We start from the raw sequence: 124036 nt of genomic DNA, 5'->3' as shown, positions 1-124036 counted from the left end.
TTGTTTAAAAATAAATAAACAAACAAAAAAATTAGTTTTTGTTAGTGATCATTTACATTTTTTTCTTCAGCTTTGCATTTTATTATTGATATGCTTATTTGTGCCCTTAAGGATTGCTCTCAAACTTGGGATAAACTCTACCCACTGTGAGCTGAAAGATTTGGGAGGATTTTCCATAGAGTAGCTTCTGGCTTCATACATTTCAAACCTTATTTCTCCTCTAACACCCTCACACCTGGGAGGCCAGGCATGATAATGACCTCTGATTCTGTACCTTCATATCACAACACTGGGGAGGACAGCACAATGGGTGTGAAGGGCATTCCTGGAAATTACTTCGGAGCATCCAGAAATAATAGAACTCTACCTGGAAGAAGCTAGGACCTCATTAACACATCCTTCCAAACCCAAACCCAAACCAACCTCCATTTAGCCAGATTACAAAAATGCCCATGGCATTGAAGCGAGGTGTGATGGAGGAGATGGGGTGGAAAGAGACAGCGAGCGGTCTGAACTGATGGCGGTTAGAACATCTTACTTCTGCAAATTTTACAAAAACATAAAACCCCACGCAAATAATGTGTGCTAAATCTTCAGCTTCACAGGCTTTGTGGTAAATCCGCTCCTGCTGAGGTGGACTTGGGTCCTCTCACAGTCTCCCCCAGGCCCAGCCTTGGACAGCACATACACAGTAGGGCAGAAAGGTAGCATCGAATGTCAGCTCTGGAAGGGACAACTGTTACAGAGCTTTGGGGACAGTGGTTTTAACTTTCTCAGAGAGTCCTGGGACTCTGAAGTGGGGTCTCAAGGCTTCAATTAGGGACTTCTTCAAACATGGTGCACCTTTGTTTAAATAGTAATGACATTAAGCGTCATCACCCAGCACTGGGCACCTTACTATGTAAAAGACACTATTCTTTTTTTTTTTTTTTTTTAAAGGTTATTTATTTTTGAGAGAGAGAGAAAGCAGGGGAGGGGCACAGACAGAGGGGGACAAAGGATCCAAAGTGGGCTGACAGCAGACAGCCCAATGCAGGACTCACACTTATGAACTGTGGGATCATGACCTGAGCCCAAGTTGGATGATTAACTGACTGAGCCACCCAGGCGCCCCCAGACACGATTCTAAGTACTCCCCCTGTATCAACTTACTGAACTCTTACAACAAACCTAGGAAGTTGGAACTATCATTACCCTAGTTTACAGGTGAGGAAACAGACTCAAAAAGTTCCGGTTTTATATATTAATGTTCCATGTAACATACGTTCTGAAAAAAATTGTTGTTTTTCTTTAGGATTTTATTTTTAAGTAATCTCTACACCCAACATGGGGCTCAAATCTCCAATCCTGAGATCAAGAGTCACATATTCTATTGACTGAGCCAGGCAGGCGCCCCATGAAAAAAACTGTTCTAATGACAAGTTTTGGAAAAACCTGAAATGGTCCAAGCTCTTTCTTTTACACCTGGGGAAGTTAAACCCAGCAAAAGGGAAATCATATGCGCAATACTACCCACCTATTCTTATTTTCTGGATTCCTGCTCTGCGCCAGGCGCTGTGCTATGTATGTCCTAGGGCTTCAGAGATCAACAAGACCCTTGTGGAACACAATTTTAGTCGGGGGCCAATGGATTATATACACAAGATATAAGTAAGCCAAATAATTCAAGGGAGTGCTGAGATAATAAAGGTGGGGAGATGTGACTGAGTGATAAGGAGGGAGAACACTAATTCAGATTGAGACCTGGTCTACGAAGTGTGGTCTCAGGAGGTGACATCTGAGCTGACACGTGAGTGACCTGAAGAAGCCAGCCATGGAATGCCATGGCAGAAGAGCATTCCAGGTGGGAGGGAACTGTGAGTGCAAAGGCCCTGAGGTAGAAATACTTTTTGGTAATAGAATGAACTCCTTCATCATTTGCTGCCTTTTTAGAGCCCTCAGAGTGGCCCTTGGATGTCCTGGGCTTCTCTCAAGCTCGGCCCTAAGATGTCGACTTGTCCAGAGAGCAGTAGGTCTCTGAGGCTGTGGGTGCCCCTCCCAGAAGCCTTGTGGCTGAACCGGATCTGAGTTTCCTGGTTCCCATCTGGCATGGGGTAAGCAGACATCTTCCCCGCCTTCTTTCCCCAGGCTCCAGCCTCAGCCCCAAATCTCCATGGCAACTCCGGACACAATCCTGATCTGAAGAAGGATCTAGAGCACAAAGATCACTGTGAAGGGACCAGAGAGCTGGTGGACTTACCTCCCCTTGCTCCTCGTGTCCTGCCAGCCAGGTCCCCACAACCTGGTCTCCCCAAAGACCCCAAACCGAAGATTCTGCGGGTCTGCCCCACTGCTGGGCACAGCAGGGCCTGGATGGAGGCCTGTCTCCCGCAGCTGCTCCTGTTGGGGGCAGCTGCCCTGGCTGCATCTGCTCTGGAGACAGGTGAGCACGAGGGGCCTTGGCTCAGGCGGGCAGGAGATGTGGGTCCTACCACCCTTAGAGACTGTGTTTCCCCAAGATGGGCTGGGACCCCTTGACTTGGAGGAGGTTGGGAACCCCTTGCCTGGTCTTGCTTAGTACCCCCCAAGTCCACCCCAAATCCCTCCGGAAGCCTGGAACTCCAAATCACCAGAAGCAGGGGTCTGGGGGGTGTGTGTGGGGGGGGCAATGGACAACACCATGGGCTTTGAGGTCAGACATCCTGTGTTCACACTCTCATGCCTCTTCTCACATTTCCACCCCTGAGATCACTGTTTCACCTCTCAGTGTCTACAGCAGTAAAATGGGAATAAGGGTCCCTCAAGGGACTTTTATTATTGTGCATATGAGATAAATGTGCGAGACACTTAGCGCCTGGCACATAGAAAACACTCAATTCACTCACTCTTGAAAACTCCCTCCTCTCCTGCGTGCCTCCGGGGCACGTCCTAGCTTTACTAGGTCCCCGCAGATTTGAGAAAATGCTCCCATATCCTGAGCCCTGCTGGTGAATTGCTTCCCCAAAGACCCACGTCCTGGCTGGTCCTCAAGACCCACTCATGCCCCTGCCATGCACCAGAAAAGCCACCTCCTCTTCTCTATCGTTGCAAAAACTCAGAGCTAGTTTGATTATTTACGCATTATCTCATTTAATCCTCACAACAACTCTGTACCAATGAGGATGTTTTGGGATGTGAGTAAACAGATACCAAACTAATGCCCTTAAAAGGACATTTATTATTTCACTCATGGGGCCATAGATAATTCCAGAAATGGTTAATTTAGCAGCTCAACCGTGTCAGTGATGCTGCAGAATTCTCATGACCTCATCTTTGCAAAATGGCTGCTGCAGCGCTGGCCATTGCATTCTCAGTCAACCACTTTCACAAGCAGGAAGAAAGAGGGTCCTCATCACACAGCTCTCCCTTTTCTTTTCCTTTCTTTTCTTTTTTTAATGTTTATTTATTTCTGAGAGAGAGAGAGAGAGACAGAGCGAGAGTGGGGGGAGGGGGGAGGGGCAGAGAGAGAGGGAGACGCAGAATCTGAAGCACGCTCCAGGCTCCGAGCTGTCAGCACAGAGCCCAACGTGGGGGGTTCAAACCCACAAACCATGAGATCATGACCTGGGCCGAAGTCAGACGCTTAACCAACTGAGTCACCCAGGTGCCCCTTTTCTTTCTTCTTCTTTTTGTTTAATCAGAGAGGAAATCCTTTCTCAGGAGCCCTCAGCAAACCTTCAATCTCATTGGCCAGAATCAGGTCACATACCAATCCCTAAACCCTGCAAATAGAATTAGGATCACAAAACCTGGTTTAGGCCAATGGCCAGGAAGGCTGGTACGTTGCTCCCTGGCAGCTGAGAGATACTAAGATTCTTCTAGCAAGGAGCAACAGGAAAAGCCTGTGTCTGCTCCCTCCTCCAATAAGATGCTAATTATAGCTAACGTGGGTGACACTCAAATGCCAAGCACTGTCCTGAGCACCGAATGCTTACGTGTCCACAGTCCTTTAGTTTCAACTGCAAACTATGAAAAGCTCTGAAAACTGAAATTCCTTCTTAACTAATTTACTGGGACTTCCTGACTTGAACCGACAGGGGGCTGTTTCTTGTCTTCATTTGCCCTGCTTAGGGTTATGTATCCTTACACCTGCTCTAGCAAATGCGTTTGATCATGGAGGTCAATATCCTGCATATACACCACCATATCTTTCTAAACTCTGGAAAATTCTGAAATGAATCCTAGAGTTTTTGAATAAGAAATTGAGGGGGGCGCCTGGGTGGCTCAGCTGGTTAAACTCACATCATGATCTCACAGTTCCTGATTTCCAGCCCTGCGTCGTCGGGCTCTGCACTGACAGCTCGGAGCCTGGAGCCTGCTTCGGATTCTGTGTCTCCCTCTCTCTCTGCCCCTCCCCTGCTCGTGCTCTCTCTCTCAAAATAAACAAACTAAAAAAAAAAAAAAAAAAAGAATAAGAGCTTGAGGACCTGAATTTAATTATTTAATCCTCACAAAAATTCTGAGATTGCGCAATCATTCCATTTTACCGATGAGGAAACGGAGGTTCAGAGAGGGTGAGTGACTTACTTGGGGGTCACACAGCGGGCAGGGCTCAGAACCAGGTCGCGCGGTTCCCGAATCCGTGCTTTTCCCTGCAGCCGACCTGGTGGACCTCTGCGGGCAGACGTGGCAGGGGGACGGGCTGCTGCTGCGCTCGCACGCCGCCTCGCGCAGGTTCTACTTCGTGGCCCCGGATACCGACTGCGGGCTCTGGATGCGGGCGGCGGCCCCCGGCGACAGGATCCGCTTCCAGTTCCGCTTCTTCCTGGTCTACAGCTTGGCCGCGGCGCCGCGGACGCCCCCGGGGCCTCCGGCGTCCAACGCCTCCTCCCCGGAGCCCGCCGACCCGTGCGCCCCCGGGTCCTACCTGCAGTTCTACGAGGGCCCGCCGGGGGCGCCCCGGGCGCTGGGGGCCCCTCTCTGCGGCCTGACCATCCCCGCCCCGGTGGCGTCCTCCGGGCCCTTCCTGGGCCTCCGCCTGCTCACCAGAGGCCGCCAGCCCCGCGTGGACTTCGTGGGCGAAGTCACCTCTTTCCGGTTGGGTGGGTTGGGGCTGTGGGCCGGGACCCGGACCTCCAAGCTGGGCGCAGCTGAGGGCGGGGGGGGGGGGGGGCTACCCGGGGCAGCAAGCGCGGCGCTAGAAGATGAGGGCGGGGCCTAGGAGCAGGGCGGGGCCTAGGAGCAGGGCGGGGCCTAGGGGGTGGGGTGGGGTGGGGAGGGGGACTGGCGGCTGGGCTCGCGTCCGCACCGTAAGGGGGGCTCCACATTCAAAGAGCCACCCCAGAAATCTGACTTCCAGGGACTTGTGCAGCAGACCTCCTACCAGCCCCTGACACACACACACACACACACACACACACACACACACACACACACACACTGACCGCTCACAATTCTCACTCCCACAGGGCTCCCATACTCTCCCACATCCCACACCTCACACCCACACTCCCATACCCTGCACACGCATTCACTTGACCCACACGCATACGCCTTATGCCCAACACCCACACTCACGCACCCTGCACACTCACAACATTCATTCACGCGACCCCCTCCTGCACACTCATTCACAAGACCCCCCACCCCTCACACCCAACACCCACATTCTCACACATTGTACGTGTGCATATAACCCACAACTTTGCACTCGTTTACACACCTCACCCACCCACGTGCCTCACATGCTGCACACTCACACATGTGGTTCCCCTCATACACACCTCACACACACAGTACCACTTTGCACGCTTAGATATGACTCACTCACACGCTCTCAAGTTCACACGAGGCTCCTGTCTCCTGGGTCAGCGCTTCAGATGATTGCAAAGGGGCCGAGTTAGGACTCTCGTGACTGAGTGACAGCCGCTTAAGCAAGGAAAGGGAACTGATCTTAATTAATAGTAATTTGTTAAGCATTGCCTTTGCCCCTTGGGTGCCAGATCTGTTTCTCCCGGCAACACCATGCCTGTCTTCTTGTCCTCATGTTTATGGATGGGAAACGGGCCCGGGGAAGTTAAGGCAAGTGCCCAGGTCTCCCTGCTCACACACGGAGCGGCAGGGCTTTATGGCTAGAGTACGTCCTCTTGCTCAAACTGAATTCAAGACCTTAGTCCCGACAGGCTGCCCCGGATCGGAGACACTCACTTACGTCGCAGCAGAGGCTGTGTCCAGTGATGGTGAGCAGGTGAATTGCCAAAACTCAGGATTCCAAAACCACAGAGAAGCTTTACTGCCAATTCTGGCAAAATATCCAGGCTCGAGGATTGATTGATTTTCAAAGGTTTTTTGTTTTTTGTTTTTTAGTTTATTTATTTATTTATTTTGAGAGAGACGGAGAGACAGAGAGACAGAGACCGGGAATCCCAAGCAGGCTCTGCGCTGTCAGTACAGAGCCTGACGGGGGGCTCGAACTCACAAACCACGAGATCATGACCCGAGCCCAAACCAAGAGTCAGTGAGCCACCCAGATGCCCCCAGGTTGGAGGATGAAACATGGGATGTGAGCGCTTTGAGTAAAGAGTGTGGCAGTCTCTGAGGGCCTGTGCAGGTTCACCGAGAACTTGACTTCTGTGTGCTAGGCCCTGGAGGGCCTGTAACACCGAGCTGGTCGGGGGGTGTCCCCAGGCCCACCTCCTTCTTCCCTGGCCTTATGCCTGGTCTGATTTTGGATTTTAAATTCTCTCTCTCTTCCCCATTAGAGTTTCTGGCTCTGGGAGGAACTATGTGAAATTTGCACTCTGTTTTTTTTTTAATGTTCATTTATTTCTGAGAGAGAGAGTGGGGGTGGGGACAGAGAGAGGGGGACAGAGAATCTGAAACAGGCTCTGTGCTGACAACAAAGAGCCCGATGCAGGACTTGAACTCATGAGCCTTGAGATCGTGACTTGAGCCGAAGTTGGACGTGCTGAAATTTGTACTCTAAACCCTCAGGGACAAGACCGGTGGTGCCTGGGGTCCCCTTTCTGGCTCCTGTAGACTGTAGCATGCCCAGGGGCCTATGACGTTGTGTAAACAGCAGTCACTGGCTGGTTGAGAATTAACCTCTCACTTCTCCCTTTCTCCCTGTGGCCTTGCCTTCTTGCAAGATGCAACTGTCAGCCAAGGACCCAGGAATGTTGCCGCTGCTCATTGGACTCCCAAAAGCAGGTGGCAGTGGTGAAGCCTTATCACAGCTTTGGCTTCCTTAGATCAGTCTTGTCATCTGAATGAAGAAAGGCTCATTGCACATCCTCAGGCCACACACGCAGTCCCAGTCACTCACACCTGCAGGCACACCCTATCGGGTTCATGCACACACTCTTACACTGACACTCACCCATACACAACCGCACTATTTGTGTTTTCTTTTATATTCACTCTTACATCTACTATGTATCTATATATTATTCACCTTCATTTGTAGATGAAAAAAACCCAACTCAACTTTGTTTAGCCTAAGGAGAATGGGGGGGGGCTATAACCAGGATATTAAGGCGTTGGTTCAGGTGTAGCTGGATCCAGCAGTTTAAGTAATGGCACCTGGGTTCTGTCTCTTCTCTGTCTTTGGCTTGTGGGAGTCTGTTTGGCCTCCATCTCAGGCAGCTTCTCTTTGTACATGGCAGCAAGATGACCCTGTAGCTCCAAGTCCATGGTCACCACTACAGCTCTAACTTCAATGAAATAGCGAGCATCTTTTCTTAATGGTTCTAGCAAAAGTTCCAGGGCCAAATCGGATTAGTCGTGTGAATCATGTGTCCATTCCCATGGCCAGGAAATGGAATGCTCTGATTCCCACGCCCATCCCGGAGCCGTGGTGCTGGTCAGTCCCACCTGAACCAGCTTTTCTCCACAAAATGGGATGCTGGGTGAGCCAACCTCTCCGCACACCCCATGCATCGAACCATACAATTCATCCCCGTACATACACGTTCGCCGGGACGACACAGGCTATGTGCACTCACATGTGCAGACACACCTGCACACCCTCTGTGTGCCACAGTGTTTATGAGCATGGGACTGAGTTTCTACTCTGCTACTTAGATACGGGCTGTGTCGCCCCGGTCACATGACCTAGCCTCCCTGGGCCTGTCTTCTCATTCCTAAAATGGGGTTCATAACAGCGTTTCTCCCATGGGGTTATTGTGAAAAGCTGACGGGCTGGGGTGTGAGTGGGGTACTTAGAACCACGCCCGCCATGCAACGGGGACTCGATAAATGTTAGCCGTCGGCATCGTCCCTGTGACCGGACGCCTGTCTCCCATGAAACGCCCACCCATGCTGTCTCCTGCTCGAAGCTCCCACGTTCCCTCACTGCAGGGCTGCACATCCCTTTGGGTCACGGGATGCCTCAGGGTCCTCACCTCCTGCCTCCCCTCTTGGCCCCAGGATCCTGTGGTGCCTACTTCCGCTGTCGGGCCGGCAGGTGCATCCCGTGGAGCCTGGTGTGCGATCGCTGGGGTGTGGACAACTGTGGCGATGGTAGTGACCAGGCATCCTGGCCACCGGCCGACTGCAGAGGTCAGTCATGGGTGCGGCCTAGGCCCCACTGAACAGCTAGGAGGGGAGCGGGGCTGACTGCCCTTCCCTGGGGCAGGGCATCAGCGGGGAGGTGGGAGGCAGGGGCATGGCAGGAGAGAATAAGGTGAAGCACAGTAGTGAGGAATCTGTGTAGACGGGACGACCTGAGGATCAGAGCAAGCGAGGGCTGGAATGATGCTGGAGAGGATCTAATTCAGCTGCTTCCAAAATCCAGCTGCTTAGTGGTGGAAGCTTTTCCTAAGTGGAATTTCGCCCAGAGGCCCAAGCCTCAAAAGGAGAGATGCTCTATTTAACAGGACATGGAGGCCCAGGCCCTGGCTGACTGATGTTTCACCAAGGGACCTGAGTTGGACCTTCAAGACTTACTCTGGAAACCACGGATCCAGTCTGACTCACACATTTTATGTATGGGGAAACTGAGGCCTGGGGAGGAGAAATGACTCGCCCAAAGTCATAGAGTCAGGGAGTAACATAACCAGGAATGAGCTCTGTGGACAGAGCGGGGACCAAAATAGATCACTCAGGAAGATCCTTCCTGCAAATCTAAGATGCCGCCTCCTGCAAACAGGGCTGGCATGCCCCGTTGAACAGGTTGTTTACCGCAAAATGCCACTTAGCTGAAGGGTGAAGGCCAGCTTCCCAGGACCCCACGCACTTACCTGCCAGGCCACTCCTCAGTCTACTTTGCAGGTTCACCATTATCTGCCTGACACTCTGTGCTTTGTGCCCGAGGCCCCATTCCTATACCCTCCTTTCCTCCAGCCTCTCCATGCCCATTCCTCTGGTGCTCTCCTTTATGTGACATTGCCATCTGGACTCGTCTTTGAACTCTAGTGACACACCGACCTCCCTACTCAATCTCTCCATGTGGCTGTGTAGGTGGCATCTCAAACTTAACTTGCCCCAAACTGAACACCTGATGCACAGCCCTCCCCCATCCTGCTCTTCACCGACGTCCCCTGCTCACCAAAACTGCTGTCACCTTCCCTCCTTTCCTCTCAGCCCATAGCCAAGCCATCCACATCATCAGAATTTGATGTTCTGCTCGGGATGAGACTGGAGTTATGGGTCACTGGCAGGAAGACCCCGGGCCAAGTGTCCTGTTCATCACCCCGTATCCAAAGCACATACTGCCAGCACCAGGTGGTGTTTGTAAGGTTTCTCCACTGTTACCTTTGCTGCCTCCCCTCTCTGTACTGTCCTCTTTGGAAGAAGCCACCCCGTGGGTCGCACACGTTGGAGTGGGGAGTGAACTCCCCGCCAGAGGGGCCTTTGAAAACAGCCCACGTTACTCCAGCGCTCAGAACCTTCCACACGCCTCATCTGTCAGCAGAAGCAAAGCCCTGCAAAGCCCACAGTCGCTGTTCCTTTTGTCCTGTGGCTCCTCTGGCCCTTCCCCACCTCCCTTTTCCTTCCTCCCCGCCTCCACGCGGGCCCCCGGTTCCCTTCCTGTCCTGCCTTCTGGCCTGGGCTGAGCTGTCACTGCCCTGAACCTTGTTTTCGGGGGTTTACCTTGGCCTCCTGTGGGTTTCTACTTAAGTATCTCAGTGAGTTCCTTCCTGGCCCCTTTATTTAACATAGCACCCTCTGTCCACCGACAGGTGAATGGATGGATACAATAGGACATGACTGCACAACGGAGTATTCTTCCGTCCTAAAAAGGAGGGAGATTCAGACACATGCACGAACATACAACACAGGAATGAACCTTGAGGACACTGTGTGAAATGAAATAAGCCCATGTGAAAGGATAAATACCAGGATTCCACTTACACGAGGCACCCTGAGTAGCCAGAGGGGGATGGGGAGTCAGCGTTCCCGTGGGGACAGAGTTGCAGTTTTGCACCGTCTGGAGATGGTGGTGATGGTCGGACAACCATGTGAACGTGCTAACCCCACTGAACTGTATGCTTAAAAATGGCTAAAATGGTTCATTGTGGTATACATTTCACCACAGTGAAAAAGGAAAGAACGCTGACCCTAGCCAACCTGCCCTGTCCCTTTTCCCTCTTACTGTCTCCACAGCACCTCTCCATGTGACATGACAGAATTTGTGTTCCGTCTCGGCACCCTAAACCGGGTTTGTCCATTTCACACACTGCCGGTTCCTCCTGTCCCCAGGGCAACGCCTGGGGGGCAGTAGATGCTCAAGAAATAGTAGTCAAATGAGTGGAAGAATGGCCCTCTCTCTGCCTCAGTTTCCTTATCTGTAACATGGGGATGATACACCTAAGGTCTCAGAATTGTCATGAACCAAGTGAAATACTGCAGGTAAAGAGCTCAGCGCCTAGTACAGCGCTTGGTGCCCAGAAAATGCTCAAGACAGATACATCCTCCTCTTTTAAAAAAAATTTTTTTTAACATTTATTCATATTTGAGAGACAGAGAGAGAACATGAGTGGGGGAAGGGCAGAGAGAGAGGGAGATATAGAATCCACAAGGCCCCAGGCTCTGAGCTGTCAGCACAGAGCCCTACGTGGGGCTCAAACTCACGGACTGAGAGATCATGACCCGAGCCAAAGTCAGCAGCTTAACCGACTGAGCCACTCGAGCTCCCCGATACACCCTCTTTCTTGGGAAGTGGCTCCATCCGTCAACCCCAGGCGCTGGAGCTCCAGTCCTCCCCTATCACTGCTCTGTGATCTAGACAAGCTACTTAACCTGTCTGTGCCTCACTTCCCGTATCTGTAGAACGGAAATCCTAATAGTAACAAGAGAGGTTTAGGGAGGATTCAGTGAGACCGAGTGGAGTCCTCAAAAGTTCTCTGTTACTCTATCATTTCCCGCTGCAGGTCCCTCTCTGGTGCCCAGCCAGGCGAGGGCTACAGATGGCCATACCTCCCAGCCCCTGACGCCCTCCCCAGCTCTCAGGTCTGCAGGCCCCCTCCAGATGGCAGCCGAGAGGAGCCCCCTGGCAGGCCGGGCCCTCGAAGAGGGGGATACAGCAGCTCCTCCGGGAGGTATGCAGCTCTTGGTTCCCACCTGATCCCATTCCTCCCACCAAGGTCACACTTGTCCCTCTCTAGGTGACAGGGATAGGGCAGCAGGCCCAGGCTGAAGCCTGAGTGGATTCTCCCTTTCCTTCTGCAGGTCCCCGGCTCCGGGGCGTGGCACCGGTCCCTTCGCTGGTCCTAGCCTCCACTGGCCTCCTTGTGGGCCTCGCCTGGTGCTGCTGCTTCTCCAGCTGGCTGGCCTGGCGGGCTGGTGCCCGTGGCCTCTGTCCCAGCTGCACCATCTGTCACACGTGTCCTGGCCAGGTGGCTCCTGGGGGGCCGCAGCCGAGCAGGCCGACCTTCCAGGGGCAGGGAGGACGTCCCTAGAGGCTGTGGCTTCAGAGAAAAGAGAGCCGGCTCTGGGCTCAGACAGACCTAGGGTTCTACCCCATCCCCAGGAGGGCCGTCTGACCTTGGGCAGGTTGCCTAACCCTCAGACTCAGGCTGCTCCTCTGGAAAATGGGAGGATTCCTGCCTCGCGTGGTTGTTGTGAGGAGCTATCGGCGGGCCCTCTGCTGGATCCGTGAAGGGCAAGGAGCAGGGGGGCCTCACTCCCCTGAAGCCGCTTCGCTCCACTCCCAGACCTCACCTGCCCGGCTTTGCCCCACCCCGGCCCACCCTCGGGTGCCACCGAGTCAAGCCCTAGTCAGAGGCGCAGCAGACCGCTCTGGCGGGGATAGCACCGTTTATTAAGAAAGGTCAAGACACAGACCACAGGAGGGTCCCTTCTAGGACACAGAGGCCAGGTGTCCTGACCCCACATCTGTGGACTGCTGGAGGGGAGGGCACGTGCTCCCATTTGGGCCCTCAGGCCTCCACAGACGGGGCAGGGCTGTCGTGTCCCCTTCTTGTCTGTCCCTCCCAGCCATGAGTCCCGGCATCCCCCACGCAAGGCACTAAGTCTTTTCAACCACCGATGCCCTCCTCCCCCCATGTCCCCTGGGCCTTCACTTCCAGATCAGTGGGGGGATGTGGCCTGCTGTGGGCGGGGAGACCCTCTCAGTGCTGGGTTCTGCCCATAGCAGCTCCTGGTGAGAGTTGGGGTGGACTTTCCCTTGCAGCCCCTGAGGGCGGGGGCCCTGGGCAGGTGTCGGGTGTTGGGGGCGGGGGGGGGGGGGTCCAGGAGGATTCGGTGGGAGGGGGAGGCTGCCGGGGCAGGTGGCCCGGCTGGCCAGGAGGAGGTGGAGGGGGCTGAGACATGGGCCGGCAGGGGGTGGGGTTGCCTGCCCAGGAGTGAGCTGCCTTTTGTTCCACAGTTGGCACTAAAGAGCTTTCCCCGCCCGGAGGCGGGTGGCAAAGGCAATTGCGATGCCCCCCGCCCCAGGCAGCTGGTGAGGCACCAGCTGGAGGCCGCGGTTGGCTCTTGTAGGACTGGGGGGCTGCCCGAGGGCTGCAGAACTGGACGGCCTGGCTCTACTTGGGGGCGGGGCTCTATTGGTGGTGACAGTTCTGAGCCCGATCGGCCACCACGGTGTCTGACCCCAAGTCCTGGTGGTCCTCTGAGGCACCAGCTCCCATCCAACCTGCCCTACCTGCCAGCCTGCGGCTCTGCCCAGGTGTGTTTGTGCGTGGGGGGTGGTGTGCCCACCCTCCAGGCCGGCCCAGGGCAGTAGCAGCAAAGCGTGGCATTGCCTCAGTTCCTTACAAAATATTCATAATAATAATATTAATAACAATATACTCGACGTCGTGGGGCTGGGATGCTGCCCGGGAGTCCGTGTGGGGCGGGCGGCTGCCTATGAGGGGCAGGGGCGCGTGCTGGCCCCCGCCTGGGCGCGGTGCTCCAGGTCCAGCGGCTGTGGGGGAGGGGCTCCAGGCCGGGCAGAGTGCAGCACCAGGTTCTTGATACAGCCGGTGATGCCCGTGGAGAACCTGCCCCCGGTCAGCGTGCTCACGTCGGGAGCTCCACCTTCGGGGATGAGAGGCGACGGGGCTTGTCAGCTCCGGGAGCCCGGCGGGCGGGGGGGAGGCTACAGGCTCTAGCTCTGCAGGAGCCCCGTTCCCTCCCTGGCCCTGAGCAGGGTGCCCTAGGCCTCGCCCAGCCCGGACTTACCGATGTAGATGCTGCCCTTGGTGTTGACGGCCACGTTAGGGCCTGGGGACTGGCCACTGACCAGCTCCTCGCCGTCCACCTGGATGGAGCCTCTCCGGCCCTCTCTGTGGTGAACGGGGGGCAGGCTCCTCACCACCAGTTCCAAGTCCCCTCCCTGCCTGCCCCCTGCTCGGAGCTCTTTCCTTTCCGCACTGGATGAGATCCGGCCCCACAAACACAGCTTCCCAGCACCCCACCCGGCTTTCATTCGTCCCTTAGGGTGCTTGCCTGCCACCCCCCGGGGAGTTCCGTCCGGCCCTGGAAGTTTGTTCCGGCTCACGGGCCCTCCCCCGACCCTGGCTTCGAGTTCTGTCTCCCAGAGCTCAAAGCTTGCCTCCCTGCACACGGTGGGCGGTGTCCCGTCCCAGTCTAGAACTCCGCGCCCCTCACCCTCGTGCCCAGGTGGACTCCCTTACCGCAGTGCCGTCACCCGATGCCACTCGCCATCATTGATGGGGTCCTCGGAGACGAGGCGGGCCTCCCCGCTGCCCAGCTGGTAGCTGTGGTCACACAGGCCCAAGACAGTGTGAGCTGGGGCAGGCGGCGGTGGTGTGTGTGGCTGGGGTGCCGTGGGCCGCAGCTTCTCGTGGGAGGAGCCGTAGCACCGAGCAGAGGGTCACTGAGGGGGTGAGGGAGGCCAGGGAGGGGGAGGAAGGGCCAGGTGCCCGCACCCACCTGAAGACAAGGTGCCCGTCCTGAAGCCCGAGACTGATGAAGTCCTTGCCGCGGCCGGCCTCTCCCACATCCTGCCCGGGAAGCACAGGGTCACTGGGGCTCCCAGCCTGGAGAGCCAAGGCCCCTGACGGCGGTGGCCTTCACCCTCCTCCTCTCACGGCCCTGCCCGCCAGGAGGCTGAGAACCCTGTGACCCCGGGCCAGGTGCCCACACTCACCACGCCCTGCCAGAGCAGGAGGCCATTGGCCGTGCTCGTCCGAACCTCCAGCTCGATGGTCTCTGGCACCTCGGGCAGGCTGGGAGTGGAGACGCGGGTGAGGGGGAAGTCCCAGATTCCTGTTCCCCTCCCTGGACCCACAGGCTCCCCTAACACCCATCTCACCTCCTGGAGAAAACGCGGCCGGGGAGAGCTAGGAAGCCGTCATCGTGGAAATAGGCTCCGTACTGCCCAGGGGCATCTGCGGGACAACGTGGGGCTGGTGAGACACCTGCCGGCCTGCGTGGAGCGGCCACCGACCACATGGGCTCCAGGACCCCCACCTCTGCCCGTGTGTGCGCTACTATGGGGGCCCTGAACCTGCAGTCTCTGGAGACCCCAGGGGGCTGTGAACAGAAGTCAGGGGCCTGTGAACTTGGATGGGGAAGCCCTGTAGCTCTACCTTCGCTCACTTCTCACTGAAATGTAGCAATTCCTTCCCGTATAATGTAGGCAGCAAACCAAAGGAGCCACAGTGGGACCTGTGATGTGTCACTAGCAGATACCCTTATTGCATTTCAGTGGTTACAAATATTTCAGAACGTTGTCTATGCTTGTTGGAACTGCGGTAGCTGTCGGGACCACCACCAGGTCTTGTTATTTAATGTGTTACCAAAGAAGCACCTGTGTTACAAATCTGAAAGTTTTAAGTATTTTGATAACCTTATTTCAGTACAATTGGTTTGTTCTGAAATCCTATGCGTTTTGTTTTATGTGGTCAGTAGGGTCCAGATAGGGTGACCAGTCGTCCCTATTTGCGGAGTCCTGTCCTGCTTTTAGCTCTGAAAGTCCACATCCCGAGAGACCCCTTAGTCCTGAGCAAGCCGGGACAGCTGGTCACCTAGGTCAGTGGCACACAAAAGGTTCAGGATCTTTGCGTTCCCTCCTTCTTGCAGGCGGGAAGACAGGCTCAGGCGGGAGAGTGACGTGCCCAGGAAGTGGGAAGCCTGCTTTGGACCCTTTTGGCCCCAACGTCCATACTGTGTGTGGCTCCAGCATCCCTAGCCCCACCCTCTCAGACGCATCCCCACAGGCCAGCGCTGGTCCCTGAGGGCCTATGAGGGTGGGGGACACTTTGCCACCCTCTGCCGATCGATGATAACAGCTAACATTTACCAAGCACCTACTGTGTCCCAGTTGCTGTGCCAGGAGCTTCACGGCCAGCTGCAAGCACCATTTCATTTCAATGGATCTCTGTAACAATCCTAGGACTTCGACATAATGCTAACAATGCTAACACTCTGTCCCCACAGCGGACCAGACATTGTTCTCAGCATTTTACATACACTAAATAATTTTACCTGACACAAAGTTTTATCCAACCCTTGTGGGAGGATGTTACTTCTCTTTATTTTACATATACAGAAACTGAGGCACAGAAAGGTTGAGTGACTCACCCGAAGTTACACAGCTAGGAGGTGGCAGGGCTAAGATTTGAATCCAGGCAGGCTGGCTTCTGAGCATGCTCTTAGCCACTCTACTGCTACCTCTCCTATTATGTTAGTGACAGATAAGAAGATGGGTGTGGGCTAAGCGGTTAGCCCAGGGTCTATGAACGGCCAATAAACACTGATTTTTTTAAAAAAATTATGATTGCTTTTAAATAGATTGTGGAGGGGCGCCTGGGTGGCTCAGTCGGTTGAGCGTCCAACTTCGGCTCAGGTCATGATCTCACAGTCTGTGAGTTCGAGCCCCGCGTCGGGCTCTGTGCTGACAGCTCAGAGCCTGGAGCCTGCTTCAGATTCTGTGTCTCCCTCTCTCTCTGACCCTCCCCCGTTTATGCTCTGTCTCTCTCTGTCTCAAAAATAAATAAACATTAAAAAAAAAATTAAAAAAAAATAGATTGTGGAATCCTGGAGAATGAAGGTCTTGCCTTGTTCATCTTATATCTCCTGCTTCCAGAGCAAGGATGGGCACACGATAATTTGTTGACAGAATGCATGAACGTAGAGTAGAAAACTGGGGTCAGAGTGGCTCAAGGACCTGGCCCAGGTCACCTAGCCAGTAAGTACAGGGCAGGACCCGGCTCTGTGTTGCTGTGCTCTTTTTTGTTCGTCCCTCTGTGCCCAGTGAGCCTCCCACATGCTTGTCCTGCTTATAGGCCAGAATTGAGGGTGTGGGATACCCGGAAGAGGGGCTGAGAGACCGGAAGCCAGGGAAGAGCCAAGCCTCTCTGGCCACAGGAAATACATACCGTTGCCCCCGCTGCCTTCCAGATGCCAATCAGACTCGGCTGTGCCTTGTCCAGAGCCTACGAGGAAAGGCGGGGTGCAGTCGGTGAGCACAGACACTGTGGGTGCCACGTCCAGCCCCAGAGGGCCCCAAGAGGGAGGTGGGGAGAGGCCAGGACAGTCACCTTGTTGGCAGCGTGGGCCAGAGAAGCCAGGGGGACAGAGGCAGCGGGTGCCCTGGCAGACGCCCCCGTGCAGACAGGGCTCACGGAGCCGGCAGGGGTTCTCCTCGTGCTCACAGAGGTCTCCTGTGGGCCAGGGCGCAGTGAGCGGGCACGGGTGGGAGTGGCCGCGACCACCTCGTACCGCCCCCTGCCGGGACCTGCCGGGCTCCCACACCTTTGAAGCCATCGGGACACAGGCACTGAAACTCGTACTCGCCGGTAGGCATGCACGTGGCACGGTTCTGGCAAGGCTGGCGCTCACACGGGGAGCTGGTGTAGCACTGCCCGATGCCCCGGCTGCCCAGGAAGCTGTAGGTGAGGTCTAGCCGCTTCCCGTTCACTGACACCTGCAGGCACAGGGACGGGGAGGGGCTCTGGGCATGCGGGAGGCAGAGGCAAAGTGACCCAGGGGACAGCAGGGGACCCAAGCGGGAGCACGAGTGGTAAGGTGGGACTCTAGCACAGGCGAGGAAGGAACCTAAGCCGAACGCCTCCTGTGGGCCAGGGACCGCCATCGGTGCAGTCACTGCTCCGTGAGGCCCTTCGCGGGAGGCATGATTGTCCCTGATCCACAGAGGAGGGAAGTGAGGCCCAAGGGGAAGCATCTGGGCTCGCTGCAGGCAGAGGGGCCCGTCTGCACCCTCCCCTCCCCTCCCCTCCCCTCTTGTCCTCTGGAGGCCGCTCCTCACCTCGCCCACACAGCCACGGAAGTGAGCGCTAACGTTGGTGGCCGGGGGCAGACGCACGGAGGGCTCCACGCCGCCGAGGTAGAGGAGGGTGTGCAGGTTGAGGCCCTGGCTCTTGCCGGGCGAGGAGCGCAGCACGGGGCGTCTGCTGTTCACGCGCAGGCTGCCGTCCTTGTTGAGACGTTCCGCGGATACTCGGTGCCAGTGGCCCAGGGCCAGCGGCTCGGGGGTCCGCAGCACGGCCAGCCCTGGAGAGGACGCCGGGCAGGGATGGCATACGGGTAGCACCCCCCTCCCCCCGCCCCTCACAGGGCCTGGGGTGGAATCCGCGAGAGATCTAGGGGACTTGCCTCGAGTCACACACAGAGAGAAGGAACGTGAATGAACAGGGGACTTGGGTTGGTCTGACTTCTGAAGTTACTCCTCCAAGCCCCCATGGGGCTTGGGGAGCTGAGGGGGGCACAGCACTTGGCATCTAGAGCCCATCAGTGTTTCACGTCCGGTGCTCACCTGACCCTAGCTCATATCGGAACTCCAGGTGGCTGCCAACCATCGCCAGGGACACGAAGTCCTCCACAGGCCCGCTAGTCCCCCCGCTGAACAGCAGGATGCCGTCAGGCGCCAGCGGCTTGAACTCAATGTCCAGGCGCAGTTCATGGTGCGTGTTGGTGAGGGCGGGCAGTGCCAGGTAGGAGCCAGTGCCCGACATGGAGGGGGTGGTCACCGTCACACCTGCAGCAGCCACAGCTCAGCCGGGGGCAGTGGGGATACTGGCGCCCTTGCCTGCCCCCCTCCAGACCCAGGGGCTCAGGACCAATTGGGTCACAGCTGCAGCACAGGAGCGCCAGACCGTGGGCCCTGCAGACCAGCCTGGAAGAATCTCCAGTAAGAGTGGGGGAGCTTCGGGGACCCTCATGCAAGTGACTCAGACTGGGCAGAGGCTTGGTTGGCCAGGTGCCTTTGAGGCCCTATGGCTCTGGAGTAATTTTATCAACTACAGGGCCCTTGGTGGCCTCAGAGTGTCCCTGCCCAGCTTCCCCCCATCCTTCTGGGATTCCCTGGGGTCTCGGGTCTGGCTCCACTCACCTTCCTCACATCTCATCCCTGAGCGGCCCAGATGGCAGCGACAGGTGTAGCCTCGACCGTCAGGCCGGTTCACACAGGTGGCGTCGGGCCCACAGGCCTCTGGGGGACACAGGGACCGGCAAGGAGGCATTGAACTGGCCTGGGAGAGGGTGGCGTCCTGATGCCAAAGCCCCATCTATTGCACCCAGGGGGCCTTGGCTAGCCTGGGAGGGCTGCCTCCGAGAGCGGGCAGGAGGAGTGGATTACAGCTGGGGTAAGGGGGGGGCGGTGCTGAGAAGGCTGGACAGGGGACACATGAGGGGGCAGTGAATGAGTGAGTGTGGTGTTCTTGAAGGACTGTACCTGGTGACAGTGCAGGGGCGGTGGTACCGAGGGGGCAGGTAACGGGGTGTGTGCCTTGGTGGGAGACGGGAAGGTGGTAGATGCCCGGGGTGGTGAGGGGCTGGGGGGAGCGCCCAGGAGCCGTGATGGGGGCAGGATGGGTGGTTGGGGGTGAGAACTCGGGGAGCAGAGATGGGCACAGAGTGGGTACTGGGGTGGCAGAGACGAAGTCAGTATCTAGGAGGAGGGGCGAGTACCTGGACGAGTGACAGAGGGTCACTAAGTACAGCTAGCAGTGGGGCGGGTGGATCTGGAGGGGCGGCAACGGGCGGAGGCCAGCACCCAGGGGTGGCAGCGACTGGAAGGGTGGGTCACACACCTGGGTGGCAGTGCAGGGCCTGGGAGTGCTCACAGCGGCTCCCGGTGAAGCCAGCCGGGCAGATGCACACGTAGCTGCTGCTCTCTGAATCCTGACATTGGCCCCCGTTCTGCGAAGTTGCCCCCAGAAGTCAGGCCAGGAACATCCTGCCTCTCTCCCGCTTCCCACGGGGGTCTGCCCCGGCCGCGGGCAGCAGCAGGGGCAGCTAGGTGGTGAGTGCGGGGTGGGGTTACCTGGCAGGGCCGGTCCCGACAGGTGGGGCAGTGGGAGATGCCGTGCGCCGTAAGGTTGAGGTCGTGGAAGATGATCTCCTCGCCCTGGATGCGCAGCTCCCGGACACAGCCTGGGCAGCAGCAGGCACAGTGAGAAGGGCGGCAGTGCCGGGCCCAGCCCGTACCCTGTAGGGCTCTTTGGGGCTCCCGTGGGCTCTGCCCACCGGCCAGCTGAGGCTCGGCCAGGGACGGAGGCGGGGAGGGGGCTCACCTACGAAGCCGCCGCTCAGCCCCGCCTTGGGGATGGCGCCGTAGTCGGGGTAGCCACCCAGGTAGAGCTCCTCGTTTAGGTCCAGGCCCTGGAACTTGCCCTGGGCAGTGGAGAAGTCAGGGATGGTGAAGAGGGGCTGGGCAGAGGTGGGGAGGGGGCCGGAAACGGGGGGACCGGTGGGGCCTCACCTGAGAGGTCCCGTTGACCGGGGCCAGGCCGCCCACAATCAGGGAGCCCTGGGTAAGGCTGCGCAGCAGGGTCACGGTGTGGAACTGGCCCAGTGCCAGCGGAGTGGGGTGGCGGATGGTGGCCATGCCTGAGCCTGCGTCAAACCTGCTCCACCGAGTGGGGCCGGGCAGGAGGAAAGCACTTAAGCGGCTTGTCAGAAGGGCTGGGCGGTGGGCCCAGCCTGGGCAGAGGTGATGTCACTGTTTCCTGCAGTTCTGATCTAGTTCCTGTCCCTGCCCTGTCCTCCCGCCCTATCGCCCACCCCTAGCTCGCCACATCCCTGCCCCTTCCTCAGGTCTTCTCCTTGCTCCGCCTCCCCAGAGCTTATCCGGAGCAGCCCCTGGGGCGCCAGCTGCCCTCAGCCTTACGCCTTGTTGCTCTCCCTTTATGGCTGGGTCTTCCCCAGCTAGAATATATCTTCCCCCCAGGGTCAGAATGTGGTCTGTCCGTGTCCGTGCCTGGCACCATGTTCAGCAAATAGCTACCGAGTGATGAATGAATGAGCCTGGTCTGCAGGAGTCCCACCGGGTAAAGACATGCTCAGCATCACTGAGCATTTCTGCCGCAGTTTTGGGCAAGTCTGAGGCTGCTTCCTCCTCCGCTTGGTCGACACACTGTGTCCACTCGAGCAGATCAGGTGGTCACCGAAGGTAATGGCCACATTTCCTCCCTCCTCCTTCGTCCAACTCACTCCAGGGTGGTGTGTGCCTGACCAAAGCCCGCAGTCCCCCAGCCCCCTTCCCCTGTAAATGGGAAGGGTGAGGGTCTCACCGGAACTCAGGCCTTCCACCCACGAGGCCGAAGGAGATGAAGTCAGGCTGCCTGTTGGCCAGGTTGGTGGGGCTCCCTGGGATCCGCTTCTGCCCATTATACAGCAGCATCCCTGGGAGGGCACAGCCATGTAAGGCCCTCCCTCCAGCTCCCCAGCTATGGGCTCCCTGTCTGCCCAGCCCCAGGGGTGAGTGACCCCAGCCTGTGACCCTTCACTCTCTAGCTCCCATCCCTCCCTCTGTACGGACACCCTGTGCAGCCGGGGCCTTCCCACTGTCTCCGGATGTGCTCTATACAGAGACTGGCTCAGAGCCCCTACAAAGAAATAGAGTTTGCTTCACTCACACTGGAGGGCCTACCTGAAGGAGGAGAGGAAGGCAGAGACTCACCCGAGTAGAGAAGGAGGCCTGGACAGTGAAAGTCAGAGACCCGTAGGAGATGGAGAAGAGAGAGAGAGAGAGAGAGAGGAGGAAAGGCTGAGAAATGGAGACAAAAGAGGGAAGGAGGAGGAGAGGCAGAACAGGAGGCCAGGACAGGAGGATGGGTGGGGGTGAGGCCATGGCAGAGGTTGGAGGTACTGCGGAGTGGGGGATGGAGACAGGAGGAGGCACGAGAGAGGGCCCAGAGGCCAGGCCTGGGGGTCCCAGGACAGGGATCTGAGGGAGGTCGGTAGGACTGGGGGCCACCAGGGCTCAGACAGTAATGGTGGTTACTCCAAGAGATCCCTGCCCCGGGCTCCCCAAAGCAGCCCCTCTCCTGCTCACCATCGGCTGAGTCAGGACGGAAGGTGATCTTGATCTCGAACTTCCTGTAGGCATCTTTGATGGTGGGCAGTGGCAGGAAGGAGTGGGGGGTCTGTGTGAAGTAGGGCACCACCCGCTCTGCGGGCAGAGAATGTAGCTAGAGACACTGCCCAGCAGGCAGCGGGCAGGGCACTGCCTGGTCCAGAGGGTGTTGTCTTACCCGGCACCTGCAGATGGGCAAAGGCTTTGACCTTGCCCTGGTGATTAGTAGCAGTGCAGACGTAAGTGCCTGCGTCCTGAGGTCGGACTGAGGGCAGCAGCAGCATGGTGTTCTCCACACGGCTGTCAGGTGGCAGGTTACCGTCCAGCTGCAAATGTACCCACACTTGGGACCCTGGCCTTGGCCCACACCTCCACGGGCTCTGTCTCCCATCTTGCCTCAGGCCCACCCTCAGACACTGGGCTCGTACTCTGTGCCAAGCCTGGGCCTGGGCCTGCGGGCACTGAGATGGTGAAGGCCTGACCTTGCCCCTCAGGCATGCCTGCTCGTCCCCTGCCCAGCATTTACCTTGCTCCAGGTGATCTTGGGAGTGGGGTAGCCAGAGACCATGCAGGGGAAGGCGGCTGCAGAACCAGCAGGCACACGGACCTCTGGGGGCGTGGAGATCTGGGGCAAGGCTAAGAGCGGGCAAGGAGACACAGGCCATCAACATGATGACAGCCGCCACTAGAGAGCCCAGCCTGTGTCCGGACTCATTTCATCCTCACTCTAGCCCCTGAAGGGAGGCGCTGCGTCCCCATTTTACAGGTGAGGCTCACTGGGCAGTCAGGGCTCAGGGGCAGGTCCACTTGGTTCCACAGCCCGACAGTCTTCAACACACCCCGGCAGAAAGTGGCGCAGCCCTCTGGGGACTTGAGACGGGGGTACCAGGGCAGCTTGCATCAGTAAGTCTGGGGGCAAGTCATAGGGTTTGGGGTGAAAAGGAGCTGCCTCTGAAGACAACACAGATTTGTGTCTGCCCTGCACCCACTGCCCTTTTTCACTCTCTTTTACGTCTGTTTTGTGCTCACGTCGTCACTGCCATCGGGTCGGGCTGTGGGTCTCTGTTGTCAGAGCAGGTGCTCCAGTGGGTGAGGACTACATATCCGTTTCCCTCCTCCTGCCCCCTGTCCCCGGGGAGGTCCCTGCCGGCCTTCACCTTGCACGAGCAGCAGCACGTGGGACTGGGTGGTGCCAGCGGCGTTGGTGGCCGTGCAGCGGTACTGCCCCGCATCGGCCAGCTCCACGTGGGCGATCCTGACGATGCCCCCGCTCTGCACGATGCCAGGCCGCAGGCGCCCCCCGACTTTGCTCCATGTCACCTGAGGCTTGGGGTCACCCAGGGCCAGGCACTCGAACTCCACGGCATGGCCGACCACCACGGTCTGCACGGAGGTCCGAATGTTGATGAGCACCGAGGGCAGGGCTGGGGAGGCAGGGAGCAAAGGTAGAGTGAGAGTGAGGCCAGCCTGCTGCAGGCTTGGTCCGAGGAGGTGAACACCGGGGCCCTTGGCAGCCACCCCCTTTCTTCATTTGCTTTCTTGCACATCCACTCATGCACACACTCACTCGTTTGCCCTTGTTTACAGGGTTACTCATTTGCATGTCTGCTGTCATTTTTCATTGGCTGGTCTGAGCACCCACCACTCCATCCACCTCCCTTCTTCCCTCCCTTGCAGTATTTGTTAGGCCCCCTTATGGTATGCTAGACACAAGCAAGAAACAATCGAATAATTCTCTTTATTCATAGACATTTCAGGGGCTTCCCGGGGAATATAGTCCCTGTGCCCCTCATTTCTGTTGTAGGCTTTTAAAAAAATTTGTTAATGTTTATCATCATTATTATTATTTTAATTTTTTAAGACGTTTATTCATTTTTGAGAGACAGAGACAAAGCACAAGTCGGGGAGGGGCAGAGAGAGAGGGAGACACAGAATCCGAAGCAGGCTCCAGGCTCCGAGCACAGAGCCCGACGTGGGGCTCAAACTCATGAATGCAAGACCATGACCTGAGCTGAAGTTGGACACTTAACTGACTGAGCCACCCAGGCTCCCAATGTTTATTAGTTTTGAGAGAGAGAGAGAGAGAGAGAGAGAGAGAGAGAGAGAGAATAAGCAGAGGAGGGGAGAGAGAAAGGGAGACACAGAATCCGAAGCAGGCTCCAGGCTCTGAGTGCTCAGCACAGAGCCTGACATGGGGCTCGAACCCACGAGCCGTGAGATCATGACCTGAGCCGAAGTCAGATGCTCACCTGACTGAGCCACCCAGGCGCCCTACTATCCTCTGCTCTTAGGAGAGGAAGCTACCATCCTACCTTGGACAACCAGCTGGGCACTGGCCTGGGCCTGTCCCCATGGTCCATAGGCCTGGCAAACATATGTCCCTTGGCAGCTCTGGTCCAAGTTCTGGATTCTGCAAAGAAAAAATAATAAGACATCAGTGAATACAAACAATTGATAAGAATGCTTTGCACTGGCACGTGAGTTCAAAGCCATTGGAGATTAGCACATGGCATAAGCTTCTGGTCTCTCGCTAACCACGTGAGGTAGGTAGTAGGTAAGTGAGGCAGACAGGCAGGCAGGTAGATGTCACCACATCCATTTTAGGCCAACACCTTACGGTCAGAGCTCAAGAGCACACAGAGTAGCAGAGCTGAGATCTGGGTCATGTGTATACATCTGGCCTCAGAGACTGTTCTCTCTCCCCTAATAATAAGGATGCAAATATGAGCTCCGGTTTACTGAAGACCTTTCCCATGCTTTAGATAATGTCATTTGGCCCCATGTAAGTCATTGTATGGCTGAGGACATTCAGGCTCAGAGAATGGAAGTGACTTGCCTGAGGATACTGTTTCATGCTGAGCCCCACAGGACAGGTATCCTAACAGCCCCCGTGTGTACCTTGGTGCTCAAGTTCAGTATGGCCTCTCCCCCGACTCACCGGAGCACCCCATCCTGCACACTGTGGCCAGGAGGCAGCTGACCCCCTTCCTTGACCCAACGGAGCTGGGTGCCCTGGTCACTGGGCACGGCACAGTGGAACTCGACGCTGGCCCCTACGCTCTTGGTCTCCAGCTGAGGTGTGACCTGAACGGTGGGCGCGGATCCTGCTGGGATGGCGGTGGCCGGGACAGGGCCAGAGGGGCCTGTGGGGACATGCACGGGGTTGTGTGTGTGTGTGTGTGTGTGTGTGTGTGTGTGTGTGTGTTACTCCCAACACCTCCACCTCCCAGGACCCAAAAACCTCCATCCTAACATTCAAGGGATGCTCTTTTCCCAGAAGCCCCTTCTGCCCAGCCTGGTCCAGGGCTGCCCCGCTCACCTTGAATGAGCACCTGGGCGAAGGCCTCAGCCGAGCCCACCTTATTGGTGACCCGGCAACGGTAGCGGCCTGAGTCCTCGGGGGCCGCGGGCTCAAAGCGCAGCATCTCGTTCCTGGCAGTCGCCCTCCCAGGGAGGTTGCCACCCACACGGCTCCACTGGAAGGTGAGCGGGGGTGTCCCATGCGCCAGGCACTGGATCTGCACCGTCTCTCCTGCCCGCACCGAAGCGTGCTCCGGGACTGTGGTGGCATACGGTGGGCCTGGGGTGGGGGACGGATAGGTCGGGGCAGGGGAGAGCAGCGGTCAGGATGTGAGCGGGTGTTGGACCCAGGTGACTTGCCAAAGGGCCAGGGAAGCTGCTTGGTGAAGCAGAGGACTGGGGATGAAGGAAGCAAGGGTCCCAGGAGGGGATGCGGGTATCAGGCTAGGGCAGGTTCTGGGGGCCTGAGCTGCACGGGGCCCTCTCGATGGCGTTCCTGGGGCTCTGTCCAGGGTGTAGCCTGGCTCAGGGCTCCATACAGGGCAGAGAGGACAGCCCAATGAGGGCGGATGAGCTCCTTACTCTCCACATGCAGGGCGATGGTGGCCTCGGCATGCCCGGTAGGGCTGGTGGCGTTGCAGATGTACTGGCCTGAGTCCTGCTGGGCCACCCGGGGGATGATCAGTGTGTCACCTTCCAGCCGGTGCTGCCAGGGCAGTGGGGAGCGCAGCTTGGACCAGTGGATGGTGGGCGTGGGGCTGCCTGTGGAGTGGAAGACCACAGGGGTCACCGGGCTGCCCTAGGGATGAGCTGGGGGTGAGGCTAGTGAGGAAGCGACCGGGTGATCCCGTCCCTTCACGGGAGTCACTGAGTGGGCATTTCAGCCATCACTGGGTGATGCCAGCAGCAGCAAAGTCCCCTCCCTGGGTGCGATAACATCTCCAGATGTCTTGTGTCTACAGTTCAGGCCCCAGGGCAGCACTGCCCTCTGTACTGTGTGCCAGCCCCGTCCATACCTGTGGCTGAGCAGCGCAGGGTGGCTGTGTGTCCAGCCTCTACAGTCAGCTCGGCTTCTTCAACTTGAACCTGGGGGGCCCCTGGGGCCACAGTGCCTGTGTCCACAATCACCTCCACCCGTTTCTGTGCTGTGCCTAGTGCATTCCGAGCCAGGCATACGTAGGTGCCTGCATCCGATGGTTTAGCTGATGAAATCTGGAAGAAAGCAAGGATGCTGGTTATGTGGGCACTGATAGGCACCTTGGCGTCAGCCCCCAGCTCTGGCTTGCTTTTACCTCTTCCCTCTCTCCTTCCCTTGACTTTTAGTTCTCCTGTTCGACTAGCTGCTTGAGGACTCACACTCAAACATCTATCCCATTAGTCCATCCATCCACTTGTCCATGAACCCACCTATCCATCCCCTATCTACCCACCCACCTACCTATCCACCCCCTCACTGACCCATCTACACACCCATCCGCTTTACATCCATTCATCCACCCATCTACCTAACCATCCACCCATCTACCCACCTACCCACCCATCCATCCATCCTTCCAGCCATTCTTTCTTCCTTCCCTTCTTTTCCTTTCTTTCTTCCTGACCATCTTCCAGTCTACCCACCGACCACTTATCTCATGCCCCCCCCCCCTTTCTCTCTCCATCCACTCATCACCCAACTTCCCATTTACTACTCTTTCCTCCGAGCATCTGTTCAAGGATGAGCCCTGACTGGGCCTCAGACCCAGAGATGAAATGGCCCTGGCCAGGGGAAGATTCGCCTCACCTGCAACACCGTATGGCTGTCCACGACCCCATACATCCGCTGTTCTAGGTTGGTGGGGGCACCAATCCGGGTCCAGTGAGCCGAAGAGCGGGGCTCCCCAGCACTGACACATTCCAGGGTGATGGACTTTCCTACCTTCACCCGCACAGGACCCTCAGGGAGCACAGACACAGTAGGGGGCCCTGCCCAGAGGAAGGACATCACTGTTACTCATGCAGGGCTTTGCCCACCACATGCACTGTCAGAGCCCCTGTCTTAGTAGCGGCCAGGTGGGCACTATTCTACACCAATGTGGAGAACAGGAGGCTCCGAGAGGGAGAATGCCTGAGAGAGAGGGGCATTGGCAGAAGCAGAATTTAAACTTAGGAGGTTGTGAGCTCAGAATCAGGGCCAGAAACAGGAAGGCAGAGCCCAGCGGGGTAGACACCACTCACCGTGCACACTGAGGTTGACGACACTTTGGGCCACGCCGTAGGCGTTGGAGGCCACACAGCGGTAAGCACCGTGGTTGCTGGGTCGGGTGCCCACGATGGTGATGATCGAGCCGTTGGGGCTGATGTGGACATTGTCTGTGGGGTCGACATTGGGCAGGGCACGGTCAGTGAGGTCGTCTTCATGCCTTGGTGCTGCCAGTGGGCGTAGCTCTGCCCCATGTCCCCGACCCCTTCAGCCTGGGTGTATATGACTCACAGGGTCCCAGGTAGAAGATGGAAGAGTCCTGGGAGACTAGCGGGTCCAGCCCCTTCACCATCCAGATGGAGACGGTGAGGCCCCAGAGGGGAGGGGCCTCACCCAGAGCCACACGGTGAGTTTGGTGACTTTGCCCCACCCACGATGGTGATCACCACGCCTTTGCACCTGACTCCAGCACGCACGCGCGCGCGCACACACACACACACACACCCCCCACCCTGCAGCCCTCCCTGGGCTCACCCTCCAGTTCTTGGTTCCGAGTTTTCCACTCGAGGCTGATGGGGGCTGCCCCGTCATGGATGAGGCACTTGAAGCTGGCATCTTGGCCCTGCTGCACAGTGCTGCTGGGCGGGTCGATAGAGATGACGGGGCTCCTAAGGCCTGGGGGACGAGGCGGGCAGAGGGCTGGGCTCAGGAGGGCCGGGTTGGCTTGACCTCCCTGCCTCAGCTCCACGGTCTCCCCTCCTCCCCCTGCCCGTGGCATCTGCCACACTCACGGTAGGAGGACCCCGCACTGGGTGGGACAGTGACTGTGAAGGAAGCCTCCTGCTCAGGGCCTGAGCCGCCAACCACGCGGCACACGTACTCGCCGGAGTCAGCAGGGGACACGTGGTGGAGCCGCAGCCGGGAGCCGTGGGTCTGTCGGAGCGAGGAGGGCACAGCCATCAGGCCATAGCACTTGGGGCAGGGCAAGTGCCCAGGCCCACTGTACCAGCACCCGAGTTCTCCCTCGGGTCTCAGGAACCCGGGGCTCCAGCTGGGAGGGGTGAGGGAACTTCATTTACTGGATCCTACATGTCCAACCCACCCAATTTATAGAGGAGAAAGCTGCCTCAGGGAGCAAGTCAGCAGCAGGGCCAGAATGCCCAGGCCCCTCGCTCCCATGCTCTGCTCCCAAAACTACTCTATCCCCTGGGGTGCCAGAGGAGGCTAGGGTTGGCATGAGGTTTGGGGCGCGGAAAGCAAATGCAGGTTGAACGCTGCCTGCCCTGGAATCCTGCCCATCAGGCCCCTGTACCTGGTGCCGGGCGGGGAGGCTGCCCCCACGCCTGTGCCATGCGACCTGCGCGTGGGCCTGCCCCGGCACCACGCAGTTCAGGTCCAGGGTCTGTCCTTCGGCCACGTGGGAGGAGGAGGCCTCGATATAGATGGGCTGGGCCAGTCCTGGGGCTGTGGGCACAATGGGTGGGTGAGAAGGGTGAGGCTCCCGGGGATGAAGGCAGGGACTAAAGGTGGTGGCAGTGAATGCCACTAATCCTGCAGGTGCGGTGGCTTGAGTCACTGACAGGACTCAGTGCCACTGACCTAAGAAGGGTCTCCATTCCTTGGGGGAGGACAAGATGCCATGGTGAGGACCCAGGCTGGTCCCCGGTGGCGGTGGGGAGGGGCTGGAGGACATTCACGGAACTGAGAGCCAGAGCCCTGCTGGAAAAGCAGGGAGGAGCGGGGAGAGGAAGGGATTCCCCACGCCTGTGCCCCAGCGTCACCCACTGCTGCTGTCACTCACCAGGAATGGGGCTTGGGCTGGAGGCCTCAATCGTGACTAGAACAGAAGCCTCCAGGGTGCCTGAGCTGCTGGTCACTTGACAGTAGTATTCTCCAGAGTCAGCCGGGGACACCTGATTCAGCCTTAGCAGGGGTCCGTGGACCTGGCCAAGGTCAGGGCAAGGCAAGAGTGAGCTGGGGAGCCGGCAGGTCCCGGTACACGCACCCCAGGACCAACATGTACTATAGCTATGAAGGCTGCATCCTATGCAAGGCAACCCCAAGACCTTAGACACTGAAGAGCACGACTTTTCATGGTAGGAGGTGGTCTAGTGTCCTGAGTAACACGTGCCCTTTTTTAACTGCATTAGTGTGCTCGGAGGCTGGTGGTGGCTCTGCTGTGCCCAGCCTGTTCTTGACCTCCTGACTCCCAGCGGTCTCCTGGTGCAGTCTTCCCAAAGCCCAGGATGTTGGAACCATTTTCCCTCCTGGCTAGATTGAGGCAGGACTGTTGGGCAGGGGTGGGGTGGGGTGGGGTGAGGAGTGCCCACATCCCACTTTCTCCAGCTCCTGTACCTGGTGCCGGGCAGGAAGGCTGCCCCCGCGCCTGTGCCATGTGACCTGGGCGTGGGCCTGTCCAGGGACTATGCAGTTCAGATCCAGGGTCTGCCCTTCGGCCACATGGGAGGAGGAGGTCTCAATGCGGATGGGTGGGGCTCCGCCTGGGGCTGAGGCACAGGAAGAGGTCAGTGAGCTGGGACTCCCACCCCTTTGCCCTCAACCCCTACTACCCCTGGGTGCCCAGATTTTCAGACCAGAGGCCAGACCACATACTGAGAGGTGGCCTCCGTCCATCCCCCCTGCTCCCTTCCCCTCCCACTGCCCATTCCCCCTGAGGCCTGGAGCAGCTAGGCTGGCCTGGGGGAAATGGCTCATCACTCTCTTGGCCCCGCCCCAGACAATGGCCCCACTATCTCCTCTTGTGCTCCTAGCACCACGGGTGGCCAGGGCTCAGGGCCAGGCACCTCCACACAGATCACTCATTTTTCTCAAACTTGAACAATGTGTGGCTAAGAACCCAGGCTCTGGGGCCAGACTGCCCGGGTTCAAAACCCCGCTCTGGGGGCACCTGGGTGGCTCAGTCAGTTAAGCATCCAATTCTTGATATCTCAGAGTTCGTGAGATCAAGCCCTGTGTCAGGCTCTGTGCTGACAGCATGGAGCCTGTTTGGGATTCTCCCTCTGTCTCTTTCTCTCTGCCCCTCCCCTGCTCATGCGCAGGTGCACGTTCTCTCTCTCTTAAAATAAATAAACTTAAAAACGCACACAGACAACCCAGCCCTGCCACTTATTAGCTGTGTGACCTTTGGAAAGCGACTTCATCTCTCTGTGTTTCAGTTTCCCCATCTATAAAATGAACAGAACAATCATGCCTACCTCAAACAGTTTCTATGAGGATGAAATGAGTTAATGTGTAAACAGAACAGGGCCCGGCACCTAGTTAAGTGCCAGATCATGTTCTTTACTTAGCAATTCATGTTCTGCTATCACATCTGCTATAGTCACATATAACTTGTGCTGTTAATTACTTTACATTTTCTTGTCAATTGATTCACTTAACAAAACCCTTTAAATACTTAGCCCTGTTGTAGGCAATGATTTCCCCGAAATCATGATGGGTTTCACGTGTTGCTGTTTTCTCTAATATAAAAGATTTTTGTCGGGGTACCACGCCAGTCTCCCTCACGTACCCCCAGAGGTGTAGTTCCAGCCTTTAGGGAACTCATGTGATTGTCGCAAGAGTTCTGCCATCCCCATGTTACGGATAAGGAAAGGGAAGCACGGAGAGAGTCCCTTGCACAACATCTCAGAGCATGGACAGAGGAGCTGGGACTCAAGCCCACATATGCCAGATTCCCAAGTCTGGTCCTCAGGCACGAGAGATAAATCCCACTTGACCTAGCTCCCAACCTCTGCTTGCTGGTTCCTCTCCCTTCCTCCCTCCTCCAGCCTCCCAGCCCCACCACAGGGACCCTTACCAGGGACAGGAATAGCACTGGAGCCAGAGGCCTCGATGTTGACCAGGACTGAGGCCTCCAGGGGGCCCGAGCTGCTCACCACCTGGCACACGTACTCGCCCGAGTCAGCCGGGGACACCTGGTACAGCCTCAGCCGTGAGCCATGGGCCTGAGCCGGGGGGCAGGGTGGGGAAACAGAGCAGCAGAGTGAGATGGCAGTCGGGAGTCCTGGAAGGCTGGAGGCAAGGTCTGACCTCTGACCTAGGCAGGCACTGTGCCCCACAGAGGCTCCGGACCTCCTTCCTCAGTAGATCTGGGGGGAGGGGGGCAGAGACTCCGACCAGGGTCCCCCCCATCCAGCAACCCTCCCACCATTTCCTGCCCCCAACTCCCATACCTGGTGGTGAGTGGGGAGGCTGCCCCCGCGCTTGTGCCACGTGACCTGGGCGTGGGCCTGGCCAGGGACCACGCAGTTCAGATCCACGGTCTGCCCTTCGGCCACGTGGGAGGAAGACGACTCGATTCTGACGGGCATCGTACCGCCAGGGACTGCGGGCACAGAAACAGCAGATTTGGGAACAACTGGGTTGGTAGGAGCCGCAGCCATAAAAATCCTTGTTGCTCAAGGTAATAATAACAGTGAACACCTATTAAGCACTGGGAGCATGCCAGGCGCTGTTCCAGGCACTTCGTGTGTGAGAACTCATTTACCCTTCGCAAAATTCATGAACTCTCTGTGAGAATGGAAGCACTCTATCTTCTGTACCGTCCAGTACTGTGCTACTAGCCATGTTACGTGTGGCCACTGAGCACTGGAAACACGGTGACCTGAGTGGCGAACTTTAACTGTAGCGGCCACCATATTGGACAGCAGCGTGAGGCTGGAATGACGGGCATCCCCATTTCACTGATGAGGACGAAGCTGAGAGAGGAGGGGACTTCACTCAAGTCTCTTAGCGGTGCAGGCAGGATTTGAACCCAGGCGCTTTTCTGCAGAGCCTTTGCCCTGGACTGCCACCCTCAGCCGAGAGCTCTGACCGCTGACTCCCCAGGGAGCACTGTTATTCGAGTCTCCAGTCCTTTCTCAGACTCACCAGAGGGGCTGCCACTGCTGGGGGACACCGAGACCACGATGGAGGCCTCCTGGGCATCGATGTTGTTGTTGGCCCGGCACACGTACTCGCCGGAGTCAGCCACAGACATGCGGTGCAGCCGTAGGCGGGAGCCATGGGCCTGGCGGGGATGGGGAAGGAGGAGGAGAGTTGTCGAGGGGCCAAGAAGTCACCAGCTAGCTCAGGCCTCCTTCCAGGCCTCCCTCGTCAGACTGGCTGAGGCTACCCTCCGTCAACCAAGGGCAAGAGGTAGGGCCGCCCCGGGGCTGCCAGCTAGTGCTTCCCTTCCGGTTCTTTGCCCACTGGGGCTGTCCCTGCAGTGCCTGCCCCAGCAGGTAGGGGTTCTGGCCTCACTGTCACAGCTCCACTCCATACCTGGTGTTGGGCAGGAAGGCTGCCCCCACGCTTGTACCACGTGATGGTGGCCTGGGGCTGCCCAGCGACTACGCAGTTCAGATCCAAGGTCTGTCCTTCGACCACGGTGGGGGACGAGGACTCAATCTTGATTGGTGGGGAGACACTGGGCACTGGAGACAGAGAAGGACAGACCACACAGCCAGAGTCAGACAACAGTGATGGCTCCAGGGACCGCTCTGCCTCCCCCTGCGCCCACTTGCCGGGATCTCCTGCCCTGTGCCCTCTCACCATGGGAGGAGCCGCTGCCCTCGATGGTAACGATGAGTGAGGTCTCCTGGGACCCGGCACCGTTACTGACGTGACACACGTACTCGCCAGAGTCTGCAGGTGTCACCTGGGGGATCCGCAGTCGGGAGCCCACGATCTGAGGGGGAACACGTGTCAGTGGGTGGATGTAGCACCCCCGTGTCTCCGGGGCCGCTGCCCTGGACTCCAGGAGCCTCCCTGCCTCGTCTGGGCTGGCCTCCCCCTGGACGTCCTTCAGAACTCCCTCAGCAGCCTTCCTGAGGCTCTAGGCTGGGGTGGACAGTGCCTCTGGCCTTGGACTGTTCTCACCTGTCACCTGTGCCAAAAGACTGCTGAGGCCATTCCTGGTGAGTCCCCAGTGCCCTGCTGTGGCTTCTATGACACTGCTGTCACAGGGCATGTCCACCCCATTCACTAGCCTGTGAGCCCCCTGAGGGCAGGCATCTGCCTCATTCCACTTGGAATCCTTGGTGCCAGGTACAGACTTGGCCCGGAGCTATTCTCAGGGGCGTTTAGTGAGTGAGTAAATCATAGAATGTTCTATTGAAATATGGGATCCAACTGAGGTCAGTGAGATCTATGTATTTTGTCGGCATTGGTCCAGGGCCCATCCAGTGAGAACACTCCGTGTTTGCTGAATGACTGAATGAGCACAGAAAAGGTGTTGAGAATCCCTCCTGAATCCTATCAGCGCCAGTGTGCCCAGTTTTTGCACCACCACCCAATGCCTCCATACCTGGTGCCGGCTGGGTAGGCTACCTCCACGCTTATACCAGGTGATGGTGTGCGGGGCTTGGCTGGCCACCAGGCAGTTGAGGTCCAGGACACGTCCATTGGCCAGGGAGGCTGAGGAGGACTCGATGCGGACGGGGTATACCACGCCCTGGGCTGGGAGGGTGAGACAGGAGGCAGGGTGTGGGAGCCGCTGAGGTTGGAGTGGCTCCCCCACTGTTTGTTAGGACCCTTGAGACACTCACGGTGGGAGGGGCCAAGGCGCTGCTGGATAGTGACAAGGACTGAGGCTTCTTGGGTGCCCGAGCTGCTGACCACACGGCATATGTACTCCCCAGAGTCGGCTGGGGTCACCTGGGGCAGCCGCAGCCTCGAGCCATGCACCTGGAAGGGCCAGGAGGAAGGCAGGCTCAGGGTCAGGCTGTGGGGCTCACAGCCAGGCTCCTGTTCCCTTCCCTGGCGCCCCTCCCAGGCCAGTGCAGCCAACTGGACTTGAGAGAAGCTCTTTCTGGAAAAACCACCATTTATGACCCTTCAATTCCCCTGCCCCAGCGTCAGGACTGGGTCCAATGAGAAGAAGAGAGCAGCCAACATTTGTCAATGTGCTATGGGGCAGGTGAGGTAGGCAGTGTGAGTCCGTTTGACAGAGGAGGAAACTAAAGATCAAGGAAGTCAGACGACTGGCCTAAAGTCACACAGCAGGCAAAGTGGCAGAACAGTGTCTAAACTCAGATATGCCTAAAGTCAAAGCCTGTATACTTTCTTCTTCTGTAGTCATGAGGGGCTTTCAGGCTCCCCCTTAGCTCCCCTCCTCCTACCTGGTGCCGAGCGGGGAGGCTGCCCCCTCGCTTGTGCCACGTGATCTGGGCATGGGACTGCCCAGCAACCAGGCAGTTCAGATCCAAGGTCTGCCCTTCAGCCACATGGGAGGAGGATGACTCGATCCGGACTGGGGGAGTGACCCCCAGCGCTGGGGACAGAAGGCAGAGGGTCAATCCCTGGCTAAGAGGGGAGGTGAGGTGGATGTGAGTGAAGGTGGGGGGTCTCATGGGATCCTGCCAGTGTCTCCCGCGGCTGGGCCCCTAGCCCTGCCCTACCCCCAGTGCTGCTTACCAGGTACAGAGCCTGCAGGCTCAATGGTCACCAGGACAGAGGCTTCCAGGGGCACTGAGCCACCCACCACGCGGCACACATACTCGCCCGAGTCAACTGGGGACACCTGGTGTAGTCTCAGCAGTGAGCCGTGGGTCTGGCCGGAATGGAGGTGAGCTCAGTGGGGGCTCTCATGGGACCCTTGCACCTATAACCTGCCCCCCTGCCTCACTCTCTGACCTCTGAGTCCTGGCCATCAGCTTTGTCCTGCTTAGGGGAGGCCTCGTCCCAAGGGTAGAGGGTGGTCAGGAGAAGCCATGGTGAACTGAGCAAACCCTGATACCACCTTCCATCAAGTCTAAGACACATTTTTTTTTTTTTTTTTTAAGTAGGCATCACACCCGGCATGGGGCCCAACGTGGGGCTTGAACTCACAACCCTGAGATCAAGACCTGAGCTGATATCAAGTCAGATGCTTAACTGACTGAGCCACCCAGGTGCCCTAACACACTTTTTAATGTCTCTGAAATCAAGACACATTCTACAGTCAATAACTTTACAATGATAAAGGGCAGCTTTTTGTCCTTAGACGTACAAAAACTAATATTGCATCTTGCAATCGATAGCATCCTAAAATCTATAAAATACAGTAATATTAATCATCGCTAACGGTACTATGGTAACAACAGCTCGGCAATTTCTGTGTGCCAGCTCTCTGAGCACTTTGCACATATGCTAATTCACTTCATCCTTAAGACAGTTCTGTAGGATAGATACCATTTTACAGATGTTGAAGCTATGGCACAGAGAGTTTAAGTAACTTGCCCAAGGTCATAGGCTAGTAAGTGGGGGAAGCAGCATTCACACCTAGGCTGGCCAGTCCTAGAGTCTGGGCCCTAATCATTGTACTATCTATCCACCTGCGCAATGGGGTCCAAGGCTTCCCCTGTCTCCAAGGAGACTTCAGCCCTCCCCATCCTTGACCTCCACCACCCAGGGCCTCCCTCCTGTCTCCTTCTTGGCCTGTCCATCTTCCAGGCCTGTACCTGGTGCCGGGCAGGGAGGCTGCCCCCACGCTTATGCCACGTGACCTGGGCGTGGGCCTGCCCAGGCACTATGCAGTTCAGATCCAGGGTCTGCCCTTCAGCCACGTGGGAGGAGGAGGACTCGATGCGGATGGGCTGGGTGCTGCCCGGAGCTGGGGGACAGGAGGGTCACCAGTCACTCAGTTCGCTAGGGCTGCCCCTGCCCAGCCCCGTCTTCCATCCCGGCCCAACCCGGTGGTGTCACTCACGGTAGGCAAAGTTGGCCCCCTGGGTCCTGGTTACGGTGACTGTGATAGAGGCCTCCATACCATTGCTGGCCCGGCAAACGTACTCGCCTGCGTCGGCTGGCGAGGCCTGGAAGATGTACAGGCGGGAGCCGCGGACCTGGGCAGCCAGGGCAGGGGTGTGAGAGCGAGGCTTCCCACAGCCTAGCAGACGCCCACCTGCTCTGCTCCTCTGAGCTGGGAACTGCCAGCCGCCCAGCTCAGGGGCCAAGACCCCCCTCAACCTACTGCCCAGAGCTCGGCCTGGCCAGCCCCTCCCACCTTTCTGCCCCTGTGTACCTGGTGCCGGGCGGGGAGGCTGCCCCCACGCTTGTACCACGTGACCTGGGCATGGGCCTGCCCTGCCACCACACAGCTCAGATCCAGGGTCTGCCCCTCGGCCACTGTGGGGGATGTGGACTCGATCCTGACAGGGGGGACAGGTCCTGGGGCTGTGGGGAACGAAGCAAAGGTAGCAGACGATCCCCGGCAGAGAGGGCAAGAACGGTCCACCTCAGAGCCACACAGGCCTGGTCTTCTGAGGCCAGGCTCCTATGTTTGGGGGTTGCTGGCCTGGGTTTGGTTCACCTTGAGTGGAGGGCCAGGGCAGGGGCCAAGCCTTGCGGAAGGGAGCAAGGAAGTGGGGGAGAAGGGGGTAGTTGAGGCTGGGAGAGAGGAGGAAGAGGCTGGAGCAGAAACACGAGGCACTGTGTGGCCAGAGAAAAGTGAGGAAGATGGGGTCTTCCAGCACCAGCGCGGGCCTTCTCCCCCCACCCTCCCAATGGCAGCAGGAGCCGCTAGGACCTCAGCACCTTGGAAGGCCCTCAGCCCCTTCCGCTTGCCCTGCCCTTGGGCAGTTACTCACCAGGGATGGAGCCCGGAGGGGAGCCGGAGGCCTTGATGTCGACCAGGACGGAGGCCTCCAGGGGCCCAGAGCCAAGGACCACGCGGCATATGTACTCGCCCGAGTCGGCTGGAGACACCTGGTGCAGCCGCAGCAGCGAGCCATGGGTCTGAATGCAAACGGGAGGGTTGGCAGGGGGCCAGAGGGGCCCCATCTACCCCTCCAGAAGGCTGGTCCCGAGGACGGCTGTACCTGGTGCCGGGCGGGGAGGCTGCCCCCACGCCTGTGCCATGTGACCTGCGCGTGGGCCTGCCCGGGCACCACGCAGTTCAGGTCCAGGGTCTGTCCTTCGGCCACGTGAGAGGAGGAGGACTCGATGCGGATGAGCTGGGTGCTGCCCGGAGCTGGGGCTCCTCCAGGAGCTGGCACAGAGGAACTGGTAAGGGGCCGGGGCTCCCGAGCCCCAGTCCTGCAGCCCTGGGGCAGAGCACCCAGGGACATGACCAGGGCCTGGCTTGGGAGGGCAGATGGGAGGCCTTTCTAAGGCTGGGACCATGCTTTTCTACCTCAGCATGGTCAGTCAGGCCCCTCCTTCTGTCACCCTCACCTCCAACTTTGGACTCGAGGCCCATTTGCCCACCCATGACTTCCTGATTAGGATAAGCTGCTATGGCCTACAGGCAACCAGAGCCCTTCAGTGCCCAGGCCAGGCCGAGGGACGCAGACAACAATGTTACAAGTCTCTCCTGGAGAGTGTTTGTCATCTGCTCACGCCACAGGGTAGTGGTCTTGTCCCCCTTCCACAGATGAGAAAACTGAGTCCCTAAAATGTGGAATAAATAACCAGTTCAAAGCTGATAAGGGGTAGAGGCATGATTTGAACCCAGGTCGGCCTGACTCCCGACTCAGTGTTTAATCCTGACTCTGCTGTTTCCTGACGAAATCTGAAACAGTATCCTCGTCGTAGGGTCCCAGGTAAGCCAGATCAACCTTATCCCCACCCTTAGTCCCCTCACATCCCCAAAGCCCCCCTAGAGCACCCCCTCTTGTCTGGTTGTCATGGAAGAGTCCACCGGCACCTTCCCTGGGATCAGTGGGGAGATCCTAGGGCTTGGCCTCTGCCCGGGCCCACTTGGCTCCTCACCTGGGGTGTAGCCAGGGCCTGGGTGGGTGTTGTGGAAGACAGAGACGACGATGGAGGCCTCTTTGGGGCCTGACTCGTTCTCCACTCGGCAGACGTACTCTCCAGAATCAGCTGGAGAAACCCGGGGAAGCCGTAACCGGGAGCCATGCACCTGGGACAGGTTGGGACGCAGGTGTGTGAGGGTAAGGAGGGGCTGCGGTCACCACTTCCTCTGAGCCTTAGTGAGTCACTCATCAGGCTCTCACTGGCTCCGCTCTGGGCTGCCCCATGACAGAAGCTGGCCAGGGGGAGAAATAAGGGCTGGCCGTCGCTCGTGGAGGGCGTCCGGGCCGTGTGAAGCCTCTGCCTAGGAGGATCACTCCCAGGTCCCTCACCGCAGGCTCCAGGGCCCTCATACCTGACTGTGGGGAGGCAGGCTGCCCCCTCGCTTGTACCACGTGATGGAGGTGTGGGCCAGGCCGGCCACCACACAGTTGAGGTCCAGCGTCTGGCCTTCAGTCACCGAAGGCGACGAGGACTCGATCCTGACTGGCGGGGAGCTGGCACCTGGGGGGTACCAGCGGCGGGCTGAGTAGGCCTCGGGGAGCCCTGGCTTGCCCTCCCCGCTCCTTTAGTCCCCAGAGGCCCCGCACCTGGAAGGACAACCACTTGGATCCGGGCCTGCGCGGTGCCCGCGGGGCTGCTGGCCACGCAGAGGTAGAAGCCGGCGTCGGCAGCCGTGATGGCCGGGATGAGCAGCGTGGCGATGTCTGTGCGCTCGGACCGGGCCTGCCGCACGGTGGGAAGGGTCAGCCGCCCGAGGGGGCGAGGCAGCCTGGCAAGGGCTAGCCAGCGAGGATGGGGGAAGGGGGCAGAAAGGGTAGTTGGACACGAGGGAGGGCAGAGCCAGGCGCTGGCTAAGCAAGAGGCCAACAGCCGCTACCTGCCCGGGTGCGCCGAACAGGACGTCTGAGCAGGCCGCCGTTTTGGAAGTGAAGGAAACCGGAAGGGGGAGAAGACTTGGTAGGAAGGGGAGACGGGAAAGGAAGGCGGTAGGTGCCGTGACCCTGTTGAGCCTGCGGGCCGGCCCAGACAGAGTTCCTCACCTGTGGGGGGAGGCTGCCCCCTTCCTTCCTCCAGGTGATGGTGGCGCTGGGCACCCCCGCGGCCCTGCAGTACAGCCTGACGGTGCGACCTTCGTGTACCTGAGTCCTCTCTGGGCTCACCTGGACCCTGGGCCCGCTGCCCCCTGCACACAGAGGCCTGTGAGGACATCTCTCTGGACTGCCCGCGGGCTCCCAAGCTCCACCCTCAGCCGTGTCCCCTCACCATGCACGTGGAGCACGGCCCTGGCCACGTGCTGCCCGGCACTGTTAAGGGCACGACACAGGTACTGGGCTTGATCCGAGGGCTCGACGGCTGGCAGGCGCAGGATGCCGCCGTGGATCTGTGCCTTCTGAGGGAGCTGGCCGCCAGGGCCCCCTGACGGAAAGGGGTGGCATCAGCACCCACCGGGCACCGCCAGGCCCTGTGGGTGGTAGGTCCCACAGCCTGGAGTCCCACCCCTGGCCCCCCACATCCAGGGGAGGGAGGCCCTGCCGTCAGTCCTGCCACGGCTTCACCTGTCCACTCGAGGGTGGGCACGGGGTTCCCGGTGGCACTGCAGCGGAACTCGGCCAGCTGTCCGGGCTGCACGGTGAGCTGCGGCGGATGGATGGAGACCACGGGGGCTGACGGGGTGCCTGAGGCTGACAGGGGAGGAAGAAGCGGTATGTGGTCAGGGTGAGGAGCGCCCCCTTGTTGTTGGTCCCTGTTCTACTCCAGCCCCTCATGGCCGTGTGTTCCCAGAGGCCGGAGGGAGCTTTTAAAATTTTTTTTTTTTCAACGTTTATTTATTTTTGGGACAGAGAGAGACAGAGCATGAACGGGGGAGGGGCAGAGAGAGAGGGAGACACAGAATCGGAAACAGGCTCCAGACTCTGAGCCTGACACGGGGCTCGAACTCACGGACCGTGAGATCGTGACCTGAGCTGAAGTCGGACGCTTAACCGACTGCGCCACCCAGGCGCCCCGTGGAGGGAGCTTTTAAAATGTCCCCGGGTGCCAGGGGCGTCTGGGTGGCTCGGATTGTTAAGCGTCTAACTTTGGCTCTGGTCACGATCTCACGGTTCGTGAGTTCGAGCCCCGTGTCGGGCTCTTGCTGACGGCACGGAGCCTGGAGCCTGCGTCCGATTCTGTCTCCCTCTCTCCCTGCCCCTCCCCCATTCACACTCTGTTTCTCTCTCTCTCAAAAATAAACAGACATTAAAAAAAATACTTTTAAAAATGTCCATGGTTCTTGATACTTCCCCATTTAAGGCCTGTTGGTGGCTCCCCAGGGCTTTTCGAATAAAATCCGAACTCCTTGCTGTGCTGTGATCCACCTCTGCCCACAGCTTCACGTTCTTTTTTTTTTTTTTTTTAAAGTTTATTTATTTTTGAGACAGAGAGAGACAGAGCATGAACAGGGGAGGGGCAGAGAGAGAGGGAGACACAGAATCCGAAACAGGCTCCAGGCTCCGAGCTGTCAGCACAGAGCCCGACGCGGGGCTCGAACTCACGGACCGCGAGATCGTGACCTGAGCCGAAGTCGGCCGTTTAACCGACTGAGCCACCCAGGCGCCCCAACAGCTTCACGTTCTTTACCTACCCCCTTCCCACAGCTCCAGCCACGCTAACCCTGCCGATCCTCAAACACGTCAACATGCACCTGCTGCAGGGCCTTTGCACGTTTGGTTCCTTTGCCGAGAACACTCTCTGCCAGCTCTTCAAGTGGCTGAACACATCCTCTTCCTTCCGCTTTCAGCCCAGACGTCACCTCCTCACGGAGGCCCTCCCTGACCACGCCATGGAAAGTAGCCACCCTTCACCTACCTCACTGTCTGTTCCTATCCTGGCCCTCATCACCGTGTGAAATTCCGTTGTTTGTTCATTTGTTCCCATGCTTATATATTTTTTATTTTATTTTAACTTGTTTTATTTTTTATTTTTTTAAATTTACATCCGAGTTAGTTAGCATATAGTGCAACAATGATTTCAGGAGTAGATTCCTTAATGCCCCTTCCCCATTTACCGCATCCCTCCTCCCATAACCCCTCCAGCAACCCTCTGTTTGTTCTCTATATTTAAAAGTCTCTTCTGTTTTGTCCCCCTCCCTGTTTTTACATTATTTTTGTCTCCCTTCCCTTATGTTCATCTGTTTTGTCTCTCAAAGTCCTCCTATGAGTGAAGTCCTATGATTTTTGTCTTTCTCTGACTAATTTCACTTAGCACGATACCCTCCAGTTCCAGCCACGTAGGTGCAAATGGTGTCCCCATGCTTATTGTCTCCCTATTAGAACACGTGGTGCAGGAGGGCAGAGCCCCTGTTTGTCCTCCCCCCCATCTCTTCAGAATCTAGTCAGGCCCAGGCACACAAACTGTTCACAAACTGTCAGCTGAATGAAGAAATGGTCGCCAGTCCCGGTGGGCATGGGGGAAGGCCGTGGGTGGGGGGGCCAGGTGTGGAAGTGAATGGTGTACCTTGCACGTGCAGTGTGGCTGTGCCCTGGTCCATGGCGAACATGTTGGAGCCTGTGCAGACGTAGGTGCCCGCGTCGCTCGGCTGTACGTTGCGAATGGTCAGGATGCCGTTGAAATCCATGGCTCGGGCTGGCAGTTTCCCATTGTGCAGGCGGGTCCAAACCAGGGTGTAAGCGGGAGACTGCAGGCGGGGTAAGGAGGGTAGGATGGCGGTCAGAGGCGAACTTCAGAGACACTAGAAGCCAGAGCCGCCCTCCCCTGATGTCCACGCACGGCTCTGCCTACCTTGCTCTTGGCTGTGCAGATGAAGGTGACATCAGCCCCGGGGCGCACGCTCTGGCTCCGCTGCTCCTCCACGGTCACCGTGATGGGCTTGCTTGGAGCCTCTGTGGTGACAGGAGGCACCCCCTGAGCCAGGTGCTGGCCAGGCCCCGTCTCCTGTGGCCACTTTCTCTCTCTCTCCATCGTCCTGTCTGGGTGTCACTTCCTTCCCAGGCTAGCTCAGATTCCACTGCGTGCCCTGGTGCCTCCCTCCCTCACGCTGGCTCAACCCCACGGCTTCTTCCCACTGGGACCGAGAGCCACAGGCTGCAATCAAAGAGCATCACGCTGCCACGAGTCCACCTGGCGTCGATTCATGGTCACAGACCACGAAATCGCCCTTAACACTTTGCACTTCACTCCACTGGGCTTCTCTGTCTGGTTTGGGTTTCCAGACTCCCCAACAATTTCACACCTCCCAGCCTCTCCACCCACCCGCACCCCACTTCCGTTTCCACAGCCGAGGGCTTCAGCTCACGCTTGCTGAAGAAATCGAGACTACCAGTCAGGACTTTGCCCATCTTCCCAAATCCACCCACCTGCCCTCCCTCCTTCCTGGTCCCACAGGACGAGACCCTTCCCCCCCAACCCATCACCGCAGCCCTGCCCTGCCCTGCCCCACCCCTCCCAAGGACTTCCTCCCAGGGCCATGCATTATCTTGCTACATCAGTCCCTCCTCTCCCTCTGCACGGATCATTCTACTCCACAGACAAATGTGTTCTAGAATTTTCTACCTTCAAAAACACCCCCTTGACCTTATACTCCCCCCAGCTATTGCTACATGTATTGGCCTTCCTTCAGAGCCAAGACTCTTTTATTTATTTATTTTAAGGAGGCTCCGCATCCAACGTGGGGCTCGAACTCATGACCCTGAGATTAAGAGTCACGTGCTCTACCAGCTGAGCCAGGCAGCCACCCTAGAGCCAAGACTTTTGAAAGAGCTGTCTGTCCTTGCTGTCTACGCCTGGCCTTCCCCTCCATTCTTTGCCTCTCTCCAGTCTGGCTTCTACCCCTTCTCTCCACTGTATGGCTCTCATCAAAGATGATGACCTCCACGGGTCCCTTCTCTGCCCGTATCTGACTGCCCCGGGGCATGTGGTGAGGCCAACCGCTCCTTTCAGGAAGCCCCCTCCCCACATGACCCCCAACACACCTGCTCTCCCGCTCTCCTCCTATCTCAATGGCTGTCCCCACTTAGTCCCTCGTGCTGTCTTCCCTCTTCACCTTGACATGTTCAAGCGGGAGCTACAGACTCGTGATGCCCCCTGACCTGTGTGTAGCAGGTGCTGTGGGTGCCCCGCCTGCATCCCCTTCCGCTGTCACTTCAGAGCCTGCCTGCCTGACTTCTGCCAGCCGCCGCATTTCTGTGCCTGAGGTCCTTCTCAGGCCACCGGGGACTGCCGTGCCTGCCCCCGAGGTGGTATATAACGCAGGGGCCCTGGTGATCCTAGAGCACAGGCCTCAATCAACTGGCCCTGGGATGGGGGACTCCGAGGTGCACATTTTACTCTGGAGTTTCCCAGAATTTCTTTGGCTGCGGTGAACAACTGTCCCCGGTGGGAATATGCTCGGTAACACGCCCTCTATGGGATGTCTTCTCTTTCCTGCCTCACTTCACTTCCTACAGAAACTGCTGGCATGAAAATCCTCATCCCAGACTCAGCTTCAGGGGTGGGGGTTCCCAAGGAAAACACCCGCCTGCTGAGCCTACTCATCTCGGTAAATGGCGCCTCATTTGCCTGCCTGCTGGGGTCCAGACCCGTGGGCATTATTTTAGCTTTTCTTTCTCTCTCAGTGACCACAATCAAGTCCTGCCAATTTTGCCTCTAAAACTAGCCTTGACCCCACTATCTCTCCATCTCCGTGGCCAGCACCCCCGTGCCCCACCACCCTCTCCAGCGGAGGGACGTGCCCACTGCCTGTGTCCACAGTCCAGCCCGGCACAGACGGGCTGGGGGCGGAGTGGAGCAGGGACTCACCGGTGACCAGCAGCTCTGCCCGGCTGGTATTGGCGCGATGGAGATTACGACAGGTGCAGATGTAGACGCCAGCATCTGATGGCTGGACGCTAGGGAAGTGGAGCTCAGAGCCTGGTGGGAAGTGGACAGGAGCTCATCAGCGCAGATGCACCCCGTCTCCCACCCGGCCCTGCGTGTAAGGACAGGATCGCAGCAAACAGGCCTGTGATTCCCCTCCCTCTGGGGTGGCTCATGGGGCTGAGGGGCCCGGGGTCATGGGTACCTTGATGTCGCTGCTGGGTGCTGCTAGGCAAGGGACGCCCATCCTCACGAGACCAGTAAAAGTAGTGGGGTGGGCTCCCACTGACCTGGCACCACAGGGAGTGGGAGCCACCTTGGGGTACTATGGTCCGAGCCGGATGCACCTGGACCACCAGTGGGGCTGCATCTGCTGGAGGAAGGACAGGAGAGGCCATTCAGGCAGGAGCTCCCAGCATGCAGCACTGTCTCAGGTATCTCTGTCTTCCCAAACCCTGGTGTGCCCCATCCTCAGCCCTGCCCCCCGGATGTAGTGACTCTCAGACTCCCGAAGCTCACTGCCTTCTCCATCACCCTGACCCGCCACGATCCCACTTACCTTGGGGCAGGCACCGGCCCCCCCGCACATTGGGGTTACCCACGTAGCCTGGGGCACATCTGTAAGGAGGAACAGACCAGCTCTGTCAGGCCCCAGGCCCCAGGGGACTCGGTGCCTCATGGTGGACTTGCGGAGCCAGAAGTCCGGCGGGGGGTGGGCTCAGTGCGGGGTGAGGAGGCTCACAACTCTGGAAGGACTTTGGAGACCAAAGAGGCCTCAACACGGCCTCACTGAGCTAAGAACGGCGATGTTAGCAGATTGGACAACGGGGGTAATAAGGTCTTTAGTCTCCAGGGAAACGTTCATTCAACAAGCATTTATTAAGCAACTACTACGCTAGCTTGTGGAATCGGGACAGTGAGCATGGTGCAGCTCTCGCCCTTACAGACCTGGCTTGTCGGGAAACCAACGAGGAACTATGTAAACGACAGAGACGCACATGAGGGGCACTAACCCAGGCCTGAGAGTCAAGAAGCTCCCCAGAGGACCGCACTACTGGCTTGTTACATTCCCTTGGAGCGGACTGTACTCCAGAGAACTCACCACCCTTCATAATTATGTGTTTGTATGATTACTTGCTGCCCCGTCTCCCATGACAGGTGGTAGAGTCCCTAAGGGCTGAGACTGAATCTGTTTCGTTCACCCCTTTATCTCCAACACCTTGGCGCACTACATGGCACACAGTGGGTGCTCAAGAAAAACATGCTGAATGAGCGAATGAAGCTGAGCTTTGAAGGCTAAACAGGAGTCAGCGAGAAAGGGGAGGTTTGAGGGTGAAGAATGTTCCATGTAGAGGGAACAGCGTGTGCAAAGACCAGAACGTCAAGAAGTCAAGAGGTTAGGCCCAGCTATGGTAGATTTGGGTGTTGAAAGGGGAATGAGCTTGGGCTTGGCCCAAGGGCAACGGGGAATCTTGGAAGGGTTTTGGGCAGGGGAAAGATGTGATCCTGGCAGAGACCTTTCTGAGCAACACCCCCCCAGGACTCTCACCTAGGAGTCTACCATATGCCCCCTTCCTCCCCCCATCCTATTTGCAAACTTACTGCTCACAGTACTGGCCAGTGTAGCCGGGTTCACAGGCTGTGCATCGGTACCCGCCAGCTCCCAGGCTCTCACAGGTGCGGGAGAACCTGGGATGGGGGAGGCAGAGGTCAGGCCGGGGGACGCCCACCCTCCACCCGGTGCCCTCCACTTCTGCGGTGCCCTCCACTCCCAAGTGGGAGTTCTTCCTTGGGCCCTGAACGGGGACACCCACATGTTCTCCGGGTTGGTCAGTGGGCAGGCGCAGGGCTGGCAGTCCTCAGGTGTCCCGGCAGTAGCATCTCCATAATAGCCAGGGGCACACAGCTCACAGAATTCCCCAGCGGCGTTGTGCTGGCAGTGCTGTGGGGCACAAGGATGTCAGCCACCCGCCATTTGGCAAAATCTACCCCAAACTGTACAGTTTTGTAATCGCTTGAGCTGGAAATTCTGTATCTGTGAGCCTATCTTAAATAATTGTAGAAGGGGCGTCTGGGTGGCTCCGTTGGGTAAGCATCCGACTCTTGATTTCGGCTCAGGTCATGATCTCATGATTTGTAGGTTCGAGACCTGAATGGGGCTCTGAGCTGGCTGTATGGAGTCTGCTGGGATTCTCTCTCTCCCTCGCTCTCTCTGTTCCTCCCCCACTGGCGTGCGCTCGCTCTCTCTCTCTCTCTCTCTCCAAATCAATAAACTTAATAAAAAGAGAAGGATGTTATTCTACCATTCTGGCCATCCCACAATGCCTACAGTGCCCACTGCTGGTTCAGGCACTTTGTCCCACAATCCGTGCCCTGCCACCTTGCCCCTGGACCTAGGCCCACCTTACCAAACCCACCCCTCCCTGCCTCCCAGGCAGCCCCGGTGCCCCACCCAGGCCCGGAGAAATTGACCCCTGACCCTGCCCTGTTTGCGTCTTACCGAGCAGGCCCCGGTCTCCGGGTGGCACAGGTCTGAGTGGCCGTTGCATTCACACAGCTCACAGTGGCCGAGGTAGAGTCCACTGCCAGTGCGTGTATAGCCTGGGGCACAGTCCTGGGGAGGGAGGAGGGCTGGTTTCTATCTCTAAAGTGGTCCCATCTGGAGCCAATAGACCAGAACCTTCTCTCTCCAGCCTCTCTCCACAATCTAGACTCCCATTGGCTCTTGGTTGGGAAATCCCAGGCCCGGCCCTCCTCCCCAGCATCCTCTCTTGGAACGTTCCTCCCTGTCTTTGTGCTCAGTTTCTCAACACTGTGGAAGCTGGGACAGTGTCTGTCCCCATCCTGCCTGGCATCTCCAGCCACTCTGAATTTACTGAAATCATAGTTCACCCTTAATGGAGGAGAACGCTTCTCCATTTCCCATTTTCGTTCCTGAAAATTCTTCTGGTAGGGTCTCTATTGAAAAACTGAACTAGACGGAAAAACAAGGTTCAGGAGACCCAGATTTGGAATGAGCCCTTGGAGATCTTTACAACTACCTCACAGTCACTAAATAAAGTGAAAGAGGCAGGCATCTCACACACAATCGAGGATGTTTTTACACATTCTGAGTGAGTAATCATGGGTTTGGAAAACAAAGAGTTTCTATTCACTACCCCTCCTTTGAAACTTCTCCAGGCCCCTCCCGCCCCCCAACCATTTCAAAGGGATGTTTACAAATCTGTTTTGCTTCACTGCAGAAAGTGCGCACACAGGATTATTCTGCCCTCCCCAGGGCTTCTCCTTCAAAATGTGTTATTAAATTTGATAACTTCAAAGGAGGTGAAGTTCATATGTTTGGATTTGAAAGTCTGTGGCCATAGCAAAGGTGCACGGATGTAAAATTGCGGAGATGTGCACTTTGCACAGGGGAGTTCCTGCATCTGGGCGCTGGCTGTTCCCACACTTGACCTCCCTGCCGCCCACCTGGCATTGCAGCTCTGCCCCCTCCCCTTCCTTCATCCTCGCCCTTCCTCAGTTCCAAGTTCACTCGTCCAGTGTTGACTGGCGGCCTGCCAATGTGTCTGGAAACTCAGTGGTGGGCAGTCAGCTCAGGCGCTGCCCTCAGGGAGTTCACGGTCTCCAGCCAAACCCTCCGGATGCTCTTGGGTTCTCTGCAACAGCCAGCCCTCTGTTCCACCCCCAGTGCCCTCCCTGTAAATAGGGGTCCCTGTCTCTCCCCGACCTGTCTCATTCACCAGGGCAGAGAGGACTTTTCCCTTCACGGCTTGGCATTCCCTACTGAGCGGAACCTCATTCCAGGCCTAAGGAAGTAGCCTCTGCCCCCTCAGCTTTCCGGGGTGACCCTTCTGCATCATGGACTATTTCCCCATACAGTCCTCCTTGTGAGATGCCCAGAATCCTACCCTGCTCCGCACTGTTTACCTCTCCGAGGCATTTCTATGTTCTACTTTGGCCCAGAAAAATACGTGTATCTGTATTGCCTCCCTGTCTTTAGGGGGCACCCTGGGAGCACAAGCTGGGTCTTAGTCTTGGGAGACCATAGTTGTATCCCCTTGGGAAAGCCACTCAGCCTTCAGAGCCTCTATTTAAAAAAATCTGTTAGGGGTGCCTGGGTGGCTCAGTCGGTTAAGCCTCCAACTTCGACTTTGGCTCAGGTTATGATCTCACAGTTCATGAGTTCGAGCCCCACATCAGGCTCTGTGCTGACAGCTCAGAGCCTGGAACCTGCTTCGGATTTTTATCTCCCTCTCTCTCTGCCCCTCCCCTGCTCACACTTAGTGTCTCTCTCTCTCTCAAAAGTAAATAAATATTTTTTAAAAATCTGTTAAGAGGGGATAATTACACATCTTTCACGGGTGTTAGGAAGAATAAATCAGATACTGCATAGTACATTAAAGTTATGGCAGGGGCAACTGGGTAGCTCAGTTGGGAGTGCGACTCCTGATTTTGGCTCAGGTCACGATCTCACGGTTCATGAGTTCAAATCTGTGTAGGGCTCCAGGCCAGCAGTGTGGAGTCTGCTTGGGATTCTTTCTTTCCCTTTCTCTCTGACCCTCCCCCACGCGCTCTCTCTCTCTCTCTCTCTCTCTCTCTCTCTCTCTCTCAAAATAAACTTAAAAAAAAAAAAAAGAAAGTTGCTATTCAGATGCAAGAAAGGCTTTTAAAAAATTAAAGTTATGGCAGTAATGACAGGCCACGGACATGGCAGTTGACCAGCTTGCTGACCAGCTGTACCAGAGCAGATGTGTCTAGGCTGGCCACACTCACCTGGCATGACAAGCCAACATAGCCTGGGGGACAGCGGCATTCCTCCACCTCCATGGCCCGGGGTCCCTCTGAGGGCCCAGGCTGGGCGACCTCCAGGCTGACGGAGCTGATGCTGGCTGCCCGTGGCATCGAGGAGAACGTGGCCCGGACCAGGAGCTCATCCAGGTCGGCCAGCGCCATCAGGAGGTGCTCGCGGGTGGCCGGCTGCCCATCAGGCCGGCGCCAGAATTCCTGGGTGGGGGGACAACAGCAAGTGTGGGTGAGGGGTGTGAGGCCCCGTGTGCTAGTCCTGCAGCACCGCTACCCCATCCCCTGGCCTCCAGGCACTGGCCGAGGACTGTGAGGTGAGGATGGGGGATGGGCAGGGGAAGCACCGTCGAGGCCAGGCTCCAGAGCAGGGTGGGCAGTGGGGGAGGGTCAGACACAGTGTGATCTCACCTCTCGGAAAATGATCTCGAAGCTCTTCCTCTCTGGGCCCTGCGGCGCTGGCTGCGAGGCCACCAGCATGATGTTGTTGCCCTGGAGAGACACGGGCAGGATTGGGAGGGGAATCAAGGGGCCCTCAGGGACAGAGGAGTCCTCCACCAGTCCCGGCCTCTCCGTGACACCAGCCTCCAGTCTCTGATTGCCCAAGCTCATGTGCCCAAAGGAATCAGGTCCACGCTCACTGCCTCTTTCTCAGCAGCTGGGCCTCTGCCTGGCTAGTGTCTAACCTGACTGGGTGGGGGGCCATGGGCCTCGGGCCCCCAGCTCGTGCCAGGCCAGCTGAGCCCTGGGCCGACAGGACAAGGACACCGAGGGTGGCTGCTGGTTTCCACCCTCCCCTTCTGCCCGCCCAGCTGGAAGCCACGTGCTCACCGTGATCTGGACGTCAGGGTCAGAGAGCGGACTGCCATGCGCCCCTGCCGTGTAGGAGAGGGTATATCGCAGCTTCCCGCCATAGGCCGCCACCTGCAAAGAGGCAAGCCCTGCAGTCACAGCCCGACTCTGCCTTCCTCCACGGTGCGTGTGACCCTACCGGTGAGTGGGCGGAGCTTCTCAAGGCTTTTCTGTACCTGCGCTGTCCCCTCCGTTCAACCGGAGGCCAGTGCACTTGGCCCCTGGTTGCCAAGGAGACAGGCACCTGTCAGTTCTTTGCTGTCTTGGACCTGCCGGTGGTGACCCTGAGCAGCCTTGACAGCTCAGCAAACAAGCTTCAAGTCCCTTTCCCTTTGGAGAAATGTCCCAAAAAGTACGAGCTTGCCCCAGAAGGTTTACAAGTTCCCGGCCGTGGGGGTAGGGCTGAGGGTGCGCCTTCAGAGGCCTTGTCCCTTGGGCAGGTGGTTTTTGTCTGCTTAGAATCCATTTCCCTGGTTTTTTGCAAACTACGGCCCTGGTTTCCTTTAAAGGAAACTATGTCTTACGTGCGGGCCAGGTGGTTTGAGGACAGACGTGAACCAGGTCTGGCCAATGTGCATTTTCCACCATTCTCTTCCACTCTGTCGGGGATGGACACGTAAACCTGGCACTTCTGCTCCTTCCACGAACAGAGATACCCCCTTTACTAGTCAGATTGGAAGCCGGAGAATGATGCCAATGGAGATAAAAGTCCTAATGAGCCCCTGAACCCAGCCATGCCTGACACCAGCTTCCTCGGACTTTGTAGTTGTAGGAGCTGGCTGTACTTGGGTTTTCCATCGCTCACAACTGAGAGAGTCCTTAGGCTTCCTGCTGGGGGCTTTCACGTGGGCAGCCAAGGCCCCAGCTCTGTCCCAGGACTTTCCTTTCTCTCCTCTGCCACCACAGCAGATGTTCGGATCAATACCACACCGCATCAGGCCTAGCCCATCTCTTCATTTTTGTGTTCATTCAGTTGGTGAGCACTTACTCAATGCCTACTGACTACATGCTGGAATTGAGCTATACTGTCCTGAGGATGTTTTCCACAAGCTCAGGGTGAGGGAAGGAACTCTAAGGCATAACTGGATAACCATGAAACAACTTAGTTTCCTGCTTGCTTTGGATGCCAGCAGGTTCATCACTGCTTCCAGACCAAGCTGCAGGCGTGTGCAGCAGGGTGGCTCAGGGAGTCTGCTCAGGGAGCAGACTCTGCAGTCTAAGACTGGAGTTCAAGTCCAACTGTACTGGCGGGACAGCCCTGGACAAGGCACCTAACCTGAGTCTTACTTTCCTCTTACGGAAATAGCAATAAAAATAATATGTACCTTGAAGGGTAGCACAAAGATTAAGTAACAAAGGCTCTGTAAAATACTGCCCTGAGCAGAGTGTCCCCAGAGTGCACGGCCTCCTTGCCTGCCAGCTCCTCACACACCTGGCTGTGCTCTCGGCTTCGGCAGATCTTTCTTATCCCCATTCCCCCCAGATCATGCCAATTCCGTCCCAGCTGCCTCTCTGAATGCTATTTCATGGCAGTTATGCATATTCTTAAGAGGCATTCTAAATAGTTTTTGGAACAAGACGGAGCTGACGTCAATCCTAACACTAATGCCAACGGTGATGATGACGTTGATGATGCTGGCGATGACAGGAACGACCAGGGCCAGGGTCGTCCTCTGCCCAGATACAACGCAGCAGCACACAGGAAGTGCTAAAATAATGCTTCCTGAAGGAACGAATGCAGAGCCAAGAGCTAGGTGAGTGAGCTGGATATGGGGTAAAGCCTCCTGGGTGAGACGGGTCCCCGCCAGGGCCTGTGGCCACTGATGGGACACCAGGCAAGTCCCTTCCCCTCTCCGGGCCTCGATCTACCTACCCATCTGTGTCATAAAGGACTTTGAAAAAGGGCTCTCGAATATTTTAGGATTTGATGACACCCTGTTAAACCCCAGCTCCTTGTTACCTTGTTCCCCAGGAAGGCTTGGGGCAGCTGCCAATAATAGAGGCTCCCAGGAAGTAGAGAGAAGCCTTCGTAGGAGAGAGAGAACTAGGACAGAAGGACAGGCGATGAGAGCTGCTGGGGGGTCGGGGGTGGGGGATCCAGAGCACAGCTACAGTCCCAGCGGGGACACATCTGCACGCATGCACACGCACACACACACGCAAACCCTGGAGGGAAGGCTGGGGTGGGGGCTGTGGAGGGATAGAAGCCCCTAGCCCAAAGCTCAAGTCCTAGCCCTGCTCTTGGGACAACTTGTGCCCCATCCCTGGATCCAAAATACCAAGCCAGCCTTTCTACTTAGAGACACATACAGGGGGTGCCTGCGTGGCTCAGTCGGTTAGGCATCTGACTGACTCTTGATCTCGGCTTAGGCCGTGATCCCATGATTTATGGGACCCCAACTGTGTCTCCTCACGTCTGGTGTGTGCCTCTTGGGGACCCCACGACGACTTATGCAGCACACCAGAAAACATTTTGAAGTTTAGTAGGTATTTTAACATGTATTGGAAAACGTATTACCAGCGCAAATGAGCTGCTGTGTGATAGACTTAAAGGGAACTTTGAGGGGCGCCTGGCTGGCTCAGTCGGCGGAGCGGGCAACTCTTGATCTCGGGCTTGTGGGTTCGAGCCCCACGTTGGGTGTAAAGATTACTTAAAAACGTCTAAAAATAATAACAAAATCAAGGGAAATTTGAAGTAAATCATAGCCCAGGTAGTGTGCAGAAATGGCAGAATTTGCGAAGTTGGTTCACAAACAGCTAAGGTCTGGAAAACATGGTGGTGGTGGGGTCTCTTGGCAGGTGCCTCGGCACATACCTGAGAGCCTGCTGAGGAAGGCGCAGAAGCTGAAGAGGAGGAGGAAGAAGCGGGGGAGGAGGAGGAGGAGGAGGAGGAGGAGGGGGAGGAGGAGGAGGAAGGGAGAGCTGCTTGTAGGGCAGCTGCAGGCTGGGGATGGGGCAAGAGCCCCGGGGCAGGGGGATGGGGGTGGGCAGCAAAGCTGGAAAGGAGCTGCCAGATCTCGGCATCCATCCGCCTCTGGGCCTCATCCACCTGGGGGACCGGGAGAGGGAGGACAGAGGAAAGGAGCAGAGAGGGACAGAAAAGACGCCGTGAGGCTCTGCCTCCCATCAGGCGGCAAGAGGCCCCACGAGCCACCTACTTCTGTGCTATCTGTTCACAAGTGCCTGACCTTCTGGCCCTCACACCTGATGTCCTCTTGCTCCTCATGACCCTGGTGGGGCGATCCTGGGATGGGCCCAGATGACTATGGGCAGAAGCCCATACAGAAGACACCTCTCTGTCGAGCTCAGGTCCCCGGGGCACTTGTGGTAGGGGAGGCCGTTCCTTGGGCCTCACTTACCATGCATGCCCATGGTGCCAGCCCAAGCCATTGATGGCTCTGGAATGTTTCCCATGGGCAACACTGGAGTGGACTGGGTGTTAGGCTGGGGCCTAGCTTGGGGGAAAATGGCCCAGGAAGGCCAGGGCCTCAGCTCAAGGCTCTTGCCTGAACTATATTCTCTGCTCTGCATGGGGCCCCAGATACAGCCTGTCCCAGCCAAGTGCTGAGTTACCTCCGATAGCCGCTGTGCCCGGCCCCTGCCCTCTGGGGGCCCCATGGTCCTCTCAGCTGTCACAGCTGCCCGCAACTGCTCCTCTGAGAGGGACGTGCGGTTCTGATGGGTGGAGGGCAGAGCCCAGCTCAGACCTCCCAGGGCCCCAGCATTGGAGCCCTGGGGAGTGTCCTCTCCCCGTGGATATGGTGGCCAGAAAGGCCCACGCTGACTGGGGAGGAAGATGCATACTCCGCCCTCCAGGCTGGCACCCGGGGGTTAGCGCCAGGCTGCTGAAGGGGCATACGCACACAGAGGGTTAGTGGAGGTTGCTCGGAAGGCAGTGCTAGGGTAACCCGGTGGGCTGGGTATAGTCATGTGGTTTAGCATCGAGTTAGTTTCCCTGCCACCTCGGCCACCATTCTGGCCACAGACAGCAGGCAGCAGAACCAGACCACAGAGCGGATGGGGCACAGGTCGTCCCAGCTCCAATTCCTGGTACTGCAGGGCGGGGCCATCGGGCACCTGCCGGGGTTCATGCGGACCACATTTCCTCGGGCACTGGGCATTTCCCCATGCGGGACTGACGGCATCGGAAAACACCACGGCTGTGTCACATCCATTTCACACCACTCAGATCACGGGCCTACCTGGTGAGCCCGGCGCATCCGTGCAAAATACGCCTCCCTCTGTGGGGCGCCGGGAAACGCCAAAAGAGGGAGTAGAGAGAGAAGTCTGAGAACTGCGGGCCAGGGCAGTAGGGAGGAAGACAGGGAAGCCAGGAGTGGAAGAAGCGGAACCCAGAGAAGGGGGAAGGGACCGGAAGGTCAGCCTTGGGAGGAGCCTGGGATACTTGGGTCTGTCCAAGCAAGAAGGACATGGCAGCTTGGGCACTCCCCCTTCTGTGTCCCTGACCTCCCTGAGATCCTGCGTGAGGGGACACATCTGCTCGCTCACTGACCTCAGCCAGCAGGGGACTCCCGTACCAAGACCATCTTTCCTTGGGTGTCATTAGATGGCACTGACTCCTCGAGGAACACGTCTGGGCAGGCTGCTCTGTAGTCCGCCCCTAAGACCCTGCACCCCACGCCACCACCATCAGCATGACCGTCACCACCCCAGCAAACCATGGCTCATCTCTGACCAGTGTAGGATTCGAGGGAAGCCTCTGACCCGGGGCTGAATGCCAGCACTGCCACCTTCTGGGTGTCACCTCTGTTCCCTCGAAGGAAATGGGGCAGTACTGGCGATTTATGACACATACAAGTGCTTGGAACAGTGCCCAGCACGGCGCGAGCTCCGTAAACGTGACTTACAATCAGAGTTAGTCTCATGCCTGACACCGAGCACAGAGCACCGCACAGATGAGGGAACTCTGAATAAGCAAAGGGATGACACTGAAACTGTCACATCTGTCCTTGAGTTTCTAGAGCCTCGCCTAGGACCTATTTGTTGCATGAAAGCTGAAAACCACTAACAGGAGAGTGCTTATGTGCCAGGCACGACTTCTCATCCTGCCAGCCAGCCTGGGGCTGAAGTTTATCAAAAGGCAGTCATCTGGGAAATGGCAGAACTGGGCTCAGGCCGAGGCCTATCTGACCCCAAAGGCTGCACGCTTAACCGCGGAGCGGCTGACGCCTGCCCTGAGGCCACCTTGTGTCTGAGCCCCACTGGCCCCAGGGCTCCGCAGGGGCTGGCTCAGAACCGGTGACTAGGGAGGGCCTGCCAGCCGTCCCTGCACATCACACCTTGTCTCCCTGGTACGCCTCCGGCAGCTGCCAGTAGAAGGACTCATGGCCAAGCTGGGCGAAGTTGCCGAAAGAGAGTTGGGCACCCTCAGGCACGGGCTCCACGGTGAAGCCTCCTGTCAGGCGGCTGTTCCGTTGCGGGTTCACCAGGGCAAAGCCTTGGAAGTCCCCAGGGGCAAAGCGGGTGGAGATCTGGCAGCAGAAAGAAGACGGGATGTCAGCTTGGGCGGGGGCTGGGCGAGGGGGAGGGGGCAGGGGCAGGCACCTCGGTTGGGGAGGGGTGTGGGTAGGCATTTGGGTGGGTTATGGGGGGGTTTCTGAGAGCAGGACTAGGACAGAAGCAGCGGCGGGGGTGGGGGGAGCGGGAAGGACACTTGGGAAAGGAAAGGGGTGCTGGGCTCAGTGCTGGCACAGGCGATAACGGGGCCACGGGGAGGGTGTTAGGGTAGGGGCGAGTGTTAGGGTAGGGGCGAGTGTTAGGGTAGGGGCGAGGGTTGCTCGCACCTGTGCTTCTATGGGCAATAACCAGGGCACGGGGGTGGGTGTCCTCACAGGCAGAGGGGACGCCGCCGGGCTGGGTTCCTGACTTGCCCCAGTGATGACTCAGAGGGGCTGTGCCCGGGCACTTACCAGGTGGCGGCTGTAGGAGGAGCTGGCACACTGCTGGGTGACACCCATGCAGAAGCAAGGCACGCAGCCGTCGGGGTTGCTGGCGCTCAGGTAGAAGTGGTGGGGCCGGCAGTGACTGCAGGTGAGGCCTTCCACCTGGGCCTGGGAGGACAGATGGAAGGGAGGGTGTGGGGAGACTGGGGGGGGGGGGTCTTGTACTCCTAGCCACTTCTGGCAGTCCCGGGGAAGATCCCACAGCCCCCATGCCGAGGCCCGGCTCCCATCGGGTGCTGCCTGATTTCCCACCAGGCTCTGGGCAGCGGGGCAGGGGCGGTCCCTCAGGGGAAGGGTGGTGGGGGCTCGGGGACAGCCCCCAGGGTACAGTGAGAGGGAATGCCAGGCAACAAGTACGGCCGTGATGTCGGGCCTCACAGAGAGCAGGGGTCGGGACTGACCTTGCAATAGCACTGGCCAGCAGCGTCACACTGGCTACCGATGCTGCCCTTGGGGTCACAGCCACAGCCGATCGGCTCTGGCAGTTGGCCGTCTCCTGAGATGGAGGGAAGCCGCGGCTGGAGGCCCAAACCCGCCTCCACGCGCCCTCACTTCCCACCCTCTGGCCACGTCACTCACCACCAAGAGAGGGAGAGAGTGTTAATTTCTGAACACCCACCCTATGTAGGCATCATAGGCATTGATACCAGCCCTCTGGAGTGGGTGGGCTTTTTACTATGCCCATTTTACAGATCAAGAAGCTGAGGCTCAGAAAAAGTCACTTGCCGCAAGTCGAAGGAGAACGAAGGTTCTGTCCTAGCTCCACCCCTGGGGGAGACAGGGTAGCCCGACCCCAAAGGCCTCCCCAACCCTACTCACTTTGGCACGGCTGGCCCTGGCTGGGGTTGCCATAGTAACCTGGGGCACACCTAGGGAGAAAGCATTAGAGGAAGGGAGGGCAGAACCACAGAATCCTGGAGAGCCTGCTGTGAGCCCAGGACTGTGCCGGGGGCCCTGTGTCGGACTCAGAGTGGAACCAGACCTCATGGTGTTGGAAGGAATCAGCCTAACTCACCCATTTTACAGACAGGGAAACAGGTGGGACAAGAAGAGCAGGGACATGCCCTAGGCCACAGAGCCAGTGAGTGAGCATCATCAGGCCTTGAACCCAGGACCTTTAGCAAGAACGAGGGGCTTTCTGGGAAGTCGCTGGCCTGGCTGGGGTAGGGGGTGCTGGCGGTTGGAGGTGAACTGCAGGCCTAGATCACACAGGGAGGAGAGCTGGTGGTCTCCTGGGGGCCTGTGCGAGGGGACAGCGGGAGGCTTCTGGGGCAGCCCTCCTGCACCGTCCCCCTCCTGCCCACCACCCGCCTCACCTCTCACAGTGACGCCCGCTGTGGCCTGGGGAGCACGCATCACAGGTGGGGTGGCCGTCCGTGTCCAGAAAGCAAGTATGGGTAGCCCTGACGGTGTGGGGGGCAAACAGTTAGGTCAGCAGCCCTTCCTTGAGGACCAGGGCAGCAGGGAGAGGAAGAGTGGGCGTGTGAACCATGTGCCAGGCACCGCGCTAAGGGTTCTCAGCCACCTCTCACACGAGTGGTCAAGGTGGGGTGTATCATTGTATTATCCCCATCTCACAGACAGGGAAGCTGAGGCCCAGAGAGGGAAACGTAGCTTATACAAAGTGACACACCGAGGAAGCGGCAAGGCCAGGATCTAACCGCTGCCTCTCAGGAGGGCCCGGGAGGAAGGGAGTCCGGAAGGGGGCAATGGGCATTTCAGGAAAGGGCAGGTACAGGCAGGAAATGGACGCACTGGCCACCAGCGGGGGCTCCATAGCATGGGCACGGCTGGCAGTCCTGTGGCGTCCCCCGCTGGGCGTCCCCATAGTATCCTGGTTGGCACCGCTCGCACTGAGGGCCCTCCGTGTGGTGTTGGCAGCCCTGGAGAGGCAAAGCGTGGGCTGAGGCTGAGCCCCTGGAGGCCGCAGACCCCTGGGGTAGGTAGGAAGGAGGGCGGGACTCACCTGGCAGGCACCTGTTTCGGGCTCACAGATCTCCGAGTGGCCGTGGCAGCTGCAACGTTCACAGGTGCCCAGGTAGAGTCCGCTGGGCATGCGTGTGTAGCCCGTGTCACAGTCCTGGGGGCAAGAAGACGGCAGTGGGAGGGGAGTCCTTGGCACCACCCATTCAGGGCAGCGCCCACTGAGTGTGGTGGGGCTGGGGGGGGGGGGCCTGGGGAGGAAGGGAGAGCTAAAGGAGGAGGAGCCAGGAAGCACCAAGGAGGACAAGGAGGTAGAGCCTGGCGCTCACCTGGCAGGATGGGCCGCGGTACCCGGGTGGGCAGGTACACTGTTCTACTTCCAGCGCGGGGTCCTGGCCGGTGTCCTCAGGCACAGCCACGTCCATGCTGATACCAGAGACCCTGGAAATGACAAGACCCGCTATAAATGAGCACACATTCTGTGCCAGGCATGCCCGGAGTCCCGAGTGGGATCATGTCGATTACAACCCTCCCAACAGCCCTGCTGCTGATGTTGTTGGGGCCCCGTCTGGATCCCCAGCTGGGTGTCCATTCCCCAGCTGGTGCAAGAGCTGTGGCGGATGGCTTCTACCTGCAACCTTCTCCAGAGAATGAGCCTTCTTTTCCTGGATCGAACATACCACCCTGCTCCCCCAGGGTGACCAATGACAGGTGGACCCAGGGTACAAAAGCCCCTTTGCCTCAAAGCAGAATGGCTCTGCAGAGCTCCCGGCGGGGTGAGGCTGAGGCTAGTTTTCATCTGAAACCACTTCCTGGCCTGGCCACTTCCTTTCCTTCGTCTGTCTGCCGTCCCCTCTGCCTCCCTCCCAGGTTTTCACTGTGAATCGTGAATCTCCAATCTCCATCTCAGGTTTGGCTTCTAAGGAATCCAACCTGAGAACAAGCCCCATGAGAGAGTCGCTGTTATAATTTCCATTTTACAGATGGGGAAACTGAGGCACAAAAGGCCACCCAGCCTGTATGTGGTAGAGCTGGCCCCTCTGTCCTCCAGCCCTGGCCCCACACACCTGCTCTCAGCTGGCCGCTGGCTGAAGGACGCCTGGATCAGGAGGGTGTCGATGCCCGCCAGGGCCATCAGCAGGTGTTCCCGTGTGGCCGGCTGCCCATCAGGCCGTTGCCATGCTTGCTGCCAAGGAAAGGACACGTGTGCTGCAAGCCCTGACATCTCGGGGTATCGACGCCCCTCCCCACGCAAGGCTTCAGGGAGTGCTGCTCACCTCCCGGAAGGGCACCGTGAAGGTGCTGGGCTGACCAGGGCTGGGCTGCTGGGAAGTGTGATGCTCTAACACGATGCCATTGCCCTGCAATACAACCATCGGCTGCCCGTGCAGAGGTGTGGAGCCAGGCTGGGGCCGCTGGGTCACCGTGAAGCGCAGCTCTCCCCCATAGGAGGTCACCTGGGACACAAGGGGGACAGGTGCTCAGCCGAGGCCCCACAGTCCTGACATGCCACTGCTCCAGCCGCGTCTCCCACCTTTCCTCCAAGGGCACCAGGACATTCTTGCTTCCAAGCCTGGAATTCCTTTTCTCTTCCTCCCCCCGCTGCCCACCTTGTCCCCGCGAAAGCGTGAGGGGAGGCTCCAGAAGTAGGGTCCGGAGAGGAGGTTGTGGAAGGAGGAGAAGACCAGTTCTCCGGATGTGGGTGATGAGATGCCCTCGCTGGTGGTGTGGGTGCCTGCGGCGTTGGTCAGGCTGAACTGAGTGGGCTCCTCGGAAGCCCCACGCACCTGGGAGGGGGAGAAGAGGCCGGAACAGGGGCTGAGGTCTGGGACCGGCACGTGGCCCACCCTGGACTCAGCGGACCCACCGGTCTCCCTGCCCAGCCACCCTGCGTAGGTACCTGGGCGCGGCTCCAGGAGGAGCTGGTGCACTGGCGACTGACGCCCATGCAGAAGCACTTGAGGCAGCCGTCAGGGTTGCGGGCACTCAGGTGGAAAGAGCCGGCGACACACTCATTGCACAGACGCCCCACCACGTTGTTCTGCAGGCACAGAGCTGGGAGCTGCAGGACGGCCCACGGGAGGGGCTGCCTGGAGCTTCCAGCCTAATCTGCCCACATTCTAAAGGGGACCCGAGGCCGGGAGAGCCATGGAAAGAGCACAGGTAAGCAGGGTTGCCACCATGTGAACCATGATTCTCAATTAATGGGAGCGTATGCAACCAATCTTTTTTCCCTTTTCTTTTTGGGTGCTAGGGGGCTCACAAATACATTTAGGTTTGAAATACAGCAACCTGGTTAAAACTGTCACTGCTGCTCTTTATGGAGTGTTTCATGCACTGTGCTAGTTCCTGTGCAACCATCATCTCATTTAATCCTTCTAAGTACTTTGAGAATTATGTGATACCTCCATGCTTCACACGAGGAAACGGAGGCTCAGAAACGGGAAATGATCTACGCAAGGTCACTCAGCTTGCTAATCTCCTCTGGGACTTAAGATCAGGAGTGCTTAACTCCAAAGTCTGTCCAGCTCTTCTTTCCATTGACACTCGATTCTCCCGGTCTTAATGCAAATAATGTCCCTCCTCTGAGCCTCCATTTGCTCATCTGTAAATTGGGGATGCTAATACCCCTATCGTCATGTCAGTGTGAGAATGCAAAAACAAACACAGATACAACAGTCGCATGAAGAAGGACTGGCAAAGGATCCGGGACTTGAACCCAGGTTACCGGACTCTCCAGCCAAGGCTCCTTCCCGATGCCAGGCCACCTCTCACGAGGGGAAGACTTGTCAGCGAGGCCCATCAGCCTCTGGCTAGGCCACCCCCCAGCAGCCAAGGAGCTGTGGGGGCCACCCCCCCTCCCAGCTGGGTGCCCGCCGGAGTCCCCTGGGGTGGGGGAGGGGAGGGCACAAGTACCTTACAGCGGCAGGCCTCCCCAGAGCTCCCCATGCTGCCTCGCTCGTCACAGCGCACGATCTCCTGGTCTGGAAGCACAAAGTGGGTGTTGGCAAGGCAGGTGGGAATGGGATGGACCCAGTCTGGCCAGGCAGGTGGCAGAGTGGGATGCCTCCCCGGGGATCATGGGGTTTGGGCTGGTGGGCGGCCTGGGGGAGTGCCAGGGGATGGCTGTGATACTCACTGGTGGGCCTGCACTTCCCGCCTGGCTGGATGGGGTTGCCCTCATATCCAGGGGCACAGCTGGTGGAGGGAGGGAGGGTCCTCAGTGGCACTTCTATGTCCCCACCCCGTACAGCCTGCTCCCCCCGGTCCCGGTCGGCTCTCCCTCACCTCTCACAGCGGCGGCCCGTGTAGCCTGGGGCACACGCATCACATGTGGCTTGGCCATCCGTGTCCAGGAAGCAGGTGTCTGAGAACCTGTGGGTATCCAGCGGCAGGACATGGGGCAGGGCTGCAACAATGGGCTGGGGTTGACACTCCCACCCCAAGAAATGATTGCTGCCCACATGGCACAGTATGCCATGAGACGTGATGTCGTCTCCCTGCCCACCATTTCCCTGCCCGTTTAGTTTTTTTCTTTTCTTTTTTTTTTTTTTAGCGTTTATGTATTTTTGAGAGACAGAGAAACAGAGCACGAGCAGGGGAGGAGCACAGAGAGGGGGAGACACAGAACCCAAAGCAGGCTCCAGGCTCCGAGCTGTCAGCACAGAACCCGATGCGGGGCTTGAACCCACGAACCTTGAGATCATGACCTGAGGGGAAGTCAGCCGCTTAGCTGACGAAGCCACCCAGGCGCCCCTAGATTTCTAAAAATTTTTTATTTTTACGTCATCTCTACACCTAACACGGGGCTTGAACGTACAACCCTCGGATCAAGACTCACATGCTCTACCCACTGAGCCACCTAGGCGCCCTGTCCACCTATTCTCGATCTGCAGCCTCATAGCGATACTAGAAAGACAGATGGGCCCGTAATACAGGGAAGGAAGCTGAGGCCCAGAGAGGTCAAGGGGCATGGAAGAAGTCAGTGACGAGGTGAGGATTTGAACCCGGGTATCCCACCTCCCCGCCCAGAATATGCCCCTGGCCTGCTGTACTGCCCACTCCCCCCACCATATCTGCCCCACCCCGAGCTGGGTCTGACCTGCGGGAGGCGTCAATGTATGGGCAAGGGCAGGGTCGGCAGGCAGTGGCTGTGGCCTTTGTGGCGTCCCCGAAGAAACCAGCCTTGCACTTGTCGCACTGTGGCCCCTCTGTGTTGTGCTGGCAATTCTGGGAGGAAGGGGAAGAAGTGGTTCAGGTTCTACAGAGCAGTCCCTCTGCCCCACACTAGATTCTGAGGGTCGCCCTTTGAGGCTGGCCTCGATTCATCACTTCACATGGGCAGCCTGTTCCATAGAAGGTTCTAAACGCCTGCTTTATACTGACCTAAATCCGCCTCCCTCTTCTAATCTGCACCCACTGGCTATTTCAACCCTCTGGAATCGGTTTCTTCTATCTTACGGACCTCCTGAGGAATTTGAAGATGTAGCTTGAGCCTTGTCTTCGGTCAGCTCCAAAATCCCAGCCCCCTCCACTATTCCTTAGAAACTCATATGATTTCCAGGCTTCTTCCCCTTAGGGCTGCCCTGCTAAGGATGATCTTTAACACAGTACTCTCCAGGAATGCTCTGAGCAGGGTGGAAGAGAGTAGGACTTTCACCTCCCTTATCTGGACATTTTATCTCTGTTAATGCAACCAGAGGTCACGATAGTTTAGCTAGCAGCCAGGACAGCCATTCCAGAGGCTCATGCTAAGCTTATGGGCACAAGAAGGCTTCAGCTTGGGCCTCCCACCTATCTATGCTCCCGGGCCCTAGCCAGCGTCCGAGGGTCAACTGGCCCCACTCACCAGGCAGTGGCCATACACAGGGTCACAAGAGCTGGCATGCCCATTGCAGTTGCAGCCAGAGCAGGTGCCCAGGTAGGGCCCACCAGGCACCCGGGTGAAATGGGCATCACAGCTCTCGCAGGATAAGCCAGAGTAGCCAATGGGGCATCTGTGGGGACAGGACCAGGAGAGTGGTTACAGGAACCGTGAGGGCCCTGCCGTTTCCCCCCTATCCTGGCTGGGGACTCTGCCAGCTCAGGCACCTGCACTCCTCCACGTTGTGGGCCCGGCCGTGGCTGGTGGCGTGGCTGACGGTGGTATCCATGGCAATGTCACTCAGTCCCACGCTGGCCATCTTGGCATTGTACACTGTTTGGATGAGCACAGCCTCCAGGCTCTGCAGCACCTGCAACATCTCGGCCCGCTGCACTGGCCGGCCAGACTCATGGACCCAGTGCTCCTAGATATGAACAGAGGTGCGTGGGGGGCATCACGCATTAGCACCTGCCCGGCCTGCGGCCCCTTCACGCCCAGCCCCGAGAGCTCAGGCACCACCTACCTCCGAGAACTGAACCTGACGCTGGTTCAGCGTGCCAGGCTGGGTGGGCACGTGCCCTCGGGAGAGGAGGCGATATCCGGCTCCCACGAGGACCACGTCTGGCCGCTGCACTGGCTCCAGCATGCCTCGGGCCAGCTCATAGCGCACCTTGTAGCGCAGGGAGCCACCGTAGGAGTCCACCTGGCCGATACAGGGCCGGTCAGGGCAGGGAAGGGGGCACACCTGATGCCTGCTGCGTGTCCCGTCACCCCTTCCTCCGCCCCTCCGTGTCCAGTGCTCGCCGTATGCCTGGCACAGAGCTGGGCACAGGGAGGCAGAGCTGGGTGGGGCTTGGCTCTGCCTTTGGGACGCTCGGTCTCCAGAGCTGAGTCTGTCCTGCTGCCCACCGGCTTCAGAGGGAGCGGAGCCCAGGCAGGTTGTGGGCCTGTGAGGGGGGCTTGGCCCTTTCCCCATCCAGAGCAGCAGGCCAGTCCCTCACCTTGTTGCCCAGGAACTGCTCGGGCAGAGCCCAGAAAGAGTCATGCACCAGGAAGCGTCGGGACAGGTCGACCAGCTGGAACTCCTGCACAGCGGGGTCGATCTGCAGCTGGGTGGAGGAGAGGGGCGGCATGCCGGGCTGTGCGGGCATTGTTACGTTCACGCCTGCGGGCGGCAAGAGGGAGGGCTGAGGGCTGCAGCACATGCCTGCCAGAGATACCCACCCTGAAAGGCAGTTAGCCAGAAAGACGGGAAGGTTCTGGGAGCAAGCTGATTTAAAGAGAACTTCGGTCTCTTTTGCCAAGTTAAAAATGTTTTTCTCTTCCCTACAGTTTTGGAGCAGTGCTTCCTAAAGCATGCTCTGGGGAAAGTCAGTGCTGAAGAATGACAGCTGGGAATGACAGGGTCAGAAAAAGGTCAAGGGAATGGATTCTTTGTAGCAGGACTTCTCAGAGCCTTTGGTTTTGAGGACAGATCCGTGGACTGTCAGCGTTGGAACGGCCCTCAGGGGGCAGTAGAGAGTTACCCGGGGCTGAAGAACAGATGCCAAGTCCTAGTTCAACCACCCTCCCCAGATGTAGGGGTTTGAAAAAAGGCCTCAGTTTCCTTATGTGTAAAATGGACATAATACTAGTTTGCTTCATAAGGTTATTAGGAAGAGAAACTGAGCAAATTGATATGAAATGCTTATAAAACAGAGTGTGGCACAAAAGAAGCACTCAAAAACAATTAGCTGTTGTTATTGTTACTATTATGATGGGTCATCTAGTCCAATTGCCCCCCTGCCACACACACACACACACACACACACACACACACACGTGCGATTTCTCTCTACAGCATCCTTCCAGATCTCTAGTGCAGCACTAACTATCCAAGAGAAATTTTTGTGAGGACAGAAATGTTCTACATTGTATTCTCCAATATGGTACATTGTGGGCACTTGAAATGTGGCGAGTGTGGCCGAGAAAGTGAATTAATTAATTTTAATTTAAAGAGCCACATGTTGTTAGCGACTACCACATTGAGCAGCTCTAATGGATGGGGGGCTCATTACCTCCAAAGGCAGTCCCTCCCAACCCTGGACAGTTCTGACTCTTAGAAATTCCTTCCTTGTGGGGCCCCTGGGTGGCGCAGTCGGTCAGGCGTCCAACTTCGGCTCAGGTCATGATCTCACGGTCCGTGAGTTCGAGCCCCGCGTCGGGCTCTGTGCTGACAGCTTGGAGCCTGGAGCCTGCTTCGGATTCTGGGTCTCCCTCTCTCTCTGCCCCTCCCCCACCCACGCTCTGTCTCTCTCTCTATCAGACAATGAACAAACGTTAAAAAAAAATTAAAAAAAAAAGAAAAGAAATTCCTTCCCTGTGCTAAATCTACATCTAGAAGTAGCTTCTCCCCTCGATCGTAAATGAAATCCCTGTACCCACGGATGAATCCAGACCCTCACCTGCAGAATGACCACACATAGCCCTCAAGACCAGGCCACATTTCCCCCGGCCTGCTTTCCTCTCTCCCTTCCAGGGATGTTTTCAGAGCTCCTGCCCCCTAGTCACCATCCACGCACAGGCCAACCTGCTCACGCTGGAATCCCTGCCCACCCTGACCATTCTGATTCCAGTCAGACAGGCCTGGGTTCCGGTTCTCCTCTAAACAGCTGTGTGTAACCCTAGGGAGGGCCCACCATCTCTCAGAGGACCTCAGGGTCCTCACCTTAGGAGAGTAAGAACAGCTCCGACCACGCAAGGGCTAGTGGCTGTCCAATGACTGTCAAGCCACAGCACTGACCGAGTGCTTACTAGGTGGGCATCTAAGCCCCTCCTTGCATTTAATCCTTTGTGATTAATGATATGGGAGGCAGCCTGATGTCAGGCGGTAAATGAGGGCTGGGACTTGAACCCACGTCCTTGTGATTTCTGGGCCCGGGCCATTCTGCCAGAGAGAACACAGGCCAACTGCGTTCCTGCCTTTATGTTTGGGAAAACAGGCCTAGAGAAGCCAACAGTCACACAGACAGTAATTGGGGCAGCTGGAGGTCAGCCCCAGGCTAAGAAGATGCCCAAGCCTGGTTCTTCGGCTCTGGGGACACTGGCACCTCTCAGTCTCTCAGGAGGAGGATGACGAGGATGGTGACGATGACACCAGGGCACATGGACGGGGCACTGACCATGGATGAGCATGGCTTATCTGTATTAACCCGTTGAGTCCTTACAGCAGTGCGGGGTAGACAGTTCCTATTTTATCCCCATTTCGTAGATGAGAACGTTGAGACAAGAGAAAGCAACTTGACCACGGGCACACAGCTCGTAAGGGAGTATCAGAATTTAAACAAGGAATCTGGCCCCAGAGCCCATCCTCTTCATAACCCAAAGCGGGCAGACGTCAAGTGTGGGTACGGCTTTTCCTAAAACGTTTGTTTTCCCTCAAGTGCTGTTCTTACAGGGCTCAGCCTTTCTTCAGAGACCCTGCGCCCCTCCGTGAACCCGGCCCCATCTGCCCGCACGTGCTGTGCTCCCATATCTGCCCTCTTGCCTCCCCCCCAAGCCCACCACAGCGCCTGCCCACCTGCCCGCCCGCCAACGCACCCTTGAAGTCATTGGGCTGGTCAAAGCGGAGCCGGATCTGGTCTCGGAAGCGGCGGCTGCTCTGGCAAATGCTGGTGACCCCAAAGCAGAAGCAGGGCAGGCAGGAGGCGCTGGGCTCCAGGTAGAAGTGCCCGTCGGGGCAGGGCCCTGCCGGGTGGCATGGGAATGGGCTGCGGCTGGTCACCAGCAAGCAGCCCTGGCCCCACCAGCCCCCCCAGGGCCCGTGTGCCCGCTGGCCGTACCTCGCTTTGGAATGAGCTCCAGGACCCCGTCGGGAATGCCGAACACCATGCCCCGGGCATTCATGGCCTCACAGGTATAGGCGCCCTGGTCTGCCTCCTTCACATCACGGATGGTCAGTGTGCCACGGCCTCCTTCGCTGGTCACTGTCACCCTGGAGGGCCCCGAGACAGAGGTGGGGTCAGGCCGGGGCCACTGGCCCAGCGCCCCCCACATCTTCGGCGCCTGCCCGGGCTCAGAGCCATACCTGGGATGAGAGGGGATGTGGCCCCAGTTAAGCCTCCAGTTGATGATGGGGGTGGGGACGCCAATGGCCACACAGGTGAAGGTCACTGTCTGGCCCCGGGAAGCCTGGATGGACTCCTGGGGAGGGGTCACCACCTGTGGGGGCACTGGGGAGACCAGAGCAGGAGTGAGGGGTATGAAGGGCACAGGGAGGAGGAGTGGGGGAGGAGAGAAGGGCTGAGACTGTGGACGGCGGGCGCTGGGGCCGGTGGTTCGCCAACCCCCCCCCCGCCCCCCCACGGCTCCACCCCCCTGCCCCTGCTCACTGCAGCCAAATTCATCACTGCGGTCGGGACAGTCACTCTCCTCGTCACAGTGGAAGCTGGCTGGGATGCACGTGTTTGTGGAGACACAGCGGAACTGCGTGGGCCCGCACACATCCTCGGGGCGCTTGGCAGCTAGGGGACAGAGCCAGGGGGTGTGGGCAGCAGGCCCCGCCCTCAGGGGGGGACCACTCCCACTCCCTACCTGCCCACCTTCCCTGGTGTCCCCAGGATCACTCCCTCATCTCATCCTCGTGACACACAGCTGCCCTGACACTGCCCACCGTCACTAGTCGGCCATCAAATGGCTCATCACGGTTCTCTGTCCTCACCACTCACTCCACCTGCGTTCCCCAAAACAGAGACATACCTGGCACGTTAGAGTCATTCAGCAACTCCCACATCCAGCCACCCTCACAAGCACAAGACCTCTGTCAAAGGCACAGGCAAAGTGGCCAGATCCCCAGACACCAGGTGAGACCTGGTGCAGTTCTATCAGAAAGGCCTGGCAAGGGACCCTGCCACAGCCCGAACCTCGCTGCTCTGTCCCCTCTGACTGGCCTGGGGTGGCCCCTGACCTGAGGCGGCCACCTGTGGACTGGCCAGAGGCCTGAAGTCGGCCTGGCACCAGGGCTGGGCCCGAGGCATCTGTAGTAGGGGGGGACTGACACTCCTCCTCAGGGAGACTGACCTTAAGATAGACACACGGACGGGGACAGAGAAGGCAGAGTGGCGTAGGAGAGGAGGCCACACATCTGCAGAGAAGGAAGTGAGAGAAGGCCAGGAGGCAGCTATCTACCGACCTGGGGGTTTCTGTCCCAACGCCCTCTGAGCCCCCAAGGCCACTTAGCTTTCACGTTCTCTGTTCGGGGCTCTGACAACCAGGACTTGGTCTCCTGGGACTTTTCCCCAGATGAGAAGTGCTTTTCAACTAAAGCCCTCAATTACTTCTCTTTCCCAAGGGGCTGTCTCGTCAGACAAGCTTCGAGCCACAGGAAGGACATCCTAACAAGTGGCCCGCTGTCGCTTCTTTCCAGCGTGGACCGTGGGGCAGGGAAGGCAGAGAGGAAGGCGAGGAGCTACCAGTGGACAGGACCGTAGGAATGTCAACATGTGATCCGGGATCACAGAGAAATGGTTTGAAGATTATCGTCAATCTCAGACTAAAAATCTCCAGCAGGACAGGACGCTCAGATGCTACCCGATAGGGTGTTTGTCTCTCCAGCCTCACCCATCAGCTGTTATAATGTCCTTAACATTGACTAGGTGGATGGACGTCAGCCGGGTGGATAGTTGGGTGTCCGACAGTTGGTTGGACGGATGGATAAGAGAAAGGAAGGATGTTGGGTCGACGGGCGGACAGGTGGATGAAGAGCTATGAGAACAGACAGCCGAAGGGACAGACAGCTGGGGGAATGGATGGATGGACCAATGAACGATGGATGGATGGCTGAATGGGGAGATGACAGAGAGCTGGGCAGATGGATGTCCAAAAAACTCAGAACTAGCTCTATGTGAAGAACCCCTATACTTGTCCGGGAAAGGCTTTGACTCCCTCACCTGCCAAGAGTCCGATCATCAGGGGACATTGGGGTATGAAGCCCTCTCAGCCACTTGTCTGACCTATACTCAAGCATAAATAACCAAGAGAAGATTAATGGTACTGAACTAAAGAAAAGAAACAAGGAGCCATCAGCCACAGGCAGTCTGGCCGCAGTGATTCCCTACCAAGTTCAGCTCAGCGCCGAGACCCCTCACTGCTGGGGTCAGAGAGAGAAAAACCCTCCAGTCTGTCCCCAGGGCCTTCACAAGAGAGCAGGGGGAATAGGGCCTGGATGGACCCCAGGACACTCACGGCAGTTGGCCTCATCGGTGCGGTCCTCACAGTCAAAGTCGCCGTCACAGTGCCACAGCTTCAGGGCGCAGTGCCCGTTCCCACAGGCGAACTCATTGGGCTCGCATGGCGGGGGGGGACCTGGGGGACCAGGCCGGGTTCAGCCAGCGGCCCTGCCCCCCGCCAGCCCCGCGACTCCCGCACCCTGGGTCCTCACCGCAGTTCAGCTCATCACTGCCGTTCTTGCAGTCCTCCTGCCCGTCACAGATGTAGTCCTTGGGGATGCACTGCCCGTCGTGGCACATGGCCTCGTGGGGCCCGCAGGGCACAGGCCTGGCTATCCCGGGGAGCAGAGGCTGCGGAGCGGGGGTGCCCGGCAGCTGCTGAATGGTGGTTGCCTCCAGCCAGGGCACCGGCGGTGGGGTCTCCACCAGAGTGGGGGACACGGAGCTGACCGCTGGGACCTCCTCCTCTGTGGACAGAGCCCTCCTGGTGTTGGCACGGTCCTCGGCCCCGGCCCCCACACCGCCCAGGCCCTCCCTGTACCTCCCTGCCACACACGGTGCCCCCACCCTGTCCTCCTGCCCACCTCCCTCAGAGCCCCCCGCCCGCACCAAACCCTCACGGTTGACACGGAGGCCCAGGGGTACCCCGGCCCTGCCCGGTGTCTCGGGCCACTTGTGGCCCCGGCCGGCCCCTCACCGCAATTGAGCTCGTCAGACATGTCCCTGCAGTCGGGCCTCCGGTCACAGCGATACTCCAGAGCCACACACTCGTTGTGGCTGTGGCAGGCGAACTCGGCCTCGGTGCAGACTCTTGAGAACTGGGGCACTGTGGGGGTTGGAGGGCGTCAGAGGGGCAGGGTGGGAAGGGGGGGCGGGAGGTGTCGTGGGCAGCACAGGCACCGCGTGGCTGGCAGGGGGCTTCAGCGCCCTGCGTCCGGCAGACTCGAGTGAGGCAGAGGGGCACACGGTGGACACATCACGGCACACGTGGGACAGGGGACGGGTGGCGGTGGCCTCAGCCATCCCTTCCATAAACCCCACACACGGTTAGCAAGCCACACGCATGCAACCACCACATCACACGCGTGCAGGCCACAGCCTGGCCCAGTGAGGACGGAGGGGAAGGGGAGAGAGGGCAACTTGTGGGCCACGCCCAGCCATCTCGCCCTCATCCTTCCTTTCCCTCCGTCCATGAACTTGTCCGGGTACCTGGCCGGGCCTAGGTCTGGCTTACACTCTCACCTGGTGTCACTGCGGCCGCCACGGCGGCCGGAGGGGGCGGGGGTGTCTGTGCTGGAAAGGAAGGTGTGATCAGCACGGTCCCGTCTGGGACCTGGGAGCCGTGGGCTGCAGGGCCGAGCCAGGCCCATCCCACCATCCCTAACCAGGAAGGCCCACTGAAAAGTGGGGAGGAGAGGGCTGGGCCCCCAGCCATCTTCCGGTCTGGGCCCGGGGAAGAGCAAACTTGATCTCTGGGTGCGTTCTTTGGGGATTTATGTGCCAAATGACAGAGGCGATGGCCACACTGTCTTCTTCCGATCTGGCTACGCCATGATAGGGAAAGCACTTGTTCAGCTCTGGGTTTCCTGACTCAGGGATGGTGACGGCTCTGAGAAACGGAGCCTGTGGGGAAATGAATGGGGCCTGTCTGGCTTGGAGAAGCCGAGACTCAGGGAGTCAAAGTAGGAGCCTGGGGGTGGGGGGTGCCGTGCAAAGAAACCTGAGCTGACCGAGAGCTCAAAGGCCAGGCCTTTGCATCTGATAGCTGTGTGACCAGGGGCCGTTCTCTTGTTCTCGCTGAGCCTCAGGTGCTGTGCTCATCTCATGTCATCATGGGTTCTGGCAAGACTGGCACAGACATGGGGCTTTGTGGAAGTTCTGGCTTTTCCACCAATGCCTATGTGAATTGGGACAAGCCACTTGTCCTTCCTGGGCCTCAGCCCCCTCACGTCTAAAATAAGAGAAATATCTACATCACAGGAATTATGAAGGCTGGACGGAGGCTGGATACAATGGCTTTACTGAACGCCCAGCACATAGTCAGCTCTCGGTAAACATTTGTTGGTTATTATTAAATGCAAATGCGTTTGGATCTGAAAGTTCTATATGCAGAAATAGTATGAGTTCTTGGGGCGCCTGGGTGGCGCAGTCGGTTAAGCGTCCGACTTCAGCCAGGTCACGATCTCGCGGTCCGTGAGTTCGAGCCCCGCATCAGGCTCTGGGCTGATGGCTCAGAACCTGGAGCCTGTTTCCGATTCTGTGTCTCCCTCTCTCTCTGCCCCTCCCCCGTTCATGCTCTGTCTCTCTCTGTCCCAAAAATAAATAAACGTTGAAAAAAAAAAATTAAAAAAAAAAAAGAAATAGTATGAGTTCTATTGTCAGTGTACAGAGGTCTAGAGACAGAGAGAGTGAGCGGAGATTAAATCTAACCAGGTACATGTTAGGGGCGCCTGGGTGGCGCAGTTGGTTAAGCATCCGACTCTTGATCTCGGCTCAGGTCATGACCTCATGGTTTGTGAGATCGAGCCCTGTGCCATCAGGCTCTGTGCTGACAGCACGGAGCCTGCTTGGGATTCTCTCTCTCCCTCTCTCTCTCTGCCCCTCACCTGCCTGTGCTCTCACTCTCTCTCTCTCAAAATAAATAAATAAACTTAAAACATTTTTTTTTAATTAAAAAACATAATTTGGTACATGCTAGAGGATTATACTCAACCCAAGCCAGGACTGCACAGAGACTGATGGGGCGGACTCAGGTAGTGAGCTCCCTGTCCCTAGTGGTATACAGGCCCCAAGCCAGAAGAGCCCACGGAGGGGACACTGGGAGGAACGAAGAAGCGCTCCGGGTCCCAGGATGGGCTTACCTGTGCCCAGGCGCCGGAACTGGAATCCCTGGGGAGAGGTGACGTAGGAGGCAACAGAGCCGCTGGAAATGACGGTATGAAGCACTTCCTGAATCTGAGCCCCGTCTGCATTCCCTTCGGAGCCCACGTCCAGCTCCACGAAGACCCAGCCGTCCAGCTCCCTAGGGATGGGGATGGGGCAGGGGAGCAGGATGAGAAAGACACCTGCAGCCTCAGCTCCTCCCTCCGCCCCCTGCCTGAGGCTCAGGCCCGATCTCCTGACTCTGTGCCTGTTCCCAGACAGCCTGGAACCCAAGCGGGGCAATTTAAGGTCTCAACTGTCTCCCCAAATTCCTGACCTTCCACCGACCGAGATCCACCTCATTAGGCGTCTCTTACTTCCCCTCCTTGTCACCTCCCTCCAGGTCAGCCTCCCCCTTCCCTGACCGGCCCCCCCAGGGGACCCTTCTCACTTGATGAACACCACACTGACAACCTGGTCTCCGGGAATCTTCAAGTACTCCGACTCAAGCTGCAGAGCGACACGGCACCGTCAGCCTCCAGATACCTTCACCCCAACCTGTCCCGCCCCCCACCCTCGGGGAGCGCCCAAGCCCCTTCACCTCACCGTGTCGACCACAGCCTCGGACACTTCCCGGAACTCCTCGGAGCCCGCATCCTCCAGCTGAGGGCTGTAGCGGATGGAGCGAGTGAAGTTTACCAGGGCCCGGAAATAAACTGCAGAGAGGAGCGGGCTGTCACCAGGAGGGGTCCGGCCTGGCATATGGCGGCCCCGGGCCGCTGGGCCAGGGGGTGGAGATTTGGGGATGGTCTCCAGCGGCCTCTGGCCCAGCCCGCGCCCGTGGGCCCACAGCCATGCCCAGCACTGCCCGTACGAGCACTGGTCACAGTGGCTGTGGCAGGCCTGCCCAGGGTCAAAGCCGAGGCCCCACCCATAAGTGAGGGGCCTCAGCCAACGGGAAAGTAGCCTGACGCAGAAACTAAGTGATGGTGCAGAAGAGACCCCCGGCGGCACAGAGGAAGGCTGGACAAGAAGAACTGGCTTCCAGAGGAGGCTGGCCTGGCACAGGGGTCACCCACAAGGGACCGAGACATGCCTCCCACTCCTCCCTGGCTGGTTCTAGTCATCCCTCAGGGCTCTCAGCTCAGCCATCACCTCCTCCAAGAAGAGCACTTGAACTGGCCTCCACCCTCCAACCCCGGCTGGGTTAGAGACCCCTGCTCAGGACCACCGCCCCCCTCCCCTGTGCTTCCTCCATCAGAACACCTTCCCTCCTGCATCGCGTCGATCCTGCCTGGTCACGCACGGACTGTAGACTATCATGTGAAAACCAGGGGTTCTGAGGTCAGCCACACCACAGGCACTGACCTCACCTCTCTGAGCTTCTGTTTCCTCCTCAGTCGAATGAGGATGCTAATTACACTTACCACCCCGGGTGGCTGTAGGGAATAAATGACATCGTGCTTACACGCACATCTCCCCATGCACAGTGTTGCGACACCTGGCACAGGGCGAGTGCCGGAGAATCAGAAGCTGTGGTCGCTTTCACTACCCCCTAGAATAAACCTGATGAGAGGGCAACCTGCATCTCATTCACCTCTGTATCCCCAGAGTTAGTGCTTGGCCCACAGTGGGTGCCTAATACACGAGGGATGAATATCAGATTGATGTGAGCATATACACACAACTGTTCTTAAGAACCCACTATATACAAGACATTTTATTCACATTAAATCTCATAATGTTCATGAGTTCATATGAACATGAGTTCAATTCATATCATATGCCTATGGTACACATAGACTAGTGTGCTACACGTACACAAAGAAACTGTTTCTTGAGCACCTATTATGTACAAGATTTTTAAAAAAATATTTATTTTGAGAAAGAGAGAGAGAAAGAGTGTGAGCAGGGGAGGGGCAGGGAGAGAGGGAGACAGAGAATCCCAAGCAGGCTCCATGCTCTCAGCGCAGAGCCTGACACGGGGCTCGATCCTACAAACCACGAGATCATGACCTGAGCCAAAATCAAGAGTCAGGTGCTTAAAAAAAAAAAAAAAAAAAAAAAAAGAGTCAGATGCTTAACCGACTGAGCCACCCAGGCACCCTGTACAAGATTGTTAACGTATTAAATTTTAGAACATTCATGAACTTAGGTATTAATTATAAATGCCAAGTTAATGAGTTACAAAATAAGTTTAAATATGTATAAGTGTTTAGAACAGAGTCTGGCACATAGCAGGTGCCTATTAAATGACAGACAATAAACACATATCAGATTGGTGTGAGCATACACATACAACTGTTTCTTAAGCACCTGCCGTATAAAGATGTTTTATATGTATTAAATATCACATTCGTGAGTTCATACGGAAGTTGTACAAGTTAATACAAGCTGCAAATAAGTCACACACATACACACACACACGCGTGCGCGCGCACACACGTGCACACACAGTTTCCTGAGCATTATATACAAGATTTTTTTTAAAAAATGTTTTCAATGTTTATTTTTGAGAGAGACACACCATGAGCAGGGGAGAGATAGAGCGGGAGACAGAATCTGAAGTTGGGCTCCAGGCTCCGGACTGTCAGCACAGAGCCCAACATGGAGCTTGAACCCACGAACCGTGAGATCATGACCTGAACCGAAGTCGGACGCTTAACCGACTGAGCCAAGATTTGAACCCTGTACGAGATTTTTAATGCATTAAATCTTAATAACGTTCATGAACTTAGGTGTTAATTATAAGTGCCAAGATAATGAGTTACAAATGAGTTAAATATGTAAGTGCTTTAGAACAGAGCTTGGCACATAGTAGGTGTGTAATAAAACATGAGCCATTACTATATGAGAGACAGTGTGGCTTAGTGGTTAAAAGCTTAGCTTCTGGAGTAAAATTGCCATTCACAGCCCTGTGACCTCGTGCAAGACTACAAGGCCTGTCCTCCTCCCACTTCACTCTCTTGGGTGCACATGGGTACATGACCCCCACCCCCCAGCAAGAATGTTCTCCCTCTGTGGCTTGGGCTAAGCAAGCCCTGCGGGGTCGGGGTGGGGTGTTGAGCAAGGGGCAGGAGTGGGCTCCTACACCGAGAGAGGGTGCTTGTGAAGGCAGCGCTGCCCTGTGCTGGGCTGGGCTCCTGGGTGCTGGGTGGGTGGGGCTCTGTGGGCCCCAGCGTGGAGGCCGAGGGCTCAGCCACAGAGGCCCCTTGTGAGCAGGCACAGAGGCCCATTGAGAGTCCCCCAGCCCAGCCCCTGGCCTCAGCCCCATGGCCCAGCGCGGGCGAGGAGGCCGGGCCTCTGCCCAGGAATGTGCCCGTTCCTGGGGGAGGGGGCCGGGATGCCACAAAGCCCCTTTCTCCTAGGCTCTGGGAAGGGCTCGGACCCTCCTGCCTGACCCCACCCCCGCCTTCTCCAAGACCAGGGGTGGGTCAGGGTGAGCACCCTCCCTCTTCCACCCTGAACTGCCTCCCTGTGGCCAGAGCCTGAGGGTTGGGGCAGAAGGTAAAGCCCACTCTGTTCTAGGAACAGCCCCCAGAACCGAAGGTACCGTAAGTGAGTGAAGCTGCCTGGGGATGGGTGTGCTCTGGGTGCCTGCCCCGGCCAGCGCTCTCCCTCCTGGCCCTCATTCTGACCTCATCCAGACAGCCCGCTTGGAGCCACAGGCTGGAGGGGCAGGGGGCCAGGAAGTGCCTGCACCCAGGTGGGGGTGAGGAACGCACACCTGACCACGCCAGCCCCGTGGCAGACTATCTCACCAACTCCCTGCTCAATGGAACTCGTCCGCCATACACCCGGCCCCTGAACCCCACGCCCGAGAGCCCTGGGTCCCTTGGGTGGGCCCAGAATCAGCCAGTCCTGAGGCGGGTACCCATCACCTCCAGCCTCTAGGGCCTTGCTCCCTGAGGGGTTGCTGTACCCGTCCCAGCTCAAGCAGTGCCTGGTGGGGCGGGGGGTGGAGAATGCCAGGGTCCCCGCCCATCGTGTTTAGGCCTGGAAGCCCAGATGGGGCCTGGCTGTGTCCTGGGCAGGGGCCGACCAGGTCCCCACTCCCAAAAAGAAAGTTGCCTCTGAGCCTCACGTATGACAAAGTGCAAGCTAAGGAGGAAGAGGAGAGGGAGAAAGGACAGCGCAGTGAGAGCCGGGAGAGGGAATGGGGGGGGGGCAGAGGGAGCCTCCCCCCAGGCTGTCTGGCCTCACTTACTGGGAGGAGATTCCTCACCAGCCACAGGAGGGTGGCCTGGCCGGGGCCTGCAGAGCAGAGCCACAGTGAGGGGGCCAGGAGGGACAGAGACTGCAAGGGAGGTGGAGGGAACCAAAGGGAGAGACAGAGACATGAAGAGACAGAAAGAGACAGAGGAAGAAAATGACAGAGAAGCAGAGAGAAAGCAGGGGAAGAATGAGAGCAAGGGTGAAACAGAGGCAGAAGGGAGAGAGGGAAAGAGAGAGAGAGAGAGATACAGAATGAGACAGGATGATGCACAGATGAGACAGATACAAAGAGGAGAGAGATAGCCCAAGGCAGGGGAGGAGGGGAGCAGGAGACAAGGAGACAGGCCAGACAAGAGTGGAAACAGAGAGACGGGTCAGAAGATGGAAAAAAACTGGGTGAGGGGAGGTGGGCAGGGGTCGCAGGGAGGAGTCAGAGCCAGGGGCCTGTCTTTTGGGTGGGGGTACTGGCACACAAAAGGGGGGTGATGGGGCAGGGCTGGGGCGAGCCTGCAGCAGCCACAGCCTTATGTGAGGGAAGTGGCGGGCGGGGGGGGGGGGGGTTACTATCTCAGAGGCTAGGATCCAGGGTGTGGGGCTGGTCCAGAGCCCAGGCAAGGGGCATGGCCAGGTGTGGCCCCATCTTGGTCAGGATGGCCCTTGCTTCCCAGCGCAGGGAAGGCACTACCCTTGGGCAAGGCCGAAGTGGGCACACAGAGAGGCCGGGAAACTCACTTGCTGTCTCCAGGGCTTCGACTCAGCCCAGCTGCCTGGACCTGCCCCAAGGGCAGCAGGCCAGCGCCAGGGCTGGGCCTGGAGGGTCTAAGGCCCTGTGTCTTCCCCGGAGAGGCCCCACTCGCAAGCACGGGCCCTTCCCAGCCGCTGCTCCCCCATCCCTACCCCTTCCTCTACCTCTGACCCCCCTGTCCTCACAGCTGCATCTCACAGGAGAGGCGGGCTGGCAAGAACCCCTCAGAGAGGGCAGAGCTGCCGCGGTGGACAGGGGAGGGGCCGTGGATGTTTCCAAATGGACAGTACGGACCGGACCAGGGCCTCAGCAGACAGGCCTGGCTTAGCAAGAGGCAGCTCCCAGCGATGCATCAGCACAGTCCATTCTAGGGTGTGGGATGTGTGCACAGGCCCCGCCCAGCTCCCAGGCATCCTGCAGCGCTGGAAAGACCTACATGTGGAAAAGCTTCAGGCAGGCTCTGAGTCCCGGGTGCTGGGAGGTCACAGTCAGGACCAGGACACCTAGGGGCCAACCCTCCTGTCTGCACGTTGGCAGGTAGGACACGACCCCCTCGCATTTGGATGCCCCTGATGCACCAGTCACACAGGGAGGCGACCCCCACCCCTGCAGAAGTACAGGCGCGTCACCGTAGGCGGCCCTGGATGCAGTGAGGCCACCCAGTGGTCCGCCTGAGCCGAGCTCCATCCTTGGCCCTGGCGGCAGAGTGCTCAGCGCTGGCTTCCAGAGAAGGCAGCAGGAACCATATGGAGCCTCGGGGACTTGTCACTGGGTAGTTCCTTCTCTACCCAGAATCCTGGGCTGGGAGGAGGCAGGGACTGAGTCCCAGTGCTGGCCTGGCCCCGGCTCCACTGTGCACCAAGTGCCAATGGAAGGAGCAGCTGTTGGAGGCCTGGTTCTTTCTCTCCACAAAGCCCAGCCCTCTTCTCCAACCCAGGAACCCTTGGCTTCCCAGAGGTGACCCAACCCGAAGGCAGGGTCCCTCCCAGGTCCAAGGTGAGGCTATACTTCCACCCTCTGCCAGCTCCGTCGGCCTGCCCACATGTCCTATGCCACAGAGCGCCTCTATCTGCCCACCCCTGCCTGGGGTACCCAGCTCAACACCCCCAAGAAGGGATCTAGGAAGGGACCCCACAGCTGAGCTGTGCTGGGAGACGGGAATTTTGCTATTCTGGGTACCTGTTACACGTGGGCGCTTCCTGCCTGCTGCACTCAGCCCTGTCCCTGTGGCACAGACGACCACAGAGCTTGGCTGTCCCCAACCTTGCAGGGACCTGCCAGCCAGTCCACACGACTGTTGCTCAGCAAGTATAAAACCACCTGCACGGCAGGCCCACGAAGCCATCGAGGCCCTCAGCCCCAGAGACGGGACCCCTGCGGCGGGGAAGACCTTGCCCAGGGGGCAGGATGGGGGCCCTCAGCAACTTACCCATCTGAAAGTCCCCGCTGCCTGGTTCCCCACTACCCAGGCCATCTGCAAGCAGAAGAGAGACTTATGTAGCAACAAGTTCTTGTTGAGTACCTACTGGGTGCCAAGCACCATTTGGGGCACCTGGTACGCCGCGTGGAAGGGCATGGAAGCACAGAGCCGTTGCGTCCTCCCCACTGCCCAGGGATGCCGGCTTGTGAAAGTCAGCGTGGAAGCCTCCATCAGAGAGGGTGTGGGTCAAGGCTGCACGGTGCGGGGCCTTGACGGTCTGTCCGTGCTGGGGTGGAAGGGGCCCCGTCACACTGGCCTTCGCAACGGGGCCAGGAGGAGGTGCGGTAAGGGGAGGCGGGAACTGTCCTCTACTGTGCCTCGTCTCCCTCCTCCCTGCGAGTCCCGATCATCCTGTGCTATGAGGACACAGCAGTGGCAGAGGAGCAGCCATGGGCCCTGTGAGCCAGCAGGGTCACACAGGTTCTAAGTGGAGGATCTTGGGGTCACTGGGACCAGGGCTTAGGATGCACACGGCTCTCAGCCCATCTCTTGAGGCACCCCCTTGGGCAAGCTTCCTGGGGCCTCTTTAAGGACCGGGGATGGGGGGCGGGGGGAGAACCCTGGCTCCACCCCTGACCTCCTCCACTCCGCACCACCAGAACCCTCTGCTCACCTCCAGAGGCATCGTCAGCCAGCAAGTCTTCGTCATCAGAGATGTCTGAGTAGCTCCTGCCGGCCCGGCCCACCGTGACTGTCTCTGCGTCCTCGGGCAGCGATAAGCCATCATACGCCCGCAGCCCATGAGTCACCTGTGGGAGATCACACAGCCGACCGTCACATTCTCCAGCCTCCACCATGCGAAGGATCCCTCCCCTCACTTCAAGGGGGACCCGGAGTCCTACCCCAAAGCCCTGTAGTGGTTAAGTCAGATGTGGTTTGGCTGTGAGAGTCAGGCTGGGGCTGAACCACTATTTTTGACTCAGTTTTGCCAAAGAAAGCTCCATTCGCCCCCGGAGGCCTCAGCGCCCAACCCTGCGCATTCACTGAGTCTGAATGAATCCTCAAACAAACAGATGATAAAGTTAAAATCACTTTGGTAACTGATGACTGACTCCTCTCTTCCTTTGGAGAAGGCAAGGGTCATCCGGAATACGCAGTAGTAGACAGGGGGACACGGACAGGTAAAGGGTGACCTGGAACGGCAAAGATGGGGGACAGAGGCAGGAGGAAGCACGGGTGGGGGACAGAGGCAGTAATCACAGGTGAGTCCACCGAAGCTGCCGTCTGTGATAGCCGCTCCCTCGCACGCCATCTCAACCACTTCTTTCTGCCTCAGCCTGGCTTCCAAAGCTCCAAGCCATGGGGAACACATTCCAGCCATGTTGGAGAGCTGGCTCTGGCATCTGTGGCCACATGGACAAGCTCATCTGTGCACACAGCCGAGGGGGCGGACCCAACAGCTGGGTTGAATGGGGGCAGGACAGGCGTGGTGTCAACTCTGTATGACCTCAGGCTGATGCTGAGCCCAGCACAAGTTCCACCTCGAGCTCCCATTCCACAGAGGGCCTGCTGAGACCCTGCACCTTGCAGGCCAGAATAGCAGGGCCCCGGTGGCCACAACACCTGCCTTTCTCACGGCGGGCTATGCGCAGTGAATGCCTCCTTCCTCTTAGACAAGATGGAAATGTTGCCAAAGGAGTTTTATCAGCTAACGCAGAGAAAAAACAAACCCGGAGGAGACCAAGGAAACCCCAGAGCCCCTAAGCACAAGTGTGCATGGATTTGCTGTGGCCCCGTAATGCACGTCCAGCCCCAGATGGCCTGGCCTGAGAGTCTCAGGCCCTGCCTGGCCTCAGCCCTCTCTGGAGAGCCCAGCCCAGCCAGAAGGAAATGGTCTCGCTTTTGAAAACAAAACCTAGCCTTCACTGGCCAGACAAGGTGATGGCAGCAGGAGAGAGGCCCAAGGAGGAGAAGAAAGACAAAGAGACGGTCAGTCTCTCTCCCTCCCTACACCCCCCAACTTCACCCAGCCCGTGTCCTGGAGCTCTTGGCCTTTTCTCACGCTAGTCCCTCTGCTGGAATGCCCTTCCTTGCTTTGTTTATCTGGCTAAGTCATCCTCCAAAATTCGGGTAAACATCACCTCCTCCAACTGATCAATGAGAAAAAGGAACAAATAACTGATATTCACAGCAACACGGATGAAACTCAGTCACAGTACAGTGAGCGAAAGAGGCCAGACACAAAAGACTACATACCGTGTGACCTCATTTATAGGAAACTCTGGGGGGGGGCGGAATTCTAATCTACTGTTACAGAAATGTCACTAGTTGCCCGGGACCGAGGATAGGGTAGGCTGACTGGGAAGGGCCACAAGGGAAACTTTTGGAGTGACTGTTCCCTGGGTATATACATCTTATCGTTATTGAATGGTACACTTAAAATGGGTACATTTTACTGTATATAACTTATACCTCAATAAAGATGCCTAAAAAGAAAATCTCAATAAAATTAAAATTAAAAAAACAAAGAAAATCTCCTCTGGGAGACTTTTTCCTCACTCTTGCCCTTTACGGTCACCTCTGTCCCCACCCAGGCTGGGTTCTGGGTGCTTCTGGGCTCACACTGTAATCATCTGTGTCTCCATTGGAATGGAGGCAGGGACTGTGATGAATTCATCTCTACCTTCTCAGCACCCCATGTTCAATAACTACCTGAAGTAATAAATGAATGAATGAATGAGCGAATGGTCAAAAATGTCATCACCTATTAATTCTAGCTGCTTCCTGAACTTGACTTGCTTTGGAGGTACCACCTGCCCCCACAGAGTCTATATGCAATCTCCCTTCCTAGGCTGGGAGCTTCCTCCTCTACTGGTTGCCATTTGGTCACCTTCACGTCTGCAGTGCTATGAAGCGTAGTGTAAGGTCTACGTTGCCCACACCTTACTCTCTGCTATGGCCCAATGCCCCTTCCCCTCCAACCCATGGGCAAACACCTCCTCCTGTTCCTCTTCCTTCCCTACCTTCTCTCTAGACAAATGCCCATCCCAGTCCTAGGTGGCCAGTAGACCTCTAGACCATGCCCACAGGGTCTGTTTCCAGGAATGAGCTTCACAATCTCCAGGAGCTGGTGAGAAATTCAGATTCCTGGGGCCCTTCTCAGCCAGGTGGGAGGGATGAACTGGCATGTGCTTAGAGAACTCTAGCACTCACTGGCTAAGAACCACAAGATCAGTCCGTGAAAAGGCTTCCCCCTCCTTCCCTGGCTATGGGTAGAAGGTAATGTTCCCACCAGGTGGGAGATGGGTCCAGAGCAGGCCCTGACTGACTTCAGGGGAGTGTGAGGCTAAGGCTGGTATAGGGGCACAGACACTGGGCAGAAGAGGTTAGAGGGGGCAGGCTTGGATCCTCCCCACCTGGGGAGGGCTATCTCTCTCTCTGTGTCATTCCCACACCCTCCCCATCCCCATGCAAGCCAGGCCATGGGAGGGGGAGCATGCACAGGGCACAGAGATTCCCAGTATCCCCTAGACACTGCTGTCTGGAAAGGAAAACTCTGGTGGTGAGCAAGGTCCAAAGCTTCTCCCAGGCCAGGGCGGGGGTGGTGGGGGGGAGGTGACTTGAGACCGGACAGGAAATAGCAAAGTGAGACTCAACTTGGAAAAAATGCCAGGAACACACATCTGCAGTGAGAGGGGTGAGAGAATCCAGAGCATGTCGGGGCCCGGAGAGAAGCCCTCCCACCCCAGGGACTCCAGGGAATGGGCCCTTCCACATGCCAGCCTGCCCTTGCTTTCAGCCCCCTCCCCAGGGCCCGAGGCTCTGGGGTCAGATCAGGGCCTGTAGCAAGGGCTGAGCCAACAAGAGCAGAGACTTCATTTGTGCAAAGCTGAAGATCAAAAGGTTCTAGCAGCTGTATTTCACATCTGGGAGGGGAGATGGAACCAGACCGGAATGAGGCTCCCGGAAAGAGCCCAAAGGAGCCTGAGACTTGACCGTAGAAGAGAACTTGGATTCAGATCTGGGAAGTCTGGGCTCTACTTGAGAATAGAAAGACCTAACATTTATTGAGCACCTACTACATACCAGGCACTTCTTTGAGGATTTTTATAAATGTTAACCCAGGTTACAGGTGTTCAATAGGCCACTGCAGGGATGGGAAAATGGGGCAGTCGGATCATCTGCTTGAAAATCTAGCAGGTGGCCGAGCTGGGACTTGACCTCTGGTGGTTTGGTTCCAATGTCTAAGCTTTTGCCACTGAGCCAGAACTGACCGAGGTCACTGAGAGTCATTCCCACAAAACCTTTCAACCACAGTGCTATTTTACAGTTTACAGAGCATTTCCTCAAACTTGGGGTCATTAGACCCTGACAATGACTGCCTGAGGTGGCTGAGCAGGTATGAATGGCCCCCCTTCACAGAGGAGGTAACAGCACCCCCCTCTCCCCCCAAGTAACTTGCCCAAGATCACAGGGGACCTCTGGGTTCTGCACCTGCTGACCAGGAAAAGAGGCAGGGCTGAGGCTGGGCCTCCAGGCTGGCCTTGAGGCGTAAGCAGGGGGCAGGGCCAGGACACCCAGGGCTGGCCGGTTCCCATCCCCAACCCAACCAGCTCCCAAGATGGCCCACAGGACACCTGAGCTGCCAGCGGCCTGAGCCCATGCAGTATATGCCTAACACCTCAAGGAGAGCCATCGGTGGCTCCAAGGTCAAAAGCAGAAATAAAACTCAGGTTTCCTGCCCTCCAGCCCATCTCCGGCTATAAGAAAGCTTGGCTTCCTCCCAGAGGAACCCAGTATTCAGGCAGGCATTGGAGCCGGATGGCGGGACTGGAAAGGAGGGGTCCAGAAGGCCGACCTGGGCCAGAGAGGAAGGAGTCAAGCAGACAGGAGGATTTTCCAGACACAACAGGTTCCTGGTGGGGGAAGTGGAGGCAGCTGACTCATACAGGCCAAGGCCAGAGGACTGTTCTAGTGTGCTGGGAACAATTGCTAGGGCAGGGGTGTGGGCATAATGGCCCCCCAACGGGTGGCAGGAGGTGGGGGAACCCAGACAGGCGGGGAACTTTTGCGAGACAGCCCCCTGAGGCTGGGTTGCGTCCAGGCCTTCCTGGTAGGCATGAGCATGCACATGAGGCTCCAGGTTCAAGTCCCGCAGAGATCCTCTGGGACAAGGGACAGAGGCCAGAACCCTCCTTTCCCGGCCTGGGTGTGGATGCCGAGGGATCCAAGGCTAGCTGAGAAGAACCCAGGCTGGAGGTGAAAGGTCGAGCCATTAGAGAGGGGTAGAGAAGGCAGAGAAAGTCTGGGGTGCAGGGGAAGGTGCAGAAACAGATACAGGATATAGGGTTTGGGGGTTTCAAAGGATTGGAGTTTTCAGTGAGGATTGTGTAGATAAGAGTTTCTGGTGCTGCTAAAATGAAAGCTGGAGGAGGACGACGGCACGGCGAAGGGATGACAATAGGAGCTGGAAGACTCCATCGGCGGCTGTCTCCGCACCAGGCCCTCTCCTCAACGCTGTGGGGACCCCCTCCAATAACCCTTGCAGCCACCATGGGAGGGCCGGCGCTACAGGGCCGCTATCCCTCATCTGCAGCAGGGGAAACGCAAAGAGCTCTGAAAACTAAGAGTGTTTCCTCTTCTTTGTTTTTTAAAATAAGGTTACAACAAGCTCATTTGGTGCCAAGTCTTGACCTGAACTGACAGGAAGCGGTCAGTATCCTATTTACTTCACCTAGGGTGAGCAGGAGTGTTTTGCCGCAGCAAATGTTAGTGTGTTTCATTACGGGGTGTTGCTCCAGACTCCTCTGAGTTGTGCTCTCACACGTTCGATGGCACCTTTCTCGAATCTGAAAACTTCTGAATGCCGATGCACATTTCACTCCCGGGTTTTATTTCCATTTTGCAGATGAGAAAACTGAGGCTCACCGAGGGTCACCGGTGTAAATGAAATTAAAAGCACATGACGCGCTCCGCTTGAAGGCTTGTATACAGTAAGTGCTCAGTGAGCGTCAGTTAGAGTTAGTCCCATGCTTGGGGCACAGAGTAGAGGTGAGGGGTGGGTATGGGCAAGAGGTGATGCATGGGAAGGGGGGGGGGCATGGGCTCAGGCCCAGGGTCAGCCTCCGGGTCTGGGAAGAAGGACAGGGCCCGGCCCTGCTGCCTCAGCTCTGGGCTTGCTGGAGGGGTGGCGCCCAGGCTCGAGGTGACGGCAGAGCTTGGTGCCGAGGCTCGAGTTATCTGCCTCCTCCGAGGCTGACTCGGGGCCCACAGGGGGACTCGGGGCTGCTCCAGAGCCATTATTCCCGCGACGTGGGCAGCCAGCCCATCACCCCCTCCCCGTGACCCAGGCTGGGCCGAGCCCACCACAACCCACGCAGCTGGGCAGGAAGGTCTGAGCACCGCAGTCCCCAGGGGGGCTGCAGCTGCCCAGGGCAAGGCTCCAGGCATCTGGGCCGGAGTGAGCTCACTCCATCAAAATCCAGAGCCTGCGTGGGGGCGGGGGACGAACGAGCCCCTGCCTGCCCACCTGCCTCCTGCCGGCACAGACTGCCTCAGGGCCCCCTCCCCCACCCATGGCCCCGGAATCTCCCGGGAAGGACACGCTCCTACTCTGTTATGATACAGGCTCCCACGTAACCCCATAACACGTGCTCCCAGCTCTGCTACACCCTAGGCCCCAGACACAGGGTCAAGGTGCCCTGCCCCACCCCCAGGCTGCCCAGTGCCCTGTCCATGGGCAGCAGACGGCAACAGGGAAGGAATCTGTCGGGGCAGCACTTTGTTGTGCAAACTGCCAGGGGCGGGTGAGCCCGACACAAAGGCCAAAAGGCCTTTAATCCCCTGGCAGGCTAAGAGGGGCGCCGGGCCGGAAAGGAGGTGGCCACAGCCTCCTCTGGCATGCCTACACTGCCCGTGCCACTCGGGAGGCCTGCCAGCTTCCCACACTCAGGCTCCCAAGGTGCAGGACCTTCTCCAGCCCGAGTTGGCCAGATGCCCCAGATAAGGAGAACGGTCAAGATAAGGTTTTTACAAGGCTTATCTCATGCAAGACCACAGCTCCAGAAGGCAGATACTGGTGCTTCCCCACACCCCCCCCCCCCCCCCCCCCCGCCAGTCTACAGATAAGGACGTTCAGAGACGTGAAGTCACCTACCCGAGGTCACACAGCTAAGGCAGTGGAGATCCAGTTTGACGGCAGGACTCCCTCTTGTGTACTCTGCCACCTTAGAGGCGTAGCAGCCTGCAGGCCCCTGCTTCTGACCCCAAGGCTTGTGACCTGGAAAGTCTGCATTCCAGCCAGGGCCGCCGCGTTCAACAGAGAACAGCGGAGCGAGAACCTGACGTCTGGGGTCCCTCGTCCCAACTCTGCCCCAAAACTCACCATGTGGCCGTGGACAAGCCCCTTGACACCCTTCCCTTCTAGCAAACTGCAGCGAATCCCCACTACATGCGCTCACCTTCCACACACCAGCCATCTCTGCTGTGAACAAAAGTACCAGGAGGGCAGTGATTTTCCTGTTTTTATCGTTGCTGCATCTTCAAAACAGAAAACACAGACTAGGTGCTCAATTAATATCTGCTGACACAGACCGACTGAATGACCGAACGAATGAATGAACAAGTGAACTTGCCCAACAACCCTGAGGTGGGAATTAGGCCATCTGACACAAGAAGAAAGTGAAGTTCAGAAAGAGAAAGTAGAGACTTGCTCAAGATCACACAGCAAGAAAGTGCCAGAATGATCTCTGAACCTCAGTTCCCCATCAATAAAATTGAGGCCACTAATACCTCATCCCAGGGGAAAATGGGACCGAATCACATGATCACTGACATGGTTACTGATCCCTCCAGGCCTCAGTTTCCTCAATGATAATGTAGGCACAAAAACATCCTGCTTTGTTTGACCCTTTCCCGGGGCTGTTGGGAGAGGCAAGGGGAGTGGGGGCTGACTTGTTCTGGGAGGCGTGGCCCTTTCGCGGGTGGGCCTGACATGGTCTCTGCCTATACAGGTAGCTGGGTTGCGCCTGAACGGGTCTTTTACCAGCATAGCCACCTAAGAGCACCTTATGGGTCTCAGAGATGTGGCCAGTGGGGCAGAAGGTGGACTCTGCTCAGAGATTCCTGATTTCAGGCCACTTTGGCCACCTTCTAGCTGGGTAGCCTCAGCTTCCTCACCTGTAAAAAGGGGATAATCAATCTGACCTGCCACAAAAGGTTCAATTCAAGCCGCTTTGACCTTTACTTACTGAGCACCTACTATGCGCTGGGTCCTGAGGATAAAACCGGGAAGTAGACACAGAGCTCTGTCTTCCTAGGGGAGACAGACTATTAAACCGAGTGATGAGAGCACAGTGCATGGAGAACTCTGCAGAGGAAGGACAGGGGGCTGGGAGGGCCCAGGGGAGGGTCCCCTCACTAACCGAGCTTGGCGAAGGCTTCCCGGCGGAAAGGACAATTCAGCTGGGTCTGAAAGACGGTCTTGGGTGGAGAAGGGGCAAAGTGCCTGCACCGGGCAGAAGGGAGGGCACGTGGTTAGGCCCAGAGGTGGGATTGTGCACAGCCCCGAGTGGGCTTCTCCACCAAAAGAGCAGTCTCTCTTGGCTGTGCTGGTCACAGAGCCCCAGTTTGCCCAGCTCCCCCAGAGTCCCTGCCCCACAGACACCCCAAGAATGGGCCTCCCCTGGCGTTCAATGAGCTGTCCGCCAGCTCAGAGGGAAGAAGCAGGAAGTCACTGGGAAATGCCTCTGCCCCACCCACGTGCCAGGTGACGCCAAGGCGGCGGGGGTGGCCAAGTGGGCATGGCTTCCGGGCTGGGCCGCCCGGCAAGAAGGTCCCCAGGGCTTGAATATTATCTGCCAAACACTGTTCATGCCAACAGCACCGGCGGTGTTCACGTGCCTGCCTCCTGCCCGCAGCCCGGCGTGGTTCTCAGATTCTGTGGCGCCCAGGTGGCCCTGCTACCATGGAGCGCTGGAGCATCTGCGGGCTTTCATGGCCCCCACCAACCCGGCTGGGCCTGCCCATGCCCTCTGGGGTCGCTGCCTCTAGATTTCAGGAATGAAGCCCCTAGCACAGTGCCAGGCTTACGGGGGTGTGGGGGAACGTTCTACAAATTTTTGTTGAGGTGAGACATCACTTACAACGATGACCACCGCCTGAACCTACTGGGTTAGGCCTTTCCACTACTCTTGACTCACCAAAGGATGCGAAGAAAAGCCCTTATTATGGGTAACCAGTCCTATGTGACCTACATACCTACACACACACACACACACACACACACACACACACACACACACACACGCAATTCTCTATCCTCCTCTCCTACCGTGCTCTCCCCACTCCCTGCCACATTTATCTCGATAGTTCTCAAATACACCTAGCTCTCGCCTACCTCGGGACCTTTGTACTTGCTGCATCCTCTGCCTGGGACACCGCCCCCAGATGTGCCCACTCCTCCTCTTCCTCTCGTTTCTGCTCAAGTGTCACCTTTACAGAGACCCACCCTGAGCACATCCCAGGTCCAGAATCTCTTAGTTGGCTCTCTGTCACCTCTCTTACCCTGCTTCATAGCATCTCACCATCTACACTCTACCTTATGTTTACGTGCTCATCTGTTTATCATCTGTCGCTCCCACTGGAGAATCAGCTCCGCAAAGATAGGGACTTTGTCCATTGCACTCACTGCTGTACCCCCAGTACCTACAAATTATGTGGCAGCAGCTCGATAACACTTTTTAAGTTAATGAATGGAAGGAGTTTACAAATGAAGAGATCAAGTCTCAGAAAGACGGCTTGCCCAGAGTCACAGAGCTGGAAGAGCTGAGACTGGGAGCCAGACCCTTGGTTTCCAACCAGGAACTCCGTACTACCTGAGCCCTCCTCCTGCCATTTCTGATGCCTGGGGCTTTCCGGCCAGGGAGCCCTGTCTCTGAGGGGACAAGAAGCTGCCCTTGGTCACTTGCTCCCTGCGCGGACCGGCATCTCAGGGAGTGGGTGGGGGTCTCAGCAGCGAGCAGGGCCGCAGCTCCGGCTCCAGGGTCTTGCTTAAGGCGGCCAGGCCACCAGGCCGCGGTCACTCTGCTCCTGCTTGCTCCCGTGGGCATCGGCAACAGGAAAAAACAGGCTGGGATGACAGTCCAACAGCTGCGGCCAAGGAGGCCAGCTCCCCCCCTGCCCCCAGGGCTTTCCTCATCTGCTTCCTGGAAGGGGAGGAAGGGGCAGGCAGGGCCGAATCCAGGACCAAAGGGGAGGTAACAGAGCTGGAAATAAAAGGAAGGGCCCCTTCCTCTTGAAGTGCCCCTCTCCCCTTTCCTCATGAGTAATATCCTGGGCACAGCAGCTCTGGACAGGGTGGGTGTCCTGCAAACAAACACATCTGGGAAAGGCTGGTGGCACAAAGCTGAGCTGGTTCCCTAAGTCCTAGACGTCTTGAACAGCATGATCGGGGAAGGGAGCAACTATTTAGTATTTCCCAAACTTGCTTAACTGGGAACCCTTTCTTCACGCAGACCTCATAAGATTAGAGCTTCACAGAGCACATACCGGGAACACCCACAACAAACCTACCCCTTTCCCTCGGCTGGCCGCCAGCTAGCTCTCCCTTGGCGGGGCTTTGGAGGTAAGATATGGCCCAGCAGCACCACTGGGGTTCTGAAGAGGGAGCTCTTGATGACAGAAAGCCCCAAGGCCCCATGCAATGAAGGCGTTGTGGAGGAAAGGCAGGCGGGGTGACACGAGGGGCACGTTCTCTCCCCGGGGGGAAACGCCGCCAGAGTCTGAGAAAACCCAGAAGGAAGCTGCCCCTTTCTTTCCTCCCTGGTCACCAGCCTGTCCTCTCAGGAGAGGAGTCCCGTCAGAGGGGACAGAGAGGGTGGCCCAGCGCCTGGTCGCTCCTGGTCCCCTAGGGCCATGCAGAAGGTCAGAGGGTCCCAGCGCCCACGAGATGGAGGGAGCTGAGTGTTCCAAGGGGGAGGTCGAGCTGTTGATGCTGTTCCAGGAGGCGGGCAGGCCAAGGGACTGAGAAAGGTTTCTAGCTCCCCCACTGTCTTGGGGAAGCCCCTTCCCCTCTCTAGCCTCAGGCTCCCTCAAATGATGAAACAGGCCTGGATCACTGGTTTCCAGTCTGTCCTCAGCAGCCTCGGGGGCCACTTGGGAGAGTGGGTGAGAGAGTGGGGGGGGGGATGAATAGAAGTTGGGCCCCCTCCCCCAGATACTTGCTTCACTGAAAACAAATCCACCTTTTCCCATTGTATGACCTACATCATACATCTGGTGCAGCCCCAGGTTAGCTGAGAGGCCATGAGCAGCTCGCTTTACCCCTCTGTGCCTTTCTGTTCCGTATCTGTAAAATGGGCATGGTAGTTCACATTAATAGTATCTACCTCACAGGATTGTCGTAAGGATTAAATAAAAGTGTAAAATGCTACAAACAGCACTAGCCCGTGGTGAATGGTCTGTGTTTGCTGTCCGTTATCAAAATAGTGCAGGATTTAACCCAACTACTATTTTTTTTGATTGACATAAGGGTTTCACGGCTGAACAGTAAGTTTGAAAGCTCTCAACTTAGAAGATCCCAAAGGTTCCTTCTGGCTTTGACATTTTAGGACACTGAAATCCTGCAACCTGAAGATTCTAGAATTCTAGGCCATGACTTCCACCGGCAAAGAGGGAGGGGCTGGCAGAGGTCATCACAAAGTGAGGACCAAGCCTCAAGACTGCAGGGGACTGCCCAGCACAGGGTCACCACCACCACCACCACCATCATCATCATCATCTATTTATACTTCCCCTGCCACCTTCTCCCAGAAAAACTCAAGGCAGTTTACAACGGTGCACACGTAGGGGCGCCTGGGTGGCTCAGTGGGTTGAGCATCTAACTTTGGCTCAGGTGATGATCTCGCGGTTTGTGAGTTCGAGCCCCACATCCGGCTCTCTGCTGTCAATGCAGAGCCCACTCTGGACCCTCTGATCCTGTCTCTCTCTCTGCCCCTCCCCTACTCGTTCTCTCCCTCTCTGTTTCTCAAAAATAAACATTAAAAAAGAAAGATGCACGCATAACAGCGAGAGAAAACTAACTGAACGTACATAAGAAAAGCTCACAAAAGCAGACGGACAGCCTGGAGTGAGGTGAGTAGATAGAAATACATGCCGAATTCTGGAGGTCCGGGAAAGCAACAATTCGTTTGGCTCTGAGCTTTCCAGTGGCCAATGGGAGGAAGGAAACCTGACCAGTCCCTGGATTCTGGGACCCAATGAGGTCAAAACAAACTCGTTGCTTAGAGGAAGCACAACTATTCCTGATACTGAGAGCAGAGAATGTCCCAAGGGCAAGGCTTGTCTGGCGCCCTTCTTTGCCCTTGCTAGTGGGACTGGCCTCCCCTAGGAGTCCACTGACCATGACCCCTTGAGGCTGAAGTCATGGGCAGAGGCTAAAGTCATCAAAGATCCAGGGGGCTGGAATGGCCATCCAGAGGGTGCCCCCAGCATCCCTGGCACGGACAGGATTACCCATCCCTCCACAAACCTGAACACAGCCGGTGCCCAAAATAGCCAGAGCTCGGTGCCAGGAGGCCTCGGGGAGGGGACATGGCTAGGCCTGCCCACGGTGCAGGGCCCAGCAGGCCAATGCACACACATCCCTGGCACACAAAGGAGCACCTTCAACTCAGGCACACAGCCCTCCCTGGGAGTCCCCCACCCACAGAGCTCCCCGCTTCAGCCAGCACGTCGCTCACGAAGAACCAGGCAGGGCTCCGCCCTTCTGCCACGGGTAGGCTTTCTTGCAGGAGCCAAATGGAAAAGTCTTCGCAGAAAACCACCCATTCCATATAGGGAAGACCTCCTCCCGCTCCAGCATCGACCTCCCTCAGCATCCTCCCAGGTCCCCCAGCTGCAGGCCAAGACAATGGGGGCTATTCTGGGCTGCATGGGGTATTTAAAGCTCTGGCTGGGCCTCCTCCCTGGGGAACAAGAGGCCTTGACCTGGGCAAGACCTTCCTGAAATTGTTGCTGCCCAGACTGTGGTAGCTGCTTCCCAACCTCTCCTGCCAGGTCTTGAGGCCTGGAGTGTCACCTCCTCTAGGAAGCCCTCAGGGCCTAAAACCCTCAGAAGAGCTGGGTCCTGGGCTCTGCTCCGTCACTGGAGTTTTCTCATCTGAAAACGTGGATAGTACAGCAGTGTGTGTAAAAGTGCTTGGCGGCTTCTGTGGTTAAGATGAAGTTGTATCTTGGGGCGCCTGGGTGGCTCAGTCGGTTAAGTGTCCGACTTCAGCTCAGGTCATGATCTCATGGTTTGTGGGTTCGATCCCCTCATTGGGCTCTGCGCTGTCAGCTCAGAGCCTGGACCCTGTTTGGGATTCTGTGTCTCCCTCTCTCTCTGCCCCTCCCCTACTCGTGCTCTGTCTCTCAAAAATGAACAAATGTTTAAAAAAAAAAAAAAGGATGAAGTTGTGTCTCTCCAGTCACCATGTGGGGTAGAATATAAGCAGGGATGGGAATTTTGTCTGCTTTGTCACTGCTCTTTTTCTAGCACCTGGCACACGGTAGGTACCAAATAAATATTCACTGATTGATACATATATTTGTGGAACGTGGCTATAACCCCCATAGAGCCATCCACTGTTCTGGGTGCACAGGTGGCTAATACGAATACTCTTTGACGGTAACATCGCCAGATCTCATTTTGGGTACTTAGAACACTCCAGGCCTTATGTTAAGTACTTAACACTGATTCTCTCATTTAATTTGCTCAACAATCCCAAGAGGTGGGCACTATTCTCCTTTTATAGGCAAGAAAATGAGAGTTCTCCTCCAAGTGGTTGAGGAGCTTGTCGGGGGGGGGGGTGAGTAGAGGGGGCACTTGGCTGGCTCAGTTTGTAGAGTGTGTGACTTGTGATCTCGGGGTTGTGAGTTTGAGCCCCATGCTGGGTGTAAAGATTACTTAAATGAAAAAAAAATTTTAAAAAAAGGTTTGCCTGGAGTCCTAAAACTACTAAGTGCCACGGTGGCAGTCGGACTCAGGAACCTCAAAGTCTTTGTCGTCCTGCACAGCACACTCTGAAGAAAGGCAGTGGGATGGACACTGAACCAGGAGCCAGGAATCTGAATGCAGCCACTCAGTAGCTGTGCGATTTCAAGCAAGTCACTTGACCTCTCTGGATCTGTTTTCTCGTCCATACAGATGGGGGCATTAGTTGCTATTCCTTCGTGGTGTTGTGGGATCAAAGGAACTTGGGAATGTGACTGCGCTCTCCATATTAGCCCCAACCTCTCCCCAGGGGCAGCGGCCATGAAGGACGGTGGGAAGATGTCCTTGGGGAGGAGGGGGGTGCCTGCTGCTGGCTCTGGAACAGAGCTCAGCAGCTGCTGACAACAGCTGGTAAGAATTCTGGGTCTGGTCCAAGCACGGCGAGAAGGGGCGAGCTGAGAAGTCACCTCTGGCCCTCCTCTGTCACCCTTTCCTGCTGACAGCTGCTGGGGCCTCAGGGCCAAGGGCCCCACAGCAGGAGGTGGGTGGGAGCAGGCTGGCTGGGGTCATCTCAGTCCTTGTGCTGCCAACTGCTCAAATCCCAGGGTTCCCTGGCCTCACTGCTGCAGCCCTTTACCCAGTTTCTGGGGAACTCTAGGGGGAGGGGGTGGGGCTGGAGCAAAGGTCTGTGGGCCCAAGACGCCTTGCCTGGAGCCTGGGAGCCCCGGAGACCCCGGGAGGGTGGTGGATGGGCAGGGTCGAGAGGGCAGGGGTCTTGGGAGAGGCCTTGCGGTGTTCCTGGCAGATGGCCGGGGTTGCAAGCCCTTCACGGAGCCTCCTTGGAGCCTGTGAACCTGGCCTTGCCCGGACCCACCCCAGGCCCCTCTCGGCCCCACAGTCCTCCTCCGAGTTCAGTGCCAAACCAGTCCGTTCCAGCCCACGCGGCTCTTGCTCCTCTGAACTCTTGCACGCCTATAATTACGACTAGCCATATTTTCCGAGGCGAATGTGGAGAAACGGTTTAACAAAGGATCCCTGGGCCGCTTCCAGGTGTCAGAGGCAGCCTGGGAGATGTAGTCTGGACGAAGAGGTATTAAGTCTGGGGCACGTTCACAGTTTTTCAGGAAGACAACTATTCTATTTTATTAATAAATCAAAGCCATCCTAGGAAATATGTGTTGGTCACATGCCAGTCCACATCACTTGGGAGTTGACTGGACACCCTAGCCTGGCAACTTCCTAGCTGTGTAGCCCTGGATAAATCACTTGACCCCTCTGAGCCTCTTTTTTCCTTTTTCTTTCCTTTGTTTTAAAAATGTTTATTTATTTTTGAGAGACAGAGCGTGAGTGGGGGAGGGGCAGGGAGCGAGGGAGACACAGAATCCGAAGCAGGCTCCCGGCCCCGAGCTGTCAGCACAGAGCCTGAAGCGGGGCTCGAACCCACGAACCGCGAGATCGTGACCTGAGATGAAGTCAGACGCTTAACCGACTGAGCTACGTAGGCGCTGCCCCGTCCCTCCCCCCCCCCCCACCAATGTTTATTTTTGAGAGAGAGAGAGAGACACAGAGCGTGATCGGGGGAAGGGCAATGAGCCCCTGTGTCCTAATCTGTAAAACAGGAATAAAAATGGCCACCTCCCAAGGCTGCTATGGAGATTCAACAAGACAACCTGTCACTTCTTCACTTTCTTCCCCTCCCACCTCCACCCACCCAAGAGTTCACGTGCCAAGAGAGCGAGCTCTCCAGAAGGCCCCCCCTTCCCCGGGGAGAATAATAGAATAATTCCTGCTATGCGCCCCCCCCCCCCCCCCCCCCCGCAGGCGAGATAAGACAAAGCTGCCTGAGAGGTCTCCAACAGATCCCTGGGTCCTGGGCTATCAGGGAAGCCCTCACTTATCAGAAGGGGAAGTCAACAACAACAAAAAAAGCCCAGAGAGGGAAAGGAAGACATCAAGGAAGATTCATCAGTGTTGAAGAGCCAGAGTTCAAATCCCATTCTGTGACACTGCCCACTGGGTGACTTTCCCACTTGCAGCTTCATTTTAGTGACCCTTCCCTGCCCCCGAGTGTTGTTGTAAGGACCAGCTAGATCATGTACATAAAAGATGTAAAGGATGAGATGGATCGTGTGTGCAGAGTAGCACCAGGGACTCAGAGAGGTCACGGCCGCTCCACAAAGAGAAGTCCTAGCAAGCACACGGTGGAGGCAGACGCAGGACCCAGGTCTCTGGCTCCTAACACAGGCTCCTTCTCCTGCCATCATGTCACCTCCTTCCCCTCCTTCCCCATGGCTGGGGTACAGGGTGTGGGACTACACAGATGAGGACTCTGGGAGGGTGGCATTAGGCTGGGTCTTTGTCAGGGACTGATCAGGGCCTGAGACCCCAGTCTCCACCTCTGGGACTTAAGGCTGGTCCCTCCAGCAGGTCCTAAGCTCCAGGCAGACCAAGGCTGAGGATGGGGCAGGAAGGGCTGGCAAGCCAGGGGTGCGTGTCCTTGGCAGGGAGAACTCAATCTCCCAGGGGCTCGGGTTACCGGAAATGGTAAATCTCCCACTGCCTGCCACCTCCGACCAGGAATGTCTGCTGCCTGAGGGAACATCCTGTCCACTTGCCCCCAGACAGCCAAGGGACAGCCCAGGACCTGGGCCTACCCTGTGATCCCCACCCTACTCCTGGGGTCTCGGGTTGACCTGTGGGGCTCCCCAGCCAAAGCGTACCTGTCATTCTGAGGCAGTGGGGATGGTTGTAATTGACCGATCATAGAAGAGACGGTTGGAAGGGACACCCCCAGAAGATTGAAAGCCACCCATTCACTCTTGTCAAATGTAGATTCTGAACCCCAAATTTGGGTGAACGTTCTGCTCTCATTGGCCCAAACACAGGAGGTAGCACGTGGGAGCCTTGGGACAGGACTAACCTGGTTGGGAGCCAGCAGGGTGGCTTTGGGGAACTCACTGCACCTCTGGCCGCTCATCTCTGACCAGTGACAAAGCTGTGATGGGGACCCTGTGAAATTCACGGAGCTGACAGTGAGTTGCTTAGCACAGGGCTGGGCACAGAGCCAGGACCCAATAAACGGTGGTCATCAGAAGTACTGGGAAGAAAAGGGGAAATAACCAGTAATTGTTAACGTGCGCAGGTATGCAGGTAACATGTAGGTTTTCTGCACTCACGGACCCGACATGAGCCTTGGAGTCAGCTGGACCACAAACTAATACTTGCCAAACGGTGAGAGCATTATGGAGAAAACAGGGCAGGGTGAGGGGGACAGGGACTGTTTTGGGGAGGGGAGCTGCCATTTTACACAGGTCGATTAGGGAAGGGGGCAGAGATGGGAAGGAAGCTGGGGCATGCAGGGAGGAACAGCACCCTGGGCACAGGGAATAGCAGCTGTAAAGGCCCCAAGGCAGGAATATCCTTAGAATGTTCCGAAAACAGCTAGGAGGCCAGTTACCTAACCTCACAACTAACTGCCCTGAGAGTGAGGTATAATTATCCCCATTCACCAGCAAAGGCTCACGAGGCTCAGAGAGGCTTGCCCAAGGTCACGGAAAAAGTGGCAGGGCCAGTATTCCAACCCTCCTTCTCAGCAAGATGTCCAGGGGCGACTGTCCCCAGAGCTCCCTCCTTCTCAGCAAGATGTCCAGGGGCGACTGTCCCCAGAGCTCCCACGGGGAGGGGCAGGATGGGGAAAAGTACCCAAGTGTCCGAGGTGGAGTTCTGACTCCTTCCGACTGGCTGCGTGATCTCAGGTGTCACATCTCCTTGCGGGGCCTCAGTGGCCTCAGCACTCATGGACCTGAAATGCCTGTTTGTCCACCTCCCAGTTAATGAGGGAGGGGGCCAAAGGGAGGAGGAGGGGAGAACATGATGCTCAGAGGTGACCCTGAGCTTCTCTGGCATCTCAGACCCAATGCTCCTCCCCAGACAGGTATGCATGCAGCCCCTACCAACTTGGACCGCTCAGGGTGACCACCTGCCTGGCCCCCAAGAGCGTGCACCCTGCCTATGCCTGCCCGGGGCCTGGTCCCCACTCAGCACCTGGGGCCCAACCACAGCCGGGAACCCGTCCTGCACTCCAGCCCCAGGTGTCAGACATGCCCCTCACCCTCAGCTCCTGGTGTCCTGACCAGGCAGAGGCCCGTGATCAGCCTTTGTAACCAGGGGTGCCAAAGTAGGCCAGCCGGCGAGGGCACCGGGCCAGACCCTGAGGCCCGGCCAAGTGCAAACAACATGCTTGGCGCCCAGATACGGGAGCGTTAGAGCGGGCAGGCTGCCCACTGCCCCCGTCACAACAAGCCATCACCTCCGTCCTGCCGCGAGGGGCCCAGGCACCTCCACTGGGAGCAGGGGACTGCCAGGGAGGCCTCCTCCCCCACCCCCACGCCCCAGGAATGGGCAATGGGAATCTCAGAGGCTGGACATGGAGATTCCAGATGCCAGCAGCTGAGCAGGCAAAGCTGCAGAGGCAGCTGAGGGGAGTGGGTGGGAAATTAAGGGGGGAAGGGAGGCCTTTTTAACATTATGGGCGGAGTTGGGGAGGGAGCGTCGGAGCTCCCCAGGGGCTGAGGGAAAAGTGGGGAAGGCACAGCACCACACGGGTTCCAAACTGGGACAGGGGAACCGGTAACAATGACAGCAGCCAGTAAGACACTCCTTACTGAGTGTGCAAGGCCACCCAGCAGAACTTTGTGCAGTGACGGAAATGTTCTGTTTACAGCCGTCCAATAAGGTAGCCACTGGCCACTTGTGGCCACTGAGCGCTTGCAGTGTGGCTGAGGCAACTGAGAAGCTAAATTGTTATTCAAAACTTTAACTTTTATTATGTTTAATTAAATCTTAAATTTACTACATAGTCACTGGTGGCCAGAGCTATCATACTGGATAGTGCAGGTTACACCATCATCAACCCATAAATTTTTTTTAAAAATGTTTATTTATTTATTTTGAGGGAGAGAAAGGGTGCAGAAGCAGGGGAGGGGCAGAGAGAGAGACAGAAAGAGAATCCCAGGCAGGTTCTGTGATGTCAGTGCAGAGACTGACGTGGGGCTCGATCTCACGAAGTGAGATCATGACTTGAGCCAAAATCAAGAGTCAGATGCTTAACCGACTGAGCCACCCAGGCACCCCAACCAATCCTTAAAGCAAGGCTGGAGGTACAGCTGTCTCCACTCTACGAAGGAGGAAACTGAGGCCTGCTCAAGGCCACACGGCTGGCAAGCGGCAGAGGGGAAATCAGGACCCAGGCCTGGCCCTTTCATGACACTCCCCACCCAGGGTTATTATTGTCAACGCTGGAAGGGACTCACGGAAATTGTACATGTGTGGGCGATAAGGCTGCCCAATTAATCAGGACACCAAGTCTCTTGCTTTTGGCCCGAATTCTGTCAGCTATCCCCGTTATCACACGTTGACCAGAAGCTCAGACAGGCCATTTATAAAAGTCCTTGATTTCTTGACATGAAGGAAAGGCAAAACAATGACAGAATAATCCCAGCCGGTTGAGGAGCCAGTCTTTGAGAAAACTGGGAACCTTCAATGACAAGAAAGCTGGGCTTGGCCTCCCTGACCTTATCACCACAGACCCCAGCAGCCCCAGGCTCCTGAATGCCACTCCCTCTCCCAGGGCACATTTCCTGTCTCTAGGCCTTCATAAATGCTGTTCCCTCCTCCTAGGATGCTGTTCCTATGCCTCCCAGTCTAATCTATGCATCCATCTTTCAAGGCCATGCTAAATTACCACCTCCGCTTTGAAGTCTTCCGGGACCCCCCACGAAGACATCTTTCTCTCCCACACATTCATACGACTTAATTTCTACCTTGTAGAGGACTAGAGATTTGGTCTTAATTATAGCCAAGAGAGTAAATGTCTCTACTCTCCTGCTTGAACCAAAGCTCCTTCAGGACAAAAACCAGCCTGAGTTTTCCCACCTTATGTATATTTTAACCTTTAGACACGTCCCAATGCTGAGCAGCAGCTAGGATATTAATTAGACATTTACTAAAATATATTGAATTATAATAGTGGCTTAGATGTCTGGGGACTCAATTTCTTATGGCTCGGCCCTCATCTCCCGTGATCTCCACAGGCAAGTCCCTTTCTTACTCTGGACCTCGATTTTCACATCTGTAAAACGGAAGGCAGTGATAGTATCTGTTTCACTGGGGGATTATTTGAACTTCTTACATTTATTTAACAAACACTACGTGCCAGGCACTGGACAAATATCATCTTCGTAACAACCCCATGAGACAGGTATTATAATTACTATCTCTGTTTTATAGAAGAGGAAGAAACGGGCAGGAGAATTTAATAGATAAAAGAGATAATGCAAGTGTGTGGCCCAGGGTACGTGCTAAGTATATGGCAGTAACGCGTTCATTTCTGTATAATAAAGGGTCTACAGGATCGGGGGAAATGTAGGGTATTTCTTCAGGGCCAGGCACATAGTAAGTGTTCCTCTAAATATTTGCTGCTTGGGGCGCCTGGGTGGCTCAGTCGGTTGAGCGTCCGACTTCAGCTCAGGTCACGATCTCGCGGTCCGCGAGTTTGAGCCCCGCGTCAGGCTCTGGGCTGATGGCTCAGAGCCTGGAGCCTGCTTCCGATTCTGTGTCTCCCTTTCTCTCTGCCCCTCCCTCATTCATGCTCTGTCTTTCTCTGTCTCAAAAATAAATAAAACGTTAAAAAAAATTTTTTTTAAATAAAAAGAAAATAAATAAATGTTAAAAAAATTAAAAAAAAATAAATAAAAAAAATAAATATTTGCTGCTAGATGAACTCAGTCTCAAATGTACCAATAATGGTCAGGACGACCCTAACTAAAGCCCTTGACCTGTCAGGCAGTGGCCACTGTCTTTACTATCAGAGCACATCCGCAGAGAACCCCTTTCCTGCCCCTTTCTTTCTCCAAGGATGGGAAGTATGTAATGACTTTGGAGTGACTTCTGTCTAGCTGTGCTAATCCCATGGGTGAATGGAGATAAGAGAGTCTGATTAAGTCTCAAGGGCACAGAATACTCTTGACTTTCTCCAGTCCTGCCAGGGGCTTTGACATTCCTCTCCCCAGCTCCAGCCCAGCCCAAAAGAGGGCAAGAAGGAACAGAATTTGGGAAGAGAACGAACACGGATGGAGTTTCCATGCTGGCTCTCTCTCCGTGCCTCAATTTTCACAACTGTCAAATGACAGTAATTCTCACATCGCAGGGGTGGTTTTCAAGATCAGGTGAGACCAGGTGTGTAAAGCAGAGGTTCTCCAGCTTCACTGTCCCCAAGGATCTCCTCAAGGATCTCTTGGCGATCCTGTTTGCGCACACGCTCCGATTCAGAAGGTTTGGGTGAGGCCCCGACTGCTGGAGCATGCATCATTCTTTGAGTTAGAACAGCACCTTGCATAGGTTATGATAAAAGTTAGCTCTGCTCTTTCTTCTAGAGATTTAATCCTTAGGAAACATCTCTAGGGGGCTGGGACCGTTATTTTGCCACTGATGACATGGAGGTCCATTGAGACTGAGTGACTCACCTCATGAGGCAAGAAAGAGGCAGAAATCAAGTCCGGGGATCCATCTTTCCCAGGCATCACGCCATCCCAAGCCCCACCCATAAGCAGTGGCCAGACACACAGAGCTGAGGACACAGCAGCCCTGCCCCTCAGCCGCATCGCCAGCCCCTGCCGGGCCAGCCAGGCTTCCGGGCAGGGCCCCAGGCTCCCCCAAAAGAGGCCCTGGGCCATCACTTTCCCTCCCCTCACCCCAGACAACTTCCAGCAGCCACCCCCTCCATCGCCTTATAAAGTGGCCAGAGCTGCTCCTCTCCAAGTTGCAGTTAATTTTATATGGACTGAATCCACTGTCATCCCGCTGCACCCTTAGCCTCATTGCTTCACACATTCCTTCTGGAGCAACATTACCTAATTTAACCATAGCCCCTGCTCTCCGGGACTCTCAAAATAGCAGCTGCCAGCGGGGGAATACGCCCTAATGTTATCAAAATAAACAATTCTCCCTCCTCCCCCACTTAGTCTGCACCAACCTCAGGACCCAGCCCCTGGGAGTGGGGAACCAGCGGCTCGGAGACTGAGGGGGCCGGGGGGAGACCCAGAGAGCCTGCCAAAGCCCTGTTCTCTCCATCCACCCAGCTCTCTCGCACGCCCTCTTCAAACACGTTCCTGGGATCTCCCCATGCCCCGCCTCCCCTCATATCCCCCAGTCATGGGCCCAAAATCCATGGGTCGTTGCTGCCCTGGTTTTGCCCAAGACTGGGATTCAACTTTCACTTTCTCCTAATAACAAAAACTACAATAGTAACCATTTCTTCCATTCCCCGGGTATTCATTACGAGCCACCCACCTTGGCCTGCTGACACCTGGGAAGCTGGGATTAGCGTTCTTTTTGAAAGGGGTGCTCAGAAAGGTGAAGCGACTCGCCCAGGGTCACACAGCCCAAAAGCGCCAGAGTTGGGGTGAGAAGCCAAGCCCGGCTGCCCCGAAGGCCCAGCCGTCATACTACCTTCTAGCTGGGACTCCCCTGCAGGGTCCGAGCCTCGGAGAGAAGGAACACAGGTGTTCTTACGTGCCAGAAGGGGCTTGCTCACCCGGTATATTACTGGAGGGTCCGCTGACGCGGCTGACACCAAACCATGGGGGCCTATTATGCCTAGCTCACATTTCACCCAGGTCCTATGGGCCCTAAGTCTGTCCCCAGGGCCCCAGGGGCACAGGCTTGCCTGTCAATCTGTCTCCAAGACCCTGCCCCCTGCTCCCCACCCGTCCCGCCATGTGCCGCCATGTGCCTTTGAGCTGGGCTACCACATTAAAGCAGGGAACACCCAAGCTGACATACCTTGGGCGCAACCGGTGGTTAACGAGCTGCAAGGGCGGACCTCCCCGTCCCGTGCTGCCCAGAATAATCATTAACCGTGACAGAGCCGAGGCAGGAGCCCAGGCGGCGGCTGGGGTGCTGAGGTCCCTGGTGCTCGAGGGGGTGGCTTGGACCACCTGACTTCCTCAGCTGGCCACGAAAGCTCAACCTGGTATCACCAGGGCAGGCAGTCCGGCCAGTGCCATGGGGGCACTTACAGAAGCCCGAGGTCTCTCTTCACTCACAGCCTGTCCTGCCCTGCTCCCCTCCCAACATTATGAAGACCCCTAAGTGAAGAGCTATAGATGGGAGGATGGATCCTGGGGCTTGGGGCCTTCTGAAAGGGTGGGGGCAGAACAAAATGGAGCCCCCAGGTTTACCTAGTACCAAGGACCAGAGGCAATTTTCAAACTAATGGTTCCTGTTATTTGTCAACTGTCTCTTCCGGCTGCAGGAGAGTTATATGATCTCTCGTCTTCACCAAAACCCTGTGGAAGACGGTATTACCAATCCCAGCTGACAGATGAGGCTCAGAGAGGTTAAGCCACCAGCCCAGCATCATAGAGCAGTCAGCGACGGAACTAGGGCAGGAGGCACAGCGTAGCCGTGAGTCCTGCCAGGGCAAGAGCTGAGCCTTCTGGAAGATGGGATCTGGAGAAGGTACCTGAGGCCAGCAGGAGGCGGGATGGTGGGGAGGCTGTGGAGCAGTGAAGGGGGAGGGGTGGGACCTGCACCCCCCTCCCCCAGTTGTTCTCCATCCTCCTCTGTTTAGAGAATTCCCTTCAGTTGCTCAGGTGAAACGAAGGTGAGGCCCAGGCAGGCTGAAAGCTTTGATCTTATCACACATTCCTGCCCCAGCCACCCCTTCCCTTCTCCCCACCTCCCCCTACCCCCACCCCCCATCCAGGAGGTGGAAAACCAGGCTGACTTAACTCTTTCATCCCACTTCCTGAACCCAAATCCAGGCCAGAGCTGCTCTCCGCCTCCCTTCCTCTCTCCCGGGAGGGACAAAAGAGGACCAAGGAGGAAAGCAGGAGCTTCAGACCCACCCTCCTCATTCAATGTCACAGAGCCCCAAACCTGAACTCTGTGTGCAGCTTTCATTTCTCCTAAATTAAAATCACCAGGGGCACCTGGGTGGCTCAGTCGGTTAAGCATCTCTGACTTCAGCTCAGGTCATGATCTCACGCTCCGTGAGTTCGAGCCCCATGTCGGGCTCTGTGCTGACAGCTCGGAGCCTAGAGCCTGGAGCCTGCTTCAGATTCTGTGTCTCCCTCTCTCTCTGCCCCTCCCCTGCTCACGCTCTGTCTCTGTCTCAAAAATAAATAAAAACATTAAAAAAAATTTTTTTTTAAGTTAAAAAAAAAATCACCAGACACAGCATAAATAGCCCCTGTGCTTTTCCACATCCATGAGCTCATCTGAGGCTCACGACAAAATTGGCCTGCTCTCCTCTCCAGCCCTGTGGGTCTTCTCACCTGCCCCAGTCCAGGGGGAGCTGTGGCCCCCAGTCCCCTCTTCCCACAAGCTAATTTCAAGGGGAACAGACCGAAGTAACTAGAATAACAGATGGGGGCTAAGACAGAGTCACAAAGACTCCAGCTATCTCCCAGAGATTGAGTGGCCCTGAAAACCTGCTCTTGTAGCCTCCTCCCCCGCAACCCATGCCTTTTATCGACTAGTCCACCACCCAGCTGGTCTCCCTGTCAGACTATAAGCTCCATGAATCCGTGGCTGGTTATACCTAACCCCGGGCCTGGCGCAGAGCTGACACTCCATAGATGTTTGCTGAATGAATGAATCAGTGAATGGTCCCCTTTTGCATCTGGGGAAAATTAAGCTCAGGGAAGTTACAAGACTTGCCCCGGATCACACAGGCAGGGCCAGGAGGGGGTACAGGAATCTATGGCCCTGAACCTAATGCCCATTCACTAAACATGGACAGCATCCCAGATGTTAGCTCAGCAGCAGGTACCCAAGGGGCACAGGGGTGAACCGAAGTGGACAAACCACTGCAGGTGTGATCCCGGGCCCACAGGAGAGGACAGGTTAGGAGGTCTAAGGGAGCAGACAGCCATGTCCTCCATCTGGCTCCCTGCTTCAGGGCCTGGCACCTGTGGGCTGGTAGCAACCATGAAGGAAGGCATGGGATTGGCAACAAGGTAGGCTCTGCAAGGTGGCTACCTCCCCGGGCTCCAAAGAATGGAATACCACCATCTCTTGAGGGGAAGCTACCAGCTTTCTCCAAGAACTCGACGTTCCGTTCCTCTGAGTTGGCAGAAGGCCAAAGAGAAAGAGCAGAGTCCATTTTGTGGGTAGAAAAATCAAAGCCCAGGAAAGATGGTCAGTAGTTGGCTGGCAGCTAAGTGGAGGCCCAGGCCCTGACCTCCTGCCTCCTGGTCTGGCCAGGTAAAGGGTGGGGGACTGGGATGGATATCAGCTATCTTGGTGGCTTCCTCTCATTCTTTTCCTCCGTGTTAACGACTCCAGCAGGAGGCCAGGGCCTTCCTGCCCACACACTTGACAACAATGTGAATCTAGAGACGACGGGGACGCACAACTTCTGGACCCTTGCCCCAGAGGCCTTCTTGCTCCACCAGCCAAATCCTCTGCTTGCTCTACAAGCCCCGCTTCCTCCAGAAAGCCTTCCAGATACCTCGTGCCGAACTGATCTTCCCCTTCCCTGGCAGTCCGCTCCCGTCTGCACTTCGAGTTGCACTGGGTGCTTATGGTTCATGGGTCCTGCCTCCCCAAGACCTAGAGATCCTGGAGAGAAGGGACCCTGCCTCTAATTTCTTCCAGGAGGATGGACAGAGGTGGATTCAGCTCCTACCTTCCTCTGCACATGGCTGTGTGATCTTGGGCAAGTCACTGCTCTCCACTGAGCTGTTTCCCATGGGAGAGTAGACAATGCAGATAAAACACCTATAGCACAATGTCTAGCACACAGTAGGTCCTCAGGCAATGAATGAATGAATGAATGAATGAATGAATGAATTCCTGACTCTTCCACTGCACAAGGATGCTCAAATGACACAGTTTGGGACTTACACATAGATTACGCTCCCAGCCGGGTCATGAGGTTCTGTGCCCTGTGTTTCACCAGGACTGAGGCAGGCACACGGATGACTCAGAGCAGGCCCCACTTGGCAAAAATTCACTTAACTCCAAATGGCAAAACCTGCAGGTCCCATAAGGAGCTTGGGATGTGACTGAGAAGGATCCAGGTTCTCAAGGGTCTCAATCCCAGGGAAAGCCAAATCCATTTCCCAACGGAATGTTATCACTAAGTTGGGATGGAGGCCAAGGGGCAAAAGGCACCCAAATCTGTGAAGTAGGAGCTGGATAAGCCCACATGGCAGATACGTGGTTTTCTGTACCCTCCGCCAAGACCAGCCCGGTTCACCTCCTCCATGTAGCCTGTCGTGACTACACTAGCCCTCCCAGACTGCCCCTTCTCTACACCCAACAGGCTGGATCCACTGGGAGAGGGATGACGACTTCGGAGGCAGACAACCTGGGCTCCCCTCCCAGCTGTGACACGTACTAGATGGATGAATTGAGCCAGCCATTCCCCTGCTGTGCCTCAGTTTCTCCCTCTGCAAAATGGAGATAAGAAGGCCAACCTCAAGATTGCTGGGAGCATCATACGCAACAATGCCTGGAGGGAGAGAGCTCCGTGTGGGGCTTGTTTCAACAGAGGATGGCTTTTTTTTTTTTTTTTTTTTTAGTGTTTGTTTATTTTTGAGAGACAGAGAGAGAGTGCAAGTGGGGGAAGGGCAGAGAGAGACACACACACAGAACTTGAAGCAGGCTCCAAGCTCTGAGCTGTCAGCACAGAGCCCAAAACAGGGCTCGAACTCATGAGCCGCGAGATCATGACTTGAGCCAAAGTCAGACGCTTAACCGACTGAGCCACCCAAGCGCCCAGAGAGGGTGGCGGTTTTTAATCAAGAGAAGGCATGTGTGCTCACTGAGCACTAGCTGACAATCTAGGTGCCTGAGGTCACTGGGGAGGAGAACTTGGAGGACCCAAGGCAGAGTAGACACTGGTCTGTCCTCAGGAAACTCCTAGGTCTCTGTTCTTCTGGCCCAAGGGTCACAGGAAAGCAAACAGCAGAAGAGGGAGAAAAGCCTGTTAAGTGACAGAGGCCACTGGGGCTAGGATTTATGAAGCCAGAATTTCAATCCATCCAGCCCAGTGAGGCATCCAAGAAGAGGCATGATCCCAGTTCCCAACTATTTGAAAACTGGAACCGCCAAACAAGGAGAGGGGATGAGTCAGCTGGGGTGAGGGGGGGAAAGCCAGCGGCAGCAGGATGTGGGGCCGGAGCTGGCTCCTTGGGGGTGAGCATGGGGAAGGCAGGGAAGGGAGAGGCGGGGGCAGGGACCCAGAGGTGGGCTGGGAAGGGGCCAGAGGCAGCTGGGAATTCCCAGCCCCATGCCAGGAGACCATCTGTGGGGTCACCCGAGGCCACCTCTGAAGTCCTCCCCCTGCCCAGCCCCAGGCTGCTTCCCCCTCCCCACAGACCGGGACTGGGGAAAAGACGGGGAAAGACGCCAGACGTGACAAAATGAGACACCTGGACGTGACGCACCCTAGTGGGGAAGGGGCAGGTCTGTCCTCAGCAGCCCAAGGCACAGGGTAGAGGGAGAGGTCACCGTGCACTTGTGAGTCTCTTTCCCTTAGCCCCGCCGTTTCTCTGAGAGCCCAAAGGGGTCAGAACTAGGGCTGTGCAGCCCCACAACCCTGGCAAGTGACCTGCTGCAGCCTCCCTCGGGGCTCCCCGGGCAAGGTCTTATCTCCTCCAGTGCGGGCCCAAAGGAGAGTGGGGCTGGGACAGGGTCCCGGGAAGCCCCCTGGCCACTCCCTTTAAGATGCATGGACATCCTCTCTGCACCCATGGGAGCCCCACGGCCACGCCTCTGGTTGCTCAGAGCCCAACTGCACACATCTGGGAAGGGGACAACGCGTCCACAGGCCCCAGCCTTTCCCAGGCCACACCCCGGGGTGTGCCCCCCTCCTGCTCCCCCACCAGGAAGGAGCAATCAGGGTGGAAGGGTGGACTCTGTCCTGCAGCTGCAGCCTCAGTGGGGGAAGGGGGGCAGTGACAGATCAGATGCAGTTCCATCCAGGGCTCCTGGACTGAGAAAGAGGAGAGGAGCAATGGCTTCCATCTGCTTGGTCAGTGCGGGGTCTGGGTCAACGGCTGGCAGCAGTTCTGATCAGGAAAAGTGTGCCCCGCTGGGCACCGGGAACCCGCAGTCAAATGTCGCTCCGGCTTCGCCCTCAGCAGGAACGATACTAACACAACAGCTCCATTTGTCAAACACCAATTCCACTGCGCACAGCAAGCCAGGGGCGTCTGCGGGGTCTCATGTCCACCAGGGAAACAAGCATCATGATCCCTACTTCTGACCTGAGGCTCAGAGAGATGAAGGAACTTGCCCAAGGTCACACAGCCAGTTGGGCCGCACTAAGACTTGAAGGCAGGGCCCTTTGAGCCCACACTTTCCCTCGATCACAGGGCCCAAGAGAAAGGGGTTCCAAGTCCAGAGAGGACACAGACAGGCGGAAGATGGCAGTGTGGGCACCCCAGCTTGTCCCACATGCTCCGGGTCTCAGCACAGCGCAGTGGCAGGGAAGGACAGCTGCCCTGTGCCCATGGGCCAAAGCAGCCCCTTCTCAATCCTCTACAAGGAGCCTGGGCCTTATTGGCTGGCCGGCTTCTCCCAAGGCCATTAATTTATTCACTGGATAAATGTTCACCTACTATTGCTGGGCACTGGGCAAACTGCACTGAATAAAATCTGAATCTATGTCCTCATGGAGCGTCCATGCTAAACTGGGGGGAAGGCGGTAAATTCTAAATAAACGGACAAATACCTAAGCATGAGCTCAGGCCGTGGGGTTCTAAGGAACCAGCCGGCAGCTCCTTAGATGCATCCTCAGCAAGACGTCCCCCCCACCACACACACACCTGCTCCACAGGCCAGTGCAGAGGCCCCAGCTTGGGCTGGGTGTGTGTGGGGTGCTGCTGACTGCCCCCCGCTCTGAGTCCGCCCACTGCTGCCCCCATCCCTATGCCCGCCTCCTCCAACACATCCTGGAGTTTTCCCATCTCAATTAGTGGCTGCTCCTTCTGGAGATGCTCACGCCAAAGACCGTGGAGACTTCCCAGACTCCTCTCTTTCTGTCCCGCCCCTTCCCCAATCCATCAGCAATTTCCTGTCAGCCCTACCTTCTAGATACACTCAGGATTCAGCCGCCTCGTCCCAACTCCATCGCTCTGGTAGGAGTTCCCATGGTCTCTGGCCTGGATCTCGGCTTGCTTGCTTTTGCCCTTGACCCTCCGCACTCTCTTCTCTGCACGGCAACTAGAGTGACCCCTCATCTCACTCAGAAGCAAAGGCCTTCTCGTGGCCCAGGCTCGGCACATCAGCCACGCTCCCCCCGACTCATGCCACATCGGCCTCCTTGTTTTCCGCAGGTATGCTGGACGCATCCAGGCCTTTCCATTAGCTATTCCCTCGGCCCTTTCCCTAGGTACCTGCAGGGCTTGCACCCTTACTTCCCGCAGATGCTTCTGTTCAAGCATCATCTTATCAGAGGCTTTTCCTGATCCCTCATCACTCTGTACCCTCTTCCCGGTTTTATTTTTTTCATCTGAGTGCTTACTGTCCTCCGACATATTATATTTATTATCTGTCTTCCCACACGAGCTATAATGCAAGTAACACGAGGGGAGGGAATTTGACTTTTTGTTCTCTGCTGTAACCTCGGCGCCTAGAACCCCATCAGGTACTCAGAAGATACTCGATGATCCTTGTTGAATACATTCTACATCTACCACGCACCTGTAGGGGACTTTAGTTCATGGGATATTTAATCACATACATCAGCGGTCCGTTCATTCATTCAACACACACTGCAAGCCTTTGTGCACCAGATAGACGCCCCCCTAAAATCCAGAGAACAGAGAAGCAGGGTGCCCTCCTCCATGCCTCAGGGAAAGGGCTCCGGGAGGTAGCCGGGAGCTGGCCCTAAGGACACGTCAGGGAGGCCACGGGGATGTTCCTAGGTCCCTGCAACTCTGGCACAGGTGGGCGTGGGGAAAGGTGGGGAGGGTGGGTTCTGGGGGCCGCCGACACTTGAAAGCCTCAAAGAGCCGCCTTGTTCCCAGGGCTTACGTGATGGTGCCCCTAGCCCAGCCACCCCCAGCAGCCATGAGCCGCTCCCCTCTCAAGGCCACTATTGACACGGACCCAACACCAGCAGTGAGGCTGGCGTCTCCCCGCAAAGCGAGTTCCACACATTCTTCTAGGTTTCAGTCAGCCAGCTCTGGGCGCTGGGGCGGCCAGCAGGCCAGGGCCGGGCCCTGGGAGCAGGAGGGGGCAGCAGGGCCAAAGGGGCCAAGGCCTGGACTGGGGCAACATTCCAGCTGGGTAGGATCCTCAGCCCAGCCTCCCTCTTCCTGGCAGGAGGGAGATGGGGGCAAGGCCAGGGTCGGCCCTGGGGGGAGGGGGCATTGTGCTCACCATATCCTTGGGAAGCTGCTGGGGGATGGGGTCAAGTTCGCCCATTCTTCTTCTAGCCTGACCTCTCACATCTGGGATGGACTGGAGTGGGGGGCAAAAGGCCAGAGCTGAGAGCCCTTCCTGCACATCCCAAGTGGCTTGAGGGTCCAGAATCTATGTCTGGCTTCCAAGTGGCCTCTGAATCATGGCTCTGTATCTTTCCACATCTTGGGCAGCCTTTCTGACTCTCTCTCCTGAGATTCTCGCCCCAAGGCCAAGCAGCCTTGGAACCTCTGCAGACTCCCCCTAAACCTTGAGCCCCCAGGCGCCAACCAGGGAACCCAGTGAGGGCTCCATGCAAGGCACCTAGCCTTCTTCCCCCTCACTCCCCACACAGGGTAGGGCCCAGCCTGGCCCACTTGGGCCTTCAAGCTTTGGGAGTAATTCAACAGTTTATAGGATCTCAGGGAAAATTTGATGAGGAAACTAATTAATAAGCCTACAAACGAACGGGTAGTCCCATAAATGACTGCCCTGGAGTTAAGTCTCTCTAGGCTCCTGATACTGAGGCATGCTCATCCTGAGTAGCTCTGTCCCCAAAGCCAGACCTGAATACTCCTTGTCTGAGGTAGCCTCTGCACTACCGCAGACCCGAGTTCTTACTTTTATCAACATCGGTGACAACAGTTTTATTCACATCTACCGCCTGCTACAAACAAGTGAGATAGGACTCAGAGTGGCGAGGAGAGCTCTGTCTGGCGTCAAAGCCTGGCTCGTGGTACCACTGAGTATGTGTGTACTGTGAGCCACTGGGCAAGTTATGCAACCTCTCTGTGCCTCGATGTCCTCTGCTTAGAGAATGGGGACCACACTACTAGCTATGGTTTAATGCATTCAACGGATACATTGACTGAGCACTTACTACCTGCCAGGTGCTAAAGACAGAGCAGCAGGACAAAAACGCACAAGGTCCTGCTGTCATGGAGCTTAAACTGGTGATGGGGGGCAGGGAGGAGAGAGAGAAATAAATAAACAAATACATGTCAGATAGTGACAAGAAAGAAAAAGCAGTGTAAGGGGACAGAGTATGTTGGGCAGAGTAGTCAGAGACTTGAAGGAAGACAGGCAGAGGGTCATGTAAATATTTGAGGGACAAGTGTTCTAGGTAGAAGGAACAGCAGATGCAAAGGCCCTGAGGTGGCAGTGTGTTTGGCATATTCGAGAAACAAAGACCAGTGTCACTAGAGTGAGTAAGCAAGGGGAAAGTTGGCAAGAGGAGAGATTGTAGAGGGAGTGGGGGAGGCCAGATCCCAAAGGGCCTTGTGGACAATATCAGGTCAGGGGCGTGGGTCTGATGGTGAGCCACGCGGGGAATGCTGGGAGATTCTGAGCAGGGGAATGACATGGGAGAATTTGTTGAGAAACTTCGTGCCTGGCAAACTGTAGGCACTCAATAAGTGTTAACTATGCATATTATTTTGTTATCATATGACCTGGCACCCCAGCACCTCCCTCCCTACCACCTCAAGCCCTCAACCCAGTCACCTTCTGCCACCTTCCTTTCACCCTGTCTTCCAGGCTGCGCCTCAGACCCACGGATCCCAACTTGCCTGTGTTCAGCCTGAGAACAGGCCTGGGCCGAGCCAGGCGGGGGCCACTACTCCCCACACACAGGGAGCTGGGCCTAGTGCACTTGGCAGGGGCGGGGTATCCATCTCTGCCCCTTCCAGCCTCCGCCTCCCTCTGTGACCTGTAGCCCTCCCTCTGGAAATCCCCAAGGCACACTCGTTACAACCCCTTCCCACCAGCAAGTCTGGGGCAAGGGGAGGGGGCATGCAGAGCGTGCCAATTATGTCCAGGGGAGTCTGAGATGGTGCTACCCCTGAGGGAAGGGGAGGCTCCTCCATTTCCTGCCCGCCCACAGTCTCCCTGGTGAGGAAACCCAGGCGAGGCAGGAAACAGGTATCTCAGTGACTTCCCTCCGCAGCCCTGGAAAACACCGTAATCACGGCAGCCCCCTCGAGATTCCGGTCTCCTGGCAGGACTGGCCCCAAGAAAGGAAAGGCTAAGGTCCCAGCAGGAAGAAAAGGGGTCAGCAGGCCAAGGCAGGCGCTGAGTCACCCGGGCCTGGCCCCCACCCCCAGCAAGCCTCTCCACCTCCTCTGAACTGAAATTACTCCCACACTTAATCACAGACCACCGCTTCCTGTCTCCTGCCCCCAGGGAAGTCTTGAGCTCCCTAAGGACCACCTTACCTTCGCTTGTGTCCTATCCTCACCCATGCACTGTTGGCTTGTGGATGTGAACCAAAGGGCGGAAAAGATAAAGGGCAGTGGGCGAAGAAGAGCCCAAGGCTTGCTGGGGCACTGGGTTAGGAGCCTGATGTCATTTAAAAAATGTACCATGAACTCCTTACCCCATTTTACAGATGCGGAAACTGAATGCTCAGGAAGAAGAAACTGCCTCAGATCACAGGCTAGAAAATGACAGAGCTGGGATTCAGCTTTTGTGGGTCCATGAGACTCCAGAAGCCAAGATCTTTCCAGCTCTCCACCATCAGCCGGGGGGTGGGACACTGAAGACCTCGGTGTGGTTGCTGACAAGACCATAATCCCACAGGATTGGAACTGCCTATTTACCCATCTCAGTTCTGGGAAAGCAAAGACAGGACCTATTCTTGCTCACCCGTAAACCCCAGCCAGATGCGCTGGTATGCAGTAGGTGCCTAGCAATATCTGCCGAATGAATGAACCCCTGAACCCCCACCGACTGTCATGGAACGCTGCTCAATGAAGATATGTTGAATGAACAAGTGAATGAGATGATTGGCTGCAATCTGGAATTTCTGTTGAAATTCCTCCCGCACACAGCAAATAGCTCCACCCTCCTCCTCCCTCTGACCACTGTAGAACCCAGCATTCAGGAGCCCCTCCGCAGAGGCAGAGCTGGGGGAGTTTCAGAAAAGGAAGACATCCCATGTGCTAGGTTGGTGCCTACTTTTTTGGAAAAGTAAAGATCAAGTTCAGATCGGGACTGGGAAGAAACTGGTTGGGCCCTGCTGGATGTGCAGGGGTGAGAGGCTGAGAGAGGGGATTAAGGAAGCCCTGCAGACAGGGAGTGGGGGAGGAGAGTTGCTAGGTGGGCGGGGCAAGAGAGCTGAGGGGTCAGGTCTGGGGTGGGGGCTGAGCACAGATGTGAGATAGAGGTGGCCCGGACAGGGATTCAGTCACTGGGTGAACACCGGCTTAGAAAAGCCCCTCTCTTGGCTCTGAGAAGGGGAGGGAAGAGGGCAGGGGCAGGAACAGGGACCACCTAAGATCACCTCAAAGAGGGTGGGGGTGGCTCTGTGGTTCACCAGGGCAGGCCCAGTTCCCCAAAAGTGCCCCCACCCACATCTGCCACCAGCGGCCTGCCCACTGCCCCTGCCCCACCCTTCTCGAGTTCACTCAGGTCCTCAGAGCGTCTTCTGGCCAAGCATTCTTTCCCTCTGCATGAGCCCATCCAAGCTCAGAGCCGGGAACCGGGCTGTAATGGCAGGCCTCCCCTGCACCTGAGGACCCGGGAAGAGGACAGTGGGACACAGACCCACTGAATATCCGCCACTTAACAGGCCAAGCACCAGGCACTTTCATGCGCCTTCCATCCAGTCCTGCCAACCACCTTCAAGCTATATGTACTTGGAGGTCATGCATTTTGAGTTCCCTTTGGCCTTGTGGGCTGGTCTCAGAAAGGTTAACTAGCTTGCCGGAGGTCACACAGCTATTCCAGAAAAGGACAGGGATGGATTCAAGCCCTGGGCTGCAGGACTCCAGGGCCTGTGGGTGTTCCACACAAACCTCAGCTGTGTCCGAGGTGGTTCTTTACTTGTGCCTGCCTGGTTACTAGCTCCCCAACGGGCCAGACGGCCTGGTAAAGTTCCAGTGAGGATTGATAGGCTCCCCATCACCAGTGAGTGCCCCCTTTCCAAGTTGGCACAGAGAGGGGTGCCCTTGCCCCGCCAAGTTCCCGCCCTGCTCGAAGTTTCTCCGCCTGGTCCTCAGGAATGGCAGGCCGGGCCATGCCTAGAGCGACTGGGAGACTCGGCAACGTGGCCGGGCGACCCATGGGCTCTCCCGCGGGCCGGCCCCGCCCCCGACCCCACGCAAGGTTCCCTGGGCGCCCCTCGGGACTGCCCCACCGCGGAGGGTGGCGCCGGCCTGTGCCTGCCCGGGGTCCCTGGCGGGCGCCGCAATGCCGAGCCAGAGTCCCAGCCAAGTTGGCGGGCGCGGCGAGCGGGGCCCGGGGCGCCCCCCGCCCCGCACACTCACCGCGAGCAGCCGCCCGTGCAGCAGCAGCGCCAGCAACAGCGCGCCCGCCGCCCGCTGTCCCATGGCCCGGCCGGCTCCGCTCGCTCTCTCGCTCGGCGCCCGCCCGAAGCCGCCCGCTCTCCAGCCTGCGGAGTCCTCGGGACGGCGCGGCCCGCTCCCGCCGCCCCCACCCCTCCCGCCGCTCGCCCGCCCCGCCCCGCCCCGCCCCGCGGCCGGCCGCCCCGCCCCCGGGCGCCAGGCCCCACCCCGGACCGCCCCGCCCCGCCGCTCCAGGCCCCGCCCCCGGACCGCCCCCGGACCGCCCCCGGACTGCGGGCGCAGCTCGCTGGAGCCCGAGCCCCCGGCGCAGCCAACTGGGCCTTTGTCTGGGCCCCCGGCCCCCTCGACGCGAGCCGCGGCCCAGCCCGGCTCCCCGCCAAACCCGGCCTGGAGTGCGGGATGGGACGGGGCCCTGCGCGCCGACACCGGCCGCGGCTCCTCGCGCACGCGACCCCAGCACGGACCCCACACCCCCTTTCGCACCCGGCGCCGGGACTCCTCACTCGCGCGCCCAGAAGTCCGCGCGCTCTCACACACGCCGCCTGCACACGCGCACCCGGGCACGTTCACACACACGCCAAGCTGGCCTCCCCCCCACCTTTCACACTCGCGCACGTTCACGCCCTGGCCCCCTCCCCCCCGGGCCGACTGTCTTCACGCGCTCAGACGCACACATGCTCTTTTCAGAACTGTCACCTCTGCAGGTGACATAGCGGACACGACTTTCACACACTCAGCCGCTCACGTCCCTATTCACACGTTTACACGGACTCACAAGGGAATCCCCAGACCCGAAGTGTAAGGACGTGTTTTCGTACACAAATGCCACACAGGCGCCCACAGTTCACACACAGGGCCCTTTGCTCGCACACATGCTGGCCCGTCTTTTTTACATTTTCTCCTACGCTAACTGCAGCGATTTATTAATTTTTTTTAACGTTTATTTATTTTTGGGAGACAGGGAGAGACCGAGAATGAGCAGGGGAGGAACAGAGACAGAGGGAGACACAGAATAGGAAGCAGGCTCTAGGCTCTGAGCTGTCAGCACAGAGCCGGACGCGGGGCTCGAACCCACAAACCGCGAGATCACGTCCCAAGCCGAAGCCAGTTGCTTAGACTGAGCCACCCAGGCGCCCCTAACCGCAGGGCTTTACAGTGGGCCCTAGAGAGCGAACTGAATTGCCCCTCACACGCACCATTTTCCCCACCAACCACTCACGGACGCACTTGCATGGACATAAATCTCAGCCCCGGTGCCACAGACCCCCGAGTCCCACACGCAGGCCCAGACACAGACCCTGTCAAAGCCCTAGTCACAGATGCTTGGGTGGTAAGTCCCAGTCCCCGAGGATCCACCTCTGACACAGACCCACAGACAGCACACTCGGCCATGCCACTGGGTCTCTCTGCCTGGCTCGGGTCTCCTTTCTGCCTGAAAATTTCCAGGGCAACCCAGGCTCATGGGTGGAGAGAAAACCGGCCTGTGTGTGCGTGTGAGCATGTAGCGTAGAGGAAAACCTTTTGAGTAATGATAGAGGGAGGAGAATAAAAACTGAAGTTTCCATTGTTTCCTGTGAGAGTTGCTAGGTTCCAGAGACTCATGGCTGGGTTTGCAGCCAGGAGTGAGGTGAGCTGTGGACAGAAGGAAATGCCCAGCTAACCGGGCGGCACCAGGCCTGGCTCCGGAAGGCATGTTCCCTGTGATAGGGGCCTGCAGGCTCCCGGTCACTCTGTGGCCTCCCATCTAGGCGCCTGGGGGATTGAGAAAATGCTGGCGTCCCGACCCCCATCCCAGACAGATGCTCCATCCCCAAAAGATTGGGTTCTTCACCCTGTGGGGCCTATTTCTGGGGGACCAGCTCAGAGCTGTAAAGGACAAACACTACATCTGCAGTGCTTTGGTCAACTCCCTGGCCCCAACCCAGATGCCAGGCACAACACCAAGGAAGGACCGTTACTGCTCCAAACAGGGAGATACAGGTAAACCAGGAGTGATGTCTGATCTTGGCCCTTGGTGAATCCCTAATCTGGTGGCAGGAAGCAAGAGGATATAGTCCCCTGTCCTCATGCTGTTCTCAGTCTGATAGAGAATCCCACCCCTCCCACCTCACTGTGCAATCCTGAGCAAAGTAGTCAACCTTTTGAGGCCTCAGTTTCATCATCCAGAAAATAGGAAAAGGGGGCACCTGGGTGGCTCTGTTGGCTGAGCATCTGACTCTTGGTTTCATCTCAGGTCATGATCTCACCGTTGATGAGTTCGAGCCCTGTACTGGGCTCCACACTGACAGTACAGAGCCTGCTTGGAATTCTCTCTCTCTCCCTCTCTTTCTCTCTCTCGCTCTCTCTCTGCCCCCCCCACTCACTCTCTCTATCAAAATAAATAAACTTTTAAAATATTTTTTAAAAATTAAGAAAAAGAAATTAGGAAAAGGAGACTATTACTAAGACCTCTCTCACAGTGCTGTTGAGGATCAAAATGAATGAATGAACCTATTTCTTAAAAAAGAACAGCTTCAGGCACATAGTAAGCACTAAATAAATGGTAACTCTTTCTCTGATTCCTGTCTCTGGATGAGCTCCCAATCCGAAGAGGGAGACACAATTCCACCCTCGGGGGCTCTAGTCTGATGGAGGAGCAGTGTTGCACCCAGTGTGTTGCTCCTAATCTGAAAACTAGGTACAGCCTTCACCCCCAGGCCCTCCAGCATGATGGATGAGCACAGCCTTGCATTGGAGCTCTCCCTCTCTGATGAAGAAAGTTACAAAACTCCACTGACTTCAGAGTTGGCAGGTGGCCAGCCTTGGTGGCGGGATTTTTCCAAGGCCTTTGCTGTCTGTGGAGGGTCAGCGTCCGTGACAAATCACATTTTGTGAACTGCCCCGGTGTCTTTTCCCCACCTCGGGCCCCTTAAGTCCCGGAGCTTTGGCTTCTTGGATGATTTGCTCACGGGCAAAGGGAGAAGCGGAACAAGCAACCCTTTGTAGATGTGTGGTTAAGACTAAACCCGAGCTATAAGTCTTGCTGGCTCAAAGAGGTCTTGCTAGAGATGGTAAAGCCGACTGGAGGCTGGAAGGAGCAGGGCTGACGCAGAGGGCAGGAAAATATGGCCTGTCCGGAAAGTCTTCCAGAATAACTCCACCCACCCTGAGGATTGGTCATCCACCGATTTATTCTGTATCCTTTCCTTCCCACTAAAGGATCTGGCCAGCTCTGTTTTCCTTTGCAGTCCTTGGTATCTTTAGTAAATGTTCTCAAGTTGCTTTGTCTAGGGCCTGGCTGTCTCCTCATATGGCTTAAAAGGGAAGCAGAGGCAGAACTTTGGGGCTTTGCGGAGTCCGGGAGGCGCCTGTAATCGCACCGCGTGCACTCATAGCTCAGGGTGCTCGTCATACTCTTGGAGGGAAACAATTCAAGTCTTGCACAAGGTGCCTTAGATAAGGAGAGACTCTGAGAGTTTGGGTAGGTAACAGTAGCCAAACAATCTGGCTTCTGAGAAACAGGAGTTGGGTGCCTTCTGGAACCAGCAGCCAGAGTTTGTGGGTGACCCGTCTGCCACTCCAAAATTGACAGGACTCAGCTTTTCTTGGCTTCCACTTCCACTCCAAATCTTTTCTCTGCCTCAGAGCTTCTCACTTATTTCACAATCCTTTATTCGTTCATTCATTCAGAGCTACAGTGAATGGTTGGGCAGGTTGTTCACCGAACAAGAGTATGCAGCCAAGCGGGCCCTGCTTTGGGGCTAGATCCGCCCAGAGAGGGTACCTTTTGTTCATATGAGCAAAAGCACCGTGTGGGCTAACTGTGGACCTGCATTCATTCAATAATGAAAATGAATACCTGTTTTGCACAAAGGTTCCAGTACCTGTGTGGGAAAACAGATGCTGGCAGGGTAAGGATACGTCCTTGGGTGATAACCTAGAACAGGAAAATTGGTATTAAAAGGGAGTGGAGATGGAGGAGAGGAAACCTGGGGGTGGTGTGAAGAAGAGGAGGAGGAGGACAGAGGACACAGTTCTAAGCAGGCAGTAAAAGTTCCCATGAGAAGGAGAGGACCCTACAAGGCCTGGCAAGATACAGTCCTGCCCATTTCTCTAGCTACCTCCTTCCCCCAACATGGTCTCTATGCATGCTTTTCCTTCTCCCCGAGTGCGTTTCCCACCCAATAACCCCTCCTCTTCATCCTACTCTCTTTTAGCGTTTAGCTCGAAGATCGTGCCACCATCGAAGCCTTGCCTGACCTCCCAGGCTAGGTCATGTCCCCTGCCGTACTTTCCCACAACCTGCCTCCCCCAAGCTTCTCTCTCAACATTTTTACAGTTGCAATAATTTGGAAGATCGTTTAATATTATGAGGCATAATCAAGGCAGGGAGCGTGATGGTCTGATTTCTGTCTTGTTCCCAACTGTATCCCCTGTGAAGGGCACAGTGCCTGGCAGGGAGCTGGCACTTGGATGATTTCACTTGAATGAAAGAACAAATTGGTAAATGTCCCCGTTCTAGTCTGTACTTGGAGCAGATACATTCCCCTCACTGTTTGATTAACACGGAATCTCAGGTGCCTGGGTGGGTCCATTGATTGATCCCAGTGTCATAGGATCAAGCCCCACGTTGGGGCTCAGTGTGGAGCCTGCTTGGGATTCTCTCTCTCTCTCCCTCCCTCTCAAAAAACAAAAACAAAACGAAAAACCCCACTGGATCTCATTTAATTATTACCACAGTTCTGGGTAGTTGGCATGACAGTGTATTTTATTTTATTTTATTTTATTTTATTTTGTTTTATTTTATTTTATTTTATAAGTTTTTTTTAATGTTTATTTATTTTTGAAGGAGAGAGAGAGACAGAGCGCAAGCAAGGGAGGGGCAGAGAGAGAGGGAGACACAGAATCCGAAGCAGGCTCCAGGCTCTGAGCTGTCAGCACAGAGCCGGACGTGGGGCTCGAACTCACAAACCGCGAGATTATGACCTGAGCCGAAGTCGGACGCTCACCTGGGTGCCCCATGACAGTGTATTTTATTACTGCCCTTTTCCAGACAAGGAAACTGAGTCTCCAAAGCATGGAGTGGCTTGCCCAGATCACACACGGTCAGTATGAGGTAGGGCCAGGATTCACATCCACATCTGTCTGACTCTAGAACCCACATTCTCTACCACATCCAATTCTGCCTCTCTCTGGGTTGTTCCCAACTCTGCCTAGGTAGAAGTGTGACTTTTCTGAAAATAGCCTGGATTTGACCCTTCTGCCCCCTCCAGAAATCTCCCCACCCCCGTCCTTACCAATCACTTTCTTGCTGAGCTCCCATTCTGGGTCCCAGGCCTGGGGCCAGGTTCCCAGCCTGTGCCTCAGGGAGCACCTGCCCTCTGAGATGCTCCATCACGAAGGGGTTCCCTGCTCACAAAGTTTGGGAACTCTGCGTTCTTTCCTACACTTTGGCCATCTCGAGGGACACCGACACAGGAACGTTTCTGAGCAGGCCTCCAGGAAAGTCGCCTGCCCAACTCTATCGAATCCAGCATTCCTCAAGATACTTGAGAAAGGAGCCCATTTGTTTTTGTGAGAAAATCTTTTAACATTTCACAAGACTGGTGTTTCTCAGAACACGTTTTGCAAATACTGCCGCCTGAGCCTGGCTCCTGAGCTGACCATAAATGGTCTCTATAATTTGAATTTGTCACTCATGCCTGCCCCCGCCCCCCCTCCCCTCCCGTCCAGCCCGGTTGGAATTCTTATGGCCTCCATACACTCCCTCACATTCCTGCCCACGCACTCCTGCTTCAGCAGGAGAAGACTTCTGTGCAGGGCCCGTAGCTGGAGCCCCATAAATGCTCATGTCCCTTCCTCTGTTACTGTGCACGCACGCATTTTACGTTATGTCATCAGTGCATGTGTGCAGTTTCCTGTTCGCTTTTCTTGCCTACCAGTCTCCTCCTAAACACAGTTCTGCGTGTCCAGCAAAGGCCAGCGCTACTTAAAAATGGCTCCGTGGATCGGTGCCAGTCCCCAGACTGTGTATGACCGGTCTGAGATAAGAAACTCGCACAGAGTGTAAATCAACCGTATTGGTGAGCACTCTGATTAATTCAGCTGACGATCTTCTCCTGCCATACTTGCTCCGTATCGCAAGCAGCACACGGATGTGCATACCGTCACCTGCTCCTTGCTGCAAATGTTACCCGTTAGGAATCTGTGGGCCAGCTTCTTTGCACGGCACTTGTACTGGCTTTGCACACGACACTTGTGATAACGATTTGGTATTGTGTCTCATCAACACGCCACAGTTCATCAACCCTGTCCTGCCGGTGGATATTCGGGCTGTTTCCACGTCGTTGTGATTAATAAAGCATCACCGTGAACGCATACGTATGCATCCGTGTGTTTGCTTCTCCAGTTCCCTCAGTTTTTAAGGGCCACAAATCTGAGGCCAGAAAGGTGGAGTGGCCTCTGAGGGGTCATGAATGGCAGAGGCAGGCCTCCCACCCTGGCCTCCTGACCCAAGGCCCCTTGTTCCTTCCTCCAGCCCGCGCTTCCCTTCCCACTGGGCAGATTTTCCGTCCCTTTCATGCTTTTCTTTGCTAGGTTATGAGGTTTCTGCAGTGTTCCCACATGTTGTCTTTTGGAGCTTGAGAGAAATCCTTTTGGAATGTCCTGTGCCTTCTCCCTCCGAGTTCCCGGCTTTGTTCAATTGTTCACGATAAATTCCTGCCCTGTTGGGAGGGGCCCAGGAGGCTGTTAAGTTTGCCAAAAATGGTACCAACTCAGGCATGGCTCATGTCTGAGGCTCTTTGCTTCTACTGAGATTTCAACTTAAAACTTAAAAGAGGGCAACGTGCATGCAGTTGGGGTGAGGACAGGGTACGCCCACTCCTAGTTTTCTGCTTTGTGTGTCGAGTAAGCAGAACCAGCCGTGTGCAGACAGACAAGACAGTGAGGGGTAAGGTGGGCCTCGGGAATGGGGTTGGAGGGCGTGGTGGGCTAAGGTTTAGAGACTTAGGTTCAGAAACGAGGAAAGGCTGGTGGGACAGTGAGGGTTGGGAATAGGATGATGTGTCACTCCAACATGCGCCTCGTCAATACAGAAAGTGGCATTTACTTTCTAGAATCATAGAACGGTGATATCACATTATTTGTTTGAAAAGGGCTATGCCAGATTTTGTTAATATACAAAAATAATTCTAATGTCATGCACCTATCCCCAGTGTTACCCAATGATGCAGGGACTGGTGAATTGGGCAACTGAGACCACAGGTGACCTCCGAGGAAATTTCTCTCTTTGTTTCCTACTTCCCAGAAAGAGCGTATTTCAGGTTAACACGGCCCTGTTCAGAACACTGGTGTTGAGGCGCGTCCCAGACCCCTAGAGTTAAACACCGTCCTTGCTTTGTCTAGTTTACTGCACATTTTGGATACCAAGATTTACCCCTCTTTCTCTTGGGATCTATTCAATAAATACGAAGGAAAAACCCCTGCAATTTGGATGGAAAGGGCATTGGCTGAGGGTCAGAGCGCTGGGTTGGAATCCCAGCTCTGCTCCATTCCAGCTGCAGGAGCTTAGGGGTGGCACTTTTTCTCTCTGAGCCTCAGTTTCCCCCTCTGCAAAATGAGGTACTAAAACTTAGCCTCGTTGAGAGTACAGAGGGCTGAGACCCTATTTTTCAGGCATTGGACACATGCCTGGAACAGCGTGGGTGCTCAATAAATGTTGAGGTTACTTCTACAGGCGTGAAGGGCTTTCCCTGACCCCCCCAACCCCCCCCGCCCAGCTGTGGTGACACCTAGCTTCTTCCGTATACAAGCCGGGCAGCACAGCAGGCTGTGACATTGTTCTATAGCCAGCATGCTGCTTCCTGTTTACATAGACCTTGAAGATCCATGGCTTGAACAGTGGACACAGAGGACTTCCTGTGGTCTCTGCCTGGCCACATGGAACAGCCAGCCTTCTCTGGCTAAGAGCCTTATTTTCTCTGCACTTGGGCTAAGGGCCTGGTGAAAAGGGATTCGTGAGCAGTGAGTATCCGAGCAGCGGTCGGGCCGAGCACAGAGATCCTGTCCCTTTAACATATAATCCAACCCGCCACCAGTGGTCAAACTTCATTTGAGCACCTACTATGTATTGGGCTCTGTAATGATATTTGCCATTCATTGGGCATCCACTGTGTACGTTTGCAGGGCACCTACTATTTGCAAGATGTCATAATCATGAAGATAATTGTTATTATGGTTGAACACCTACTGTGCACATAATACTCTATAATGACAATGCCAACCAGTTTTTGAAGAGCCGCTGTGTTGTATGCACTGTAATCATCTTTATAATAATCATTTATGCCTGACCTCTCTGTGCCTCAGTTTAATCATCCATACAATAGGGACAATAGTAACTTCCTTGAAGGACTGATGTGGGGATTAAATGAGTTATTATGTATAAAGCACTTAAACCAATGCCTGGTATATAGCTAAGAGCTTAATAAATGTTGGCCATAATTAATAGTTATTGAACATCCATTGCATATAAGACACTCTATTCTCCAGACAATAGTAGTTACCATTGCTGAGCGCCTATTGGGCACACTGATCTATAATCGATATTAATAACTGAGCCCCTATTGGGGTGCCTGGGCGGCTCAGTCGGTTGAGCATCCGACTTCAGCTCAGGTCATGATCTCGCAGCTTGTGAGTTCGAGCCCCGCGCTGGGCTCTGTGCTGACAGCTCAGAGCCTGGAGCCTGCTTCGGATTCTGTGTCTCCCTCTCTCTCTGCCCCTAACCCACTCGCATTCTGTCTCTGTCTCTGTCAAAAATAAACATTAAAAAAATAAAAAAATAAAAAATAACTGAGCCCCTATTGTGAGCCAGAACTGGGCTAGACACTGGAGGCCTCAAGGGCAGTGTCGTAGGCAAGGGTCTTACACTCTGTTTAGGGGAAATTAAACCGATTTGGAGTCAGGCATCTCCAGGAGAGTCAGGGACAAATCTTATGCAAATATGGACCTAGGGCAGGAAGGGGATGGCTTTGAGTGGCCAGACAGAGGATTTGGGAATCAGGACATCTTGAACTATCTCTTGAGTTGTGCCAAAATGGATTCTAATAAGCTGTATTCCTACAAATGTCCACCTGGGGAATGGGTCACTGGACAATTGAGTCTTCTCCCTCAGGAGGGAAGGGATCCCAGAGACAAGGAAAGGAGTGTGCTGGACTGCTGAGCTTTAGGCCCAGGGAGGATATCCCTTGTTCCTCAGAGATGAAATAGAAGTGGGGGTGAATTCAGTAAACTGGGGTCTGGTACGCCCTTCCCTCCTCCTATCCTTCCTCCTAGCCTTCCTCCTATCCCGACACCATCATGGTGACCTCATGATAGGGATATTCAGGCTTGGCCATTCTCTGTTTGGCCATGCAGCTAGGTAGGCCAGAGCAGGCCACTCCCTCTAAGAGTCATGGAATCTTGTAGAACTGCAGGTTCTGCATTATTTTAAGGTCAGCCCCATTCCACACGCTGACCTGCTACTGGCCCTTGTATTTCCAAGGAGACAGGAAAGCTCCAGCAAGAAGGGTCTGGGCCTGAAGTTCAGAGTCACACAGAAATGGTCCCAAGGCCAAAAATGGGAAGTTGGCTCAGAACTCAGGAGGCCTGAGTTGAGGGGCAAGTGGGGGGAGGGGGGGCACTCTCAATTCTCAGCTCAGGCCTGGCTTGGGACTAGGAAGACAGATTTAGAAATATCAGAATCGGGGGACTTTAGGGGCCATCGAAGCTACCCTAATCATTTACAGAAGGGGAAACAGGTCTGGGGAGAGAAAGTGATGTGTACCCAAAGTCCCAGGGCAGGCTAGTGGCAGAACGAGGCTGGAATCCCAGTCTCTACGATCCCTCAGTCCCTGGATGCCTTGTGGGGTCTCACTTCTCAGCACTCAAATCAGTTGAGTCTCTGAAGGTTTGGAGGGAGCCCTTGGTGGCTCAGGGAACATTTTCTCGGACATTTCCAGCAAGAAACTTGGGGCCTCCTCATTCTGACCCTCCAGCCCTCATCTGGCCTGGACAGAACCACTCTTCAGAGATTTCCTAGGAAGGGCATTCCCTCCAGTGGCAACGATCTCTGATTGCCTCTCCCACTAGCCATCAGAAAGTTTTCCTCTACATCCACCCTAAGCCCCGGTCATTAAAAACACATCCTGAAGAGAATATAGATGAGGCACTTAGAATAGTGCCTGCTCCACGATAAGTGCTCTGTGAAGTCTTACTATTGCTGTCACCACCACAACAACCATACTATCATCGTCGTCATTATTATTTCTGTTCACATTGGGCAGTGGTAAAATCAACATCCACAACAATCCTGAAACCAGAAGAGTATGAATAGGGATCGGGAATGAATAGCTAGTCTATTTCTCTTCCCATGGGGAAACCCCCCAGTGATCCATTCAAGATATAAACCAGAGATTCCAAACTGTGGCCTGTGGGCTTCACATTCCACCTGCAAGTATTTTTCTTGGGCCCACCGAGCACTAGGACATTTCTGAATTTGTTGTTAGCATATAAACATGAGATTCCTGGCTTTTTTTTTTTTTTTTTTTTTCTTTTTTGGAAAAAGCAACAACCCGTCTGAGGGCTCGGTTTAGACCGGGTATTTCCTCTCCCCTCGGTCAGTTCACCCATTAACTTGTACCTTCCCGGCCCTGGAGGTCCTTGAGTTTATAACCCCCAATCCCAATGGCTGTTCCGCCCCCTCCCCTCCAACAGAGCCTCGGAAGAAGCATTTTGCCACAGACCATTTATTTTCTACCGCTGCAGCCCGATGCACCTGTACCCATCTCGCGGTCGATGTTACCACCAGCTACAGGGTTTGGAGATGGGCTCGGGGGCTCTCCAGCCCGAGCGGATTGCCTCCCAGAACTTGGGCAGGTGACCCAGGGAAAAGATCCCGTTGCCGAACAAGGGGAGCTCAGGCAGCTTCGTCCCCGGCCTCTGCGGCAGCACGGGTGTAAGGCTCCGTCTCTGAAGCCGGGGTGGGCGTCTGGCGTTGGCAGGCCCATCCACACACTGCAAAGCGTTGACGCCCCCGGTGGACGGCACCATGCAGGTGTTGGTGTAGTCGTCGGAGGCGGCCACGCCGGTGACGGGGTTGGAGTAACTACGGGGGAAGGCGCGGTCCGGGTGGTCTAGGTGGATGGAGGTGGCCACACGCTCCAGGCAGTTGGCTGCAAGCCTGGGCAGGCTCAGTGACGATTTGGAGCAGAAGGCACTGGTGGATCTGTCAAGGTAGTCGATGCCTTTGATGAGTTGGTCCAGGAAGGTGGGGCTACAGGGGCCTGAGGGACGTTCTGTACAGAGCAGGTAGCGGGGACCGCCATGGTAAGCGGCTTTTCTGGCCACCTTGGGGTGGTTGGCCAGGTGGCTTGTCTCTACGAACTTGGAGTTGTAGGGGCGGCCCATGCAGATTTTCCTCACTGGGAGTCTGAAGAAGCTGGGGCTGTCGGGCTGCTCCGAGGAGGGGCTGCAGCTGCTGGTCTCAGAGCCGCTCGGGGTGCAGGGGCGTTTGACACCATCAGCCCCGCTCACACCGGGGCCGTGGGGCCAGCCTGGAGCCTGGGCCGAAAAGGACACGTTGTTGGGATGGTTCAAGCGGCTGTGGATGTTGGAACGGCTCACCGGGCGTCCGGACATCGTCCCGGCTGGGCAGATACAGCTTCGTGGCGCCGGCCTGCCGTGAGCTCACCTGGAGGCTGGCTACCGGGCCTGG

At 56.7% G+C, this 124036-nt stretch overlaps 2 protein-coding genes across 2 annotated transcripts; one reads left to right on the top strand and one right to left on the bottom strand.

Moving 5' to 3' along the window:
• Positions 1-2352: 2352 nt before the first annotated feature.
• On the top strand, positions 2353-12211 carry LDLRAD2 (low density lipoprotein receptor class A domain containing 2). Its single transcript, XM_047082384.1, has 6 exons — positions 2353-2422; positions 4617-5060; positions 8386-8517; positions 11331-11498; positions 11629-11742; positions 12114-12211. The coding sequence occupies exons 1-6, from the start codon at positions 2353-2355 to the stop codon at positions 12209-12211; spliced, it is 1026 nt and encodes a 341-aa protein (XP_046938340.1).
• A 951-nt stretch (positions 12212-13162) lies between these two features.
• On the bottom strand, positions 13163-94559 carry HSPG2 (heparan sulfate proteoglycan 2). Its single transcript, XM_047082383.1, has 102 exons — positions 94503-94559; positions 87008-87102; positions 86034-86116; positions 85677-85788; positions 85071-85149; positions 78284-78419; positions 77620-77664; positions 71837-71946; positions 71682-71740; positions 71230-71390; positions 69611-69661; positions 69066-69194; positions 68581-68835; positions 68385-68504; positions 66533-66664; positions 66229-66373; positions 65984-66135; positions 65742-65888; positions 63164-63327; positions 62686-62865; positions 62390-62586; positions 62148-62295; positions 61401-61528; positions 60587-60673; positions 60438-60496; positions 60215-60282; positions 59199-59360; positions 58909-59085; positions 58576-58755; positions 58366-58484; positions 57628-57739; positions 57342-57455; positions 57131-57258; positions 56692-56778; positions 56195-56244; positions 55777-55871; positions 55343-55483; positions 54713-54904; positions 49392-49484; positions 48972-49052; positions 48534-48764; positions 46261-46374; positions 45575-45702; positions 45363-45449; positions 44320-44378; positions 43966-44133; positions 43704-43814; positions 41688-41788; positions 41403-41583; positions 39464-39589; positions 39171-39323; positions 38948-39090; positions 38495-38630; positions 38260-38408; positions 37863-38013; positions 36971-37140; positions 36740-36887; positions 36175-36326; positions 35860-35995; positions 35612-35763; positions 34587-34722; positions 34292-34443; positions 33719-33857; positions 33478-33629; positions 32724-32859; positions 32454-32605; positions 32061-32199; positions 31364-31515; positions 30988-31135; positions 29526-29677; positions 28972-29113; positions 28483-28634; positions 27962-28103; positions 27705-27845; positions 27206-27340; positions 26772-26953; positions 26005-26200; positions 25571-25750; positions 25008-25268; positions 24627-24831; positions 24001-24098; positions 22846-23112; positions 22215-22324; positions 21867-22014; positions 21668-21784; positions 20904-21015; positions 20093-20237; positions 19905-20004; positions 19655-19764; positions 19422-19530; positions 18722-18820; positions 18146-18367; positions 17639-17883; positions 17125-17296; positions 16911-17033; positions 16749-16805; positions 14681-14756; positions 14516-14594; positions 14299-14369; positions 14040-14123; positions 13585-13688; positions 13163-13440 (listed from the first exon to the last, which is right to left on the bottom strand). Exons 1-102 carry the CDS (start codon positions 94557-94559, stop codon positions 13268-13270), a joined length of 13641 nt encoding a protein of 4546 aa, XP_046938339.1. The 3' UTR covers positions 13163-13267.
• Positions 94560-124036: the final 29477 nt, after the last annotated feature.

The sequence above is a fragment of the Lynx rufus genome, unplaced genomic scaffold, assembly GCF_022079265.1.
Source record: "Lynx rufus isolate CCGP_SWC_20201006 ecotype Redwood Valley unplaced genomic scaffold, mLynRuf1.p SCAF_2, whole genome shotgun sequence".
Classification (NCBI taxonomy): domain Eukaryota; kingdom Metazoa; phylum Chordata; class Mammalia; order Carnivora; family Felidae; genus Lynx; species Lynx rufus.
The sequence above is the reverse complement of the archived record's forward strand: the minus strand, read 5'-3'. Positions and strand labels throughout refer to the sequence as shown.

Bases quoted from the DNA above. Each gene is read 5' to 3' on its own strand.
- LDLRAD2 (XM_047082384.1), top strand. From the start codon at position 2,353: ATGGAGGCCTGTCTCCCGCAGCTGCTCCTGTTGGGGGCAGCTGCCCTG. The intron at 8,518-11,330 runs GTCAGTCATGGG...TTCCCGCTGCAG, and splicing joins GCCACCGGCCGACTGCAGAG to GTCCCTCTCTGGTGCCCAGC. The intron at 11,499-11,628 runs GTATGCAGCTCT...TTCCTTCTGCAG, and splicing joins TACAGCAGCTCCTCCGGGAG to GTCCCCGGCTCCGGGGCGTG.
- HSPG2 (XM_047082383.1), bottom strand. From the start codon at position 94,559: ATGAGCGGCCAGAGGTGCAGTGAGTTCCCCAAAGCCACCCTGCTGGCT. The intron at 77,665-78,283 runs GTGAGCAGAGGG...TTCTGCTTGCAG, and splicing joins GGCTGACGATGCCTCTGGAG to ATGGCCTGGGTAGTGGGGAA. The intron at 29,114-29,525 runs GTACAGGAGCTG...GACCTTGGCCAG, and splicing joins GCCTTCCTGCCCGGCACCAG to GTCCACGGACCCCTGCTAAG.